We start from the raw sequence: 144,179 nt of genomic DNA on the forward strand, positions 1-144,179 counted from the left end.
AATATTCGTCTAATTTGTCTTGCTATTCTACACTTTTATTTATTTATTATGATTATTTTTTTTTTGTTGGTTCAAAATTCCACACTTCTCAGCTTTGGTGCGAAGAGTATAAGAACACCCGTGAAAGAGATATACTCTAGCTAGTAGGGGTGTTAGTGGTTTGATTGCGATTGGGAAACCCTCAAAATCAATCCACATCCGTGGATCATCGGATATAGATTGAACTGATTGGTGGATGAATGCAAATCGGTTTATCGGTTTAACGGTTTAAACCGTTACAAATTTTGAACATAATATAATAACTTGTCAATATTTTTTTAGATAACAATCAAACTCAACATAACCAAAAGATTATCAAGTAAATTATCAAATACCAATAATAAATATATGAGAAAATCATGCATTATCAAAACTATTTCATTACTTTTTTTTTTATTCAAAAACTATTTAATTTGATTTTTTTTTTAAATGACAAAATTAAGCCTTATATTTTCTACACAAAAATACCAAATATCAACACTTGTCATATAATAAAAGGATTCCAAATTGAAAACAAATTGAAAACACAACAGAATATCTAAACTCTATTTTAATTGAAAATACAAACAAAATATCTAAACAAATTGAAAATACAAAGTCTTATAAATTATTAGGGGTGCTCATGGTTTAGCGGTTCGCTTAAAGTAAAAAAAAAATCTCAAATTCGTCATCCGTCCAAAATTAGGTGGATTAAAAAAAATCAATCCGCAACTATTCACTTGTCATTTCGTATCCATCTAAAATGCGACGAATCGGTTCGGTTCGATTTAGTTGGTTTGAACATATCAAAATATTCGTTGAGCACCCTTAGTAGCTAGTAAGTCCCATTGCACAAATTTTTTTTTTAAAAAAAAAAAAATGCCCCAAACATGGAATTATTTGGAATGTGACAACTTTTTAAAAATAAGAATAGTTTCAAAAAGTGATCAGAATAAAATGCGTAAACTAAACTTATTGTAATTAAAACTCACCCCATATTAAATGTGAATCTATATATCATATGACTAACGAAACATTAAAGAGCACATTTGTTCTGCAAAGCAAACTTTAGATACCTTTATTACGAATAAAACCTTGAGTTGGTACGAAAATTAGCAAAATAAATTTAACTAAATATTGACTATAGTAGATATGGTACTCATTTTGAATTAGTACAAATTTATCAATCAGTCAAGCAAGGGACATTGGGCAAAACTGGACCATTTTTCCTTCCAGCAACATTTTGACATAACGATGTTGTTTCTTTACATCGCTGAGTCGATTGAAGGTAGATGTCATTCATATATATATCTTTGCATGGAATTGTCTCACTGCATGCAAAGTGTATCGCTGTATCTTCCTCCGACGTCCCGTAAATATAACTGTATCTGATATTGCTAATTTGCACGGCTGATTTCTGTGAAAATTAATTAAATTAATCACAATGTTAAGTTAGATTAATGTTTTGTGAAAAGATCAAAAAATTACTATTTTTGAGCACAAAACTAAAAAATCCAAGTAAAAAAAGAGTCATAGTCATAGAGTAAGAAATGCTCACTTGATTTTTGCAATGTGTATGATCACAATAGTATTGATCGATGATGATGGGATGAGCTGAACCAATGGATCTTATATGCTCAAACACAATGTTCCTAGCAAATCCGCTCCCTCCCTAAGCATGCCAAAGGGACAATATAATTAACAACAAAATTAACAAGAAGAATAGTTATTTATCAGAATAATATAACAATGACATTATTGATATTAATAGGCATTGAGTTTTTTTTGGTATTAAAGTGATAAGCTTACAAATTTGCCTTATATATTATATTCTTGATATCATGACTAATAATCATATGTTCACAAATTACCTGCCATGTCTTGATTCTTGCTCCATTTGAAGTTCCTCTGAATTCCACATTGCTTACATAGACATTCTCTACTGTCTCATATTGCCCTCTTATACCCAAACTTCCAATACTTTTACCAAAGAAGAATTTAAAAATAAATGAAATCAATTTCAAAACAATAATAACAATAACAAAAGAGAGAGGGAACTGTAAAAAGGTTTTCCCTGTTACCTTATGCCATGACCTGGACCACATGTGATCATGCTAATGTTGAGATATGATGAACCATCTCCGATGGAAATACAATCATCACCTGCATTAATATTTTTGAGTTAAATTTTGATAAACAACCAAATTAAAATATACATATGTATAGTGCCATGCATGGACTTTCAGTTCCAAATCTTCATGTTCACTTGGATCATAGCAAAATGCTTCCAATGATAGAATTATGTAGGAATCTGAAAACAGAAGATCTTGCACAATATACAAAGCATGCTGTATACATAGGCAAATTTTTTTTTTTTTGTCACACGATATAAAATTAAGAGAGATAGTATTATTATGTTTGATAATATACCAGTCCCAATGTGAGTTTGGCTTATGAAGACGTGTGTGGAATGTTGAATGTGAATGCCATCAGTATTTGGGCTATCGCCAGGGGCAGTGATAGTGAGATTATAAACATATACCCATATCGACCTTTCCAACGCCATGTGCATTTGAGGGCTGTCTATAAAGGTTAGGTCACTTATGTGCACATTGTTGGAATGTGCTATTACGAACCCCTGTAAAAACATGAAATATTATGTAGTACTTACAATGTAAACATAGGAACAAAATAATTTAAAAACAAAGAATCTAGTGTCACTCACCGTTGGTTTTGACCCATGGTACTGAAAAGAAGAAAAGAAACTTATATTAGTAAAGCCCAAAAAAAAAAAAAGGATTTAATATTTAAGGGTTGTTTGAGATGATCTAAATAAGTGCATTTTTTTGTCTTTTTACGAAAAGATGTGCAAAAAAGTAGAGAGGTGATGTGATGAAAAAAAGATAAAAAAGATGAATTATATAGAGGATGCCAAACCACCCCTTATTTTGTACAACAAATTTAAATTAAAATGGTGTGACAGTGATAATTATTTTAAAAATAATTAAATGAAGTGAGAGATGAGGCTTCTTGCCTTTCCATTGTGATTGACATTGGAGGAACCCCACCATTTGGTACCCTGGGCATTAATAGTACCAGAGCCATAAATGTAGAGACCATTGATCTCGACAAAGCCTATCCATTGACGGCAATTACTTCCGTCGCACTTCCATTTTGAAGGATGCCTTGGTGCTGTTAGGTTTCCATCTATCTATAATAAACCATATCAATTTAACAATTCAATAACAATATATTAAAAAATAAATAAATAAGAGAAAAATGAAAATATTGAAATCTATGATAGGGTAACTTATTTCTAGTTGAAAGAAAGATTGTACCGTGTTATTGGGCCAGCATAAGCCCACCATATCAAAGTAAATATTTCAAATTATTTGTAGTAATGATTCTAGTTGTACAAAAATTTTAATAAAATATTTGAGACCCAAAAAATAATTTGACCTATAATGATGACATATGATATGAGAAAATTTATGAATCTAAAATTGTAATTACCACAACGTTAACGGCTTCGGAATTGCAAGGGCCACTAAAGATTAGAGGTTGTAGCAAGAACTCGTAGCCATCAGGAACGTGCATGGTTGGACTAAAACCTGAAACTTCCCTTGCCGAGCACGTAGCCTTCCATGCATCCTCAAAAGACTGCGCACAAAACTAAGCTTATAAGCATCTTTTTTCTTTTCTTTTTTTTTTATAATTATTATTAATAATATAATAACAATGTTATCGACTTAAAAAATTAATCTAAAAAAAAAGTCTAGTGTAATTTAGATTAAGTGTAGATCTCATTGTACAAAAGTTAAATCAAAACACTTTGCTTTTTGAGATAAATTTCTTGACATATTTTTTGAGTTATTATCTTTTCTGATAATACCCTAGGAATCCAACTTGTTTTTCTTACAATCATCAATTCTTCTATAATCTATATATATATATATATATATTTGATATGAATTTAATCTAGGGAAAATTATTGAAAAATCCCTTTTGGGAGAGATTTGGAGCGATGGATCCTTATTTATTTTTCTTACTCTTGGAAGTATCATTTATTTGGTAATGTTCACCAAAAGATCCCATTTGTGTTATTTGGGAGGGGATTTTGTGTCATTTTCCCCTTGTTTCTTATGGGTAATGTTTTTTTACAGTTATGAGAATTTCAGTGATTACATTTTCGATATGGAAATGACGATCGGTGGGTGTGTCATTTTCAATCAACATAAGCTTCAACCTAAAAACAAACACAGAACACACAGCAATGGACAACACATCAACATTAACACAATGTTAAATACACTTCGTTATACACTTGGGGTTTATCAAATCACCAGCTCGCTCGATGGCCGACTTCTCACACCCATTTTATATGCCACACACCTAATACAGTGTTTGGGTTTTTTCCTAAAATGGTTGTTGATTTGATGGGATGTGGGGGTATTTTCTTAACAGTGTGGGATCTGATGCCGCTCACATCGCAATTCACCACAAACATGAAAAACCTACAAACCTGCGAACACGATTAATAGAATTTTCAGACCAAATCGGATATGGATCAATACGAAATACACTAAACCCCACGGATTTGGTTTCCAAAAAATGATAAATATTATACGTCGACGCTCAATCCGATTGTGAGTATATATCTTGCTGCAAGTGGGATGTGGACAGACTTGAGCCACACCGAAGAAACGGTGATTACTCGAACCCTCTACCAGCTGCCAATGAAATTATACGGTGTGGATTGTGTTACCATACAAACAATGACAAATACGAAAGGCCTGACCCAAATGAAAATGGACGACCGCCTTGCTAACATGGGAACGTTTTGGACGCACAACAAACAGAGGTGGTGATATGGTAGGCCCAAAGCAACGTAACAAACTAAAAAAAGACTATAGTACCATTTTTCCAAACGTGGCAAACTTGTAACATTTGCAATCTTCATATATCAACATTTATATCAAAACATTACCATTAATAACATACATTATGGGCAAAAACGTAAACCAACACTAAATAGGACTTACAGGTTTATTATAAAACAATTAGAACTGCAGGGTTCACAAGTCATCCATATGGAATTTATTGATCAATTACCCTTTAATCTAACCAATTAGATAAAAAGTTTTACGTGACAATGTAAATTTTATATAATACTATAAATATATATAAACATAAATTTAATTGATAATAATTTGAAGTGGTCCATGATATTTGGAAAACAATATAACAATACAAACAAATAAGCTTTTTCACAAAATAAAATGACATAATGTAATGGTGCAATGCATATGCATTCATCTGTATTGTACTTTTCTGTGATTTTTTTTTTCTTCACTGAGAGAAGAAAAAAAAAATTGTGAAACTGAAGTAAAGAGAAGTGAAGTGCCAAAACAAATCCATAAAAAAAAAAGGATTTTCAAACAACAATAATAATGTTATTAAAAAAAATTAAAAATCGAAAATATTTTTGACCTGGGTGTCATCAGTAGATCCATCTCCAACCGCTCCAAAATCTAACACATTAAAAGTTTGATTGTGACACTCTACTGATATTCCAGAAACAAGGAAGAAAACAATACAGAAGAGTAGCACACAGTTCTTCTTCATGGTTGGAGAGAGAGAGAGAGAGAGTAATGATGAGTGAGAATGAAATTATTAGAGAATCCAAATACATATATAGAGGGAGTAATGATGAGTGAGAATGAAATTATTAGAGAATCCAAATACATATATAGTTCAAGAAGGAATGGGACAGGATTGGTTTGATATATGAGAATCACAATCCAAAGTGAATTGCGTCTCCTATTTAAACTGAAATTAGTCTTTTATTATTATCCACTAGTATGTGATTCGTATAATGTATGAAATTTATTTTTAAAATGAAATTTTAATTTTGAGTCTTAATACTTTATGTGTAACAAATATTAACAATCTAATGGTTGATACAAAAATTTATCACTGTATGTGATCCTATGTAAAATACGCTCATAAAAATAATTTCTTTTAAAGTTAAAAAAAAGGGGATATATTCTCAACCTGAAATCAAATATCATCATTTTCGATGAATCATGATTCTTTAAAATAATACTCACACTATTTATCATTTGATATTTATTAATTTATCTTCTAAAACTTTAACAAAAAAAGTATTGAGTTCCATTATTTTAATCAATCAATATCAAATTAGATGCTACACGTGTAGGTAAATCACTTATAAAAATATGATGTCTCACATAAAATCACAATGAAGTTAACTTTAATTAATGTAATGATATTTTATATTATGATATGTGTTACAAAAGAATAATTTTAATTTTAATTTAAAATAAAATTTTAATTTTAATTATTAATTTTAATAATCTTAACTTTATCGTTTTATAAAAGTATTACCTGAATACTTATATATAATAAATTTAGTTAAATTATTTGTTTATTTTGATAATTTTAGTTCTATGGTGCTATAAAAGTGTAATATTATGTAATGATTTTATATGATATATATTAAATTATAAGATAATAAAATAAACACTCATTTTGATATTAAAAATAATAGTTAAATTAGAAGAAAAAAATTAGTAATATAAAACTAAAAGTGATTCTAATTATTTATTTATTTTATATTTATTTGGCAAATAAAAATAAGTGGAAATAGAATTACACAAAATTTATTTAAAGGATTAAATATAAATATGTTGTGATTGGATTAAGAAGAAAATACATAAATTAATTATGTACAATATTGATTTTTTCTTTAATTTCTTTTGGCATTATTTATACATATTGTAAATATGTATATAAAATTTAAATAAAATATAAATATTTTGTAATAAATAATTTCATGTTAAATAATAAATTAAATATAAATTAATATTAAGACACTATTAAGATAGGAAAAAATATAAAATATAAAAGAAAGTTAATTTGATATGTGCGATGCATATAATTAAGCACATTCTGTCTTATTTTTTTTATTTGTATATTGAGATATTTTTTTTCCAATATCATAATAATTAAATTAAAATATCAACTATATAAAAAAATTTGACAACGGCAAACCTAAATACATGGTGAAAAATAAGCATTTCTCAAATAAAATCTATATAAAATTGGTTATTATAATTAAAATTGAATTTGTATAGAATTTTATATGTAAATGGAAAATGCATGTTGATGTGATTTTTTTTTTTTAAAAGTAAGCCTTTAAAATGCGCTACATAAGAAAAGAAAAATACTACTAATATATATATATATATACTAACAGTTGACCTGTGCAATATACGTGCAATTTTTTTAAAAAAAAAATATTTGATGTACAATGTATGTTATAGAAGAATAATTTTAATTTAAAATTAAAATTAAAGTATTATTTTAATTATTTATTTTGATAATATTGGCACTATCATTCTATAAATTGTTACTTGAATACTTATATATATTAAATTTAGTTAAATTATTTAAGTATTTTGATTATTTTAGTTGTATCGTATTATAAAAATATAATTATCATATAATAATTTTGAATGATATATATTAAATTATAAAATTGTAAATTAAATATTCGTTTTGATATTAAAAATAATAGTTAAATTATAAGAAGAATTAGTAACATAAAATTAAAAGTAATTCTAACTATTTAATTTTCTTTATATTCATTCAGAAAATAAAAATATGTAGAAATAGATATATATTTAATTTTCTTTTATGTTGTGGTTGGATTATCATATATTAATTTATAAGATTGTGAAATAAACATTCTTAATTAAATTAAAATATTAACTATATAAAAGAAATTCAACAACGACTAACTAAGAAAGAATCACGTAACAACATTTAAACTCAAAAAAAAATAATAATAAAAACATCCAAAACGATAAATACATCTTAGTACGTGAATTGATTAATCATCTGAGATATGATATCAAAACATAAAAGAATTTACTATTCAACAATTTAAAAAAGTAACTCAAGCAATAAATCCAAATTTTAGAAGTTCATCGAGAGTATCATTGTTATATAGGTTTTTCCTCCTGCAAGTTATGATTATATAAAATAATGTAGAAAATGAAGCATAATTTCATCCATAGAATCACTCTATAATTTAAATGATAAATCCATAATATAGAATAATTTTGATATTGGGTATAAAATAATGCACGAAAAAATAAGAGAGAAAAAAAAAAAGAAGACAATTTAGCATTAAAAAAAAAATTCTAATACCCTTGAAAGAATTAAGAAGAAAAAAAATATATATGGAAAAGAAATATTTGTCAAATAGAGTCCATATAAAATAGTAAAGTTAGTATTATTTAAATTAAGTTTGGATTTCTATAGAACTCTACATCTAATTTTTTTTTTTTTTTTTTTTTTTGAGGACTAAAGCAGCATAGAAATTGCATTAATTATCAAAAGCCTTTCTTACAGAAGTTGCAAGAGAGTGAGCAGAGTGTACCTCGGCTCTATCTACTTTTTCTAGGACAACATATATAAAATTTTTAGAGCATAACAAAATATCATTCAAAAGGGAGTGAAGCTGCCAATCACTATGTTGCTTGAAGGTATGCAAGAGTTGCACCAAAATCAGGCAATCGGTTTGCAAGAGGAGGCACTGGATACCTTGCTGGGATGCCCAACGCATTGCATGGAGAACCGAAGCAGCCTCTGTTTGTTGAGGAGAGAGCATTGGGGGTCCCAAAATGGCTTCATGCTTGACAATGTGGTTAAGAAAATACATATTGACGTGGCTCTCTTAGAAAAAAGTAAACCCTTATAATGTGCATAAAAAAAATATTAATTTTAATAATATGGTAACAATTGACCCGTGCAATACATGTACTATATTTTGTTTTCGATGATGGTATAATGTGCGTTATAAAATAATAATTTTAAATTTAATTTTAATTTTAAATTAAAATTAAAGTATGATTTTAATTATTTATTTCGTTTTATAAAATTGTTACTTGAATACATATATATATATATATATATATTTTTAATTTTAGTTAAATTATTTGTGTATTTTGATAATTTTAGTTCTATCATATTATAAAAGTGTAATTATCATATAATAATTTTGTATGATATATATTAAATTATAAGATAGTAAAATAAATACTAATTTTGATATTAAAAATAATAGTACTTAAATTAAAAAAAGAATTAGTAATATAAAATTAAAAGTAATTCTAACTATTAAATTATCTTTTATTTTCATTTGAAAAATAAAAATATGTAGAAATATTTATTGTATAAAATTTATTAAAAAAATTAAATATAAATATATTATAGTTGGATTTTCATATAATGATTTTATATGATATATATATATATATATATATTAAATTATAAAATTGTAAATTAAATAGAGTCCATATAAAATATGTAAAGTTAGTATAATTTAAATTAAGTTTGAGTTTGTATAGAACTCTATTTGTAATTAAAAAAATAAATGCTGACGTAACTCTTTTATTGTGGATTATCTCAATTTATGATGAAAAATATATTAAAAAAATATTTGTCAAATAGAGTCCATATAAAATATGTAAAGTTAGTAAAATTTAAATTAGATTTGAGTTTGTATATAATTCTATTTGTAATTAATAAAATAAATGCTAAGGTGACTCTCTTAGAAAAAAATAAGTTCTTATAATGTGTGTTACCTAAGCATGAAAAAAAATACTACTTTTAATAATATATATATATATATATGATATCTCTCAGAGTTCTTCTTGTAGTTAAACTTCTATCTTTTCTGAGTTTTTTTGAATCCTCCTTTTGTTAGAGTCCAAAGGAGGAATAACTTTTAGATACTTATCACCTTTATGTTGATATTAATCTAAAACATTATCTAAATTGACGCATCGAGAATGAAAACACATGAATAGATAGATTTATATATATATATATATATATATATATTATATTTGATTTATGTATTTTTAAATTTATTGTTTGTTTTTTATATTTTTTTATTCTTAGTGAATTTTTTTAATATTTTACAATTTTTTTTTATTTTTTAGATTCACATAATTTATTTATGAATTTATTTTCTAAAAAACTCACCAAATATAAAAAATATAAAGAAATACGAAAATTCAGTACATTTTCATATTTTATTGTATTCAATGAATTTTTAAAAGATTTTTGTATAAATTTTATTTTTTTAATTATACCAAGATTAAGTGGATCTAAAAAGTAAAAAAAATAAAATATTTTTAAAAATATAAAAATACTAATTAAAAACTTCAAAAATTATTTTTGAAAAACCAAACAGATTTTTAAAAAGAGAAGTCAAGCCGAGGGGTGGGTTCAAGCCCGTTGGCCCACTTTTTTAAGAACTTGGGTCGTAAAAGCTTTTTAGGCTCACTTATTAAATAGGCCACGTTTTGAAAATAGTAATTGCGATCCGACCCAGCATTATTATTTTCAAGTAGTAATGGTAAATATCATTTTATGAACATTTATTATAGTAATTTAAATTTTATTAAGATATGTATAGTACTATTTTTTTTTAAAATATCATTTTTTAATAATAAAAAAAGCCGGCTAACACTATACCTTGCAATAATGTATGGCCGTAATGTGTATTCTTTTGTTGTAAAATTTTATGTTTTAATTTTGATTTAGAAAATTCAAAAAATGTGGCCTTTAAATTAAAATGGAGACCTAGGGTTGGTTTGGGATGTCCTAAAAAAGCGCACTTTTTGACTTATTGGTGGGTTTGGGTTGGGTTTGGGTTGAGTTTGATGTGATGTGTTAGAGAGGTGATGTGATTTAAATAAGATGATGTGACTTAAATAAGATAGTGACTTTTTGACTTTTTGGGGGGTTAGAAACGGCTGTTTTTTTTTTTAGGTTAGAAACTGCTTTTTTTTTTCTTTTTTTTTTTTTTTGAGGGGGTTAGAAACGGCTGTTTGGATCAACTTTCTTTTATTTGATTTTTTTATTAGCTAGTTTTAATTTTGACAACCCAAAAGCTACATAAAATTAATCCACATAAAACAATTCTAGCAATAATTCACCTATATTTTATGTGATTATGTGGTCAACTCTAATTGATTCTATGCCTCAATATTTATTGAATTCGCAAGTTCCCTCCCAAGAAAAATATTTGGGCTTCCTCATGCCTTTTATAATATAATTATGCCTTTTATAATATAATTATGAATATTATGTCACGGATCAAAATTAAAAAATAAAAAATCACGTACATTACTAAATTTTGTGTCCCAATCAAGTGACTTGAATTCTCTTTCTGACATTATGCTCTATAAAAAACTATCCTCAATTAAATTAATTAAATTTATTTATTTTTACTATCACATCTCATGCCAATTTAAGGTCCCTAACATTTATGTTTACAGTGATTTATCGCCTAACATTTCTATTTATGATGATTTATTGCTGAATTTTTTATGTACAAAAAATAAATAATTGCAAGCATCAACCATGTTATCAGCTAGCTATCTGGGAATGTACACATTAGTGTGAATCATATGCAAAATAATCCTCTCAGCAAAATAAATGGGTTTCACCTCTTAAAACCCCCTTGCAGTGTCAGTACAAGTATTATACATACACAAATCAGTGATAAGATTAACATGAAACGATTTGAGGAAAATAAGGAATGCAGTTAGTTGGGCACTTTAGGTTTCAAGCCATGTCAAAGTTCCCACGATCAAGAATCTGCTCGGGAGTTTCCCAGCCGATGGTGCAAGGTATGTAATTTTCTTCCTAAAAATGATAAATTAGAATTTAAAAAAAGAAGAGAAAAAAAGTGTATGGACCACATCAGGGAATGAAGAATTTTGAAATCCAAACCTCTGAATATCTATGTCTGTGATATAGATGAACCCCGCAACATTACTGTAAGAAAAAAGTAATTATTCAGTTCATGCACTTAAACAAGGTTAAAATATTTACAGATGAGTCAACTTAAATCATGACGCCAAATGTACATTATAGTGGCGACATTCAAAAAGTTTTACTAATTCACCTCCCATCTTATGATACCATGGATTTTGAAAAAGCAAAGGCAAGGGCATTGCATATACCTTGAAATAATTTGGTCCGGTTCCTTGGCAAATGAAACAGCAAGAACCAAATGGAGCAAATCCCGGTTGATATTCACAAGAACCAATCATGTAGGGTTGGCAGCAAGCTCTGCACCAATTGGCAGGGCTGAACGTGGGGCCTGTGGTCCACCACCAATTCTATAGACAGACAAATCACTGAAGATGTTGGAATGTGGGGAAAGATCATTTGCAAGGCCATAAAAATATTCCTGGAATAAAAAATATCGGCATGATTTAGCTTTATAACAAGGAAACACAAAAGGATTTGTTGAAAAAGGCAGGAAATTTGTAAATAATCATTCAAGATTTTCTCCATACTAACACAAATAACTAAATGATTAACAAAATTCCTATATATATAACCAAAAAGGCTGATGTTTACCCTTATTCTGTAGCTCCTGGCCTTTTGACGGACTTTTGCATTCCTCGATACAACATCAACATTTGGCTTGTTTTTCAATACATCATTCAGCATGCTGCAAAGTTTCTCCTGCGCAGGGTTTGGGTGAGCTTAAAAACATGAACCACCCCAGGGTGAAAATTGAATCTGAAATAGTTTCTTAAGTTACTAGCAACCAGTGCACATGCAAAACTAACGAACAAAATTGAACTTAATAACATTCAGTAGCAATGCAGTGAGATACAGCCACAATCGTACTATTTAAAATCAAAAAATAAAAAGAAACTTCCCAGAAGCACGATCAGAGTGTGGATATAATTAGTTTATCTGGAGAAACATGGTTTTCGATTGTTAAAATCGTAAATTTCAGCTGAAAAGTATATCAATATATCTCATTCTTTGACATGTCAACAATGGCGTTAATGTTGTTTGAATATCATAATATATTAAGCCCAATGTTGCAGTTAAGTAAAACTTACTGGCGGCTTAAAAAAATACAAAAATTAAAAATGGAAGTATTCCAAACGCAGCTCCAAAAAAAGTGAGCATTTGCAGCTTATTGAACTTAGAAAACAAATAAACTAAAAGCCTGACAAGTTATACCAAACAGTAGGCATTGCCAAACTGCAGCAGCCCACAACAAACATTTTCAAAACTTAAAGCAAAAAAAGCTGCTTCTAAGTAGTTTTACTGCAGTGGCACACAAACAACTATCCTAACAAAATCAAAGCAAATGCAACTCATAATAGGATTAGTTGCAATTAGATCGCAGCAATACACACATGACAAAGTTTTCATATGGAAAGCATTTACCTGACCCAAAACCAGAACAACATTAGCATTGAATGCATCAATTGCATGAAGAAGCAACTGCATCAACATACAAAAAGAAACTATACTAATTAAACAACATATCCCATATAATCGATACTAATAGAGCACCCCTGAATTTTAATAGAACTAGCAGGACTAACAATGGAAACTTGAAACTCAGTTACCTCATAACCAACACCCTCTATCCATCCCATGGTATTTATTACCATGCCTGCAGCTCGAAATTCTGCATTTCCGGCGAACTGTCTCTCCAGAGTCTGAGCAAGCTCCTTCATAAGCACCTTGTACAAATCTGCATTGACACTGAAGTACCAGTTCTAAGAACATTCATGATAACTGGATACAGAAAAAGCTAACTGTAAGAGGGGCTAATTTGAGCCCATTAAATTAATTAGGCCCAATAGTCCAAGATTGGTGGGCCCGAATTTATCACCATCAAACGGGCTAAATGGCTCTAAGCCTCGAAAGGGTTCGGATCCACGAACCTAGAGACTTACTCAGGCCCGGACTCGAAAGGGGATTAAGCAAGCCTAGAGGTCCGAGGCACTCGGACTCGAAAGGGTTCGGATCCACGAACCTAGAGATCCGAAGCACTTGGCTTCGAACGGATTCAAACGCAATCTAGAAGTCGCTCCGTTAATGAGTCCCAGAACACTTGCGGGCTCGGAGCTTTCCGGGATCTACGCACCAGAACCACGGGCGTAATGGAGTTCGAACAAAGGACCCGATCCCGAGGACGGTGAGTGGAGATAAATTCACTCTTCGGTTAAACTAGCCTATACCCGGGTCGAGGTGGCACGATCTAGGGGGTCCCTGAGACTCGGCAATATTTGCGGCAGGACGTCCTCTGGGACTACCCCTGACCCTTTGGGATGATTGGGGATCATTGGTTAGGTGTGGCTAAGATGAAGGGTTCGCCGAGGGATCGATCTCCTCTTCGGGGTTTTCTCATCCTCGGAGAAGTCACCTCCTCGGAGAGGTCACCTCCTCGGACAAGGTGGTTAGAGAGAATATCCCCCATGTGCCTTGCACATGGGCTCCATCCTACATCATGAGGTGCCTATAAATAGCACCCACCCATAGTTTTACAAGGGATGGATTTTGGAGATTTTTAACTCTTGGGAAAGAACTAATTTCCCTTCTCCATTATCAACCTTGAGAGTGAAAGTGGGAGATCAATGGGAGAGCCTTGCCATTATTCTATTCTCTAGCCATTTTGCCTTCTTCTTCACCCAATCTCTTATCTCCATCATCTCCTTTGTTGTTGTGTTCCTAAGTTGAGATTATTGAAGAATCTAAGCCTCTCATTATATTCTAGAGAATTCGAAGTTATTCTTCAAGGATCTTCGAAGATCTTCGAATTTTCCAACTCCTTTCTTGAACCCTCTCCTACACTAACTAAAATCAAACAAGAAGTGACGAATGGAAATACAGGCTTCTGTATTCACATGTAACCAATCTAATAAGTAAAATGAAAGGTGAAGAACTAATGGTCAAAATTGATGAAGAAAAAAAAATCATTACCTAGGAGTTTCTTTCTCTCAATCTTATTAAAAAATGAATACTACTAAAGTAATTATGTATCTATCCACATGTATGTAAAAATTTATTATTACACCTCAAGTGCCACTTGTAATCATGCAGTCTAGATCCCAATCTTTATTAAAGTAAAACTCATTGATGTAGTAGCTGTGTAGATTGATCAAAGCTTGGAACATAAAACAAAAAAAAACAACGTCCAAATAGTACACATTAATGTGTGTTTTAGCTCTCATGGTGTGTTTTGGCTCACTCAAAGTGAGTACCATTCCTTTTTTTAGTTTCAATCACTTGGTGACTGATTTATACTTTCATTATCCAGTTCAATTAGATCTGAGCTAGGAATTTCAATGTTCTAAAGCATGCCTTCTTTTCATTGTCTTCAAAATGTTTGATAGAAGTTTAGCCAAACATGAGGGAAAAGAATATTTTACCATAAACATTTACAGGAAAATATTTTACAATTGCAAATGTTTTACGCCAAAACATATGGGGCATTATGAAATCTTTAGGCTGGAAGTGTTTGGATCAAAACAACAAAGAAGGGTAGATATCATTGTCAACATCTTTCTTGGAAGTGTTGGATATCTCTTGTTTATGCTGGAATTTTTTCCTCAATTTCAAAAGTGATTGCTCCCATGTTCAGTCAAAACTGCACTGTACCATGATAAATAATAATTAAACAGGCATATGACCATGTACCATTTCTTTCTTTGTTTTCTATTTTTATCTTTTCTTTGGCATATCAAATGTACAAATAAAGTAATACCTGTGAAGAATCAGAGTCATTAGGTGATGCTTTAGCACGATTTCTGCGTCCTTCCAGTACAGCATGCACATTTACATAGCTAATCATTGGTGTCTGTAATCAATAATGCAAAGCTTTATCATCATTAAAAAAAAATAATAATAAAATAAAAAAAATAAAATAAAATAAAATAAACTTTTTGAAATATTACTGTTAACAAATATGCCAGCATAATACTAGATTATGATGCAAAACTGATTTAGAGAACAAGCATACTTCATCTGCTGTATAATCAGTTTCAGTAGTGCCATCCATTTCAACTGTGGCTCCATACCAAGTATAAACCTGATACATGAGATTGAATATCGATCAAGACGAGGTTAGAGAACACACTAACTTACAATATAAACAATAATTTATTCCAATCACTTCAGCAGAGTTCCTTTAGTAGGTGTCAGAAAATTTCTACTAAAGGATATGCTTCCAAGCAATTGGGTCAAATGCACTTTGATTATTGGCCAATAAAATCCTACCTAATGGAGAGATAGTTGGAGAGGTGACAAAACCCTGAAAACCAATAAACCGGAAAAAGATGGCTTATTTTGTGAAAGAATTTTTGGGCCTATAAAAGTGGAATTTGTGCTCGTGGAAATTATCGAGTAATCAGAGATGAAAAGTATATTCTTCTTCTTCATTAATGATTACAATATACAACTAGTTTTAAGGACCTCCCTGAAGTTTTGTCTTATGGCAAAAAAAATCCATTAGGGATCAAAATACAGAGTGAGAGTGGATTCACTGTCATTTTGATTAATGATAGTTAGTTATAACTATTTGTCTACCTATATATACCAGCGTGTGTGCGTGTCTGAAAATATCAAAAAAGATTATAATCATATGTTTGTGATGCTTACTGCGAATTTGAGCCTGGGAGGGAAGGTGAGCCAGAATTCGGAAGCAATTTCAGTGCCAAAGATCTCAGCTGTGCCAGTAAGGAGCCGAAGGCGGAGAGGCGTGTCAGGACCAACTTCGGGTTTGTTTGGTTTGTATTTGAGAAACATGTTTTGAGATAAAAAATACGAAAATTTGTTTGGTTTGATTTTTTTTCAAAAGATGTTTTGAAAAATTATTTTGAGAGAGAGTTTTGAAAAAAGTGATTGATTTGATGTGTACGAGAGAGAGATTTGTTTGGAAAACTTGTAAACCAAACAAGTTTTGAAAAAAAAAATTGGAAAAATTTGTTTGGTTTGATTACTTTTGAAAACTTATTTGTAGAGAATTTTTCTTAAAATTTTTTGAGAAACACAAACCAAACAAGACCTTCAATTCTCAGCTCGCATTCTTTGTCTAGCTTCACCTGCCTTATTGCCGATGGTCCTGCTGCCCCTGCCGGTGGACCTACAGCTGAACCTCCGAACGCCATGATCGATCTCTTTTTGGTGTATCTCTCCTGCTCTTTGCTCCCGTCTTTGAATATTTTCAAAACCTACTGCCAAATTAGAGCAGCAGCAAGGGTCATTATAGCTCATGCTTACACTTGGGAGTGTTAATTTCTACAGTTTTCCCAAAATATTTTGCTCAAAACTAAAGGATTAAAAAAAATGGGGGGCCCATTTTACAAACATTTAAGTTGCTTCATGAAACATTTTTGTCAGCCAGCTCCACCCATGGTCCTATCCTCAATTGATTCAATCATGTATTTTCTCTGTGCCTAAGCAGCATGGGAGTGGGTATGTACGGGTATGTCGATAGGGTACAACTTCAAAAGTTAAGATATGGGTCTAGTCCGGTACATCCTATATGACATAATAATTAAAAAAATTAAATGCAAAAATTAATTAGTTGCACTCATGCTTTATAGCTTTTGTGTCTTGACTAACATTCGTTTTTAGCCTACTAGTCCCTGTACCAGATAGATAACTCAGCAAAAGGCGACAAACCACCAACCAAAAGGATGGAATGAAAAAAACAAAAGAAACGAAATCTAAAACATCTAATCTGGTATTTGTTGCATAATGTAATAAATTAACAGATACCGTTGATCTTAGAGGTGTGAACTAGTTACTTTTCTTCATGTGTTATTTTGATTTGTAATTTCCATTCATTGATTACCCCAAGAATACTGTAATTTGACAGAAGCAATTGTGAAAGAGCATACCTAGATAAAATCCTATACATGTATTATAGGTAGGAATAATATCTAGAATCAAGCTTAACCAATATGAATTAAGGTTACAGCTCTTACACCCCCTTGGTCACAAAATATTTTTAATTTATTAGAGCTTAGCAACAAAACACACATAACCCACAGGACAACATTTAGAAAAACTATGATGGGAAAAAAATCATTAGAGGGGGATTTATTCCAACTATAACCCAAAGTTGTCAATCTCGTAAAGGACAAGGTACCAGTTTTTCTACTAGTATGGTACGTATCGGTTCAATATATTTGCAGGTACCATTTCGGATTTATTGTTATAAATATTATATATTATATATTTATTAAAAAAATTATCCAATATCAAATAATTTTAGCATGAAAACATGAAACACAAATTTATTTATATTTAAAAGGACTTGTAAAATAGTCATCCACTGTTTCACTTTCACTGCTATAAATTTTGACAAAGATAAGTTTTTTTACAACTTCTATATATTTTTGTTTATAGCATAAACACCCAACCAAGATAAAAAGAAAACATGAAGAAAATAAATATTTACAACAAGGTACACAGAGAGAGAGAGAGAGAGATATACACACACACACACACACACAAACACAAACACAAACACAAATACTCTGTTTCTGGCATTTTATCAATAGAGCTGGCCCTGAGTTTTTGGGGGCCCAAGGCGAACATTAAAATGGGGGTCTTTTATATAAAACTAAAAAAAAAAAAAAAAAAAACTGTGGGGCAAAATGAAATTACTTAATTTTATTTAAGTTGAATTAGTTTTTCTATTTTTTCCTTTCACATACAAAACAACCATGATTATAAAATTAATCTAAATTGAAGAGAAATTCAACAGAGATAGATTATCTAAAACTCAATAGACATTCTACAATTCAAAGAACACCAACAAATTGATGAACAATTGAAGAAAATATTTGATTCAAGCAAAACATAGGCATGACAAAATTTAATCAACAAAAAAAAATAAGATTAAAAAAATAGGCATTGAAGTAAGATTTATGGCACAAATCAAAATTAAAAGCAATGCAATCAATAAACCAAACCAAACCAAACCAAACCAAGCCTTAAGTCCCATCAAATGGGATCGGCTACATGAATCCTTCTTCTCCACGCGGCCCTATCAAAGGCCATAAAAGCAATGCAATCAATAATTTAAAAAAAAAAAAAAGAGAGATTAAATTGAAAAGCAAAGTTCTCAAATCAAATAAGAGCAATTAATTCACCGCATCGATTATCTCGTGGTCTAGAATTTGGACTGGCCGTTTGTTTGGTCTCGGCACAGTTTGCTTCCAATGCTTACAGATGGAAAGGAATAGAAAGCACTAGGTTTAATTGATAGAGTTTTATTATTTACATACTTTACCCAATATATTTTTGTAATTCAATTTGGAACCCCACATTTTTTTGGGGGCCTTTTGTCTGGACTGTGTTGTGAAGTTAAGAAACTAGGGCTGGGCCTTAATTTAGAGTTACTAATATTACATTGATTAAAAGTATTTTGGGGCCCTTAGATTTGGTTAAATTTGGGGGCCCAAGGCGGCAGCCTTGCTTGCCTTGGGCCAGGGCCGGGCCTATTTATCGAGCACCTACCATGCACACACAGCAAGTATGCATCAATTCTCCATACAAAGAGAAACTAAAGAAATCCAAGAAAAGAAAGTCAAAAGTTCAAAGATATAACAAGGGAAAACATGCAGAGATCATGAAATCAAGTTCAGAATTTTCTATAAAGAAGGTCCATAGCCAAAGGTCCCAAACAAAGATAAAGAGGATCAAAGATAGAGCAGTGAACAACGTTTGTATTGCCTTCAATTTGAGACACTGAAGCAATCTGTCGTTAGGTTGGAGTCTAGGGTAAGTGGAAAACATTTTATCTAAGATGTGTTTTGGGCAAATTATAAATAGAATGCTTTAATCACGGTACCGGCAGGTATCGTGGTATTATGTTTCTAGGCCGAAATTTCCCGGTATTGGCAAAACTGGCCGAAACCATGCAAAAACTTAGCTGAGATGGAATTGAAGCCTGTGTGTACCATTTTTTGTCTGGTATGGTAAGATCCGGCCAGTACGGTACCGGATTAATGACTCTACCACAACCATGGTATGTAGTCAAGTACATCATGCAAGATCAATCAATGGTATGTGCTCAAAGACCCATATTTGCAAGAAAGGGAAATTAACAGTTAAATAAAGGGCATTCAATTTCCAACAAAGTTACCATGGATAATAAGGCCCTATTTAGTATCCTTCCTGTTTTCTCTTTCCATGTTTTCATTTTTGTTTTTCATGATTCTAAAAACAGGAGTAATGAAAAGGATCTGTGGTTTCATTTAGTGCAAATAAAGTTTTCAAAATTTCAGAAAATAATTTACAAATAGTGTGTTTCCCCAAAAATAAATAAATAAATAAAAACACACTGGAAACGCATGCCAAACAAAATAATTTTCATGTTTCAGTTTTTTTGAGTATAGAAAACAGAAAAAGAAAACGAGACCAAACACGCCCTAAAGGAAAATTCACAAACTGTTAACGTGAAGGGGTCAGATACAAACTATATAACAAAACTACACCCCTCAATCGGAAATTTCATATAGCTTTTAGTGACAGACCATGATTTTCCACCATAAATCACACGTCAAAACAACCCTAATTCATCAAATTCATAAATATATATATACTGCTAATTCAAGTTTGTTTTTTGTTCAATTAAAAAAACCCTAATTCATCAAATTCGTAAATGCATATACTGCTAATTCAAGTTTGTTCTTTTATTCAATTAAACAAACCCAAATTCATCAAAGCTTTAACTACTAGAAAAGCATACATGAATCGCAAATGTATAGATATATACATTTACAGGATGTAACTAGTAAAGCGAACCTCGCAGCAAAGGAGTGAAGCGAGACGGAGAGCAGACTGGAAAAACCGTTCAGCGAACCGGCATAAATTTTTAGACTGCATATGGCAGAGTTTTGTAAATATGATTTGAGAGTATGAATTGTATTTTGAGTTTGTGAGTTTTAGAATTATGATTTAAGTGTGAAAAATTTGTTTGGTGATGAGTTTTGAAAAGAGTTTTGAATTGAGTGAGAAATTTTTGATGTGACATGATACAAAAACTTATAACTCATAATCAAACACACAACTCAAAATTCTATTAAAATACATAAAAAATATTTAAAAATTTGAAAAATATTTTTTTTTGAATATATAAAAATTAACATATGTCAGTTGCAAAAAAAATAAAAATAAAAAAATCACTGTTCCGATCAACCGGTGAGACGACTGGTTAGGTCAAATTTGAAAAAAAAAAAATTCCCGAAAATCGCGCCTGAGACAAAGTGTTTTGTGCAAAGTTTTAGAAATATGATTTCAGAACACATTCCAAACATCATACTTGAATCAAGGTGTAGAACCATGGTTTGAAAACACAACCAAACATAACCTTATTTTTTCAAGTCTCAGGGTCATTGATCGGACGGTCCAAATGACGTCGAATCTTGACTCACGCCACATAGAAAAACGAGAAACAAATAATTTAAAGGACAAATTGCAGAAATAGTTTTTGTATTTTATTTTGTGTATCATTTTGATCCTTGACATTTTTAATTGCGCGATTTAACCCCTCATTTTAACGAAATGTGTCAATTTTGTCCAATAATTGACGCTCTTTTGAAATTTTGAATGGAAGTCAGCACCTGCCTCTCACGTGCTCCCTCTAGCAATTACTGAGGGGTACACTCGTCTTTTCACCTCAAACCCTAGTTACCTCCATCATCCCTATACTTGCATCTTCCCCAAATCAACAAGTCCATTCTCTCTGTCTCTACATAATCGAATCACTTGTAGGGTTTTGAGTTACCAAAAAATTGTTTGATTGTAAATTTGCTGAAATTGGCGTGGATAGAGAAAAAAACAATTGACAAGGTCAAAAGACGAACATGGTGATTGTGAGGATTAGTGATGAAATACCAGATTATGGTAAGCAAAAAAGTACTCTTTACCTTTTTTTTGGTTTTGTATTTTGCTTTATTTTATCTGTTTGCAACTTGAAGTATTGGGTGGGTCAAAGAATCTACTTTTGCTTTGCGTTGCTTTGTTTGAAAGTGACAAGGTGAATATATGTTTATATATTCACGCATGTCGACACATCTACACCACTATACACTGACAAAAAAAAATCAATATCTGCAATTGATGTATAGATAATGTGTTGTGGTCTCCCTTATCCTGTATTGTTTATACAATAAATATGTTATCTTCTTTTTCAGATCCAGATGGTGATTATTTCACTATCAAAATGCATCATGGTGAGATTTTTAAGTCTTTAGTAAATAGGGCTTACGTAGGGAGGAAATTATAATTTTGAGACAACTGTGATGCTGACAAAATGAGGTTGACAGAGATAAGGGATGTGGTTCAGAAGTTAGGTTATACTGAATTCATTTCATACTATAATCGAGTGCTTGGTAGGAACTTGAATTATGGATTAAGGCCATTTAGAAATGATAGTGATGTAATGAATATGGTGAAATAGGTGCATGTATGTAGGATAATTGAACTGTATTTAGAGCACATCCCTGATGATCAGTTGCTTGAGCTTGAAGAGTTTAATCACTTTCACCATGCATCAATTGTGAAAATTAGAAGTGACACAAGTAATGTGAAAGGTGAGGGTGAGGATAAAAGGCAAAGTCATGATTCATCCAACTATTTTACAAATCTAGAGGACTTTGAGGATAGTGACTATGATTTCAATGAGAATGACATACTATTTGATGCTAATGTTGATAGGAATGTTGAATGGGGTGGGTTAGAGAGGTAGAAGCATAATGTAGAAAGCGTTGAGGTACCTCATATTGACTGCCTAAAGCCTGATGCTACATCTGATGACCTCAAGGGTATTAATGAATCTTTTGATGAAGAGGCTGGAAGCAACATGGTTAGATACCCAGAGTTTAATCCAAACACAGATATGACAGACCCAAAGTTCAAGGTTGGCATGGTTTTTGGCACTGCCAAAATATTGAAAGCTGCTGTTAAGGAGCATGGTATTAAGACTGGGAAGGCTATTAAGTTAGTCAAAAATGATAACATGAGAGTTAGGGTGTCACCACGTGAGTGGATGCTTTATGCATCCAAGATGCAATGACAACCATCATTCCAGATAAAGACATATATCCCCACTCACAATTGTGGTAGAATTTTTTATAACAGACAAGTGAATTCTGCATGGCTGTCTAAGAAGTACTTGGAGACATTGAAGTCCAATCCATCTATTCCAGTGCAGTCATTCAAGCAAGCTATGCAAAAGAAGCACAAGGTTAGGATATCTAGGAGCCAAGTGTGTAGAATAAAGAGAAAAACACAAGAATTGATAGAGGGAAGCCTCATGGAACAATATGTCAAGTTATGGGATTACTGTGAAGAGACAAAAAGAACTAATCCAGGGACAACTATCATAGTCAAAGAAGATGATAAAGATGCAAAAAATGAAGAACATAAAATAGATTAAGGCAAGCCTAGGTTTCAATGGATTTTTGTATACTTTGGAGGTTGCAAGCAAGGTTTTTCTGGCAGGATGTAGGCCATTCATTGGGATTGATGCTTGCCATTTGAAAGGGCCATACACGGGACAACTATTGCAAGCTGTTGGTTTGGATGAAAATAACAATAGCTATCCATCGGCATTTGCAGTTGTTGAAGGAGAAACAAAGAGTTCATGGAAATGGTTTTTTGAAATATTGTGTGACACTCTTAGGTGGTTCAACAAGCAATGAGTGACCTTCATGTCAGACAAGCAAAAGGTAAATGCTTATTGGAAGTTTCATGCATTTATTTTTACTGTTTAGTTCATTAATGTGTGTAACTTTTTTTTTTCCTCCTTACAAATACAAGGATTGTGTCCAGCACTTGTAAAGGTTGCACCCATGGCAGAGCATAAGTTCTGCATCAAGCATCTTTACATCAATTTTAGAGATAACTTCAAGAGGGTGCACCTGAAGGACATTGTGTACAAAGCTACAAAGCTGCAAAGCCAATGATATACCCAATAAATAGTTCTGAAATGTGGCCAAAGTCTGTGTTGCCTAGATTATTGCCACCAAAAGTAAAGAAGCAACCTGGTAGGCCAAGAAAGTTGAGAAAAAGGCAAGCATGTGAGCCTAAGAATCCTTATAAGATGCACAGAGGAAACACAACAACTACATGCAGCTTGTGTGGTAAGCTTGGGCACAACAAAAGAAGATACAAAGGCCAACCTATTGCACCAAAGGTTACCCTACATAATTTGTTACATCTTCATAAATTCAATTCATTTATTGTGTGTCCTTTATACAATTAATTATTGACAATTTGCAAGTGACAAACAACTAGTCAAGCACCCAGAGAAACAGTCAAGCACCCAGTAGTCAACCAAGAGACCAAGCAACCACTGAAGCCAGTAGTCAACAAGGCAGTAGGGTAAGCAATTCAGTAAAACCTAAAGCAGTGGTAGTCAACCAAGCTTCAACTTTAGAGCAGCATTGCAAGGGGTGAACATTAGGGGACCTCCATCAGGTTTCATTAGAATAAGCACATTCATTGAGCCAAACGCATTTGCAGGTCCATATGGGGGTTCAATAACATATGTGTCAAAGGGGCAGAAGTTTGTGACCTTGTCTTCACTACCAAAACATGGAAGCAATTAAATGTTGAAGGAGTAGTTACCTAATAATAGACAACGGTTTGTTTTGTGGAATCTTATGCATTATGTTTTGTTGTATTTGGGCTTTTTATGTTTTGTTGGAACATGGTAATGTTTTGTTGGATTTGCCATTTTGGACCATGTTTGAAGTATTTGTTAATTGAAGTAATGTTTGGTTGGATTTGCCAACTGATTAGCCTCTTTGTTTATTTGAAGTATTTGTTTTTTGTATTAGAACATGTTTAGACCATGTCTACAATGTTTATGTCTATGTCTTGTTATAGATTGCATCATGTTTGCTAAAAGTGAAACAAACTAATGCAGTGAAGGTGAACAAAAGCAGGAAAGGTGAACAAACCAATGCACCATAAGACAGTATGATTGAAAAAACTGATAAACTAAAACAGTTCATTCAACATTTATTTCAAAATTCAACATTGACTCAAAAGTTGGAAAACAAATGTTCATTAAAAAACATTGCTACAGCTTCATTCCACATTGATATAGTGTCATTCAAAACATGCCTGGACATAACGAAATCAAACCCTAAAATCAATTCCCAGTAGTCCATAAGCATCAATTACAGGAAGGGGGGGAAAAAAAAAAACCTCCTTCATTCCTATTCCATTCCCAATCTAGAAGCTTCAAAACAAAAAAATTTACAATTTTTTTTTTAAAAAAACCCACTTCATTCCGAGTCTACATGCTTCAATTTCCATCATTCCCAGTACTTGAAAGAGAAGCAACTACAGAACCATCTCCAATCATGTTCCAACACCAAAAAATGAGCCATAACAATGCCATCAAAGTAATCAACTTCTTGTCTTACTTTTTGCATCTTCAATTGCTCTTCAAGCATGGTGGTTCTTCTCAATAACCAAGGTATGATCTCTTGAGCGCGAGGACACAATGGAGGATCCACCCATAGAAAGAATCCACATGCATGTCTGCTCTGCAATATTTTTTCTTAAACACCTCAGTTGCCTTTACAAACAGTATAACAAAAACGACATCCCAATTTTTTTCCATCTACACTTACACCATATTGAGGACATCCCAAAAACCTTCGTCCAAGGTTGTTCTCTGTCCACGAAGTCTTCAATTGAGCTTCCATTTTCCATCAGCGTAGTACATGATCCATCATCTTCTTTCGTCCTTCATCTACCATCAAGTTTGGAGTCTGTATGTGTATTGGAGTCTATATGTGTATATAATGGAGATAGAGATGACATATATGGTTTTGGCGGGAGGCAACTAGGATTTGAGGTGAAAAGACGAGTGTGCCCCTCAGTAATTGGTAGAGGGAGCACATGAGAGACAGGTGCTAACTTTCCATCCAAAATTTCAAACTGGCGCCAATTATTGGACGAAATTGACACACTTTGTTAAATTGAGGGGCTAAATCGTGCAATTTGAAATATCAGGGACCAAAATGACATGGGGTAAAGTACAGGGACTATTTCTGTAATTTTTCCTAATTTAAAAAAAAAATGCTTGAGAATTTTTATTAATAATTAAAATTATAATTTTTTTAAGGGGGATTGACCAATAAATCCCAAATTTTGGTTTTGTAATCCATTAGATCCTAAATGTTTGGGGAATTCTATTTCCACCCACCTGATAAACTCTAGGCACACACTTAATGAAAAATTAACTTAATGACAATTATAGCCTAATTAAAAATTACTATAATGGACATCTATCAACACTCCTAATATTATATACATAAATTCTCTATACACATCTTTTAGGAATAAAAATATCTCAGTATACAACTTTTGAATGAAAACAATTAAACCCTAATTTTTTTATTGTGGTCACTTTGCTTGTTACACACTCTGTACTCCTCTGTTACTTGCAAAGAACAATACTCTCAAAATATCTCTCATATTGTTTTAATCTCTAGGTTTATACTCGATTATTTGCATCGTTTAATTATTAGTTCAACAATTTTTACTTGATTTTGATATGGAAGAGTGACAAACCAATGGAAGTTCAAACTCCAGCAATGGTGACAGCAAAGTCAGTGATGAAAAGGTAAAATCGTGTAGACCTTATTATTTTTTTTTTTTTTGTGTTTTTTAGTTGGAGACACAGTGTCGAATTTTATAAATTAATTCGGAAATTAACTGTCGAACTAACATTAATATTTCGATAGAAAAGTTTTGAATTGTTTTATATAATTCAATACCTTAATTATGATTTTTAAATTTATTTCGGTTATTAAGTGCCGAATATAATTAATTTTTTTGGCTATATAGTGCCGAAATTTTATTTTATTTTCATTTTTTTAGTGTCAAAATTTTTTACTTGTTTCGGCTCTGTAAAACCAAATTAAAATTTTTCCTCTCCTTTTTAGATGCCATGCACTAAAGAACCTGAGGTTCGATCGGATATTATGGTGGATTGTACTAGTCATTTTATAGCAAAATAGGTAACTTTTAACATAAAATTTGTAAGTTCATAATTTGTATTACTTCGTTTAGTTTATTCTTTTGAAAGTTGTGTGACATTATATATAGATTTTTGACAACAAAGATGAATTGCTCACTTGGGTACGTGACATTGGAAGGATAAATGGCTTTGTTATTATTATAAGGACGTCCGACTATGGTGGTGGTCGTAAGAGACCAAGAATTTATCTTACTTGTAAGCGGAGTGGGAAGTATAGATTGCGTAAAAAGTTGAAAGATGGCTCAAAAGACTTATTGAGACAAACTGGTATGAAGAAGTGCGAATGTCCATTTGACTTGAGGGCATTCAAGTTGAAAACAAACGATGAATGGACATTGAATGTAGTTTGCGGGCTGCATAATCATCTAGCTGCGGAGCATCTCCAAGGATAATCATATGCAGGGAGATTGTCAGCTAATGAAAAGTCGCTGTTAGTAGATATGTCGAAGAGCCTAGTAAGACCAAAAGAGATACTCATTACACTCAAACAGAGGGATGCCCTTAATATGAGCACAATGAAGACAGTTTACAATGTACGACATCGTTGTAGGGTTCTACAAAAAGCTGGTAGATCCCAGATACAACAACTGTTGGGTGAATTAGCAAAACATAAGCACATTGAGCGTCATCAATGTGAGGAAGGCTCTATGACTGTCAAGGACTTGTTTTGGGCACATCTAGTGAGTTTAGATTTGTTTCGTACATTTCCCTCGTCTGTTGATTATGGATTGCACATATAAGACAAATAGATATTGGCTTCCTCTTCTTGAAATCGTGGGAGTGACATCAACTCATATGACATTCTCCGTGGCTATCGCATACTTGCAAACTGAACGAGTTGATAATTATGCATGGGCGTTACAAATATTGCGTGATCTTCTGGACGACAATGTTTAACTTGAAGTCATTGTCACAGACAGAGAGCTTGCTTTGATGAATGTCGTTGACAACTCCTTTCCGAATGCTCGACATTTGTTATGTCGTTGGCATATTAATAAGAACGTATTGACAAAATGTAAGAAAATGTTTAAGACAAAAGAAAAATGGGACAAGTTTAACATTGCATAAAACTTTTTGATATTGTCATCAACTTAAGAGGAATACAATGATTACATTGCAACACTACATAAGGATTTTAGTAACTATTCGGAGTCAATCAAGTATGTTATTGTAAGTTGGTTGAATCCGTATCAAGAAAAATTCATTGCGGTACATACAGACATGTGTATGCATTTTGGCAATGTTACAACCAATCAGTAAGATTTTTATTTTTTTTAATTTATTATAAATCATATTGTTATTTTTAATTATTATGCTTGACTATTTTGGTTTACATCCATATGAACAGGGTTAAGAGTGCTCATGCTAGATTGAAGAGGCAGTTAGGTTCAAGTCAAACGACATTTGAGATTTCATTTGAAAAAATACATTATCTACTTGAGTTGCAACACATTCAAGTTAAAGCATCATTCGAAAGAGTTTGACAACTGTGCAACATCAATTCAAACCTTCTCAATTCAACGAGCTCCGGGGTAATGTGTTTATTTGTGCATTGGAGTACGTGTTGGCAAAGAGTAAGAGAGCAAATTCAGTTGGAATTGATGTTGCAGCATGTGGGTGTGTTCTTAGGCACACGCATGGTTTACCATGTGCTCACGAGATTGCAGATTACATGAGACAAGGCTGTCCTATTCCACTCAGCAGCATACATGTACATTGGATGTGACTTGCTATATGTGTGTATAGACACCCCATTTTTGACCGACCTTAAGGCTCAGACGTCATTGATTGAGCGCTTGGTGATGTTGCATAATGTGCTCGTTCAGAAGTTTCAGAGTTGCGGCCGTGAGCCCTGCCTCCGGACTTCCGAACCCTCTTTTGTGCTTTGCCTCGGTTTGCGAACCAGGCTCGGTTTTCTTTGCTTCTTTTCCTGAGGGAAGGGAGAGGTCCCGTAGACCATCTCTCAGTGGCCTTGGGCTACATTTGGTGGCCGTAGGCCATTTTGCCCATTTCGGAGTCCGGTTCCCGATTTTCGGGATCGTTGGCCATGTGCCTCGATTCGGGACCGCTTAACCATCTCCATTTGCTCTGATTTTTGGCATACATCCTATTTTCTCCCTTTTGAGGGACACTGGGGCCTGAGAGACCCACTTCGTGGTCGAATGCCACTTTCGGTGTTTAACAGCCCATTTTCGGGACCCCGAACTGCGCGTTTTGGCCCCCGAACATTCGTTTTGCGACGGTTTTCGTTCATTTTTGGCAGGTACCTCTGTTTTATCACTGGGAAGGCCGTAGAAGGGTGGGAGGCCAGTAATTGTTGTGGCAACCAGTTATATATCCTCCGACGCCCGTTTTTCACACTTCCGGGCTAATGTTGAACACCTTGGGGCCACTTTCTTGAACTTTGAACCACATATCTGTGATGTACACACTTGGGAGGATCCTAAAAGTTGGTGGCCGGCCAGTAATGTTGCCTGACCCTTTTGAACCCCTCCTTCCGGGCTAATGTTGAACACCTTGGAGCCACTTTCTTGAACTTTGAACCACATACCTGTGATGTACACACATGGGAGGACCTTAAAAAGTGGTGGCCGGCCACTATTTCAACTTGACCGTTTTGACCCCTAGCCGGCCGGCTAGGTGGGGTGGCCGGCCGGCCACCTGGAGCTCCAAAAAGGGGCCAGCCATGTTCCTTGCAACATCAACTTTACAGCTGTATAGCTGTTTCCCCCAGAAAATATCCCAATCCGGGGGATATTTTGTGGGGGAAAACTTGTCTATTTTCCCCCACCTTTTGCCCCTCCTTTACTCCCCCTTTTTTTCCATATAATCAGCTGGCAACATTGCATACAAGGGTTAGAAAATTTGCTCCTCAAGCTTGAATACAAAACTCCCTCTCCATCTCCCTCATTTCCTTGAAAACCTTCAAGCTCTACACTACCATTTCTTCTACACCCAGCAAGCTCTACCACCACCACTCCAATCCAGCAGCAAGGGGAGGAATTCCAGCAGCTAAAAGGCAACAAATTTGGTCCAAGAAGCAACAAAAGAATTGGTCTTCAAGGGTGAGTTGCAATTTCCCCTTTTTGGCCCATTTCTTGTATCTTTTGCAAGCCATACATGATTATTGTTTTGAGCTCCGACCAAAACTAAAAAAGTCATTTTTTTGAGCTCATTTTCATGTCTCATTAAGGGCTCAACCCTTTTTGAGCCCTCCATCTTGCACTTGCTTCAATACCCTCTTTGTATGTCAATATTTTGCATGCTTTTTCTAGCCTACGTGTGATCTATTTTGGAGTTTCTCATGAACTGATATTAGGCTTATTTTGAGCCCCTCTTCAACATTGAAGAAGGGCTCATCTTTGTTTGAGACCTCCATGTACCACTTGTCTTTATACCCATCTTTGGTCCCCTATTCTTGTATGACTTGGCAGCCTATCTTGGTTCCATTTTTGGTCATTTTACAGAGCTAGAAAAGTTCTTATTTTGGCCCATTATTCATGTTCCATTAAGGGCCTTTCATGTTTTGAGGCATATTTTATACACTTCATGTTATATCTCTCTTTTAATCCCCATTTTTGCATGATTTGTTAGCCTATCTTGATTCGGTTTTTGGCATTTTTACAGTACTAAAAATAGTCTTATTTTGGCTCATTATTCATGTTTCATTAAGGGTCTTTGGCTGTTTGATGAATATTTTGCATACTTTGTCTTATAGCCACTTTTGAGCCTCATTTTGCATTGCATTTCTAGCATGTTTGTATACTGTTTTGGAGTTTTTACAGTTCTGTAAATAGTCATATTTTTGGTCCCTCTTCAATGTTGTAGAAGGGAATTTTTCAGTTTGGGCTTTGCATATACCACTTGCCTCTTTGGCCACCTTTTGGCCCTTTTTCTTGCATGGGAGTGCAGCCATACCTGTGTTTGTTTTGGGGGTTTTTACAGTTCTGGAAAACATCATATTTTGGCCCCTTCTTCAACTTTGTTGAAGGGCCCTAACCTGTTTGAGGACAGCAGCTGTGAGTTGCTTCTTAATCCCATGTTTAGGGCTATTTCTTGCATGCCATTGTTGCCCTATCTTTGCTTGCTGTTTGGCCATGGTTTGTGCTTGAAAAATGCTTATTTTGAGGCTGCCTTGCTTCTTTCTTTTCATTCCATGTACCAATTATGCATGCTTTGTATAGCTGTAGTTCATTCTATGCGCCTAATTTGCATTTCGGGAGAGATTCCATGCATCGGGTGTGTTTTCGCCTCATTTCGGGGCTGTTTTCCCCCACATTTCATTGCTTAAAATCCATTAACATGTTTGCATATCATTTTTGCCATATTGCATTGCATATACCATTGCCTCGGTTTGCGTGCCCATGTGCACGCATTTCGAGGCACTTCATTTTCACTCACTAGCCTCTTATGTGAGTGTGGCTGAGGCCCTCTCATGTTAGTATAAGTCCATGTTGCATCCTATATGCCATTTCCATGCCATTAGATTGCATATGCCATTGCCTCGGTTTGCGTGCCCGTGCGCACGCATTTCGAGGCACTTCATTTTCATCCATCGGCATCCTATGTGAGTGTGGCTGAGGCTCTCTCATGTTGGTATAAGCCCATATCATATTTTCATGTCATTTGCATTGCGTATGTCATTGCCTCGGTTTGCGTGCCCGTGTGCACGCATTTCGAGGCATCTCATTTTTACAGCATAGTGCATACTAGGTTGTATCTTAGATGACATTCTGTCATTTTCTCGATTTGCATGCCCGTGTGCACGCATTTCGAGACATCTCATTTTCATAGCATTGTGTATGTTAGGATTGTATCTTAGTTGCATTTCATGCATGTCATGCATATTGCATCGTGTTCGGAATAGGAGTTAGCCCGGGCACGGGAAACGAGGTGCATTTCGTACTCCGAGTGACGGAATGTATCTCAATTCCCTAGTCACCGACACTCTGGATCATCCATGATGGAGTTAGGTCTTGTTGTGTTTTCATGTGCATTCATTCTATATTAAGTTGTGCATTTCGACTCCTCTACCATCATGCCTCGATATGCGTGATTGGTGGCACGAGGATCGAGGCATGTATATATCTGTGAAAATACATTGCCATGCCCCTTTCCTGCTCTCTGTTGCAGCAAAATGAAGAATCAGCAACTTTTCGGGACTTGGCACGCGTTTCAAGAATAACTGCTAAACAGAGGCTAATTGGGGCATCCCGGTGGATTTCCGCGCAATACAACCCGGACATGCATCATCCATCAGAAGCAAGGCAGTCCCTGGCTTGCATGCCAGTTTTATTTATTTTCTTAGTTGATTTGTTAATTAATTAGGAATTTGTACATTATTCGGACTGTAATATTCGGACTGTAATATTCTTTTATTCGGGACTGTATATTTATTTGGACCCTCTGCGCGAGGGCACAACTGTAATAAGTGTGCGTGTGTGTGTTGTATGTCTTCCAACCCCACGTCTTTCTCCCTTTTATTTATCCGCTTATGATGGTTAGATTAGGGCATTTTTTCAATTAGCATACAGTATGATAGCAAGTTTGCATTCATTCATCTGTTTTGCATGCACCGGGCTCGGCGCATCATACTAACTGCATGTATTTCAATTCCAAATTGAATACATGATAGTTGTAACACCTCATATGCCATGTTTAGAATAGCCGAGCCTACTATAGTTGCATTTTTGCATGTGTTGCATTAGGTATTTCTGTATAGTTAGGATCATGCATGAAATTCTAATGAGTTTCTGTTTTGGCTTGGAGTACTCGGTAAGTTTTATGCTTTAGCATCCTTGCATGTGTGTGAGTGACTGCCATGAAAGCATGTTTACCATGAGGCTATATGCTTACGTGATATAACTGCCTAAATGCCTGTGGGTGAAGGTTGGATTACTTAAGTTGGAATAAATCATCAAATGTTTCAAGCCTACCTGCGGGTAGCAAACCTTTTTCAAAAAGCGAACATGAAATGTTTTGTTCCAATTCAGGCGACCCGATCTATACTTGTATGCTGTGCGCATCACATAGTAACCTAGGCTAATAACCGGAATAAGAACATGCAATGTTTTCAAAAATAGATATCATGGTTAGTAGAGGCCGGTCTATGACCGGGCGAGCGGGGGTGCTCACGAAGTGATCTTCCCCAATCGTACCCAAGTTCCCGAGCCGAGGCAACTTTGGTGATGACGGACACGTGGCCTTTGGCAACGAGTCAGGGTTTCCTAAATTTCCCAAAATAAAATATTTAGGTGGCGACTCTGTATCTGGCAAAGCAGTCCATGTTTGGCACTTCTTTCAAAAATCTGTTTTTTTTCTCAAAACGATTTGCCGGATTTGGACTCTTTGGTTCAGACTTAGAACCGTGACTACAAATCGAGTCCGAGCTGTAGCGAGGTCCCCCGCGGGCTTGTTACAGTGTGCATAATCCGAAGGTTGAGAAGTTGGAATTGACTTGTATCCCAGGACTTGATATGATTTTGAAGTGGTTCAAAGAGTCTGATATTGCCACACAATTGGATATGTTAAAGAAGTTGAGGGAAATTGCAAATCCAGTGAACACTTTTCTTATTGAGCCTGATGTGAAACCTAATCCACGTCAAGGACATAAGAAAATTGATATATCTTTCCGTCTTGACCCGTGTGTATTTGAGCTGGTTGACGATGGCCATGATAGCCAGAGCACATTAGCTTCCAATCAGTCAAAGAAAAAAAGAGCTTCAAAAGTGCATGAGAAGAAGTGGAATGTAAAGACAAAGACATATCGTACAAGAACAAGTTTACTGAGTGCATATGTTAGTGACTTCCCGCCTATATTAATACCATTCATAAAGTTGATGAAGGATGTAGATGGTGATGGGAATTGTGGTTTTAGAGCTATTGCGGGTTTACTTGGTCTTGGAGAGAATGGCTGGGTGCAAGTTAGGTGTGATCTGCTACTTGAATTAAATAATCACACAGATGAATACGTCATACTATATGGGTCGCATGAGAGGGTTGAGAAGCTGACACATATCCTTTCATATTTTGAAGATAGCGCAGGCTTTGATCGTTGGATGACTATGCCTGATATGGGGTATCTTATTGCATCATTTTATAATGTAGTCTTGTACCACTTGTCATTGCAACAGTGTCTCACTTTCTTACTTTTGAGATCACCGCCAGTAACCATAGCTAATCGTCGCAAGATTGCCATTAGATTTGTCAATGAAATCATTTTGTGCAGGTATAAGTTATGAAAATAACCGAATATTGTTGTCTAATATTTGTGTAATTGCAAATTTTATGTATTTGGTAAAGATATGCATTTTTTTGGATGTATGTACAGGTATTTTTGGAGGTCGGTCATCCAATTTCTCCCATTGTCGTGCTTTGGCGAGTTCACCATCACCCTTGTGCATCAGAATGAGAGAATCCATATGTTAGCCACATTTAAAAATTCAAAGACAACATTGGACCTAATGTTGCTACTCGAGAGACATTTGATGTAGTTGACATAGATTGATGTATTACAGAGTAGTAATGACAGTTTTAAGACATTAGTTTTTATGATTTACTAGCACAGAGTAACGAAATGAATATCATTTTGCCATTGGATTTTGTAATGGTCATTTTTTATATATATATATATATATATTTTAAAAATAGAATATTATATGCGTTATAGTTCTCTAATTTATGGAATGGATGTCATATTATTTTTACATTGTCTGAACACAAACGTAATGAAAATAATATTAACCAAGTGCAACCGCTATTAAAAAGTAATAAGATTAAACAAGTATGTAAAAAAATAATAATAATGTTAAATAGTAATTCAATCCATCTACACCACACAAACTACATGTGTACTTATACATAATCCAAAAATAATAATAATATTTGTGTCCTTATACATCCACCAACACCATCAGAAACTACTTGTGCTAACATTATGAACTATTATTAACCACGTGACCGGCAAATGTAATGTGCTCCAAAACGATGTGCAGTGGAAGAGCTGGGTGCAGATTGACCCTTAGTGGATGTGCTGTGCGCAGCTTCACTAATGTGCTGATCTTGAAGAAATTGTTCGACTACGTCAATTGCGTAGTAAAGCCTACTGTGGACTCGCCTTTTTCTAGCATCCCGCCTTTCGAAAAAGTTTGAAAAGAAAAGGCCTCACAGTTCGGACTCCCGCGATTCTGAATCTAGTCTCACAAGTGCAATGTGAAACTGATAAACACCAAAGAGTCCAAATTCGAAAAACCTTTTGGAAAATCGAAAGTATTTTTGACCTGGGTATCATCAGATCCATCTCCAACCGCTCCAAAATCTAACACGTTAAAAGTTTGATTGTGACACTCTACTGATATTGCAGAAACAAGGAAGAAAACAAAACAGAAGAGCAACACACAATTCTTCTTTATGGTTGGGAAGAGAGAGAGAGAGTAATGATGAGTGAGAATTAAATTATCAGAGACTCCAAATACATATAGTTCAAGGAATGGGACAGGATTGGTTTGATATATGAGAATGACAATCCAAAGTGAATTGCGTCTCTTATTTAAACTGAAATTAGTCTTTTATTATTATCTTTAGTCTTTTATTATTTTCCACTGGGTGACTCGTACAATGCATGAATATTTATTTTTAAAATAAAAATTGATTTTGAGTTTTAATACTTTATGTGTAACAAATTTAACAATCTAAAAAATTATCACAAAAATAATTTCTTTCAAAGTTAAGAAAAAAATGGTATTTTCTCAACCTGAAATCAAATACAATCATTTTTGATGAATCATGATTCTTTAAAATAATACTCACACTATTTATCATTTGACATGATTCTAAAAACTTAATAAAAAAAAGTAGTAAGTTCCATTATTTCAAACAATCAATATCAAATTGGATGCTACACGTGTAGGTAAATCACTTATAAAAATATGATATCTCACATAAAATCACAATGAAGTTAACTTTAATTAATGTAATGATATTTTATATTATGATATGTGTTACAGAAGAATAATTTTAATTTTAATTTTAATTATTTATTTTAATAATCTTAACTTTATTGTTTTATAAAAGTATTTCTTGAATACTTATATATAATAAATTTAGTTAAATTATTTGTTTATTTTGATAATTTTTGTTCTATTGTGCTATAAAAGTGTAATTATTATGTAATGATTTTATATGATATATATTAAATTATAAGATAATAAATTAAACACTAATTTTGATATTAAAAATAATAGTAAAATTATAAAGAAAATTAGTAATATAAAACTAAAAGTGATTCTAATTATTTATTTTTATATTTATTTGGAATAAAAATAGGTGGAAATAGGGATGTACAAAATTTATTTAAAAAATTAAATATAAATATGTTGCGAATGGATTAAAAAGAAAATATATAAATTAATTATGTACAATATTGATTTTTTCTTTAATTTCTTTTGGAATTATTCATACATAATGTATATATGTATATAAAATTTAAATTAAATATAAATATTTTGTAATAAATAATTTCATGTTAAATAATAAATTAAATATAAATTAATATTAAGACATTAATAAGATAGGAAAAAATAAAAAATTTAAAATAAAATTAGTTTGATCTGTGCAATGCATATAATTAAGCACATTCTGTCTTCTTTTTTTTTTTTTTAATTTGTATATTGAGATTTTTTTTCAAATATCATAATAATTATATTAAAATATCAACTATATAAAAGAAATCTAATAACGACAAAACTAAATACATGATGAAAAATAAGTATTTCTCAAATACAATCCATATAAAATTGGTTATTATAATTAAAATTCAATTTGTGTAGAATTTTATATATAAATGAAAAAAGTATGTTGATGTGATTTTTTTAGAAAAAAGAAAACCTTTAAAATGTGCTACATATGAAAAGAAAAACACTATTTATACATATATATATATATATATATTTTAACAGTTGACCCGTGCAACACACGTGCAAGTTTTTTTTTTAAAAAAAATATTTGATGTATAATGTATGTTATAAAAGAATTATTTTAATTTAATTTTAAATTAAAATTAAAATTAAAGTATGATTTTAATTATTTATTTTGATAATATTAGCACTATCGTTTTATAAAATTGTTACTTAAATACTTATATATATATATATATTAACTTTAGTTAAATTATTTGAATATTTTTATTGTTTGAGTTTTATCATATTATAAAAATATAATTATCATATAATAATTCTTTATGATATATATTAATTTATAAAATCATAAAATAAATATTCGTTTTGATACTAAAAATAATAGTTAAATTATAAGAAGAATTAGCAATATAAAATTCAAAGTAATTCTAACTATTTAATTTTCTTTTATATTCATTTGAAAAATAAAAATATGTAATAATAAAAATTATATAAAATTTATTTAAAAAATTAAATATAAATATGTTGTGATTGGATTATCATACAATGATTTTATAAGGTATATATATATATATATATATATGTATATTAATTTATAGGATTGTGAAGTAAACACACTTAATTAAATTAAAATATCAACTATATAAAAGAAATTCAACAACGACTTACTAAGAAAAAATCATATAACAACATTTAAACTCAAAAAGAAAAAATAACAAAAAATTCAAACGATAAATACATCTCATTATATGAATTGATTAATCATTTGTAATATGATATCAAAATATAAAAAAATTTACTATTCAACAATTTAAAATTAAGTCAAGCAGTAAATCCAAACTTTAGAGGTTTCTTGAGAATATCATTGTTGTGCAGGTTTTTCTTCATGTGAGTTGTGATTATATAAAATAATATAAGAAAGAAGTATAATTTCATATATATAGAATCACTATAAAATTTAAACGATAAATCCATAATATAGAATTGGTATTGAGTATAGAATAATGCACAAGAAAATAAGAAGAAGAAAAAAAGATAATTTAGCATTAAAAAAAATCTTAATACCCTTGAAAGAATTAAGAAGAAAAAAATATATGGAAAAGAAATATTTGTCAAATGGAGTCCATATAATATAGATAAAGTTAGTATGATTTAAATTATGTTTGGGTTTCTATAGAATTCTATGTAATTCAGAAAATACAATTTGACGTGGCTCTCTTAGAAAAAAGTAAACCCTTATAATGTGCCACTTAAGTATAAGAAAAAATTCTACTTTTAATAATATGCTAGCAATTGACCCGTGTAATGCACGTACTATTTTTTGTTTCCAGTGATGGTACAATGTGTGTTATAAAATAATAATTTAAAATTTAATTTTAATTTAAAATTAAAATTAAAGTATGATTTTAATTATTTATTTTTGATAATATTGGCACTATCTTTTTATAAAATTGTTACTTGAATACACACACACATATATATATATATATATATATTAATTTTAGTTAAATTATTTGTGTATTTTGATAATTTTAGTTCTATCGTATTATAAAAGTGTAGTTATCATATAATAATTTTGTATGATATATATTAAATTATAAAATAGTAAAGTAAATACTCATTTTGATATTAAAAATAATAGTTAAATTAAAAAAATAATTAGTAACATAAAATTAAAATTAATTATAACTATTTAATTTTTTTATATTCATTTGAAAAATAAAAATATGTAAAAATATATACTATATAAATTTTATTAAAAAAATTAAATATAAATATGTTGTAATTGGATTATCATATAATGATTTTATATGATACATATATACATATATATTAAATTATAAAATTGTAAAATATCAACTATCAATTATAATAAAAAAAAATTGATAATGACTACGTAAGAAAAAATCATATAACAATATTTAAACCTAAAAAGAAAAGTAATGAAAACATCCAAACAATAAATACATCTCAGTGTGTGAAGTAATTAATCATCTGTAATATGATATCAAAACATAAAATAACTTACTATTCAACAATTGAAAAAATAGCTAAAGCAGTAAATTCAAAATTTAGAGGTTCCTCAAGAGTATTATTGTTGTGCAAGTTTTTCCTCCTATGTGTTGTGATTATATAAAATAATTTAGGAAATGAAATATAATTTCATATATAGAATCACTATAAAATTTAAATGACAAATCCATAATATAAAATAATATAGAATTGATATTGGGTATAAAATAATGTACAGGCACATAAGAAAAAAAAGAAGAAGGCAATTTAGTATTATTTATTTATTTATTTATTTTTTTGAAGGAATTAAGAAAAAAAACATAAAATGCAAAATTGGTATTGAGTTTGTGAATTATCTCAATTCATGATGAAAAATATATGAAAAAAAATATTTGTCAAATAGACTTCATATAAAATATGTAAAGCTAGTCTAATTTAAATTAGTTTGAGTTTGTATAGAACTCTATTTGTAATTAATAAAATAAATACCGACGTAAAAAGTAATGTAACGCCCTCAAAATAAATCTATAAATCATACATTCATGATACAAGAAAGAGATATCATATTCCATACATCAGAGTATTCTTACAGAAAGTATTACATGTTGACAACAAAAATAAATGCCCTACGGGCTTACAACTTTCCAAGTCAACACTTGGGTTCAACAAAAGAAAAGTTCTAACTCTTTATACAAAATAAGTCATTGGCTTGAATTTACATGTAACACCAAAAATTACAAAACAACCAAAAGAGTCTTCAACTCTCAAGGACTTTCCAAGCTAAGACCTTGGAGGTGCATATCACCTGCACCTGAAAATGATGTCCCATATAGGGTGAGCCAATGCCCAGTAGAGATATGCTAAACATAATATGAGTAATAACTAAAATATTAGCATTTGATAAATGTTTAACTCATATAAACAAACGTGCATCTCTTTCATAGCCAATTCATATTCACAAATATTTTTCCATTTCCTTCCGTTTCATTATCCAGACAGTTCATAACGAGACTACAATTCATGTCAACAATACTTCGATCATAAATCACTTCAAATGAGACTATAACTCATATTAACAACACTTCAATACTTCAATTATCTACGTTATGCAAACGCAATTAGGATTTCAGGACTTTCACCCTGGATACTCTAGCCAACTTAGTTATCACTGGAGTCCATTCTCTATCTCCTCCCAAATTCGGTTTAAGAGTACATCCCCTATCTCCCCCCAAACAACATACATATTGTAGACATCCCCGAACGCCCCGGGAGGGCGAGTCCCCCCCCCTTCGTTCTGTTCGTATTGGGGTCACTACAGCTCGGACTCTCAAATTGTCACAGTTCTAAATTTGAACCAAAGAGTCCAAATCCGGCAAATCGTTTTGAGAAAACAGATTTTGAAAGAAGTGCCAAACATGGACTGCTTTGCCAGATACAGAGTCGCCACCTAAATATTTTATTTTGGAAAAATTTAGGAAACCCTGACTCGTTTGCCTAAGGCCACGTGTCCGTCATCACCAAAGTTGCCTCGGCTCGGGAACTTGGGTACGATTGGGAAAGGTCACTTCGTGAGCACCCCCGCTCGCCCGATCAAAGATCGGCCTCTACTAACCATGATATCTATTTTTGAAAACATTATGCGTTCTTATTCCGATTATTAGCCTAGATTTACTATGTGATGCGCACAGCATACAAGTATAGACTGGATCGCCTGAATTGGAACAAAACATTTCATGTTTGTTTGTTTTGAAAATGGTTTGATGGTACTACCCGCAAGTAGGTTAAGACGTGGATTTGCCACCCTCGGGTGGGCTTTAGAAAATATGATTTTGCCACTATCTAGTGGGCTTAAAACTCACAGTGAATGAATTATTCCAATCCAAATAACCCAACCTTCACACACAGGCATTCAGGCAGTTATATCACATAAGCAATTAGCCTCATGGTAAGCATGCTATTCACGGCAGTCACTCACACGCATGTAAGGATGCTAAAGCATAAAACTTACCAAGTACTCCAAGCCAAAACAGAAGCTAATTAGAAATCTATGCATGATCCTAATTATACAGAAATGCCTAATACAACATATGCAAAAGTGCAACTATAGCAGGCTCGGCTATTCTAAACATGACATATGAAATGCTACAGCTAACATGTATTCAACTTGGAATTGAAAATACAATGCAGTTAGTATGATGTGCCGAGCCCGGTGCATGCAAAACAGATGAATGAATGCAAACATGCTGTCATACTGTATGCTAATTGAAACATGCCCTAATCTAACCATCATAAGCGGGTAAATAAAAAGGAGAAAAGACGTGGGGTTGGAAGACATACATCACACACACGCACACTTATTACAGTTGTGCCCTCGCTCGGAGGGTCCGAATAAATAATACAGTCCCAAATGAATAATTATAGTCCAAATATGTACAAAACTCTAATTAATTAACAAATTAAATTAGGAAAGCAATAAATTGGCATGCAAGCTAGGGACTGCCTCAAATCTGCTCCGGATGATGAATGATGCATGCTCGGGTTGCCTTGTGCGGAGAATCCCTCGCGATGCCCCTGTTTGCCTCTGTTTGCAATTGTTCTTGGAATGCGTGTCAAGCTCCGGAAGGCTGCCGATTTCTGATTTGCTGTAACAGAGAGCAACAAAGGGACATGGCAAAGTATTTTCACATATGTATGCATGACTACTCTTCAGGGAGTGTAGCCCTCGATCCTCGTGCCACCAATCACGCATATCGATGCATGATGGCCGAGGGGTCGAATTGCACAACTCAATATGAAATGAATGCACATATAAACACAACAAGACCTAAACTCCATCATGAATAATCCGGAGTGTCGATGATTGGGAATTGAGACACGTTCTGTCACTTGAAGTACGAAACGTCCCTCGTTTTCCGTGCTCGGACTAACTCCTATCCCAAACACAATGCAATATGCATGACATGCATGAATTCAATTCTAACATGCAACCTAGCATATACAATGCTATGAAATGGCATACACGATGCACGAGGTAACATGGCATACACAATGCGCTAACATACAACCTAGCATACACAATGCCATGGAATGAAATGGCATACACAATGCACAATAGACTTACACCAACATGAGTGGACCTCAGCCACACTCACATCAGTAGCCATGAGATGAAAAATGAGACTTTCAAAATACGTGCACGCATGCACGCAAACCGAGGACCAAACCTAAGGCAACAAATGCCACTCTACCAAAGCATGGAAAGGCATGGAACATGGTATGCAAACATGCAAATTTCAGTGCTGAAATGTGATACAAAACAGCCCCGAAACATGGAAACATGGCACCCGATGCATGGAATGAACCCCGAAACTCGAAACTAGGCACACGGAATGACTTACAGCTATACAAAGCATGCATTATTTGATCATGAAGCACGAAAACAGATGCAAGACAGTCCCAAAAAATGCATATTTTCAGTTTATAACAAGCCTCAAAAATGAACACAAATAGGGCTAATCTATCATGAAAAAATGGCCCTAAAAGAGAGATTAAACACAAAGGGACAGCAGCTGGCCCTAAATGGAAAAGAGCCCTTCAACAAAGTTTAAGAGGGGCTTAAAAAAAGGCACTTTACAGTTTACATCAAGCCACGTAAATAATCAAAAATAAGGCCAAACTATCATGCAAGAAAAGGCCTAAAAGAGGGGTAAAGAGACAAGAGGTAGCTTCTGTTCTAAAACAGAGGAGATCCCTTTAACAAAGTTGAAGAGGGGCTCAAAAAAAGATATTTCACAGTTTATGGCAAAGTCCAAAACAGCTCACAAATAAGCCTAAAATACTATGCAAAAATTGGCCTAAAAGAGAGATAAAGAGGCAAGTGATAGTAGGAGACCTCAAACAGAGGAGAGCCCTTCAACAATGTTGAAGAGAGGCTCAAAAAAAGTTATTTTACAGTTTATGGCCAAGTCCAAAACAACTCACAAATAAGCCTAAAATACTATGCAAAAATTGGCCTAAAAGAGAGATAAAGAGAAAAGTGGTAGTAGGAGACCTCAAACAGCCGAAGGTCCTTGATCAAACATGAAAAGGGGGCCAAAATATGACTATTTACAGTTTGGGTCGGATCCCAAAAAAGCTTGCAAGTATGGCTTAGATAGCATGCAAAACAAGACAAGAAAGAGGGAAAAATGGACTCACCCTTGTAGAGCCAAGCTTCAACAACTTTTGGACTAAGTTTGGGAGCTCTTCACCTCTGGAAAGCAGCCTCAAGTTTTTGAAATGGAGTGTAGATTGATAGGCTAGGAGTTGATGTAGAAATGGCCAAGAACCAAGGTATTTTGAAGCTTGGATGAGAGGGATAGAGAGAGATGTGTATACCAAGCTCAAAACAATTTTTCTAACCCTCTCAAATGCAGCTGGAAGTGCTGGTTTTATAGAGGGAGGAGGGGAGGAAAAGGGGGGGAAAATGAATTCAAATTTCCCCCCAAAAGGGAAGACCTTCGGACAGTGGGTGAAGTGCAGAATAGCTGGCACAGCTGGAACACACTCAGGAGGGCAAAAATGGCCGGCCAGCTCAAAAGGGCCAAAGTGGTCGACCGACCAGGCAAGGTGGCCGGCCGACCAGGTCAAAAGGGTCAAGGTGGCCGGCCACCCCCTAGGATGAAGCCCCGGAAGTTAGCTTTCCAATGCCGCAAACCTTGCATCAAAATTCCTCTTGTGCAAAAAGTTATGCCTGTTTTGGTGAAGCCGCGCAGATTCGGTCCAAACGGACTTTAACCAACCATATCTCCCCCACCCGAACTTGTCCTTAGGAGATTCTTGAGTGAAAAATGAAGCCCCGGAAGTAAGCTTTCCAATGGTAGTAACCTCATATCTTAAATCCAAGTATGCAAAGAGTTATGCTCGTTTCGGTGAAGCCGCACAGTGTTTTCCTCCTTCCCGGATTCATGCTGAATCACTTTTGACCCAAAAAAAGCTGGTTTTTTCAGAAAAATTGCTAGCCTCCCACTCTCCTACAACCTTTCTAACAACGAAAATAAGGTCTCCACCAAAAATGAACCCAAACCGATGCAAAACGAAGGTTCGGGGGCCAAAACACGCGGTTCGGGGGCCCAAAAATTGACTGTTAAGCACCGGAGGTGGCGTTTGACCACGAAGTTGGTCTCTCGGACCCTAGTGTCCCTCAAAAGGGAGGAAATAAGATGTATGCCAAAAACCAGAGCAAACGGAGGTGGTTAAGCGGTCCCGAATCGAGGCACACGGCCGACGGCTCTGAAAAACTAAAAACCGGACTCCAAACGGAAAAAATGGCATACGACCGCGAAACGTAGCCTATGGCCATGAGAGATGGTCTACGAGACCTCTCCCTCCCTTTGGGAAGAGAAAACAGAGCCTGGTTCACAAACCGAGGCAAGGCACGAAAGAGTCCGAAAGTCCGGAGGCAAGGCTTGCAGCCGGGACTCTGAAACTTCTGAACAAACGCAATATGCAATATCACCAAGCGTTCAATCAGTGACGTCTGAGTCTTAAGGTTGATCAAAAATGGGGTATCTACACATATACAATGTATTCAACACGTATCATATACAATGATCAAGCAAAGCACATTTTCAATGTGTTATTCCATCTGTCATATTCAATAACATACTTAATTGATTAGTTTTAATTCACCTAATTATCATGCAGTATCTACAACAATCAAGACTATCCTCCACCGATAGCCCAAAAAAATTATTTCTAAACAGATAATAAATTCATCAAAAAGATAAATTATCAACATTTTTCAAGGTGAGTGCTTAATCAATCCAACTCTACCATTCATTCTCATAAATTCCCAATTTCATGGTTTTTAACTCAATTTCATATTCCATAACTTTCCCCAAATTAACTAATCATGATAAATTAGGGCTTTTCTCCATTTTTCTCAACATTGACCCAAAGGTCCAAATATCATCAATAAACATCAATAACCTCATTTTAGGACCCATATACACATGTATAGTTCGAAGGAACAAAAACCCCTCTTTTTACATTTCAAGCTTTGAAACCCTAACACCCAAAATTTTTCAATTTCAACATTAAATCAAAATGACTACATGTTTATGTCAAAGGCCATAAATATGAGTAGTTATCCTTATCTCAAGTGAAGAGACCCAAAGGAGATGATGAAGAAACTCAAAGGTGCTCCAAATCCATAACTTTTCGGATCAAAAGGAAGATCTTGAAGAGCTCTACCACTTTAATGAAGACACAAGGGTTGGGTCTCACTAAACCAAGATCAAATTATAGAGAGAGAGAGAGATCTAGAGAGAGGGGCTCTCAAATTAGGGTTTTGGAAAGCTAGAGAGAGAGAATGACCCGAAAAAGTGATTCAAAATGCTTCAACTTGGATTGATATACAACACAGTCCGCTCGAGCGTGGAACGCCCTGCTCGAGCGTCAGACACAGACTTCTGCTCGAGCATCAAAAGTGCCACTCGAGCGTTGAATGCACACTTCCAAAAGTTCTATAGACGAAGGTTCCTGCTCGAGCGTGAAAGTGGACGCTTGAGCGTCCAATGACCTGCAGAGAAAAATATTGAAGACTGAAGAATCCCGCTCGAGCGTCAGACTTCTCGCTCGAGCGGAGGAGCAAATGCAAAAGGGCCCGCTCGAGCGTCAAAAACCCCGCTCGAGCGTGAAGGCCAAAATCTGGGCATGTACCAATTGTTTCTAAACACAACCAACCTGTTTTAGACTTGCCCAACACAACCCAAAACTCAAATACAAAGAATCAAAGGATGGGAACGCGATACAGACAACAACAATCATTCACGGAACCGAGTCTGGAATACACTAAACAATGAAGGGAAAATTGGGATCGCTATAAGTAAGCTCTTATAATATGTGTCACCTAAGCATGAGAAAAATACTACATTTAATAATATATATGATATGATATATAATATGACGATTTTCAATTTCTTAGAGTTCTTTTTGTAGTTAAAATTCTATCTTTTTCGAGTTTTTTTGGATCCTTTTGTTAGAGTCCATAGGAGGAATAACTTTTAGATACTTGTCAACCTATGTCTTATTTGAAGGCGGTTAGTTTATACAGTAAAATTAAACACCTTTATGTTGATATTAATCTAAAACATTATCCAAATTGACACATCGATGATGAAAACACATGGATAGATAAATTTTTATATATTTTTTTGTATTTGATTATGTATTTTTAAATTTATTGTTTGTTTTTCATATTTTTTTAAATAATATATATATGATATATAATATGATGATTTTCAATCTCTCAGAGTTCTTTTTGTAATTAAACTTCTATCTTTTCCGAGTTTTTTTTGGGTCCTTTTGTTAGAGTCCAAAGGATGAATAATTATTAGATACTTGTCAACTTATGTCTTATTTGAAGGTGATTAGCTTATACAGTTGTTGGCTTTTTTGGCTTTCGAAGGTTACTTTCGTAATTATGAGCGTGCCAGCAAGGATCAATCAGTCCTTACAGAATTGTAATTGCCAAATAATTATTCAGACGATTGTGTTATGGTTCTTTCGGCCTCAATAAAGAGGACTTTTACTGGTGGTTTACTGGTAATTTAATTTCAGAAAATTTGAACATAAGAACAGTTAACTAAACTGGAGTATTTCATTAGTATGAAAAACTTACAATGATCTCAGTTCCGTAGAGAATTACAGCGGCAATATACTCGACAACTACTCCTACAAATGAAGTGCAGCGTAGAAACTTAAAATACAGGAATATAAAAGACAGGAAATAACACTGGAATATGTAAAATGATTCTTTAGATTTTTCTTCGTGCCTTCTCTGAGGTCCTTCCTGCTATTTATACTTTCCGAAGATAACCATCGAATCGTACTTCAAACCGTCGAACTGCTCCTCCGTAATTGCTGATCATGCTACCTTATAAGTAGCTCCACTACGCCTTCACTTGCAGTTAGGCTTCCCCCTTATATTCGAATTTGAATGTGAACAACCGTTGAAGCCACGTCACTGTACGTCTCTTTGTTGATCCGCTACTACTCAGATCTTATCACAACCAATATTAATTACCACGTGTATGATCAGGATCGAAGACCTACCTGGTCTCCCCATATTACCCTCACTTTGTCACGTGTCGAATTGTCACTGGCTTAGTACAAAATGTATAGCCAACATTACCCCCCGCACTAATATACCAAAGACTTGGTGATATTAGTGGATCAGAGTCCCTTTCCCACGTCTTAGAACGTGCATGGGTTTTGCATCTTCCCAGAAATGCAACTGTCTCACACCATCTGTATTAATACTCTCGTCTTGATCCTTTAAGTACTTTCACTGTCTTATTATTCGAACAGACTGATACATTTTATGGCCAAATTAACTCTTTCCTCCAATGATGAAGCATACGAAGAGTCATATGTCAATGCCATTCCTCGTCGAAAGCATGCATTTATTAGCCACCTTTACCCACCTTTCTATGTTCAGGTCATGGACGCCTTTGCAAATTACCGACCTTTGGATTACGAACACATTGCTCTTAATCCTTCGATTCAGAAGGCTACAAACAAAGACATAAGAATTTTCCCTTCTGACCCACCTTTACAGTTCGAACAATCTGCTCTCAAACTTCTGATTCATAAAATTGCAAACATGGATTTAAGCAACTCTTCTTCGCAAATTTCTGTATGGGATAAAGCTGCAACTTCTTCCTCTTCTGGAGGTTCTGATTGGACAAGCTGGTCAGTACCTGAGACTTCTGATTTAAAGGAGCGAATCAACCATCATTTTGTTGAGTTCACTGACCCTTTAGAGTTTCCCTCATATGTTCGAAGTTCAGTTGTTTATCCTTATGTGCCCATTGACCATCGGCGTAGTCTGGAGGAGAATCTTCTTGTAGCATGGTATACATCTTCCATGCCTACAAAGATAGTGCACTCTGCTCCTTGCCCAGAAGAAACACAAGGGTATAACCCATCATTCTTAGCCCAGAAGGCGAAGATCTGTTCTTCTGACTGGCTTGATTATATTAATGCCTTTGTTCCTTCTGCTCCCGTATCATCCTTGAAGACAGAAGCGTCCACATCTTCTTCTTCGTCTCTCGAAATTGATCCTCCCCTACCAATTCTTTCCTGGGCAGAAAAATTGAAGATTGCCCTATCCACGGAGAATGTCTTTCCACCCTATAAACCTCTGCCTTCTCCTACCCCAGCTGAGCGGAAACAGGCTCAACTTCTGCTTGCAGCCTTCTCTCACTTGCCCTTTAATGTTCTCGAGGACGAAGTCCCTCTCAAGAACCTTCGATGGGCTTGTGACATCATGACTAGGGGTCATGTCCTTAATCCCCTTGCTCAGGCAGAACTTCATATGTTTCTGGACCAACTTCCATTGCTTCTTCACTGGCACCGTAATTCTATGGCTACTACACAATCTTTAGACCAACTTTCGTCCCTTCGAATTCATGCTCAGTACGAAGCAGAGAACTTTATTGAAGAACTCAATGATTTCAAGAATAAAGATTCTGCGTATTGGGATGATTTAGACATTGATGAATTGGAACAAGGGTTAAGAGAAGTGGCCTTTGAAATAAAGGCTGAAGAGCTCTACTATGAAGTGAGAGCACATCAACTTATGCAGCCGATGGTAGAAAATTTAGAAGATAGAATAAGGAAAGAACAAAAGTTCATTGATCATTGTTGGACCAAATTTCATGATCTTGTTATTTATTCCATTCCTTATTTTTATGAGCTCGAGTTCATACCGAGATAGGGTCAGCTGATGTAATCACTCTGATCTTAATATAAACAAAATTTGTCTTTGTTTGACTCTGTCTTCACTTGTATTTTTATTTGTGTTTTAAAAGTCAACTCAGAGCTTCGAACTTCGAACAATTTCATCCTTTAAATCTGGACTTAATTGTTTTAAATAAAACACTAAATGAGCCAATTGTAACCTTTCCAAGTTGTGGAATAGAGTTTTGGCTGATTTTTAATTGGAAACAGTGCTTCGAATCTAGCAATCTTACATTCAAAACCTGTTTTGACCATAGTCAACATCTAGTCATTGTCATTATTGCTTTTGATGTTTCGAACACCAAATCCCATCCTTAAAGGAACTCAAGTTTTGCTTCGAAGGACATTACCCTTGTTAAAGAAACTCAAGTTTTGCTTCGAAGGACATTATCTTTGTTAAAAACTCTAAAAACAGGTCTTTAAGCCTCTTTTAAAATAAATAATCGAGTATTTTTATTTTTTGGGTAGGGCAACCCACTTCGAAGCTGGCTTCTCTGTTTTCGAAGCCGTTTGACTCGGCTTCGAAGCAAAATATCTTACTTCGAAGCTAGCCTTAACAACCGGGCTTTGTTTTTCCCTCCAAAAGCATCAATGTTGAAGGAAGCTTTTGTACTCGTACTTTTAATACTTAACAGCTCGTGTAATATATTTTCAAATACGAGGACTTTAAAAACCCTTTTGTTTTGTGTTCTGAAATCACCTGCTCTTCTAATCGCACAAACCCTCTTATTACCAATCGTCGGCTCCTCTCTACTTCCTTTCCCGAAGAAAAGCATACCGTCAATGGCTTCTCCTTCAGTATTAGTCGTAGAGCGTATGAGCCCATCTGTGGCCCTGAAGAGGATTATTGATGCGGAATGCAAAAAGTACAAAGCTGGGGAGAGGAGCGCTATTGATGGACGCATCTTTGTCCCTCGTCGCCATGTGCAGTCAGACTATGTGCTCGGGCCCATATTCAAAGAGGTCCTCACTGAACTCCCAGCTCTGTACCCCCGACTGGAAAACCAATGTCTTCTCTATGAAGGTGGTCTTGACTGGAGGAACTGGAGGATAAATCGCCCCCACCGACGCTGGCTCACGGTGAGACCAGAGTGGCAAGAGTGGTATGATCGGGTTATTCCTGCTAGGACCCTGGACCTTCAAGAACTCTGCCTTCTCGATGCTCTCAGACTGTCTAGGGTAACTATTTTAGAAGACCCTTTCCTTGTTCCCGCTGCTCTATGTTTTTGGAATCCTGTCTTTAACTTTTTTCAATTTAGATGTGGGATGATGGTCCCTACTGTTCTTGATATTTGCCATTTACTGGGATTATCCCCTATTGGCACTCCTTTTGGACCAGATTATCCTGATTTAGCAGTCCCTTTCTCCCTCACCTCCCTTAACTCATCCTATAGTGATTTTGCTAGGGCTGAGAATAAAAGACAGGGCCCTGTGACTGATAGGGAATTTTTTTCTTTCTTATTGTATTGGCTTTGTAAATTCCTTTTTTGCACTTCTTCTCAGAGAATTATGCCTGAATTTGCCCCTCTTGCCAAAGCCTTTGTCTTACAGAAAAAGGTGGCCTTAGCCCCACATGTTCTGGGGCACGTATATAGAGTCTGCTCCCTTTTTTGTGAGAAACCCTTAGATGCTAATCAAGGGGGGCCATTCTGGATCCTTCAGTTTTGGCTTTTCGCCTATTTTACTGAATTACAATCCAAATGCCTTAAATTTTCTGAGCCGAACCCTCTTACTCATGGCATAAGGATGGCCAATGCTTCACTTTACCCTTCTACCTTTGCCTTTTACTTCTCTTTCTTTCACCAGCTTCCAGTCTCCCTTCCTACTTATCATTTTCGTCCATTCGAACCTTCCATTGGTCCATCTTGGTTGAGGAATTTTCTGAGTGACCAGTCTTGTACTTCGCTTGCTCACAAGGATATATGGGCTTCCATTCTAATTCCCAGAGAGCTATTTATCGGGACTTTAAACCCAAAGGCATATAAATGTATTGCTGAACCTTACTGTCCAGCCCAGTTTGCTAGACAATTTGGCCTTTCACAAGGGGTCCCAATACCCCTCTGTAGCAACACAAATCTCAGCCTCACCAGAAGGGACTTGAAAGTCCGGAAATCCAGGCTAGAAGAGGCAACTTTGAAATTTGTAGATGACTTGGCCAACTTTGAATACACCCCTTTCATTCCTCAAGGTACCATGTTGAAGAGGTACCAAAACTGGTGGGTGACTAACATGGAGATTTATCTGGCCATTCCACCTTTAAGCCTATTAACAGTGTTAGATGTGACCAAGCCCAAAGAAACCGGGGAGGTCACTTCTTCCACTGTTTCAGAATTGGCACATGCTGCTCCTGCTGCTTCAATTCCTCCCAGAGTCACTCGGGCTGCCTCGAAGAAAGGTATACTCTTGTCTCTTCTCCTTTTGTCTTTCATAATGCATTTTGCCTTATCTTTAATTCTTCTTTTGTGGAGGTGGCCAATCACAAAAGAAAAGGAGCCTCTTTGAACTCGAGAAGGGAACATCCAATGTTCAAGGGGAAGAAAAGGAAGAATCAGATGAAGAGGAAGAGTTATTTTTAAAAAGAAAGAAGAAGGCGATCGTCTTTTCATCCGACTCGGTAACTGCCAGAGAGTCAGAAGATGAATTCATTTCTTTGGAATCTAGATCGCAGCTTGAAGAACTTGAGGGAAAAGTTGAGAAAGAAATTGAGAAAAAACAGACCCTGCCAATACAGAGGAAAAGGAAAAGAAAGATGACTGTTTCTCCTTCCGATATGGTCGAAGACTCTAATTCTGAGACAATTGCCAAAGCCATAGAGAAGAGAAAAAAGGTGTCTGCTTCCGCTCCTATCTCAGTCGAAGATACCATCCATAAAGCAGCCATCAAGACAATAGAGCAAGAACATCCTAAAGCCATGATTGTCTTTGAAAGAGTTGAGAAGAGGCGGTAGCAACAGTTTCTAAGAGATGAGCCTGCTGCTGCTGACACACTACAAAGGGAAACTGTAAGAAGACAACAGACTGCCAGAGTTTACACCCTTCACAGTTCCCCCATTATCACCGATACTTCTGGAGCAGGTAATTTTATGGTTTTGCGATTTTTTTCCTCTGTTAGCCTTTGGTATCAAGATTTGACATTGCCTTACATTTCTTCCTCATGCAGCAGCAACTTCTGAGCTCATCTTTCCAATGGAACCTCTCTCAGTTTCATTCGAGGCAGATCAGACGCAGGATGTAGGGACTACTCAGACCATACTTCCATTTTTGAGGTTTAGATTTTCTACACTTTTCCTGATGCCAAGCATTCTTGTACCTTTTCCTCTTGGTTTGGCTCCCTATCTTTCTTACTTGACTCTTGACTTCCCCCAATCTACTTCTTTACTGAGTCTTGCTCCTCTCTCCCCTTCCAAGGAGACTCCAAGTGCTACCTTGTCTTTGATGAGTGCTGACAGCTCTCCAATTCGTGACTTACCATCTTTACCTAGCTCCAGCCCTCCTTCTCTTGATTCATTGGTGACCAGGACCATAGAGACCATCAAAGATGCTCCACCCATCTCTCCTATTGCTATGCAATCTTCTGTGTCTCCCAAGGCAACTCTTTCTGCTCCCCTCATGTCTACTGATGAGATTGATATTTTTGAAGCAAGATTAGCTAGTCTTTTTGACATCACTTCTACTTCTCCGACATTCGATGAGGAGACTGAGCCATTAGTTTTAGTTGATTCTTTGCTGGAAATCTTTGAGAGTTCTCCTTCCTCCAGCAGCCAACCTTCTGTGCCTTCGATAGACTTGGACACCTGTCTAGACCTGCTAATTTCTTTTTCGAGGATTCCCTTCGAGGCTCTACAAAGGCCTATAATAAAAAACGGGTTTCTTCAATGCTGCAAACTTGCTGAGCAGTCTGGTATGGATGTCTCTAACCACCTATCCCAGGCAGCAGCTACCATTGATTTTTACATCAGCATCTGTCATGCTGCCAAGGCCGCAGATGAGAAATTGGTCAGAGATCAAAGTTTTGTTTCTCAAGTGCATACTGAAGTATCAACGTTTAAGGAACAACACTCCTCTGCCTCTCACTTCCGAACTCAATTGCTGGAGAGGAAAGCTCAACTCGAATAGGAGCTTTCTGCAGTGAATCAAGCCTTACTTCGAACTGACCTCAAACTGCAAATCACCAATCAAGGACTGGCTGATCAAAAGAAAGATATGACTGCAGCTATTCAACTGTTTGCATCATTTACCAATAGGAAATCTGTTGTACAAAAACAGCTAAAACATTGTAATGATTTTTGGGCCAACTTGTGGCACAATGTACTTGACTCTTTATAAAGCATTTCCTTGTTTATGTTCTTGTACTCACTGTTTATTTTATTCCCTGTGTTTCCCAAATAGTTGGAAAATAAGGTTTTAAATATCTGCCATTAATCTTTTTGGGATGCACATAACCACTCAGATCTTTCAAATGGTATGCCCCAAAAGGCAAAACTCTATGAATTTGATATGGTCCTTCCCAGTTAGGTGACCATTTGCCAAATCTATGGCTTCTAATCCCTATTAGGAGTATTGTTTTCCACACCAAATCACCTTCATCAAAGCCAATGTGTTTGACTTTCTTGTTATAATTTTTGGCTGCTTTCTTCTTCTGAAAGAGAATACTATTTAATGCCAAAATTCTAGTTTCATCTATATCTTCTAATTCCAAGCACATACTTTGATAGTGCTGCTCAGGATCCAACTGGTCTTGGCATCTTACCCTTAAGGATTTAACATTGATCTCCACTGGTAACACTGCATCATGCCCATAAACTAAGGCATAAGGAGTGACTCCTGTGCTTGACCTTGGGGAAGTTCTATAAGCCCACAATACATCTAACAATAAGTTGTGCCAATCTCTCGGATTATCTTCCACAACTTTTTGTATTCCCTTTTTTAAGGACTTGTTAGATGACTCAGCTTGACCATTGGCTTGTGCGTAGTATGGAGTGGAATTCACAAGGCTAATCCCGAACTCAGCCACAAAAGACTTCACCATTTTCCCATAAAAAACAGTCCCATTATCGACCATTATCGTTTGTGGGATGCCAAATCTATGAATCAAATCTTTAATGAACCCAATAACCTCCGTCTGATCTACAGCTTTATATGGTTTGGCTTCGACCCATTTGGTGAAATAATCAGTAGCCACCAAAATAAAACAATGATGCTTCGAAGAGGGAGGGTGTATTTTCCCCATCATATCCATGGCCCATCCTCTAAATGGCCAAGGCTTTACTACTGCATGTAGATCAGTTATGGGCACATGCCTTATTGTACCATGCTTTTGACATGCCTGACAGCCCTTTGCATATTCTATGCAATCTTTAAGGATAGTCGGCCAATAATAGGAATGTCTTCGAAGCAGCCATCTCATTTTTACACCAGGCTGATGTGCACCACAGATACCTTCGTGAGCATCAGCCATAGCTATTAATGCTTCTTTTGGCCCTAAACATTCTAACAATAGATCATCTCCCCCTCTTTTGTAGAGATCATTGTTGTATATGATATATTGCATATATTGCAATTTAACTCTTCTGCTGGCTTTCGAGGATGGGCCAGCCAAGTATTGTATTATTGGATGTCTCCAATCCTGTTCTTGCAGATCATTATAGTTGATTTCCAGGACCATGTTCCTCTTACTTAAAGAAGGTATAGGTTTTTGGTATGTCGTTTGGCTTACATCCCAATGGGTACCATTTTTACTCTTGAAATTCGAAGCTTTCTGCGCCACATCGTTAGCTCTATTATTCAAGAATCTCGGGACATAAGTTACATTTACTATTTCAAATTGAGAGAGCAAATGTAATGCGACGACATAATAAGGCAGCATACTTATACTTTGACACTTGAAAATCCCTTTTACTTGGTTAACGACCAATTGGGAATCTCCAAATATGTCAACTGCATGTACTTGTAATCCAATAAGAATTTCCAATCCTACTATCAAAGCTTCATATTCAGCTTGATTATTAGAACAAGCAGTTTCATCTATTCTGAAACCATGTGTGGTTTCAATTCCTTGTGGTGACTTGATTACTATACCAATTCCAATTAGGCTATTGGCTTTCGATCCATCGAACCACATTTGCCATGGTTCGACACTAGCCATACTGAGTTCCATTATTTCTTGACTCTCTGTTTGAGATGGATGGTCTGCCAAAAAATTGGCTAAAACTTGTCCTTTCACTGCCCTTTGGGGCACATATTCTAAGTGAAAATCTGACAAGGCTAATACCCATTTGCCAATTCTTCCCCTCAACATAGGTCTAGATAACATGTATTTAACCAAATCTGTGGTTGCAATTACCAAGACAGTTGTAGGCAAAAGGTAATATCTTAATTTCATTACAGCAAAATACAATGCAAGGCAAAGCTTTTCTACAGCTGAATATTTACATTCGCAAGAATTTAAAAACCTACTAAGGTAATACACAGCTTGCTCCTTGCCTTCCTCATTGTCTTGGGCCAAAAAAGCTCCCAATGAATCTTCTGCTGCGGCTATGTACAACTTCAAAGGCTTATCGCCATTTGGTGGCATCAGTACCGGAGGGTTGGCCAAGTAGGCTTTGATTCCATCGAAAGCATTTTGATGCTCCGTTGTCCACACAAATTTCTCTTCATCTTTCAGCCTTAATAAAGAAGAAAAAAATTTAGTTTTCCCTGCAGTGTTAGAAATGAATCTTCAAAGAAAATTAACCTGACCAAGGAACTTTTGTAATTCTTTCTTACTCGATGGAGGTCTGGCTTCAATGATGGCTTTGGCTTTATTCTGGTCGATCTGTATTCCTTTCTTGTGTACTACATAGCCCAAGAAGTTTCCAGATGATACGCCAAAAGCACACTTAAGAGGATTAAGCTTCAATTTGAACCTTCTCATTCTTTCAAAGGCTGCCTCTAAGTGAAACAAATGTTCCTCCATGGATTGGGATTTAACCACAATGTCATCAATATAACATTCCAAATACCCACCAATAAGGTCATGAAAGATAGTGTTCATAGCCCTCTGATATGTGGCCCCAGCATTCTTCAGGCCAAACGGCATTTTAACCCATTCGAAGGTCCCAATATTCCCAGGGCACCTAAATGCTGTCTTGTGAACATCTTCCTCCACAATGCAGATTTGGTTATAGCCTGAGTGTCCATCCATCATTGATAAAATGTGATGTCCTGCTGAGCTATCTACCAACAAATCTACTATAGGCATAGGATATTCATCTTTTGGAGTTGCCAGATTTAAGTTCCTAAAATCAATGCATACTCTCATTTTGCCATTTTTCTTGACTACAGGTACAATATTAGATAGCCACTCAACATACCTGGCTATTCTGATAAAGCCTGCCTTGAGTAGTCTAAGAATTTCTTCCTTGACTTTCTGGATCACCTCTGAACCCATTCTTCTTGGTTTTTGTTTGTATGGCTTGAAGTTAGGTTTCATGGGAAGCCTATGTTCCACTAATAACCTATCCAATCCTGGTAGTTCATTGTATGACCATGCAAAACAATCTTTATATCTTCTTAGAATAACCAACAACTGGTCCTTATCGGGAGAACTCAACCAAGCACTTATATAAATGGGTTGTTGTACAGAATCTTCCCCCAAATTTATTTCTTCTAAGGGGTCTTGTATCTGAGTACCTACTGGAACCCCTTCTTTGATCTTCTCTGACTCCGCAGGAATCTCCTTGCTGTGTTTTGCTTCCAGGCTCTTTGATTCCTCCTCTTTATTTTCCTCCTCATGGACAAAATCTGTCCAAAAGGATTCTTCTTCCTGTATTTCTTGGACTTTTGTTTCTATGTCCAATGCACAGTATTTATCAAGAGTTAAAACTTTGGCTTGTTGCTTCTCCCGCTTGCAGCCAATCATCATGACTTCTTCCTCCTGCTCTCGAACTTTCTAGACTATTGACTTTATATCCAATATTGAAAATTTGATTAAAGCCAAAGGCCTGGCTTCTGGTGCTTCATCTTGCTGCCTATAACCAGGCATCATTGTTATCTTTAACCTCTAATTCTTCACCAGCACTCTCCTGGACTAAATGCTTCAGGTGTGCTACTTCCTTATCAGCTGTTTCTTCGGCTGAACCATCGAATTCCATCAGTATACTGAGCGGTGCCACGCCGTCAATATACAACTTGGCTTCTGCGAAATCAGCACAGGCTACGAAAGGTTGAGGATCTACATTAATTTCCTCCGTCCTCCCATTGCCTAGAGCTATTATCATTTTTTGATGCAAAGAGAAAGGCACGCATTTATTAGTGTGGATCCAATCTCTACCAAGTAAGGCATTGTACTTCGCATTGCTATCGATGACGAAAAACGCCGTCATGCAGTCCTTGGTTCCCACACTGAGGTTGATGGGTAAAATTCCCTGGGCCATCTGCTTGTCTCTGGCAAAACCAGCAATGGTTGTACTGGTTGGGATCAACCTGGGATTCCTCTTTCCTAATTTCTTCAAGGAGGATTTCGGTAATAAGTTCACCGCCGCTCCATTATCCACCAAGACTCGGTTTAACTGAACCCCATCGAAGAAGGCCTTAATGTACAAAGGCTTAACATGCTGCGTCATGGAATTCGAGGGATATTCGAATGGATACGAGAGGTTAATGCTTACCACTTCCTCGCTCTCATATTCAGCTTCCATTGGGGTAACCATTTCGAAATTATCTTGCACCATACTCGCTTTTGAATCTTGCACCATCGGAATTGGATCAGCTTCCTGCCCTTCTTGATTCTCATCTCTAGCTTGGAATTCCTGTGGTAGTATGTGTACCATGTTTACTGATACCGGGGGAAACGAGCCAAACTGGATGGCTGGCTGTACCTGTTTTCCCTCTTGGTCACCTTGGTCAATTTCTTCAGAAACATCCTGCATGATGCATTCTGGTATTTCATTGCTAACGGGTCCCTTCGAATGATTTTTCTTAGCTGGCTTTCCAACCAGAAATGTTTGCTCAGCCATGAAGGCTTCGAACATTTCTTCTTCCACCATTTCTTTCTTCTGGCTTACGCCACTATCTTCTTCCGTTTCGCTACCACTCTCCATCAGAGCTTTCTCCATCTCTGCTAGACTTTCCTTCTCTCTGGCCTTTAGTTCAGAATGAACCTTGGCCAACTGTTCTCTGCTGCGGTCCACCTCGTTTTGTATAACTAGTTTTGAATTATGGTCTGACTTTCAATTCTTCTTTTCTCCTATCTGGATCATCGAAGAACTCTCTCCACTTTCTTTCAGGTCTCTCTGGTATTGGGTGTACCTACGCTGAATTTTTCTCCTTTGTGATCTGGAAATAACGGGGACCATATCTGGTTCCTTCGTTCTTGGGTGTTTCAGCAATACCCAGTTATTGGGGGCCACCAAAGGAGGCTTAAGCATCCTACTTTGATTTCCAAAATTCCTTTGGAAAGGCAATTCCCTAGGTTTGTTTTGCATCACAAATCAATCTGGGACTCCAGGTACCCACGAACTTACTGACCCAGACGTTGAACTGCCTCTTTCTTCTTTCGAGGTCACCTTCGAGGCTGGCTGTGAAGACAATTGTTTGGCCCTGTCTCCAAGCTTTGAGCCTGATTCAGGTTCTCGGTGATGGTGATCATTTTCTGTCTTTCGTGAAGCTGGCCCAAGGGGCCAATTCCTGGCTTTGATACCAAAACCTGAACTCTTCTCCAGCCTTCTTTCAAAATGACTACTCTCCAACCTGTAATAGTTAGGTGATCTGGACTCATAGAAGGGCCTCTTGCCTTTAGCATATATTCTGTTAACTGCAGGTTCAACCACTAATGGTTGTTGCCTAACATTAGCCGGATACGGCCTTTTGTTATAAGCATTGGTTGGTTTGGGACGCCTCTGCACATCCCTGTAATACTGCTTCCCATCGACTGGAAGGCCTTTCAACCACTTATAACTCAGTCTGCACCTGGGACACATTCGTTGCATTATGGCTGCCTCTAGGGAGTCATCATCCAGTGCTTCTTCATCAGAGTCTTCCCTCTGATGTGGGAAATCTCGTCCCATGGCTGGTGGACTTCTAAGGTCTTTTTTGGTTGCTGTCTGGTTGGCCACATGCATCTGTACATTGACTTCCTCCAATTCTTTCAGAGACAAGTTCTGAAAGTCTGACATAATGACATTGGCTGTCACCTCTCCAATTTCTGGAAATGGATTGCTATCGATCCCCATGGCTTTTTCAGCTTTGGCTGGGAACTTCAAACTTCCCTTCCGAATTTGTTCTTGGATCCTGTCTCGAAAAATAACACAGTTTTTAGTCGAGTGAGACCAAGAATTATGCCATTTGCAATATATTTTTCCTTTAAGTTCATCAAGAGATGGAATTTTAACACCCTTTGGTAACTTAAGGAAGTTGGCCGCAAGCAAATGATCAAAAATGTCATCTGCCTTAGTTAAATCGAAAGAATATTTCCTGTGGAGATCTTTCTTTTTAAACTGCTGGTCAATTGTTGTATCTTTATAGATTAATGCTTCATAGATCATAGGCTATTTTCCCACAATCTCTGCTGCATCAATCTCATAATTAGGATCTTTGTAGTATGTCCTATATGATGCATTATTTCGATCCTGTTCCTCTTCTAGTAATGCTTCATATCTAGATACTTTATAAGTCAGTTCCACTAAATCTCTAAACTCTGTTGAATCAAACTTCTTTCGAAGCCTGAACTCTAGGCCATTTTGGGCCAATCTTACAAATTCAGTTTCTGGCAAGATTACTCTACATTTATTTCGAGCTCTCTTAAATCTGGAAATAAACTGAGTAGCCTTCTCTTCAGGCCTTTGACTCAATCTGGCCAAGTCTGCCATGGAAACTTCTGGCTCTGATTGGAAGAACTGGGCATGAAATGCCTCTTCCATTTGCTGCCAAGTCTGGATGGAGCCAGGTGGAAGGTTAATATACCATACAAATGCTCCTCCGGTTAGAGAATTTGGGAATAGTCTCAACTTTATATAGTCATGATTGGTAAATTCACCACATTGAGCGGCAAACCTAGCAATATGTTCTACTGTGGATTGGTTTCCGTTCCCATGAAAGAGGACAAAATCTGGTATCCTGAAACCTCTTGGATATTCATGTACCCTATCGACCCATTCTGGGTATGGTTTTCTATACACAGGGGTCTGGACCCCCCGAGCCATTGGTTCACACAACTCCCTAACTATCTCAGTGATCTAGTCCCTATGGACCATATTTTGTGCCTGCTGAACCACCACTGGGGGAACAAACACAGGATTTGGTGGACAAACTTGTGCTTGTGGTCCTCTTGGTCCATAAGGTGGTACATTTGGGACTGGCTGTCCCTGTGGTAGAGGGTGCTGTTGGGGGTGTAGGTAACCTCTTTGAGCCTGTCCTGCGAAAGGACCCACGAAAGGTGTTGGAACAGGTATTGTATCCCTTCCACTTGTAGGAAAACCTTCCAACCCCCCGGGTATAAATTCGAATACAGGATTATTATACCCCCTGGTACCAGGTATGGCTTCGAATGTGGGATTTGGAATCATTCTTATGCCATTTTCTTGTACTGGGCCAGATCCACCAATCTGCATGGCTTCACTGTTGAACATTGAGGCATTCTGGCCTGCTACAGGCCTCGAAATGGGTTCGTACCAAGACTGAGGTGGTAATCTTTCCTGAATCTGATTACTAGTTTGACCATTAGAATGTCCATTAGCTTGCATAGGCTGTTTGTCTCTAGCCAATCTTTGCTGAGGGACATTCACCTCCTCTATGTGTCTTACATTCGTTGGTTGGCGGTTATTCATTCGATCCAAAAAGGATACTGCCCACCTTTCCATTGTGTTTATTAATTGTTGTCCCATGGCGTCTACCAAGCCGCCCCACGGATTGACTGGCTGAGTAGATGGGACATTGGATGGTCCAATTCCTTAGTCTCGTCCACTATTACGAACAAATGGTATTTGCTCTGAGGTATTGGTCTGTTCGACCATGGGTTCCGATAGGATAGGAGCCTCCACAGGATGTGTTATCACATTATCCTCTGGATTGGATGTCTCCACTTCTCCTTCCACGCCTTCTTCCAAACGTTCATTTTCTCCTTGTCTCCTACGTCTAGCCATTTTTTAAAAAGGTCCCACTGGGCGTGCCAAAAATATATGTTGGCTTTTTTGGCTTTCGAAGGTTACTTTCGTAATTATGAGCGTGCTAGCAAAGATCAATCAGTCCTTACAGAATTGTAATTGCCAAACAATTATTCAGACGATTGTGTTATGGTTCTTTCGGCCTCAATAAAGAGGACTTTTACTGGTGGTTTACTGGTAATTTAACTTCAGAAAATTTGAACATAAGAACAGTTAACTAAACTGGAGTATTTCATTAGTATGAAAAACTTACAATGATCTCAGTTCCGTAGAGAATTACAGCGGCAATATACTCGACAACTACTCCTACAAATGAAGTGCAGCGCAGAAACTTAAAATACAGGAATATAAAGGACAGGAAATAACACTGGAATATGTAAAGTGATTCTTTAGATTTTTCTTCGTGCCTTCTCTGAGGTCCTTCCTGCTATTTATACTTTCCGAAGATAACCATCGAATCGTACTTCAAACCGTCGAATTGCTCCTCCGTAATTGCTGATCATGCTACCTTATAAGTAGCTCCACTACGCCTTCACTTGCAGTTAGGCTTCCCCCTTATATTCGAATTTGAATGTGAACAACCGTTGAAGCCACGTCACTGTACGTCTCTTTGTTGATCCGCTACTACTCAGATCTTATCACAACCAATATTAATTGCCACGTGTATGATCAGGATCGAAGACCTACCTGGTCTCCCCATATTACCCTCACTTTGTCACGTGTCGAATTGTCACTGGCTTAGTACAAAATGTATAGCCAACAACAGTAAAATTAAATACCTTTATGTTGATATTAATCTAAAACATTTTCCAAATTGACGCATCGACGATGAAAACACATGAATAGATAGATTTTTATATATTTTTTTGTATTTGATTTATGTATTTTTAAATTTATTGTTTGGTTTTTGTATTTTTTTTAATAATATATATATATGATATATAATATGATGATTTTCAATTCCTCAGAGTTCTTCTTGTAGTTAAACTTCTATATTTTCCGAGTTTTTTTGGGTCCTTTTGTTGGAGTCCAAAGGAGGAATAATTTTTAGATACTTGTCAACTTATATCTTTTTTGAAGGCGATTAATTTATATAGTAAAATTAAACACTTTTATGTTGATATTAATCTAAAACATTTTCCAAATTGATGCACCGACGATGAAAACACATGAATAGATAGATTTATATATACATTTTGTATTTGATTTATGTATTTTTAAATTTATTGTTTGTTTTTCGTAATTTTTTTGGTTTTGTTCTTAGGGGATTATTTTAGGGGTGTTTTTTCATAAACCTTTTTTCACCTACTTATATTCAATTTAGTCCACATTATTTTCTTATATTCCAATAAGTCATATGAGTGGCATAGTTATCAAAATACCCCTAATAATATTCACATTTATAATATGAATGTTTCGTGATGTGAATGTTCACATCACTAAATTACTAACCATTCAAAAAATATTTGTAAGGGTAGAATTGTCTATAAAATACTTTAAATATGAGAATTAGGATTTGGTAGATTAAATGTTCAAATAATAGGACTTATTGGAAAACAAGAATATCTTATGAACTAATTGGGATGCACACACTTAAAAAAAGATTTTCTAATAAATCTCCCATTATCTTAATATTTTACGCAATTTTTTTTTTATTTTTTAGATTCATCTAAAAAACTCACCAAATATAAAAAATATAAAGAAATACAAAAATTCAATACATTTTCATATTTTATTGTATTCAATAAATTTTTTAAAGATTTTTGTATAAATTTTATTTTTTTAATTATACCAAGATTATGTGGATCTAAAAAGTCAAAAAAAAATGATTAAAATATTTTTAAAAATATAAAAATACTATTTAAAAACTTAAAAACTTAAAAAACTAGTATTGAAAAACCAAACAGATTTCCAAAAAGAGAAGTCACGCTAGGGGTGGGCACAAGCCCGTTGCCCACTCATCTCAGCCCACTTTTTTAAGAACTTGGGATTAGTATTTAAACCTATAAAGTTGGGCCGTAAAAGCTTTTCGGCTCACTTATTAAATAGGCCACGCTTGGAAAATGGTAATTGCGATCCGACCCAGCATTATTATTTTAAAGTAGTAAGGTAAATATCATTTTTATGTTCATTTATTATAGTAATTTAAATTTTATTAAGATATGAATACAACTATTTTTTTTATTGGGTGAATTACATTACACTAACAATCCCTATAGTCTAGGGCTCGTATCATTTTAGTCCCTGACTTTTCAATTGTGACACATTTGACTCTGAATTTTGAATCTTGTTTCAAATAAGGACAATTAAAAATATTATTACTTAATTTTAAGGGCAAAATGGTCAATTTGATAAAATATAAACTAATTTGATAAAAACAAATGTCAAAAAATTATTTTTAAATTTTTTAAAATTATTTCTACCCACAAAAGATAAAATTATGTAAAATTGATAAATCTTTTAGACTTTTTTTTTATTTTACCAAATTAATTTTTATTATTTGTTTGGATGATGATTATGTAATAGGTGGTTGTTAGAATTTTAATGTGTAATCGATATATTAATATATGAAATATTTTTAGTTTTAGATTTTTTGATTTAATGGATTGGTTTAATAATGATATCGAAGTCGTCGCCATATTTGACTTTTGGAAAAATAAAAAATAATTTAATGAAAATAAAACAACTGCCCGTTACATGATCATCATCCAAACACATAATAAAATTAATTTGGTAAATTAAATAAATAAATAAATGTCTAAAAGATATATCAATTTTACAAAATTTTGTCTTTAGCGTGTAGAAATAATTTGTAAAAATTCAAAAATATTTTTTTGACATTTATTTTTGACAAATTAGTTTATATTTTATCAAATTAACGATTTTATCCTTGAAATTAAGCAATGGTATCTTCAATTTTTCTTATTTAGAACAAGATTCAAAATTCAGGATCGAATGTGTTACAATTGAAAAGTCATGGTTCAAAATGACACAAGCCTTAAATTAGAGGGACTGTTAGCGTAATTTATCCATTTTTTAATAATAAAAAAAACCGCCTAACACTATACCTTGCAATAATGTATGGCCGTAATGTGTTTTTTTGGTTGTAAAATTTTATGTTTTAATTTTGATTAAGAAAATTCAGAAAAAGTGGCCTTTAAATTACACTGAAAACCTAATTTAGGGATGATAGGTTAGAAACCCTCTTTTTTTTTTTTTTTTTTTTTTTTTTTTTTTTTTTTTTTTTTTTTTGAGGGGGTTAGAAACGGTTGTTTGGATCCACTTTCTTTTATTTGATTTTTTTATTAGTTAGTTTTAATTTTGGCAACCCAAAAGCTACATAAAAAATAAATATTAATCCACATAATACGGTTGTTCGGATAAACTTTTTTTTATTTGATTTTTTTATTAACTACTTTTAACGACATTGTTTTGACACATTCGAACCATTCGGGAATTCGGGCCACCAAATATTTTTCCCCAAAATATAGGTGAATAATTGATAGAATTGTTTTATGTGGATTATTATTTATTTTTTATGGGCTTTTATGTAGCTTTGGGTTGCCAAAATTAAAACTAACTAATAAAAAAATCAAATGAAAGACCAAAACGACGTCGTTTTGAGACATTTAAGCCATAAAAATCCAAATCACCTAGCATTGTTGTATTTTATGTGATTATGTGGTTAACTCTGATTGATTCTATGTCTGAATATTTATTGAATTCGTAGGTTCCCTCCCAAGAGAAATATTTGGGCTTCCTCCTGCCGTTCATGATATAATTATGAATATTATGTCATGGATCAAAATTAAAAAATAAAAAATCACGTACATTACTAAATCAACCCTTGTGTCCAAATCAAGTGACTTGAATTCTTTTTCGCCATTATGCTCTATAAAAAATTATATCGTGAATTAAACTAATTAAATTTATTTATTTTTACTATCACATCTCTATCAATTTAAGGTCCCTAACATTTCTATTTAGGGTGATTTATCTGACTAAACATTTCTATTTAGGATGATTTATCGCTGAATTTTTTATGTACAAAAAATAAATAAATAAAAAATTGCAAGCATCAACCATGTTATCAGCTAGCTATCTGTGAATGTACACATTACAGTGAATCATATGCAAAATAATCCTCTCAGCAGAGTAAATGGGTTTCACCTCTTAAAACCCCTTGCAGTGTCAGTACAAGCATTGTACATACACAAATCACTGATAAGATTAACACTAAACGATTTGAGGAAAATGAGAAATGCAGTTAGTTGGGCAATTTAGGTTTCAAGCCATGTCAAAGTTCCCATGATCAAGAATCTGCTCGGGAGTTCCCCAGCCGCCGATGGTGCAAGGTATGTAATTTTCTTTCTAAAAATGATAAATTAGAATTTAAAAAAACAAAAGAAAAAGAGTGTATGAACCACATCAAGGAATGAAGAATTTTGAAATCCAAACCTCTGAATATCTATGTTTGTGATATAGATGAACCCCGCGACATTACTGTAAGAAAAAAGTAATTATTCAGTTCATGCACTTAAACAAGGTTAAAAAATTTACAGACGAGTCAACTTAAATCATGAGGCCAAAAGTACATTATAGTGGCGACATTCAAAATTTTTTTACTAATTCACCTCCGATCTTATGATACCATGGATTTTGAAAAAAGAAAGGCAAGGACATTGCATATACCTTGAAATAATTTGGTCTGGTTCTTTGGCAAATGAAATAGCAAGAACCAAATGGAGCAAATCCTGGTTGATATTCACAAGAACCAATCGTGTAGGGTCGGTAGCAGGCTCTGCGCCAATTGGCAGGGCTGAACGTGGGGCCTGTGGTCCACCACCAATTCTATAGACTGACAAATCACTGAAACTTGTGATATTGAAATGTGGGGAAAGATCATTTGCAAGGCCATAAAAATATTCCTGGAATAAAAAATATCGGCATGATTTAGCTTTATAACAAGGAAACACAAAAGGATTTGTTGAAAAAGGCAAGAAATTTGTAAATAATCATTCAAGATTCTCCATACTAACACAGATAACTGATGATTGACAAAATACCCATATATATAACCAAAAAGGTTGATGTTTACCCTTATTCTGTAGCTCCTGGCCTTTTGACGAACTTTTGCATTCCTCGATACAACACCACCTGATTTTTGAAGTTTCACAACATCAACATTTGGCTTGCTTTTCAATACATCTTTCAGCATGCTGCAAAGTTTCTCCTGCACAGAGTTTGGGTGAGCTTAAAAACATGATCCACCCTGGGGTGAAAATTGAATCTGAAATAGTTTCTTAAGTTACTAGCAACCAGTGCACATGCAAAACTAACGGACAAAATTGAACTTAATAACATTCAGTAGCAATGCAGTGAGATACAGCCACAATCGTAATATTTAAAATCAAAAAATATAAATAAACTTCCCAGAAGCACGATCAGAGTGTGGATATAATTAGTTTATCTGGAGAAACATGGTTTTCGATTGTTAAAATCGTAAATTTCAGCTGAAAAGTTTATCAATGTATCTCATTCTTTGACATGTCAACAATGGCGTTAATGTTGTTTGAATATCATAATATATTAAGCCCAATGTTGCAGTTAAGTAAAACTTATTGGCAGCTTAAAAAAATACAAAAATTAAAAATTGAAGTAATCCAATCGCAACTCCAAAAAAAGTGAGCATTTGCAGCTTATTGAACTTAGAAAACAAATAAACTAAAAGCCTGACAAGTTATACCAAACAGTAGGCTTTGCCAAAATGCAGCAGCCCACAATAGACATTTTCAAAACTTAAAAGCAAAAAAAGCTGCTTCTAAGTAGTTTTACTTAAGTGGCACACAAACAACAATCCTAACCAAATCAAAGCAAATGCAACTCATAATAGGATTAGTTTTAATTAGATCGCAGCAATACACACATGACAAAAGTTTTCATATGGAAAGCATTTACCTGACCCAAAACCAGAACAACATTAGCATGGAATGCATCAATTGCATGAAGAAGCAACTGCGTCAACATACGAAAAGATACTATATGAGAGGGTAATTTATAAGTAAATTAGGCCGAGCTGGGTAATGGGCCATTCTATGGGCCGCTGTAAAAAGGGCCTAGCAAAAGGACCTTACGGATTAGCTCGGTCCAATTGTCCTTGGGGTTACCACGGTCGGTGTGGTGTAATTAGCTCGGTCATACCATTCTGAACCTAGATGATTTGAGCTTTCCTCAGGACCTTGCTCTTGATTAGCCCGGTCCAAGCATGTTATGGTTAGCTTGGTCTCGACGGACCAAATTGAGGTACAAGCAATGAAGTGAAGAATCGAGCTAGTTGGAGCTTGGTCATTTATGCCGCTTTAACATGGCTATGTTAGCTCGGTCGTTTTGTCATACTACCGAGGTAAAGACCATCTCACTTGGTTTAAGCAGTGAGGGGGTGTTGAAGGATAAGCATTATTTTTCAGGAGTGTGATTCCTAGGAAGACTCTACATGGAGGAATAAGAGTCTTACTAGGATTGTGCCACGCGGAACCTATAAAAGCTTACAACATCACCTATGGAGAGGTAACACAACTTTGATTCCCAAATACATAGAGCTTTTGTCTGTTTGTCTATTTTGCTAACTTAGGCATCGGAGAGGTATCCGGCACACACCCGCCGGCTAGCTCATGTTTGTGTTTTCAGGAAGTAAAGTGACGATGTTTGAAGGAGCGCAAACTTGATCAACAGGATTATACGAGAAGAATTATTTCGTGCTCGTACAATTGGCGCCGTCTGTGGGAAAACCAGAAAGAACAAAACCTCTTGATCAAGTTTTTCCTCTCTAATTGGTAGTAATGGCGCACAATGAAAATTTGCCACAGTCCGCTATCGACGGACAAACCCCAGAGGGGAGTGGGAGGCGCGGAGGTTTGCCTTTCATCCCTCCCATGGCGGATTTAGAACCTTAGCGACAGAACCCTAGGAGGGATGCAAGGGGGAGGTGGGTTAACAGCCCTCGTCGCTCTCAACGTCCAGAACGACAGAGGCGAAGGTTGGACCCTCAAGTTCTAGAAGATCGTGTGAAGGAGCAGGATGAGATAATAAGAAAGATGGTGGCGGACATGGAGTTGATGAAGCGCCAGATAAAAGGAAAAGAGGTGGCGACAGGAGAGGGGCACAAAGGCAACACACCCTCCCGTCACTCAGGGGATCGCGATAGGCGTACCACACCATTGCAAGCAGAGAGTAGGAGCCTAAGAATAGGAGACACTCAATCAAGGACTTACAGAACTCGTTACTCCAGGTCTGAGAGAACGAGAACTGAGAGGTCCTGTACTGGGGGAAACACCTATCAGCCCTCGCACACGCACCAGACGTCATCTAGGCACACAGAGCTGCCCAGAACATTTGACTTGCGAACTGTGCTTGAGGAAAGGGCACGATGGAAGGAGGATGTCAGGGCACGCGACCCGCATAGAGTCTCAGCCTTTCAGCGGTTGGCCCCTTGGACGCATGGCAGCGTCGAGGTAGGAATGCCAATACCGCGCCTTGCTTATAAACCAACAGACAAAGCGTTAGCAAGGCTTCAGAGCTCGTCGTTCGTTCCGGCAATCGAGAATGCACCACTACTTTCGAGCTTCAACCAGCCCAAATTCACTACATATGAGGGAAAAACGTACCCCTACATGCACTTAAGCCACTTTCGCCAGGTTATGGCGATTTACCGGTGAAACGAGGCTTTAATGTGCATCCTATTCCATCCAGCCTTGGCGACCTAGGTTTAACCTGGTTCGAAAGGCTACCAGAGGGCAGCATTGCCTCATGGGCGCAGTTGGCAGAAGTGTTCGTAACTAGATTCAGGACGAACACCAAGACACCAGTGGAGATCGACCAGCTACTCTCCATTGACATGGGCGAAAAAAAGTCGTTAAGGTCCTACAACAGTCGTTATTGGGAGACCTTCAACCAGATAGGAGATTGCCCCACAAATCTCGCCATCGCGTAATACAAAGGGGTCTGCCAGTCAGAAACAAGTTGAGGGACTCAATCACTATGGCGTCACCCCTCACGATGGAGGCCTTGATGGAGCGAGTGCACCAACATATTCGCGTAGAGGAGGATGGCGCCCGTGCTAAAACAAAATCTGGCACAGCAGCGACGCCAGATAAAAAGACTACGACAAAAGTCAATATGGTAGAACGCCCCAGCAGGAACGGGTGAGGCAGACGGGCCAACAAAGAGGATCCAGACAAAAGGTGGCTAAGAGTTCGCACTGCCATTACCACGGTGTTCAAAAAACCAATCTACCGAATTCTCAGTGAGATACGAGATGAACCTTTCGTCCGATGGCCAGCTAAGTTAGGAGAAGCACAGAAGGACTATGACGAGAGGTCCCGGTGCACTTCCATGATGAAAAGGGGCACTGCATTGAAAATTACACGCCGTTGAGGCAACATTTGGAGGAGTTAGTGGCAGCTGGGCATTTGGACCAGTACATAGAAGGAGGAACACAGCCAGCCCCAGAACCACAACGTCCTAAACAGGATGTCGGTTGACGCTCCACCTCAAGGCATAATTAACGTGATACATGGGATATTCGAACCTGAGCGGATATATGAGCTCGGAGGGATGATCAAAAAGGCTGAGCACTTAAAGGAGGTATTAAATGCACAACCTGTCATCAAAAAGGGGAGAACAGAGGCCACAAATGTCATATCTTTTTCGGACAAAGATTTGGCAAGGATATACGACCCTCACAATGATGCATTGGTTGTCACTCTCTGCGTCAAGGATTTCGACGTCAAACAGATTTTGATCGACCAGGGAAGCTCATGTGAGATAATGTACTACGAAACCTTCAAACAACTGAAACTGGAGGACAAAGACATGGCGCCCGCAACATCTCCCCTAATTAGATTCAACTCCATGCCAGAGTGGCCAGTGGGTAAGATAATCTTCCCAGTCAGAGCAGGAAGCATGACGAAACAGGTGGAATTTTGGGTATTGAAAGTCCCTTCCACTTACAACATAATCCTGGAAATGACATGGTTGCACGCTATGCGATCGGTAGCGTCGACCTACCATCAAGTATTACGGTTCCCCAACGAAGCCAGAGTAATTGAAGAGGTCTTGGGAGACCAAATTATGTCCAAACAGTGCTTCGTTACGGTAAACGGCAACCGCGCTACCAAAGGGAATGTACAGATAATGGAAGAACTTGAGAGCAATGAATTGTTTGTGGATGTTGGCAAAATCGCCGAACAGAAGGTAGTGAAAGACTTGGTACAGGTAAGGATAGATGAAAAAGACCCAGAAAAGTTCTTTTTGCTCGGTTCGTCATTGTCCAGCACTGAGAGAATAGAGGTTATAGAATTCTTAACCTCTAACATCGAAGTGTTCGCCTAGACACCGTATGACATGCCTGGCATTGACCCAAATTTCATCTATCACCAACTGAACGTCCACCCAACGGCCAGACCAGTTATACAGCACACTCGAAGATCAGCACTCTACCATACAGAGATTGTGGCGGAAGAAGTAGGCAATCTGCTGGAGGCAGGAGCTATCAGAGAAGTGCACTATCCCAGATGGATCTCCAATATCGTAGTAGTGCCAAAGAAGAATGGAAAATGGCGTGTTTGCATAGACTACAAAACAGTCAACAAGGCATGCCTAAAAGACAGCTTTCCCCTACCACGGATAGACCAACTGGTAGACCTGACGGCAGGACACAATCGACTCAGCTTCCTTGATGCGTACAAAGGCTACCATCAGATCGCTATGTATGAACCAGACCAAGAGGTCACATCCTTTACAACGCCTAGAGGATTGTACTGTTACAAGGTCATGCCCTTTAGCCTAAAGAACGCAGGGGCGACATTCCAACGGATGATCACCAAGATGTTCGAACCATTGTTAGGCAGAACAATGGAGGCTTACATCGACAACATAATGGTCAAGAGCAAGGATGAGAAGGACCATCTCAGGGACCTAGATGAAATATTCCAGATTCTGAAGAAGAACAAGTTGCTCCTAAATACATCCAAGTGTGCGTTCGGTATAGGATCAGGCAAATTCCTAGGCTTCCTGGTGACCAACCGAGGTATAGAGGCAGACCCCTCTCAGATCAAAGCTATCCAAGATCTAAAGAGGCCCAACACAGTAAAAGAAGTGCAGCATCTCACTGGCCTGGCAGCTGCGCTCAACCGGTTCATAAGTCGATCGTCAAATAGATACCGACCATTTTTCCAAACATTAAAAGCCAAGTTTGAGTGGGACGAAGAATGTGACCACGCCCTAGAAAGCTTGAAAGAATACATGTCTTCTCCACCATTGCTAGTAACCCCAATACCAGGAGAAGAGCTCTTTTTGTACCTGGCAGTTTCACAGCACGCAGTCAGCGCGGTGTTGGTCAGAGCAGAAGGAATCCAACACCTGCCCATCTGTTATGTCAGCAACACCTTACTGGGCGCAGAAACCAGGTACTTGCCATTGGAAAAACTGGCCTTAGCCTTGATGATGGTATCAAGGAAGTTGTCTCATTACTTCCACGCCCATACTATAATCGTCCTAACAGCTTTCCCATTAAAAGCTTTGTTTGAGAGGGCGAACTTTTCTGGGCGAATCTTGAAGTGGGCGGTGGAATTGGGACAGTATGATATCAAGTTTCAACCCAGAACCGCAATAAAAGCTCAAGCTCTGGCAGACTTTGTGGCAGAGTTCACACCAGGAAGCCATCACATCTGCCCAGTTGACTTGACTGGTACAATCGAAATGGGGACGGAAAGTGCTACAGGAAATGCGCAACCCCTAATACAGAATACTCAGCCACATCCCAAGGCATATCGGGTTGAGGAAAGTGTAGAAGAGGCAAACCATGCTACGCCAAGCAAAGACTCATCAACAAGTAAAAACTTGGTACAATCAGATAGCAAGGGGCAAACAATAAGCGTGGACTTGGAAAAAAATACCAGTAACACTCATGACCCCAAGGCATCATCCGAACCCTCCACTTGCTGGAAGCTGTTCGTTGGAGAGATGTGGAAGCTCTTTGTGGATGGAGCATCTAACAGGCACGGTGTAGGACTTGGCATAGTCCTCATCTCACCAGATGGCCTAGTAGTGGAACAAGCAGTCAACCTAGGCTTCCCAGCATCAAACAATGAGGCGGAGTATGAAGCGCTCTTAGCAGGCCTAAAATCAGCACTTTTCATGCAGGCCATCGAACTAATGGTTTCCAGCGACTCCCAGCTGGTAGTAAACCAGATTTCAGGCGACTACGAAGCAAAGGATGAGAAGATCGCCAAGTATCAAGAGTTAGTCAGAAAGGAGATCATGAAGTTCGAAGTAGTGTGGATAGAGCAGATTGGCAGAAAAGAAAACAACAGAGCAGATGAATTAGCAGGCTTTGCTTCGATGCAGATACATTCATCCCACATCCACTATTGATCGACTTCCTACCAAGACTAAGCATTGAAGAACCCGAAGTAGCAGAGGTATGTTGTGCCGATCTAGGCCCTTCATGGATGGACCCCATTATAATGTTCTTAAAAGACGGCGTCTTACCCGAAGAGAAAAAATAGGCCAACAAAATAAGAGCAAAGTCACAATGATTTTGGCTCTCCTCATCTATGGCCTTGTACAAGAAATCCTTCACAGGACCTTACCTAAAGTGTGTTCATCCCAGCAAAATCGAAGCATTCTTGTTCGAGATACACGAGGGCATATGCGGAAGCCACCAAGGGGGAAGATCATTGGCTTACAGAGCAATCTCGCAGGGATATTGGCAGCCTTACATACAAGCAGATTCAAAGAAGTATGTCAAGAAGTACGAGAAATATCAAAAGTTCGCACACCAAATACATCAACCAGTCAGAGAGCTTCTACCATTAACTAGCCCATGGCTCTTCGCAATGTGGGGCTTGGACATAGTAGGACTACTTCCGACGGCACCCAGCAACAGAAAGTTCTTTCTTGCAGCAACAGACTACTTCACAAAGTGGGTGAGGCAGAAGCACTAGCATCAATAAAGGAGAAAGATGTGAAGAAGTTCGTTTGGCAGAATATCATCACTCGGTACGGCATACCCAAGGCTCTAATATCTGACAATGGCACTCAGTTCGATGGCAAAATTTTTAGAGGCTTTTGTGAAGAGTACAAGATAGAATTCTACAATTCTACACCAGCATACCCCCAAGCAAATGGCCAAGCGGAAGCATCAAACAAAGTCGTCTTGGATGGATTGAAGAAAAGACTGGAGAAAGCAAAAGGCAAGTGGGAGGAGGAGCTCCCTCATGTTTTATGGGCTTACCGTACCACACCTCGGCGGTCTACTGGAGAAACGCCTTTTTCCTTGGCCTATGGCATGGAAGCAGTAATCCCACTGGAAGTTGGCCTCCCCACAATTAGAAGCAAAAATTTTGACCCAGACTTAAATGGAGAAGCCATAGCACTAGAGCTCGATCTTGCAGAAGAAAGAAAAGAAAAAGCACTGGTTCACATTGCCTCATACCAGCAAAAGTTATCCAGAAAATATACAAGATAGTACATCCAAAGCAATTCAAGGTTGGAGATTGGGTGCTGCGCAAAGTTATGGGAAACACCCTGGTACCCGGAGATGGCAAGTTAGGGCTCAATTGGAAAGGACCTTACAAAGTGGTTGAAATAGCAAGAAAAAAGGCATACCACTTGGAAGACAAGGACAGCAAAGCCATTCCCAGGCCATGGAACACTGTCAATCTCAAACTATTTTATTTTTAGCTTTTCTTTAAACTTACTTGTAATTTTTCCTTTATCAATAAAACAAGTAGTTTCGTTTCAGCATAGTTGTTTCCTTTTGTAAAAAATTATTTCAGCGAGCTAGGGGCATTGAAAGCATAGTTGGCCGGAATAACCAACTTTGAGCTCTCTTCAGCTAAGATTGGGATCTGGGCTGAAGAGGTTGGTTGAAAAAATCAACACTTCTCCTAAGCCAAGATAAGGATCGAGGCTGCAGGACGTTTGGCAGGAATAACCAAACACTTCGCTCTAGGTTGGCAGCAATAACTAACTTTGAGCTCTCTTCAGCTAGGATTAAGATCTTGGCTGAAGAGGTTGGCTGGAAAAACCAACACTTCTCCTAAGCCAAGATAAGGATCGAGGCTGCAGGACGTTTGGCAGGAATAACCAAACATTTCACTCTAGGTTGGCAGGAATAACCAACTTTGAACTCTCTTCAGCTAAGGTCAGGATCTGGGCTGAAGAGGTTGGTTGGAAAAACCAACATTTTGTACTCTCTAGCCAAGATAAAGATCTAGGCTGAAGAGTGGTTGGTTGGAAAAACCAACACTTAGTACTCCTCAGCCAAGATAAAGATCAAGGCTGAAGAGTGGTTGGCTGGAAAAACCAACACTTAGTACTCCTCAGCCAAGATAAAGATCAAGGCTGAAGAGTGGTTGGCTGGAATAACTTTTGGTAATCTTCAGCCGAGGTAAAAACCTAGGCTGACGAGGTTGGCAGGTATAACCATAGAAGTGCCAAGGATAAGATCGAGATAGGTATCTCAGCCAGAAAATGTTATACTACATTCAGATTACAATTAGAAAGTAAATGCAAGCGTGAAAGTAAACCAAAACAACAGTTGAAACAAAAGAAGATTTCATTGAAAATTCAAATCAAGTACAAAGATGGGGCCTTAGCCCGGCTACAGTTTCTTTCCAAAAGCAAAAAGAAGAAAATACAAGATCAAGCAAAGAGGTAGTCAAGATCCGCGTCCAAATCAACTCGAAGCCTGGTCTTAGCAGGTAGCTCGGTCACGTTGTCTACCAAGTCTTCCACCGGTGGCTCCACCCGAGCTAATTGAACAACGGGATCATTGACGACGGCCGGGGCATTGTTGGGCTCAGATTCTTCTTCTTCTTTCCATTTTTGAAGAAATTTTTGTTGAATAGTTGTAGCATACTCCACCATGTAGCTTGGTATGTAATGTGGCGGGTGCTTTTGGAAGACCTCGGTCTCTGGACCATGGCCGAGCTATGCCACGGCCGCTTTCCATCCACATTTGAAGAAAATATCCTTTGTAGCTTCGCATTGCTTGATGTAGATGGCTTCGCCCTCTTTATAACCACGGTCTTCCGCGTCGTCTACCTTCTTTTCCAGCTCGACGATCTCTGCATTTTTCTTTCCCTTGAGCTTGGCTAGCTCGCTCAGATATTTATCTTTCAGCACGGCCGCAGCCCTCTGCTTATCTACTTCAGCCGAATTGACTAAGCCGATGAGCCGGGCTACTTCGGTTTGCAGCTCGGCCATCTTCTGCTGGGATTCTTTTAGCTCGGCCGATTTAGCATTGGCCTCTGCCACGGCCTGCCTCGTGGTCTTTCGAAGTTCCAACACGCGCTTGTGAGCCATGTGGTTCTTCTGTAAGGCTTGCAAAAGGAGAAAAACAATTTTGAGATGAACCGAGCGAAAAGATATTGAAGTTTGGAGAAGGAAAATGAGAACTTACCAACACCATTGATTTTGTTGTCGAGCGAATGGCCTTTAGCTCGGTTAGGTGCTCGTGATGTTCCATATCGGCTGGAAGGCAGACGCTCTTGGCGAGATTAAAGGCCAGCGAATGGTCTTTTTCGGCTACCACTGAGTCGAAATCAGTGATAGCTTGATTTTTGTAGCTGACCTTGGGCACCCATTCTGATGGGCTAGCCCGGTCTGAATGCTCGGGTTGTGGGCTTGGTGGTGTGGTTTGTGGAATCATGGTTTCCTCCTCATCAACAAGGCGTGGCTCGGTTGTGGAAGTCTGAGCATGCTTGCTTGGCCTAGATGATGACAACTGGGAGGTGGGAAGCGCTACCACGGCTTCGTTTGTCTGGCTAGCTGGAGGTACCTCGGCCTGGTTGGTTTCAGTGATAAGAGCTCTCACTACTCTCTTTTTTACCATCTCTTGTTCTGCAATCAACGGGATAAGATTAATTTGTGGGAAGGTTGGATCAGGTTTATGAGAGGGCTCCAAGAGGAAGTCTATCACCCTAGTCTTCCTCATGCTACTGTATCTGTAGGTCAGCTCGAAGTTGAGTAGCTCGGCCCAACTTCGATTTGGATATCTTAGTGCAGCGTGAAGGGCATCAAGGTTGGGGTAGCTGTACTGGGACTTGAGAAAGTTCAAATCTGCATAAAGAAAAAAGACAATGGTTAGACCGGTTGAAAATGAAATCAGCGGTAAAGAAAGCACAAAACTAAGTCGAGGTAATTATACCGGCAACTCCTTTGTTCCAGTTAATTCGGTCGCCTGGGATCTGGGCCTCATGGTCTTTAAAATTCCCAGAAATCCAGAAAAAATCGTCATCATTGACGTTCTTATCCGGGGTCTTCTTTATTATCTTTTCACGGCGACACCTTATTCTTAAATAATAAACCCAGCCGTCTTCGTTTTGGCCTAGAGAGTATTGGTGAAATATCTTGGCTAAATCGAGGTTGAGGCCAAGCCGGCACTTTAGCTCGGTAATGCCATTTACTATTCTGTACGAATTTGTGGAAAGCTGGGTTGGGCAAAGGTTTGTTTGTTTGAGGAATTTACAAAGAAGAGGCTGTACAGGGAATCGGAGTCCGGTTTCTATAATTGAAAAAAGGGTGAAGGGAACGAAGCCCGTTTTACCCCGGGGAATGGTGTCTAGTTCGGCCAAACTAAGGTGAACGTCATCGGGAATGTTGTAGTTCCTTCGGAACCCGGCCATGGCCCCTGGGGAGTTTACTAAAAACCTATATTTACCCATGTGGGCTTAAATTATGTATAATTTAGCCTGGTGCTGAGAAGACTGTTGGGTGTCTCGGTTGAACATGCAAAGGAGGTGCCTAGCCAACCTAGTCAGAGTCTACAAAGTGAACAGGAGAAGTGTTAAGCACAGGTTGATGGGTGGTGCTAAAAGTAACAAAGCTAAAATAAATGTTGTCCTAACTCGGCTACATAGGATACTTTTCATTCTTAGCTCGGTTGGAACAAAGGACTTTAGCCCGGCTAGGTAAATGAGAAGTTCGTAGCCCGGTTGAGGTTTATGGTGACACATTCTTAGTTCGATTTTGTCTAAGTCAGGGAGCTAGTTTAGCTCCAAGATATAGCTCGGTCGGTGGTTGAGGCTTTCTAGCACGATATTGCGCAAACCTAATATAGTTCGCTAGCTCGGCAAATTGATACAGGAGGTACTTAGACCTATTAAAACTAAAAGTATGGCATAAAGTTTTTAGTTTGGTTGTCTAGTTTGGCTAGGTTCGCACCTAATACAAATGACTTCCTAGCTCGGTTGAAGTATTATTTTGCATCAAAAGCATTGTGTCCTAGATTGTTTGTGAATCTAGTAGATCTATTACATGGTTCTTGGGCAAAAGTAGCCATGTCCCATGGAAACTACAAAGTGTTTTGAGGAACATGCATACTACGCTATGTGCTACAAAACAGTACGAAATAAACAGAAAGGAAACAGATTTGAGCCACATACCAGTCAAGAATGAAGGAGCTGAAGATGGAAACAATATCAGCAAAAGCACAAGATTCGCAGGCACTGTGGTTGCAAGAACAAAAACTTAGAGGAAAAGAGAGAGGGAAGATGAATAGTAGAAATGAATGGTTCAAAGCATATGGTTTTGGAGTAAAAAGAGTGAAAAAATGCGGGACTGTTCAAAATTCGCGAGATACGAAGTCGGCGTTGACAGCTGTACTCAACCAATAGGGGCCAGCCACGTGTCTATGGAATAGCAAGCGATTCAGATGACAGCGTGACTGAAGAGACGTTTTTTGACCGAACCAATTGGTAGCCCGGCGGTATTTTAGCTCGGTTGAAAGGCAAAAGCTTTTAGCTCGGTTGGTAACGGGTAATCCCAATCATGCTGCGCAGATGGAATTAAGAGGCAATTGAGAGGGTAATTTATAAGTAAATTAGGCCGAGTTGGGTAATGGGCCATTCTATGAGCCGTCGTAAAAAAGGCCTAGTAAAAGGACCTTACAGATTAGCTCGGTCCAATTGTCCTTGGGGTTACCACGGTCAGTGTGGTGTAATTAGCTCGGTCATACCATTTTGAACCAAGATGATTTGAGCTTTCCTCAAGACCTTGCTCTTGATTAGCCCGATCCAAGCTTGCTATGGTTAGCTCGATCTCGACGGACCAAACCGAGGTACAAGCAATGAAGTGAAGAATTGAGCTAGTTGGAGCTCGGTCATTTCTGCCGCTTTAGCGTGGCTATGTTAGCTTGGTCGTTTTGTCACACTAGCGAGGTAAAGACCATCTCACTTGATTTAAGCAGTGAGGGGGGTGTTGAAAAATAAGTATTATCTTTCAGGAGTGTGATTCCTAGGAGGACTCTACATGGAGGAATAAGAGTCCTACTAGGATTGTGCCACGCGGAACCTATAAAAGCTCACAACATCACCTATGGAGAGGTAACACAACTTTGATTCCCAAATACACAGAGCTTTTGTCTATTCGTCTATTTTGTTGACTTAGGCATCGGAGAGGTATCCGACACACACCCACCGGCTAGTTCACGTTTGTGTTTTCAGGAAATAAAGCGACGACGTTTGGAGGAGCGCAAACTTGATCAACAGGATTATACGAGAAGAATTATTTCGTGCTCGTACACTATACTAATTAAACAACATATCTCACATAATCGATACTAATGGAGTACTCATGAATTTTAATATAACAAGCAGGACTAACAATGGAAACTTGAAACTCAGTTACCTCATAACCAACACCCTCTATCCATCCCATGGTATTTATTACCATGCCTGCAGCTCGAGATTCTGCATTTCTGGAGAACTGTCTCTCCAGAGTCTGAGCAAGCTCCTTCACAAGCACCTTGTACAAATCTGCATTGACACAGTGAAGTACCAGTTCTAAGAACATCCATGATAACTGGATACAGAAAAAGCTAACTACGATCTTATCCTCTATCAGTTCATCATGCAATTTCTGTGTTCCTTTAGACTAAGATTCTTTTTAGCCTAGTTGTTTCCCTTGTAGCAAATAGATAACTCAACTGCAGAAGAGTACGAGCCCAACAATGAAAAAGATGGGATGAAAACAAAAAAACAAAATTTTAAGACATCCAATTAGTTTCACAATACGATAAATTAACAGATACTATTGATCCCATCCAGGAGATATATAATTTTCGTCCTGAGCTATTTTGATTTGTATTTCCATTTATTCATTTCCCAACACTACTCTTATTTGGTCGAAAAAGCAGACTTCAATGCAATCTTATTTCACCATCTAACAAAAAAAATACAATCTTATTCATTTAAAAGCATGAAAAATATTCTGATTGAAACATTTTTAAGGAAATAACTACTTGATCTGAAAACAGTTTTAACTTCTCAGAGCAGAGCAACAAACCACACATAACCTGATAGGACAACATTAAAGAATGATTGAAAGTATCAAAAAAAAAAAAAATTAAAGCAGGAAGAAAAAACAAAAAAAAACTCCTCTCAATGGCATATATAGGTTTCAAAGCACAACCACCGAGGAAATCAAAATCAAAATCAAAATCAAAAATCAAGAATAAAGTTCTTGAAAGTAAAGGAAACAAAAGGCAAATTCAATTTGAATCATGTTATGCCACAGAATTTAACTATAACTGATGTGGAATGGAGCGAGATTAACATAAGCATTTAAGAGAGACTGATGTCTACTACAACTATGGTATGTAGTCAAGTCCATCAAGCAAGATCAATCAATTAAACAAGTAAAATAAAATTAACAATTAATTAAATACTATTAAATTTCCAACAAATCTACCATGGATAATAAATAAGCTAATGACTCGCAAAACAAAAATTCAAAAAGCAAAACCACAAATTCTTATATGAACAACAAAATTGAGATCTGATACAAACAATATAACAAAACTACAAAGCTAAAAACAAATCTCAGTGATATATTTCTCTAGTTTCGATATCAAATTCATGCAAGAATCGACTACTTAATCCCAAAAAAAAAGGTTCTATTTTCGGTTGAACAAACCCTAATACATCAAAGTTTCAACTATTAAACAAGCATTCATGAGTGGCGAACATATACATATATACTTGTAGTAAAGAAGCGAAGAAACGATGAGAGAGAAACAGAGAAGAGATTGGGACCGTGGAGAGAGAGAGAGAGAAAGAGAGTAGTGCTGAGAATGTTTAAGCAGAGAAAAGGGTTTGGTTTTGGGTTTTAAAAAGAGCTTAAAATTGAGTTTTGTGACATGGTTTCCGTTTTGAAAATAATTTTTTAAATTAAGTTTTGAACGGTGTGTTTAGTTATGAATTTTAGAAAGAGTTTTAAATTTTTTTTCATTGGAATTGTGATTTTGAGCTTTGTGAGTTGGTTTTTTGATTTTTTAGTTATTTTAAGGTCTCGTTTGGGACAGGTTTTTTTAGTAATTTTTTAACTTTTTGATTAAAATATAATGTAAAAAAAATTAGTATGTTTGGGAGGACTTTTTAATTTTTTTACAAAAAAATGTGTAAAAAGTAAAAAAAAAAATAGAATATTTGACTTTTTGGTATAGGTTATTGACTTTTGATTTTTTTAGTGAATTTTTAGCTTTTAGGCCTCGTTTGGGAATCTTCCCTTTTAGCCAAAAAGTTACTAAATTAGTCAAAAAGTCAACAACTCATATCAAAAAGTCAAATATTTTCTTTTCTCTCTACTTTTTGCACATCTTTTCGTAAAAAATCAAAAAGTCATCCCAAACATACTAGTTTTTTTTAGCCAAATAGTCAAAAAGTTACTAAATTAACCTGTTCTCAAACGAAGCCTTAGACTAAAAAGTGATGTTGTCAAACAAGTTAAAAAGTCTCGTTTGAAATAGATTTTTTGAATTTTTTAAATTTTATAAGAAAAAAAATGAAATGATTATAAATTAAATGTAACATTTTCTCTTATTTAACTAAAATAATTTATTTTATTTTATATGATTATTTTAACTCCAAAGGCATGCCAAACGAACATTTTAAAAGAGAACTAAACATGGCCTTTGTACCGCGTAGAGAGAAAGAGAGAGAGAGAGAGAGAGCTGTGAATGTTTAAGCAGAGGTTGCGATAACAGATAGTTATCAAAATCGCAATCTCAATATCCTACTTACTTACGATACTGTACCGTATTAGATTATTGTAACCAATATTATAGGGTTTTATATATTCTCTCTGTAGAATCCCAATTAAATCGCACCTTCAATTAGAGGAATCACAACACAATTAATGCTCCGTTTGTTTAAAAGGTTGCAATAACAGATAGTTATCAAAATTGCAATCTCAATATCCTACTTACTTGCGGTATTATAACGTACTGGATTATCGTAACCAATACTATAGGGTTTTATGGAGTCTCTCTTTAGAATCCCAAATAAATCGCGCATTCAATTAGAGGAATCATAGCACAACCAATGCTCCGTTTGATTTAGATTTTTTTAGGCACCTGTTTTTTAGTTGATACGGATAAGTTATAAATAATTTTAAAAAAAAGTTTGTTTTTGACAAAAAGGACCACATTTTCACTAAAAAAAATCTTTACAACAATTACAATAAAAAAATAAAAATAAAAAGATTAATGCTTGGTAGCCCAAAAAGAAGGTGTCACGACCCGCTCCCCGTACCCAATGATTAAGCATCGTGATGGCCAGTAACTGAACTTACCTCCGGCCAATTCATAAACAAATTAATAAACGCAAGCGGAAGTGATATTTAAATGAGAGTACCAAAATAATCATTGGAGTTTCTATTTTTATTACAAAATTACTGACCAAAAAAGCTGATATTTACATAGAAAAATATCAATAAAAGTGTTGTGTGTGTCTATTCCGCAGCCCCGCATCTAAGACTTTCCAAAGCTATTTCCTGAAAATTGGTAAACAACTATAAGCACATGACAGAGTGAAAAATGTTATACCAAGAGTATAAGGGACACGAAATAACCATGGATAGTTAGTTAGGCCAAAACATTTAGGATAACTGAGTCGGAACAAATAATCCTTTAAGTAGCAAAATTCAGATTATGTAAATAAATCATTTAGGTGGCAGAAACTGAAATACAGATTTTATGTAAATAACTAACCATAACCACGGTGCAGAACAGAACAGAGGTCACAGAAGTGACAGTCAGAACAGAGGTACGGATTCTAGAGGTGGCTCCCACAACAGTGTAGCACTTAGCTCCGCACAGCACTTTGGTCCGCACAGAACAGAGGTACAGATTCAAGAGGTGGCTCGTACGGATTTTAGAGGTGGCTCCCACAATAGTGTAACACTTAGCTCCGCACAGAACAGAGGTCGATAGATCCATGACAAACAGAGAGTCATAAAGTGGCCAAACAGAGGCCAATGGTTATTTAAGTCCCCCAATGCGTGGGACTCCCGTAGTGATACTTACAAAACATAATTGTATATAAGGTCATAGTCAAATATTCTTTAAAATATAAACAATCATATCCATGGATTTCCTTTTAAGCAAATAGGGTTCAGAAATAAAATCACGTAACTGAAATCTTTATAAAATATAACTTTTATTAATATGCTAATAAAACATAACTTGTGTAAAATAGATTTTGGTAAGTCAAAACATAAATAAAATACATTTTAGTAACTTAAGATATAATATAACTCACATTAATTTTAATACTTTACTCTTTCTTTCTACTATCAAAAACTTTTTCGACTTCCACTATTTTTTCCTTCCTTTTCCTCTCTTTCTTTCGTTTTTTCTTTCTTTTCCTTTCTCAGGTTGATCACTCTTCCTATTTATAGGGTGGTGAGGCCATCCATCGGGCAACACGTGGCCAGGCCATAAATATCCCTCAGATTTTGATAATGAATTGGTAGATTCAATCTTATTCCAAATAATTATTTAAAATAATTACACTTTGATCTAATATTTTAATATAATTATATAAATTAATTAATTCTTAATTAAATTATATTTTATTTCATACTAACAGAAAATTAATTATTTATTTTAGTACCACACCATTATTATTATTATTTATATTATCTATATTATTATTATTTATATTTTGACCCCTAAACTTTTACTAATTATATTATTTTACAAAATTACACATAATAATATATAATAAATTATATATTTTTCAAACTGAGATTAAATAATATTAGTATAAATTCTACAGAATAATTAAAAATCTGGGTTGTTACAGAAGGGACTCGAATGGCCCGAATGAGTGTTCACCAGACGTCCACTCGGATGACCGGGTGAAAACTTGTCTTCTGCAGTTGTCGTCTTTGTCTATTGCGACTGTCAACCTTCTCATCGGATGACCGGTTGGACGTTTGCCTAAATGACCGGTAAGATGAATTTCGAACCATTCGAGCCAACCTTCTTTTCAGGCTACCAAGCATTGCTCAAATAAAAAATAATCCTTTGAGACTTATAATAAAATAAATATTAGATTTTTTATTTTGTCAATTTAAATTACAATATTTTAATTTATAAATATTGAATTTTTTTTATTTTGTCCATTTAAATTACAATCTTTTGATTTGCTTTCAATATACACAAAAAGAAGAAGAAGAGTATTTTTGTTATTAAATTCAATGTAAGTGTACATAAAATATCTAAAATATTTTTTTTATTGAGTTTAATGACTAATATATATATATATATATTGTTAATTTTACTTATAGACAAATAATTTAAATTGAAAATAAATAAAAAATTTGGAGTCAAATTTTTTTAAACATTTATTGCGTAAACTTTTAGGATAATGATAAGATTTAAACATCTATGTTGGCATTAACTTTTAGATTAATTTGAGACTAGTTGGACATTTTTCAATTTTAAATTTGAACTTCAAAGAATTTGATATTTTCAAAAATGTATTTATTATCTATTTTCTTGAATACCAACGTGTTGAATGGATTTAATTTTTGAGATTTAGATAAAACAAAAATATAACGTATTTTTTAATGATTTTTCATTAAAAAGCTTATCAAGTAAATTATCAAATACTAAAAATAAATATATGAGAAAATCATGCATTATCAAAACTATTTCATTACTTTTTTTTTATTCAAAAACTATTTAATTTGATTTTTTTAAAAAAATGACGAAAATAAGCCTTATATTTTCCACACAAAAATACCAAATATCAACACTTGTCATTTGATAAAAGGATTTCAAATTGAAAACAAATTGAAAATACAACAGAATATCTAAACTCTTTTTCAATTGAAAATACAAACAAAATATGTAAATAAATTGAAAACACAAAGTCTTACAAATTATTAGGGGTGCTTACGGTTTGGCTGTTCGGTTGTAGTCAAAAAAATCTCAAATCCGTCATCCGTCCAAAATTAGATTGATTAAAAAAAATCAATCTGCAACCGTCCGCTTGTCATCACGTATCCATCTAAAATGTGACGAATCGATTCGGGTTCGATTTAGTTGGTTTGAACGTATCAAAATATTCCCTGAGCACCCTTAGTAGCTAGTAAGTCCCATTGCACTGATTTTTTTTTTAAATGCCCCATACGTGGAATTATTTGGAACTTGACAACTTTTTAAAAACAAGAATAGTTTCAAAAAGTGATCAAAATAAAATGCGTAAACTAAATTTATTGTAATTAAAACTCACCCTATATTAAATGTGAATCTATATATCATATGACTAACAAAGCATTAAATAGCACATTTGTTCTGAAAAGCAAACTTTAGATACCTTTAATACGAATAAAACCTTGAGTTGGTACGAAAATCAGCAAAATAAATTTAACTATATATTGACTATAGTAGATATGGTACTCATTTTGAATTAGTACAAATTTATCAATCAGTCAAGCAAGCGACACTAGGCAAAACTGGACCATTTTTCCTTCCAGCAACATTTTGACATAACGACGTCGTTTCTGTACACAGTTGAGTCGATTGAAGGTAGATGTCATTTATATATATATATATATATATACACATATCTGTGAGGACATAATTTTTGAATGACAACACGTGGCCGAGGTGTCACCGAAGTGCCAGCCGAGGTGCCACGCGTCCTGGTCATGACGCCGAGGTAATCTCGGCTAAGCCGAGGTTATCTGTGAGAATACCGGAATCCGAGATAAGCGGATAAGGGACAAGAGTCCTAGAATGAGAGAAGACTTCAGTTTGGGTAAAGATGAGACTCTTAGAGAGTTTATCCTAATCCCACTAGGAGTCTAAGATTAGCAGTAATCCTAAGTCCATTAGAGCTAAGCTCCTATTGGGACTAGGATTGTGTTGGCTATAAAAGGGAGGCACCCCCATGGGTCGAAGGTATGCTTTTGATATTCTGTCTAGTGAATTAAGCACTATTGGTTATCTTTGAGAGATATTGAGTACTGACTTGATCGTCAGAGTACCCCCAGGTGGATGAGCCACCGCCTAAAACTCTTCTTTCTGTTGCAGGTCGTTCGGGCTTAACCTATTCTGCCGGTGTTCTCCAGTTGAGTACTAAGTTGGCATTGTGGTCGAAAATTGACACACATAATATCTTTGCATGGAACTATCTCACTGCATGCAAAGTGTATCGTTGTATCTTCCTTCGATGTCCCGTAAATATAACTGTATCTGATATTGCTAATTTGCACGGCTGATTTCTGAGAAAGTTAATTACATTAATCACAATGTTAAGTTAGATTAATGTATTTTGAAAAGATCAAAAAATTACTATTTTTGAGTACAAAACTAAAAAATCCAAGTAAAAAAAGAGTCATAGTCATAGAGTAAGAAATGCTCACTTGATTTTTGCAATGTGTGTGGTCACAATAGTATTGATCGATGATGATGGGATGAACTGAACCAATGGATCTTATATGCTCAAACACAATGTTCCTAGCAAATCCGCTCCCTTCCTAAGCATGCCAAAGGGACAATATAATTAACAACAAAACAAACGAGAAAAATAGTTATTTATCAAATAATATAACAATGATTTTATTGATATTAATAGGCATTGAGTTTTTTTGTATTAAAGTGATAAGCTTACAAATTTGCCTCATATATTATATTCTTGATATCATAACTCTAATAATCATGTGTTCACTAATTACCTGCCATGTCTTGATTCTTGCTCCGTTTGAAGTTCCTCTGAATTCCACATTGCTTACATAGACATTCTCTACTATCTCATATGGCCCTTTTATACCTAAACTTCCAATACTTTTATCAAAGAAGGAATTTAAAAATAAATGAAATCAATTTCAAAATAATAACAACAATAACAAAAGATAGAGGGAACTGTAAAAAGGTCTTTCCTGTTACCTTATGCCATGACCTAGTCCACATGTGATCATGCTAATGTTGAGATATAATGAACCATCTCCGATGGAAATACAATCATCTCCTGCATTAAAATATACATATGTAAAGCGCCATGCATCGACTTTCAGTTCCAAATCTTTTGGATCATTGCAAAATGCTTCCAATGGTAGAATTATGTAGGAATCTCAAAACAAAATATCTTGCACAATAATTTTTTTTTTTGGTCACACGGTATAAAATTAAGAGAGATAGTATTATTTTGTTTGATAATATACCAGTTCCAATGTGAGTTTGGCTTATGAAGACGTGTGTGGAATGTTGAATGTGTATGCCATCAGTATTTGGGCTATCGCCGGGGGCAGTGATGGTGAGATTATAAACATATACCCATGTCGATCTTTCCAACGCCATATGCATTTGAGGGCTGTTTATGAAGGTTAGGTCACTTATATGCACATGGTTGGAATGTGCTATTACGAACCCCTGTAAAAACATGAAAAATTATTAAATGTTTTCAAAAATATTATTTCGAAACATTATGTAGTACTTACAATGTAAACATAGGAACAAAATAATTTAAAAACAAAGAATCTAGTGTCACTCACCGTTGGTTTTGACCCATGGTACTGAAAAGAAGAAAAGAGACTTATATTAGTAAAGCCAAAAAAAAAATATTTATTTTGTACAAAAAATTAAAATTAAAATGGTGTGACAGTGATAATTATTTTTAAAATAATTAAATGAAGTGAGAGAGGAGGCTTCTTGCCTTTCTAGTGTGATTGACATTGGAGGAACCCCACCATTTGGTACCCTGGGCATTAATAGTACCAGTGCCATAAATGTAGAGACCATTGATCTCAGTAAATCCTATCCATTGGCAGTTACTTCTATCACACTTCCATTTTGAAGGATGACTTGGTGCTGTTAGGTTTCCACCTATCTATAATAAACCATATCAATTTAACAATTCAATAACAATATATTAAAAATAAATAAATAAGAGAAAAATGAAAATATTGAAATGTAGGATAGGATAACTTATTTCTAGTTAAAAGAAAGATTGTACCGTGTTATTATTGGGCCAGTATAAGCCCACAATATTGAAGTAAATATTTCAAATTATTTGTACTAATGATTTTAGTTGTACAAAAATTTTAATAAAATATTTGAGACGCAAAAAATAATTTGACCTATAATGATGACATATGATATGAGAAAATTTATGAATCTAAAATTGTAATTACCACGACGTTAACGGCTTCGGAATTGCAAGGGCCACTAAAGATTACAGGTTGTAGCAAGAACTTATAGCTATCAGGAACGTGCACGGTTAGACTAAAACCTGAAACTTCCCTTGCTGAGCACGTAGCCTTCCATGCATCCTCAAAAGACTGCACACACAACTAAACTTATAAGCATTTTTTTTTAGGGAAAATCGGTTTAAGGTCCCTATCCAACTTTTAGTAATGGATTAGGTCCACAATGTGTTCTTTTGTAGCCTAAGGTCCCTCAATGTTATTTTAGAGTGTAAAATACCTGTCTTACCCTTGTTTATAATATACGTTGTTTTCAATTTGGCAGCTAAAGATCATATTGATATTTTGTGGGAGATTACGTGAGGATGAATTTGACGATTCAGATTTTTGTGGAGATTTTCTAGGGTTTTGTAGGTGTTGAAATCCTGTTCGTTGTTTGTAGGTGTTGAAATCCTGTACGAGTTGAAATCATGTTCGTTGTTTGTAGGTGTTGATTGATCGTGTAGGAGTTGAAATCTGGTTCATTGTGTTTGATTTGATTTCATGTGGAGTTGAAATAGATAAGTTTTCAATTTTTGATTTGATTTGATCGTGTAGGTGTTGAATTAGGTTTTTGTTTTTAGTTTTGATCAATGTGAGAGAGACGAACTCAGTGTTGTTCTTTTTGATTTTTGAAGTTAATTTTTCATTATCTATTATTGATGAATTTTCGATGGAGTTGATTTTGATTTTTGGAGTTGCTTTTTCATTCTCTGTCAACATGGTTATGAGTTCCTTTTTGGTGCTCTGTTTTTCTGCGTTTTGTGCTCTGTTTTTTGTTCACTTTGCATTTTTTGTGTAGTGCAGAGAAAATTGCAGGTTTGTTACTATAATTGAACTCAAATCACAGAGAAAATTGTAAACTTGTAGTGCAGTGAAAATCACAGAGAAAATTGTAAGTAGGCAGAGAAATTTACAGACGTAGCAATAGAGCAGTAAATGTTTTGTTTTTTTTTAAATTTTTTTTTGAATTAAGTGTTTTGTGAACATAACAGATTTTCTCTGTGATTTTTTTATGTGCTTGTGTTTAATATATTTTTGTCTCTTGATGTTAATGTGTTTTTGTTTTTGTTATATTGAAAGTGAATATAAGTTCACAAATTTCTCTGGACTTTTCTTTGTAGTCCAGAGAAAATCATATGATTGTATTACAAATGATAAGTATTACAAATTTCTCTGGACTTATATGTTGTGTTTTTATATGTTTGCACTTTTCAAAGTTTTCTGATATGTTTTCTTTGCACTTTTCATTTTTTTTTTTTTTTGCACTATTCATGTTTCTGGACTTTTCTTTGTAGTATAGAGAAAATCATAGGTTTGTTATTATAATCCAATGAAAATGACAGAGAAAATGTTAAGCTTGTAGTTGAGTGAAAATCACCCTTGAAGTTGGTGTCTTGATCTTGATGCTTATTGGTTCTTCAAGGTAGCAACAGAGAAAATTACAGAGAAAATTACCTTGACAGAGAAAATTACCTTGTAATCCCAGAGAAAATTACAAGGTAGCAATGATTACACAACAGAGAAAATTACAAGGTAGCAACATAAACATGACAGAGAAAATTACACGACAGAGAAATTTTGAGGAAATGGTGCATTGAACAAAATAAATATGCCATAGAAAATTAGACACAAGACATAAACATAAGTTCACAAATTTCTCTGGACTTTTCTTTGTAGTCCAGAGAAAATCATATGATTGTATTACAAATGATAAGTATTACAAATTTCTCTGGACTTATATGTTGTGTTTTTATATGTTTGCACTTTTCAAAGTTTTCTGATATGTTTTCTTTGCACTTTTCATTTTTTTTTTTTTTTGCACTATTCATGTTTCTGGACTTTTCTTTGTAGTATAGAGAAAATCATAGGTTTGTTATTATAATCCAATGAAAATGACAGAGAAAATGTTAAGCTTGTAGTTGAGTGAAAATCACCCTTGAAGTTGGTGTCTTGATCTTGATGCTTATTGGTTCTTCAAGGTAGCAACAGAGAAAATTACAGAGAAAATTACCTTGACAGAGAAAATTACCTTGTAATCCCAGAGAAAATTACAAGGTAGCATTGAACAAAATAAATATGCCATAGAAAATTAGACACAAGACATAAACATAATGTGGCCAGAGAAAATTATAAATGCTGCCAAAGAAAATTAGACACACAAGTAAGAAAAGTAATTTGGCCAGAGAAAATTATAAATGCCAGAGAAAATTAGCCACACCAATAGAGTAGTAGCAAGCCAGAGAAATTTACAAAAACAAGAACACAAGAAGCTTCAATAAGAAGCCCCAAATGTACAGAAAGCAGTTCAATTTTGACAGTTGGAAGGAAAGCAACCCATCATCAGTTGGAAGCAAAGAAATTCTGGACTTCCCAAGAATTTCTCTGGATTCAACCCAGAGAAATTTCAAATTTCTCTGGTCCAGAATTTCTCTGGAACGATAAAACTCTGATTTTATCAATTTGTCATTGGTTTTGCTGCTGCTGATTCAATCACAATTTCCTGCACAAACAAATTAATAGTTCTTCTATGAGTTTGTGATAGATTTTCTTTAAACTTAATGGTATGAATTTCTCTGGGTTGAATCCAGAGAAAATTCAAATTTCTCTGGGTTGAATCCAGAGAAAATTCAAATTTCTCTGGATTACTTTAAGCCTTCCTCTACTGCTGCCTCTTCCTCAAGCTTCTTTTTCCAATATTCTTCAAGTAGGGGTCCAAATATTGCTTTTCCAGAAAAAACTCCAATTCTACTAAACCCAAAAAATCAAAAGACGTTATATTCAACACTCAGAGAAATTTTGAACCTGAAGATGTTATATTCAACACTGGATATATATATATATATATATATGTGCTGACATTGTATATATATATATGTATGTATCATATATATATATATATATGTTTGCAACCATAGATAAGATAACCACGAGTGACTGTTTGATTATGGTTGCAAATGGTCTTAATTGATTAATTATCATATATATACTAGTCAAGACAGTAAGCAACAAATTGTATATATATATATATATATATGTATGTATCATATATATATACATCTATTAAATTTTTTTGAAAAGAAAAAATAATAATGCATACATGTCGAAGAAGATCTGGAGTCGAGAATCGAAACTCTGATCAATGACTTGAGACCAATACTCGTAAAGCTCATCTCTGTTGATCTTGTCAACATTCAACTCATTTGAAGATGAACAGACGTAGGGTATTTTGGTCCAAGAAATTGATAAAATGCGTGGGTATTTTGGTTAGGGACCTGAGGCAGTATTACATTTTTTAATGTCCTTTATGCAGAAAATTGTTATTATTAGGGAGCTTAAAAAAAAAACCCCTTTTTTTTATAATTATTATTAATAATATAATAACAATGTTATCGACTTAAAAAATTAATCTAAAAAAAAAGTCTAGTGTAATTCAGATTAAGTGTAGATCTCATTGTACAAAAATTGAATCAAAACACTTCACTTTTCGAGATAAATTTCTTAACATATTTTTTGAGTTATTATCTTTTCTTATAATACCCTAGGAATCCAACTTATTTTTCCTTACAATCATCAATTCTTCTATAATCTATATATATATATATATATATTTGGTATGAATTTAATCTAACCAATTAGATAAAAAGTTTTACATAATAGTGTAAATTTTATATCTATTACCTATATAAAAAGAGTGTAAGGATGGTGTAACACAGCTGCTTATGGTGTAACGCAGCTGTTGCTTTGGTTTGTAAAGCCGATTTGTGCTGGCTACACGGCCTTCAACTGAGCCATGCACACGACACTAGAAACAAAGAAATCCCACCACACACACACACACACACACACACACACACTTACACAAACCCTTGATTCGATTTAAATCATGAATATTGCTAATTGATTTTTGGGGCTTCATGTGGCGATTGATTCATGGATGGGATTAACTGTTGAATTGCAAAAAGGTTATGGAATATGGCTTGTGAGTTTTTTCTTACTTGAATTTAAAGTTCTATTGTATGATACTTCAGCATGTTATTAATTTCTAATTTCTTTTTGCCCATCATGTGCTCGACTATATGCTCAAATGAATGACACATAGAACCACCACCACCATCACCAACACCAACACCAGTAGTACTTATCTGGTTTGTGTTGAAAGCCTAATAGATTATTGGGAAAAAAATTATATTATGATCTTGAGGATAAGTTTCATACATGTAATTTGTCTAAATTGATGTCTTTAATCATAGTAGGAACAAAAGTAGGATAGTGAGAAAGATTAAAATAATTGAAAAGGCAAAATAAAAACTTTGAATAACTCTGATTAGATCAACCAGCTCAATTCATTTTTAGTGACCAAAATTAAAGAAAAAGGAATTTTGACACTTGCGATAGAAAACTACACCCACAAAAAATATACAACAAAACCAGACAAGAGAGCTCATATTATAAATATCTGTATAAATAAACACCCATCGGCACCCAATTGACGAGTTCATAAGCTGTCGCACTTACAACCCATACGCAAAATGAATCGCAAATGGGAACTTTTATTAAGTTACTCTTGATTTAAGGAAGAAACTAAATAAGATGAAACTTAGGCCAAGTTTGGCAACACCAAAATAATCCATCTTTTTATCTTTTTTTCATCACATCACCTCTCTATTTTTCTGCACATCTTTTCGTAAAAAGACAAAAAGTACACTTATTTAGGTCATCCCAAACAAATCTTAGTTTCAAGTTGTCTTATTTTTGAAAGGTAGTGGGCCTCTCAAGTCGTTTCCTCGTATATCCTTTGGACATGTGTCTTGAGCTTTATTGTATATTCCTTCTTCTTTGGTAATAAATGCTTACCATAAAATAACAAAAAAGGAGAGAAGAAAACACAGAGCTAAGTCTTCAATCCTCAAGATACATTGAAAGTTTTCCAAGGAAAGTACTGACATTTCTATTGGTCCAGCTCCTATTGCTGCCTCACATGATATCTCTCGGGAATATGTTCAAATGAGAGTGTAGTAGGCACACATCCCATCATATCGAAGATAAGTTTTTCACACATTTTGAAGTATTCATGTAGTGTAATTAAAAACTGTGGCCTGTGTTTGCTTTTTTAGTAGCACACTGTAGTCTATAACATTCTGGTACAATAGATTTTATTATGGTTTTTGGTTATGTTTGCTCACATTATATAAATCCCTTTGTTTAGAGGAGGAATACATATCTAATATTTGTCTTAGCTTAAAAGCATAATTGTTAATTTTCTTTTCTAAAAACTTGTTTATGTTGTCCTGATTACGTAGTTTATTGATTTGCAATATGGCTTTAACTACCACTTGGAGTTCATTGTTGGTTATACAAATCTTGTTGGTTATACAAATCTGAAGCCATATGGGTCTTCAATCTATCAACCACGTCTTCAATCGATCTCCCCCTCTCTCTCTCACACACACACACACACAAACCCTTGATTGCTTTGGTTTAGGCCTTGTCATTCTTCACTTATTTGAGCAATCAATTCAAGTTGAAAAACCTGTAAGGACCTTTCCTTCTGGGGGTAGGAAAATCATGATCGGGATAGTGGACCAAAAGCTATGGAATTTTTTTATTAGCGGTTCTCTATAACGTCGTGTGTTCAATTTTCTATGATATATATGTATCTTTGTTCAATGATTATTTTGTATTTGATAGACAATGGTCTTGTTGGGCATACAAAACTTGTGCATAGAAGCTATTTGAGGATTTGTCAAAGAGACTAATACTTCATTGGCTACAAGGTTTGACATAGATATAAATATTGTTATGGTATATGATTTGTTTTGTTAGTAATTCTTCATATGGTATGTAGATTCAATCATTTCACTTTTTATTTGAGTGAAACATTTGTCTAACCTTTCTATTTTGTTAGGATTTCCCCTCTTGTTTGTAACAAGAAACCACAAGAATTTGACAAGTCAGGTGTTTGAAGATGTTTCCGAGACAACCCATCAATCATGCTGTTGAAAAACTTATTGTATACCATTAGTATGCAAGTATAGAACAATCCATCTTCTTAGTACCCAAAAGGCAGAAAAAGTAAGTGAAGAAAAATTTAGAATTGGTAATAAATAAGTCCAATTAATTGGTCTGATTGGTAAGTATCCACTTCCTTTTATATATATATATAGAGAGAGAGAGGTGATTCTTAATTTGAATTTAACGCTCTCAAACTTAAATTTTTATATCTAATCAAATTTATTTGTAGATTGATATTATGACCCTAAAATTATCTAAAAACACCTTAAGAATACTATATATTGTGATGTATCTTATTCTCAGTCAATAATAGCACGACTCCCACGCGCTCCGCGCGTGGGAGTCCAACTAATAATACTATAAATATATATAAACATAAGTTTAATTGATAATAATTTGAAGTGGTCCATGATATTTGGAAAACAATATAACAATACAAACACATTAGCTTTTACATAAAATAAAATGACATAATGTAACGGTGCAATGCATAATGGAAAAGGACAAGGGACACCAACAAAAACATTAAAGGCATAATTTTCATATAATGGGTGGAAGTTTAGTTACTAAAAATCAATATATATATTATGTGAAGGATCCATCGAAACTAAATTTTCCCTTAAATCCCAAGATGATAGGGGTCTTATATAAATAATTTTTTATTTACAGTTTGTTGTTTTCAATTCCAACTGAACAAATCATTATGGATTTTGCTTCCAGGGCTTTCTTACAGAAATTCCCCCAAAAATCAATACATACAAATAAGAGAAACATTTTTTTTTTTTTTGATAAGTACAAATAAGAGAAACATATTAAAATGAAGAATTTTAAAAACATCTAGGACGGCCACCTAAAACATGTTTTTCCCAGTGAGCTCCACCTACGATCTTATCCTCTATCAGTTCATCATGCAATTTCTATGTTCCTTTAGACTAAGATTCTTTTTAGCCTAGTTGTTTCCCTTGTAGCAAATAGATAACTCAACTGCAGAAGACTACAAGCCTAACAACGAAAAAGATGGGATGAAAACAGGAAAAAAAAACAAAAAAAATAAAAAAACAAAATTTTAAGACATCTAATTAGTTTCACAGTATGATAAATTAACAGATACTGCTGATCCCATCCTGGAGATATATAATTTTCTTCCTGAGCTATTTTGATTTGTAGTTCCATTTATTTATTTCCCAACACTACTCTTATTTGATTGAAAAAGCATACTTCAATACAATCTTATTTCACCATCTAACAAAAAAATATACAATTTAAAAGCATGAAAAATATTCTGACTGAAACATTTTTAAGGAAATAATACTACTTGATCAGCAAACAGTTTTAACTTCTCAGAATAGAGCAACAAACCACACATAACCTGATAGGACAACATTAAAGAATGATTGAAAGTATCAAAAAAAAATTAAAGCAGGAAAAAAAAACAAAAAAAACTCCTCTCAATGGCGTATATAGGTTTCGAAGAACAACCACCGAGGAAATCAAAAACAAAAATCAAGAATAAAATTCTTGAAAGTAAAGGAAACGAAAGGCAAATTCAATTTGAATCATGTTATGTCACAGAATTTAACTATAACTGATACGGAATGAAGCGAGATTAACATAAGCATTTGAGAGAGACTGATGTCTACTACAACTATGGTATGTGGTCAAGTCCATCAAGCAACATCAATCAATTAAACAAGTAAAATAAAATTAACAGTTAATTAAATACTATTAAATTTCCAACAAATTTACCATGGATAATGAAAAGAAGTTTTAAAACAACGATAATAATGTCATTAAAAAAATTAAAAATCAAAAGTATTTCTGACCTGGGTATCATCAGTAGATCCATCTCCAACCGCTCCAAAATCTAACACGTTAAAAGTTTGATTAGTAGCACACAGTTCTTCTTCATGGTTGGAGAGAGAGAGAGAGAGAGAGTAATGATGAGTGAGAATGAAATTATCAGAGACTCCAAATACATATAGTTCAAGGAATGGGACAGGATTGGTTTGACATATGAGAATGACAATCCAAAGTGAATTGTGTCTCCTATTTAAACTGAAATTAGTCTTTTATTATTATCTTTAGTCTTTTATTATTATCCACTAGGTGACTAGTACAATGCATGAAAATTTATTTTTAAAATAAAAAATTAATTTTGAGTTTTAATACTTTATGTGTAACAAATTTAACAATCTAAAAAATTATCACAAAAATAATTTCTTTCAAAGTTAAGAAAAAAAATGTATATTCTTAACTTGAAATCAAATACAATCATTTTCGATGAGTCATGATTTTTTAAAATAATACTCACACTATTTATCATTTGACATGATTCTAAAAACTTAATAAATAAAAAAAATAGTAAGTTCCATTATTTTAAACAATCAATATCAAATTGGACGTTACACGTCTAGGTAAATCACTTATAGAAATATGATATCTCACATAAAATCACAATGAAGTTAACTTTAATTAATATAATGATATTTTATATTATGACGTGTTACAGAAGAATAATTTTAATTATTTATTTTAATAATCTTAATTTTATTGTTTTATAAAAGTATTACTTGAATACTTATATATAATAAATTTAGTTAAATTATTTGTTTATTTTGATAATTTTTGTTCTACTGTGCTATAAAAGTGTAATTATTCTGTCATGATTTTATATGATATAGATTAAATTATAAGATAATAAAATAAACACTAATTTTGATATTAAAAATAATAGTAAAATTATAAAGAAAATTAGTAATTGTAGACACCCCATTTTTGACCGACCTTAAGACTCAGATGTCATCGATAGAGTACTCGGTGATGGTGCATGTTGTGCTCGTTCTGAGGTTTCGGAGTTTCAGCTGAGAGCCTTACCCCCGAACCTCGGGACCCTTTTGTGCTTTGCCTTGATTTGCGAACTAGGTCTTGTTTTCTCTTTCCGAAGGGAGGGAGAGGTCTCGTAGACCATCTCTCAGTGGCCGTAGGCTACTTTTCGTGATCGTAGACCACTGTTCCCATTTGGAGACCAATTTCCGGTCTTCAAAGCCGTCGGCCGTGCACCTCGGTTCGGGACCGCTTAACTTTCTCCGTTTGCTCCAGTTTTTTGCACACACTTTGTTTCCTCTCTCTAGAGGGACACTGTAGCTCGGGAGAGCACCTTTGTGGTCGCACGCCATTTTCGATGCTTAACAGTCAGTTTTCGAGGCACCCGGCTACGCATTTTGGCCCCCGAACTCTCGTTTTGCATCCGTCTTGGTTCATTTTTGGCATGGACCCTATTTTCATTGTTTGGAAGGTGGTACAAGGGTGGGAGACCACCTTTTCTCCTTGGAGACCACTTTTCTCCCATTGTGACCAATTTGGGCCACAATTGCTGGTCTCCCACCATACCACTGGCTTGCATTGAGTGAGGAGACCACCCTAGGAGGCTGCCGACCAAATTTTGAGACTTGACCCTTTTGAACCTAGTCGGCCGACCACTTGAATCAACCACTTGCCCTGGTCGGCCTACTCCCCCCTGCCTTGTCTCTGTGAGTTGTTGCCAGCTGTGCCAGCTGGAAGGCACAGAATTGATCCTCCATACACGTGTATGGAGGATCTTCAAACTTGTTTTTTAGCTTCTTGGAGAAGCTTTGGACCTCTTTGGCTATAAGAGAGACCCTCTCCCTCATTAGCAAAGGTTCAAAAAATTGGTTAAGGCATACATATATCTATTTCTCTATATCTCTCTATTTTGTGTTAAAAAGTCCCTTGTTCTTGGCCCATTGCATACCACCTCCTAGCCTAACCCCTCCACCATCACTCTAAACATCTTGGAGGCTATTTTCAAAGGTTGAAGGTTTGTTGTTTTGGTCCAGAAGCTGCTGGAGTTCTTGGCTACAAGGGTAACACACCTTTTTCCCCTTTTTAGCTTTATTTTGCTTCATATCTTAGCTATATTTGCAAGTATATTTGAGTTTTGTCATAAACTGAAAAAAGTCTTATTTTGAGGTCCTTAACATGTTTGTTTAAGATCATTTTTCCGTTGGGGGTCATCTACCCCCTTGCATGCTTCATTTTACTTTGTTTTGAGCCATGCCTTAGGGCCTTTGCATTGACCTTTGTTTGGTCTCTTAGTCACTAAAATCTAGTGGATTTTCAGTGGCTAGCATGCTATTTTGGAGCACCAAAATCAGAGAGGGGTGACCCTCTCACCTCTTGTCTTGTTTACTAGCATATTTGGCCTAACAAAGAAGCCCTTATTTGCATGCTTCCAAGCCATGTTTTAGGCCATTTTTGGTGGGTTTTAGGACCTGCATAAGCTCTGTCCAGAGCCCATTTTGGGTGTCCATTTTGCATGTGTAGAACAACCCTCTTTATAGCCTATCAAAGGAGCATGTCATTCTTGCATGTGTTGATCACTTTTCAGTGGTTTTTTGGGCATTATTTGGCATGTCATACCTCTGAGATTGCTAGTTTAGTGACCTCTTGAATGCCTCATATGCTTGTAGTGCAAATCCTCTTTACTAGCTTACATTGCATGCTATTTTGGCCCTTGATTCTAGCACTTTTTGGCCATGCTTTAAACTGATTTTGTGCATGTTTTGGACTGCCTTAGCTCTCTTTTTATGTCTCGTGGTCGAATGATGCTTGCTATGCATGGTTGTAGTTCAATACCCTTGCCTAGCTTTGAGTTTTGGAGCCTATTGCATGCTTATGTTGAGGTGTTTCCATGTTTTGAGACCATTGTGCATCATACTTCAGAGCTTACATGTATGTCATATTCTCATGTTTTCCACTCTTTAAATGCGTTTGAGAGTCGTGCTTGTATGCCTCATTTTTGGACCATTGCATGAGCTTCATTTCCATGCCTTTCGAGCCACCATTTTAGTCCATTTTCCCACTGTCTTGGACCTGCCTAGGGTCTGTTTGGGTCTGGTTTGGCGATTTGTGCATTGCTTTGTGTACCTCTAGTGTAATGCGCTTCACTAGTTTCAGTATCCAGGCCATCTAGCATGCATTGTGTGAGGTGTTTGCATGATTCGGGACCATCTTGCATGTCATTTTAGAGCTGAAAAATGTATGATTGTATGCCATATTTCATCCCTTGCCATGCTTTGGTAGAGTGGCATTTGATGCCTTAAGTTCGGTCCCTTGCATTGGGCATGTTTGCATGAGTGTTCCTGCCTTTAATTTCATCATGTTTGGCCATTGATATGGGTGTAGCTGAGGCCCATTCATTTTAGTTTAAGTCCATCTTGCATTGTATATGCCATGTAGTCCATGTTGTTGCATGTTTGACCATTGCATTGTGTATGCCTTGATCATTTCATTGTTAGTCTCCATGTGTGCATTGCGTATGCCATATAGTTTCCATGTCCATTGAGTATGCCATTGAATATTTCATAACATTGTGTATGCTAGTAGCATGTTTGCATACCATCATTTACATGTTTGCATCATTTAGTGGCATTATGTTTAGGTTGCATGGTAGAGTTGCATTCATACATGCCATGTGTATTGCATTGTGTTTGGAGTAGGGTTTAGTCCAAACACGGGAAACGAGGGACGTTTCGTACTCCAAGTGACGAAACGTGCCTCGATTCTCAGTCGCCGACACTCCGGATTATCCATGATGGAGTTTAGGCCTTATTGTGTTTATATGTGCATTTATTTTACATCGAGTTGTGCAATCCGACTCCTCGGCCATCATGCATCGAGATGCATGATTGGTGGAACGAGGATCAAGGACTACACTCCCTAGAGCCTATGCAATGACGAGGAGAGTGGTCGTATACACATATGTTGAAAATACTTTGCTATGCCCCTTTCTTGCTCTCTGTTGCAGCAAACCGGAAGCCAGCAGCAAAAACTGGTCGGTAGTATCCCCACAGCATGGTGGAGTTTCAGCCTTCTGGAGTTTTGTACAGTGTTCTAGGACCAGTTACAAACAGAGGCAAATCGGGGCATCACGATGGATTTTTCGGCAAGGCGACTCGAGCATGCATGCATTCCTTGTCATTCAAGACCGAGCTGAGGCAGTCTATTTCATATATTTTGCATGCTAGCTTATTTATTTTAATTAGTTTGTTAATTAATTAGGGTCGTGTAATAATTAGCTGTAATTCGTTATTCATTCGGTTGTGTATTATTTATTCGGACCCTCCGAGGAGGGCAATGTTGTAATAAGTGTGCGTGTGTGTGATGTATGTCTTCCAACCCCACGTCTTTCTCCCTTTTATTTAGCAGCTTATGATGGTTAGTTTTAAGGCATGTTTCAATTAGCATCTATATGTTCGCATGTTTGCATTCATTCATCTGTATTGCATGTACCGGGCTCGACGCATCATGCTAACTGCATTGTATTTCAATTCCAAGTTGAATACGTGTATCGATTGTTGCATCTTATATGCATCTTAGAATAGTCGAGCCTATCATAGTTGCATTTTTGCATGTGTTGCATTAGGCATTCTTAGTATAGTTAGGATTCATGCACGATTTCTAATTAGCTTCTTTTTTGGCTCAGAGTACTCGATAAGTGTTTATGCTTTAGCATCCTTGCATGTGTGTAAGTGACTGCCATGATAACATGCTTACCATGAGGCTATGTGCTTATATGATATAACTACCTGAATACCTGTGAGTGAAGGTTGGGTTGCTTAAGTTGGAATAATTCGTCGAAACCCGTGTTTTAGCCTACTTGCGAGTAGCAAACTTCAATCCATTTTCAAAACAATCGGATATGCGATGCTCTGTTCCAACTTAGGCAATCCAGTCTATACTTGTATGCTGTGCGCATCACATAGTAATTCTAGGCTAATAAATGGAATAAGAGCACATGTGTTTTCAAAAATAAGATATCATTCTTAGTAGTGGCCGATCTTTGATCGGGTGAGCGGGAGTACTCATGAAATGACCTTCCCCAATCGTACCCAAGTTCTCGAGCCGAGACAACTTTGGTGATGACGGACACATGGCCTTAGGCACGAGTCAGGGTTTCCTAAATTTTTTCAAAATAAAATATTTAGGTGGCGACTCTGTATCTCGCAAAACAGTCCATGTTTGGCACTTCTTTCTAAAAATCAGTTTTTCAAAACGATTTGCCGAATTTGGACTCTTTGATGATTCATTGGTCTTGCATTGCACTTTGCGAGATTAGATACAGAACCGTGACATTGAGTCCAAACTGTAGTAAGCCCCAATGAACAAAACGGGATTCCCTCCCGAGACGTTCTGGGACATCTACAGTAATGATAAGCTTTGAAGGATTAGGAATCGGTTGCTTGCCCTAGGTCGGTCTGTCAAGAGAGAAGATGTTGATTCAGTATTATCATGTTGTTAATAGTTTCGACCAATTATAATTGACGAACTCAATCCAACCAAGTGAGATCTTGAGCTCTGCCTCAAGATTTTATTAACATGGTCCCAAACCATTAAAAACAGGTGTCCTGATGTTAGTTACCATTGCACATTCCATCAAACTGAGGCGCTTGGCTCGATAGGATGCACGCACGCATGCATGCATGCGAGTGAGTCAACTGCACATATCATCTAATATTCATTTTGAAGCTTGTTAATTTTTTAAGTTCAAATTGATCTGTCTATCTATATGCATTACAAAAAAAAATTAAAATTTTCAAACCTTGACTTCTGATTGGCTCAACAAAAATTTATTGAAGATACAAATTTAACACATTCTCACTTCTGATTAGATCAGCAAAAGTTTATTTAAGATAAATAAATTCAATTTCAACACATTTTAAAACTCCTTAAATTTTGCCGTCAAATTAGTGTTCTAGTTTAAAGTAGGAAATGTTCACGGTTTGGTTACGGTCGGAGAACTTTTAATCCGCCATCCGTTTACCAGATTGGTGGATTAAAAAAAATCAATTCGCATCCATCCTTCAGATTGGCTGATGGATGTGGATTGACAAATGGATACGAAACGGTTTAACAGTTTAAACTTTTACAAATCTTGAATATAATACAACTTGCCAACATTTTTTTTAGAATAATAATCCAACTCAACATAACCAAAAGATTATCCAGTAAATTGTCAAATACCAATAATAAATACATATAAGAAAATCATGCATTATCAAAATTATTTTATTACGTTTTTTTTATGCAAAAACTATTGAAATTGATTTTTTTTTTAAATGACAAAATTAAGCATTATATTTTCTACGCAAAAATACTAAATATCAACACTTACCATTTGATAAAAATATTTTCAAATTGAAAACAAATTGAAAACACAATAGAATATCTGAACTCTTTTTCAATTGAAAACACAAACAGAATATCTAAACAAATTAAAAATACAAACAGAATATCTAAACAAATTAAAAACACAAAATTTTACAAATTACTAAGAATGCTTTTGGTTTGAAAGTTCAATTGCGACCAAAGGAACCTCAAATCCACCATCCGTTCAAACTAAATAGATTAGAAAAAAAATCAATATACAACCGTTCGCTTGTTATTACGCATCCGTCCAAAATACAACGGATCGATTCGGTTCGGTCGATTTGAACGAACCAGAATAAACACTACTCACCCCCAATTTAAAGGACAACAGTTAAGGGTGAAGATGCTTGTCCAAAATGAAAGTTTAATCCAATTAAATTGCTTTGACTAATCCAATATCAATCACCGTAATCCTATGTTTGATTGAGAGATTTGAAAAAAGATTAAAAATATCATAAATGATTTAGACCTCTAAAAGAAGAGCTCTAATAGAGCACTAATTTGTTTTTTTCTGCCCTCTTTTTTGTCTTTTACTTTTTTATTTTTATTTTTATTTTTTTTTAATGGTTGACAGCTCATTAGAGCTGTGTATATATATATATAGATGAAGTGTGAATAAAATATATCTCGATTTTATCTAGTTTCACACACATTTTTCTTTTACTTTTTCAAATCACTCCCCAAATCTCCCAATCAAACACAACATAAGAGGTTGGCTTGGTGGTTAGTCACTTGGCCCTTGGAACCACATCCATAGCCTAAGAGCTATTTTAGGAAGATGGTTACAATCAACTTTTTAATTAAAAGCTGCTTAAAAGCTAATTATAATCAACTTTTTGTGAGAGAGGGAAGTGGCTTATAATCTGAGAAGTGGATTATAACCCACCTCCCAAAAGACCCCTAAAATTTATCTGACTCCCGTTGAGGGACGATTTTTGTGAATCTCAGGATTAGTTGGGGTTTACCAGAAAAACAGATTATCAAAAGAAAAAAAACTTTCCTATGCATTACTAAACCCATATTTGCAGCATATATGATCATACTCCATAGTTCTATATCATTTAATCAACAACTAGAAAATTGAAGACAGATATGATGATTTCCTATATTAACATTTTAGCTCATAAACTAATGCTGAACACTGTCAGCTTGAAGAAGACCCTCGCGGATCTGCGAGGCGATATCTTTTACTGCACCAGGCCCATGTGGGATGAAAACTGCTGAGGACTTTGAGTTGGAACCAATTTCCTTCATGGTGTCGAAGTATTGTGTCACAAGCACCATGTCCATGATATCCTTGGCAGTTGCTCCAGGCACATTCTCAGAAAAAGCAAGCACGCTGTCCCTCAATCCATCTACAATAGCTTGGCGCTGCCTGGCAATACCAAGCCCTGAAAGGTATTTAGATTCAGCCTCCCCCTCAGCTCGCTTGATCTGCAATATTTTCTCTGCTTCAGCCTTCTCATTTGCTGCAATCCTCATTCTAGCAGCTGTTGTGATATAATTAAATTACAATGTAAATCATCTCAATTCTCAAACCTAGGTATGATGCATGATGAGTTTCAACATATACCCAAAGATTTCTCCTTAAATCATATTTACATGCAAAAGATGTTTGGCATTTCCTTATAAATATTAAGACAATCCCATTATATATGTATATATAAGTTGAGGCATGTGCACTGTTACCTGCATTTATTTCATTCATCGCCCTCTTCACATGAATATCTGGTTCAATATCCACAATAAGAGTCTGGACTATTTCAAACCCATAGGCAGACATGGCCTACACAGATTATAGAAGGAAAGACAGAGGCAGTATAAGTGTTGACCTGATTGTCATTAAAAATGGATTCATATTTGTCAAGACAATTAGTCACCTTTTCAAGTTCTTCCTCCACAGCTTTTGCTATATCATTCTTCTGTTCAAAAGCAGAGTCCAAGTCCAACTTTGGTACACTTGCCCTAATAACTGAACAGATCGAAGGAGGGGTAGCCCATTACTTTCAATACAAATTTCAACTGTTAATCCAGTACTATAAACAATTCTACCCAGCACAATGCATCATGTTTACAATTAAAAGAAAAAAGAAAGACGAAAAAAAAAAAAACTAAGCTATAAAGGGACGGGGCAGATATATGCCAGAGATGAGGGGTGAATGTGGCATTGCAGCTAGTTCCCCAACCTATTTCATTGTATCATTACAAATTTACGAGAAACTGAAACTACAACTAATATTAGCAGAACAAAGAATATTTGGACCTAAATCTACTCTCTTTCAAAACCTCAAGTTCAGCAGCACTGGATCTGCTTTATGTTTTGAAAACTCATTGAGCCATTTGACATGTGTTCCACAATGTTTTAAATATCAGTTGGTACCTTGGCAGGAAACTTTTTCATCGAAACAAAGATGATAAAAGCTGCATCCATACCATCAAAAACATAGGCTTGGATTTGCACCTTGGTGTTGGAAAGCTTATAGAAAGCATCAGCTCCTTTTCCTGACAAAGCACGGTATTGAATAGATGCAACCACATTGACAAAGACATTATCCTGAAAAAAAAACAATACTCGCAATTTATGAACTGATGGCACCAGTATGCAAACAATTGTCCACATCACTCCTTGATTTATTGTTGAAATAAGAAAGCATTTCAATGAAAAGGGAGAAGCAATAAAAGTAAGCTAAAGAGGTAAATTACGAGGAGTATTCCCCATATAATAAACAAAGAAATAAAGAGGAAAAGAAAATAGTCTAAGAGAAGGAAAGGAAAGCAACTCTGATAGGTTGAACGAACAAGAAGGCAGAACTACATAGGAAGGCAGATGATATCTATATAAGACAACAATTACCAAATGAAAATTTTATCAAAAGTAATTGTACATATTAACCAAAGATGCACTTGTATAAAGAGCTGAATAAATATGATTTCTTTTTTCTCGCTACGTATATGACAATACAACTGTGGATGCTAGGGTGCTGAAGCACACACCAAAGTGAAGCATTTTAAGGAAAGGGCAGAAAATATGTATTACAAAGATTTAGGAAATCTTTCAGCCTTAACTCAGAATATTGCATAAAAACAATGAAGTCAATCATTTTCTTGAAGCACCATAAACAAATAGTCAACTACATACACAACTACAAGCATGTCACTAAAAAGAGCGCACACAATGGAATTCTATACGGTAAACTGACTGTTATCTTCAAGATATAATCACCTAAGACAATTGATAAACTTCAAGTCAATTTTACTATTCCGAAAATTCAATTACGAAATCATGATTTCCTTTTGCACTGCAACAAACATTGTAAGCAAGCAGATATTCAACTGTTTATATTAAGAGTTCAACTTCTTCATGAACCACCAGAACAAAAACAGTTTCATGGTTATTTTTGGTTCAAGAACAATTTATGATTTAACTGGATAACATAAAAAGTATGCACCATAATAACTGAATAGCTAAGGAGAAAATTTATAAGGAGAAAATTTATAAGGACCTATTTCATTTCGGGTGATGCCACTTGGGCTCAAAAATTAGACCCACTTTTCAAACCCAATGATGTGCCATTGCCTTAGAATATCTAAGGCAACACTATCTCTCATATCTTCTCTAATTATCAATCAATCATCTTATTTACATATCATTGGGTCTAGAAAGTGGGTCTAGAAAATTAACTTGTATATCATTTTCCATTTCATAATTAAATTACTTCAAACAATGGACATTGGATAAGTAGAACAATGATAATTTGTCTTATTTGGAAGACATGTTACAATGATCTGATAGATTACCAAAAGTTTGAGGCAAACATCATATAGGTGATCCTGTCTGGTTTCCTGCCTATGTCATCTTTTTCTGGTTCTTTTCTTTTTATTTATATTTTATTTTTGAACATTTGGACGTTAAAATTTTTCAGCAAGTTGATGCTACTTGCATTTGATTTAACAAATTGAAGAAGCACAAATAAGCATATGTGAAAGCCAATTAGTAATAGTCATATATAGAGAAACTTCACGCCTTAGTTTTTGTTTCACAGCGAACATCAAGCTGTTGAAGACGTAATGATAATTTCCCAGCTAACTTGTACCCAAAATACCACGGTATGCAGTGACACCCTGGCTCAAGCACATCATCAAACTTCCCAAAATGCTCCCTAACAGCAACTGTAGACTGATCCACTTGAATGCAACCCCATGCTTGACCCATAGTTTAATCCTACAAGTGAGATGAACTTATGCAGGTGAATTTAGAAATTCTAGTAATAATTAACCAAAATGCAGCAAAATTTGATAAAATGGAAAAATGAAAAATCAAATAACCTATTAGCCATAGAGAGCTCTTATTTATATTTTTTGTTTTATCAACTTGATGCTACATACATAAAATATAAGCTACTTCATTAATCTTAAGATTTTGATACAGACTCAGATAACACTTTACAATATTCTGATTGCAAAAGCATACTTATCAACAAACAAACAAACAAAAAAATGATCTGGTTGGAAGCTTTTGAGCAGTTGAGAGATTTTAATTAGTTTCTACAATGGAAAAGGGCAAGGGATGCCAACAAAAACATTAAAGGCATAATTTTCATATAATGGGTGGAAGTTTAGTTACTAAAAATCAATATATATATTATGTGAAGGATCCATCGAAACTAAATTTTCCCTTAAATCCCAAGATGATAAGGGTCTTATATAAATAATTTTTTATTTACAGTTTGTTGTTTTCAATTCCAACTGAACAAATCATTATGGATTTAGCTTCCAAGGCTTTCTTACAGAAATTCCCCCAAAAATCAATACATACAAATAAGAGAAACATTTTTTTTTTTTTGATAAGTACAAATAAGAGAAACATATTGGTGGTGTTTGGGAAGCAAGTTCCCAAATTTTTTTCTCATTTTTTCCACTAAAAGACAAAAGTTTTGCAAAACCAAAAAAAACACATCCAAACAAAATATCACATCTAACCCCATAATCATTTCACTTTTTCTCTCACAAACATCACATCCAACCACATAAAAACCCAACTATCTTCCCAAACACCAAAAATTTTTTATCTCATAAAAACCTACATCTACTAAAATCTACATAAAAACTCACTTCCCAAACACCATCATTAAAATGAAGAATTTTAGAAACATCTAGGACGGCCACCTAAAACATGTTTTTCCCAGTGAGCTCCACCTACGATCTTATCCTCTATCAGTTCATCATGCAATTTCTATGTTCCTTTAGACTAAGATTCTTTTTAGCCTAGTTGTTTCCCTTGTAGCAAATAGATAACTCAATTACAGAAGACTACAAGCCCAACAACGAAAAAGATGGGATGAAAACAAAAAAAAAAATAACAAAAAAACAAAATTTTAAGACATCTAATTAGTTTCACAGTACGATAAATTAACAGATACTGCTAATCCCATCCTGGAGATATATAATTTTCTTCCTGAGCTATTTTGATTTGTAGTTCCATTTATTCATTTCCCAACACTACTCTTATTTGATTGAAAAAGCACACTTCAATACAATCTTATTTCACCATCTAACAAAAAAAAAAATACAATCTTATTCATTTAAAAGCATGAAAAATATTCTGACTGAAACATTTTTAAGGAAATAACTACTTGATCAGCAAACAGTTTTAACTTCTCAGAATAGAGCAACAAACCACACATAACCTGATAGGACAACATTAAAGAATGATTGAAAGTATCAAAAAAAAAAATTAAAGCAGGAAAAAAAAAACAAAAAAACTCCTCTCAATGGCATATATAGGTTTCGAAGAACAACCACCGAGGAAATCAAAAACGAAAATCAAGAATAAAATTCTTGAAAGTAAAGGAAACAAAAGGCAAATTCAATTTGAATCATGTTATGCCACAGAATTTAACTATAACTGATACGGAATGGAGCGAGATCAATCAATTAAACAAGTAAAATAAAATTAACAGTTAATTAAATACTATTGAATTTTCAGCAAATTTACCATGGATAATAAATAAGCTAATGGCTCGCAAAACAAAAATTCAAAAAGCAAAACCACAAATTCTTATATGAACAACAAAATTGAGATCTGATACAAACAATATAACAAAACTAGAAAGCTAAAAACAAATCTCAGTGATATATTTCTCTAGTTTCGATATCAATTCATACAAGAATCGACTACTTAATCCAAAAAAAAAAAGGTTCTATTATCGGTTGAACAAACCCTAATACATCAAAGTTTCAACTACTAAACAAGCATTCATGAGTGGCGAACATATACATATATACTTGCAGTAAAGAAGCGAAGAAACGATGAGAGAGAAACAGAGAAAAGATTGGTACCGTGGAGAGAGAGAGAGAGAGAGAGAGAGAGAGAGTAGAGCTGAGAATGTTTAAGCAGAGAAAAGGATTTGGTTTTGGGTTATAAAAAGAGTTTAAAATTGAGTTTTGTGACGTGGTTTCCGTTTTGAAAATAATTTTTAAAATTTATAGTTTTGATCTGGTGTGTTTAGTTATGAATTTTAAAAAGGGTTTTAAAAAATTTTGATTGGAATTGTGATTTTGAGCTTTATGAGTTAGTTTTTTTGATTTTTTAGTTATTTTAAGGTTTCGTTTGAGAACAGGATTTTTTAGTAATTTTTAAATTTTTTTATTAAAATATGATGTAAAAAAATTAAATATGTTTGGGATGACTTTTTAATTTTTTATAAAAAAAATGTGTAAAAAGTAAAAGAAAATGGAATTTTTGACTTTTTTGGTATAGGTTATTGATTTTTGATTTTTTTAGTGATTTTTTAACTTTTACACTAAAAAGTGATGTTGCCAAACGAGCTAAAAAGTCTCATTTGAAATAGATTTTTTTAATTTTTTAATTTTATAAAAAAAATGAAATGATTATAGATTAAATATAACATTTTCTCTTATTTAACTAAAATAATTTATTTTATTTTATATGATTATTTTAACTCCAAAGGCATGCCAAACGAACCCTTTAAAAGATAACTAAACATGGCCTTAGAGAGCTGTGAATGTTTAAGCAGAGGTTGCGATACCAGATAGTTATCAAAATCGTAATCTGAATATCCTACTTACTTGCGGTACTATACCGTACTGGATTATCATAACCAATATTATAGGGTTTTATATATTCTCTCTGTAAAATCCCAAATAAATCGCACCTTCAATTAGAGGAATTACAACACAACCAATGCTCGGTTTGTTTAAGCAAAGGTTGCGCTAACAGATAATTATCAATATCGCTATCTCAATATCCTACTTACTTATGGTACTGTATCGTATTGGATTATCCTAACCAATATTATGGGATTTATATATTCTCTCGGTAGAATCCCAAATAAATCGCACCTCTAGTTAGAGGAATCACAACACAACCAATGCTCCATTTGATTTAGATTTTTTTAGGCACCTGTTTTTTAGTTGATACGGATAAGTTATAAATAATTTTAAAAAAAAAGTTTGTTTTGACAAAAAGGACCACATTTTCACTAAAAAAATCTTTAGGACAATTATAAAAAAAAAAATAATAAAAAGATTAATGCTTGGTAGCCTAAAAAAGAAAGAGCTTGAATGGCCCGAATGAGTGTTCACCGGACGTTCACTCGGACGATTGACCGGACACCCACCTGGATGGTCGGGTGAAAACTTGTCTTCTGCAGTTGTTGCCTTTGTCTACCGCGGCTGTCAACCTTCTCACCGAACGACCGGCTGGACGTTTGCTCAGACGACCGGTAAGATGAATTTCGAACCATTTGAGCCAACCTCATTTTCAGGCTACCAAGCATTGCTCAAATAAAAAATAATCCTTTAAGACTTATAATAAAATAAATATTAAATTTTTTATTTTGTCAATTTAAATTACAATCTTTTGATTTGCTTTCAATATACAAAAAAAAGAGTATTTTTGTTATTAAATTCAATGTAAGTGTACATAAAATATCTAAAATATTTGTTTCATTGAGTTTAATAACTAAAATATACATATATATATATATATATATTGTTAATTTTACTTATAGACAAATAATTTAAATTGAAAATAAATCAAAAATTTGGAGTCAAATTTTTTTAAACATTTATTGCGTAAACTTTTAGAATAATGATAAGATTTAAACATCTATGTTGGCATTAACTTTTAGATTAAGTTGAGACTAGTTGGACATTTTTCAATTTTAAATCTGAACTTCAAAGAATTTGATATTTTCAAAAATGTATTTGTTATCTATTTTCTTGAATACAAACGTGTTGAATGGACTTAATTTTTGAGATTTAGATAAAACATAAATATAACGAATAATTTTTAAGAGTTTTATACCATAACAATCCCGTGACTTTGTTCCTAATAGTCATAACATTATTAAAAAGGAAGAGGATCCTCTATTTTAGATTTTGGATTGGAGTGTTATTTGGGTTATGGGCCGTTATAATGATTTAAATCGTTCAAACATTTTGTATATTTTAAAAAAAATTAAATTAATTTGATAATTGTAACTTGTTTAATTTTTTATTAAAAATAAAAAATAATTGTATTTTTAAAAATAAGCCATACATTTTTTTTAGTGACAAATGTAATAAATTAAACAAATAACAATTATTAGATCGACCTAATTTTTTTGAATGAAATACGCAAAGTATTTAACAAAATAAACGATTCAAATTATCAAAATGAAATCTGTAGTGAACCTTATAGGTCCAAACAAATGGACGAAATTGTGAATTTTTTTCATTCAACAAGGTTGTTTGGAAAGTTGCCTTTTTGCCCGCTCTTTTTTTTTTTTTTTTTGGGTTAAAAAACTTATAAAAAAACACTAACAACATTTAAAATTTTAAAAATCATTAAAAAATAAGTTATACATTTCACGTTTTTTATACAATTTTAAAAAAATTATTCCCAAATAAATTAATCTTTTACACCTCATAAAAAATATCAAAAAATTAAAAAGTCAAATTTCAAACCACACCCTAATATAGCATTAATATTTGTCTAATTTGTCTTGCTATTCTACACTTTTATTTATTTATTTATTATGATTTTTTTTTTTTTTTTTGGTTGGTTCAAAATTCTACACTTCTTAGCTTTGGTGCGAAAAGTATAAGAATGCCCGTGTGAAAGAGATATACTCTAGCTAGTAGGGGTGTTCGTGATTTGATTGCGATTGGAAAACTTTCAATCTATCATTTGTTTGTTGGATTAACGGATTAGAAAAAATCAATCCACATTTATCTATTGGATCGGATACAGATTGAGCATATTGGTAATGCGAATCAATTTGACAGTTTAAATTTTTATAAATTTTGAACATAATACAATAACTTGTCAACATTTTTTGGATAACAATCCAACTCAATATAACCAAAAGATTATCAAGTAAATTATTAAATACCAATAATAAATATATGAGAAAATCATGCATTATCAAAACTATTTCATTACTTTTTTTTTAATTCAAAAACTATTTAATTTGATTTTTTTAAAAAATGACAAAATTAAACCTTATATTTTTCACACAAAAATACCAAATATTAACACTTGTCATTTGATAAAAAGATTCCAAATTAAAAACAAATTGAAAACACAATAGAATATCTAAACTCTTTTTCAATTGAAAATACAAAGAGAATGTAAACAAATTGAAAATATAAAATCTTCCAAATTATTAGAGGTGCTTATAGTTTGGTGGCTTGGTTGTAGTCAAAAAAATCTCAAATCCGTCATTCGTCCAAAATTAGGTGGATTAAAAAAAATCAATCCACAACCGATACCGTCCGCTTGTCATCACATATCCATCTAAAATGCGACGAATCGATTCGAGTTCGATTTAGTTGATTTGAAGGTATCAAAATATTCGCTGAGCACCCTTAATAGCTAGTAAGTCCCATTGCACTAATTTTATATTATTTTTTTTTAAATGCCCCATACGTGGAATTATTTGGAGTGTGACAACTTTTTAAAAACAAGAATAGTTTCAGAAAGTGATCAAAATAAAATGCGTAAACTAAATTTATTGTAATTAAAACTCACCCCATATTAAATGTGAGTCTATATATCATATGACTAACAAAACATTAAAAAGCACATTTGTTCTGAAAAGCAAACTTTAAATACCTTTATTACGAATAAAACCTTGAGTTGGTACGAAAATCAGCAAAATAAATTTAACTATATATTGACTATAGTAGATATGGTACTCATTTTGAATTAGTACAAATTTATCAATCAGTCAAGCAAGGGACACTGGGCAAAACTGGACCATTTTTCCTTCCAGCAACATTTTGACATAACGACGTCGTTTCTTTACACAGTTGAGTCGATTGAAGGTAGATGTCATTCATATATATATCTTTGCATGGAACTGTTTCACTGCATGCAAAGTGTATCGCTGTATCTTCCTCCGACGTCCCGTAAATATAACTGTATCTGATATTGCTAATTTGCACGGCTGATTTCTGTGAAAGTTGATTAAATTAATCACAATGTCAAGTTAGATTAATGTATTGTGAAAAGATCAAAAAATTACTATTTTTGAGTACAAAACTAAAAAATCCAAGTAAAAAAAGAGTCATAGTCATAGAGTAAGAAATGCTCACTTGATTTTTGCAATGTGTATGGTCACAATAGTATTGATCGATGATGATGGGATGAGCTGAACCAATGGATCTTATATGCTCAAACACAATGTTCCTAGCAAATCCGCTCCCTCCCTAAGCATGCCAAAGGGACAATATAATTAACAACAAAATTAACAAGAAGAATAGTTATTTATCAGAATAATATAACAATGACATTATTGATATTAATAGGCATTGAGTTTTTTTTGGTATTAAAGTGATAAGCTTACAAATTTGCCTTATATATTATATTCTTGATATCATGACTAATAATCATATGTTCACAAATTACCTGCCATGTCTTGATTCTTGCTCCATTTGAAGTTCCTCTGAATTCCACATTGCTTACATAGACATTCTCTACTGTCTCATATTGCCCTCTTATACCCAAACTTCCAATACTTTTACCAAAGAAGAATTTAAAAATAAATGAAATCAATTTCAAAACAATAATAACAATAACAAAAGAGAGAGGGAACTGTAAAAAGGTTTTCCCTGTTACCTTATGCCATGACCTGGACCACATGTGATCATGCTAATGTTGAGATATGATGAACCATCTCCGATGGAAATACAATCATCACCTGCATTAATATTTTTGAGTTAAATTTTGATAAACAACCAAATTAAAATATACATATGTATAGTGCCATGCATCGACTTTCAGTTCCAAATCTTCAAGTTCACTTGGATCATAGCAAAATGCTTCCAATGATAGAATTATGTAGGAATCTGAAAACAGAAGATCTTGCACAATATACAAAGCATGCTGTATACATACGCAATTTTTTTTTTTTTGGTCACACGATATAAAATTAAGAGAGATAGTATTATTATGTTTGATAATATACCAGTCCCAATGTGAGTTTGGCTTATGAAGACGTGTGTGGAATGTTGAATGTGAATGCCATCAGTATTTGGGCTATCGCCAGGGGCAGTGATAGTGAGATTATAAACATATACCCATATCGACCTTTCCAACGCCATGTGCATTTGAGGGCTGTCTATAAAGGTTAGGTCACTTATGTGCACATTGTTGGAATGTGCTATTACGAACCCCTGTAAAAACATGAAATATTATGTAGTACTTACAATGTAAACATAGGAACAAAATAATTTAAAAACAAAGAATCTAGTGTCACTCACCGTTGGTTTTGACCCATGGTACTGAAAAGAAGAAAAGAAACTTATATTAGTAAAGCCCAAAAAAAAAAAGGATTTAATATTTAGGGGTTGTTTGGGATGATCTAAATAAGTGCATTTTTTTGTCTTTTTACGAAAAGATGTGCAGAAAAGTAGAGAGGTGATGTGATGAAAAAAAATAAAAAATATGAATTATATAGAGGATGCCAAACCACCCCTTATTTTGTACAACAAATTTAAATTAAAATGGTGTGACAGTGATAATTATTTTAAAAATAATTAAATGAAGTGAAAGATGAGGCTTCTTGCCTTTCCATTGTGATTGACATTGGAGGAACCCCACCATTTGGTACCCTGGGCATTAATAGTACCAGAGCCATAAATGTAGAGACCATTGATCTCAACAAAGCCTATCCATTGACGGCAATTACTTCCGTCGCACTTCCATTTTGAAGGATGACTTGGTGCTGTTAGGTTTCCATCTATCTATAATAAACCATATCAATTTAACAATTCAATAACAATATATTAAAAAATAAATAAATAAGAGAAAAATGAAAATATTGAAATCTATGATAGGGTAACTTATTTCTAGTTGAAAGAAAGATTGTACCGTGTTATTGGGCCAGCATAAGCCCACAATATCAAAGTAAATATTTCAAATTATTTGTAGTAATGATTCTAGTTGTACAAAAATTTTAATAAAATATTTGAGACCCAAAAAATAATTTGACCTATAATGATGACATATGATATGAGAAAATTTATGAATCTAAAATTGTAATTACCACAACGTTAACGGCTTCGGAATTGCAAGGGCCACTAAAGATTAGAGGTTGTAGCAAGAACTCGTAGCCATCAGGAACGTGCATGGTTGGACTAAAACCTGAAACTTCCCTTGCCGAGCACGTAGCCTTCCATGCATCCTCAAAAGACTGCGCACAAAACTAAGCTTATAAGCATCTTTTTTCTTTTCTTTTTTTTTTATAATTATTATTAATAATATAATAACAATGTTATCGACTTAAAAAATTAATCTAAAAAAAAAGTCTAGTGTAATTTAGATTAAGTGTAGATCTCATTGTACAAAAGTTAAATCAAAACACTTTGCTTTTTGAGATAAATTTCTTAACATATTTTTTGAGTTATTATCTTTTCTGATAATACCCTAGGAATCCAACTTGTTTTTCTTACAATCATCAATTCTTCTATAATCTATATATATATATATTTGATATGAATTTAATCTAGGGAAAATTATTGAAAAATCCCTTTTGGGAGAGATTTGGAGCGATGGATCCTTATTTATTTTTCTTACTCTTGGAAGTATCATTTATTTGGTAATGTTCACCAAAAGACCCCATTTGTGTTATTTGGGAGGGGATTTTGTGTCATTTTCCCCTTGTTTCTTATGGGTAATGTTTTTTTACAGTTATGAGAATTTCAGTGATTACATTTTCGATATGGAAATGACGATCGGTGGGGATGATCTTCTGTGTACGTATTTGAAGGCATAGTGTTGCGTTATAACGTGACAACACCAAAATTATTGGAAAATCACATTCCGAATGCTACACTACACCAAAATTACATTCCAACTGAGCCACCCAAATCATCAACGTAACATTCAATCAACATAAGCTTCAACCTAAAAACAAACACAGAACACACAGCAATGGACAACACATCAACATTAACACAATGTTAAATACACTTCGTTATACACTTGGGGCATGTTTGATTGGAAGGATTAAAGCATGGGATTGAGATTATTAATCCGTGGGTCCAATCATCCTATGTTTGTTTTGACATTTTGGTTTAGGATTATTAATCCAATGGATAATTAATCCAACAAATTTGTAGGATTATTAATAATGAGGTAGGGGTGGGATAGCTAATACCACACTAATTTGATAGGATTATTAATACCTCACTATTAGTGTTGTGAATCAAACATGGCCTTGGGGTTTATCAAATCACCAGCTCGCTCGATGGCCGACTTCTCACACCCATTTCATATGCCACACACCTAATACAGTGTTTGGGTTTTTTCCTAAAATGGTTGTTGATTTGATGGGATGTGGGGGTATTTTCTTAACAGTGTGGGATCTGATGCCGCTCACATCGCAATTCACCACAAACATGAAAAACCTACAAACCTGCGAACACAATTAATAGAATTTTCAGACCAAATCGGATATGGATCAATACGAAATACACTAAACCCCACGGATTTGGTTTCCAAAAAATGATAAATATTATACGTCGACGCTCAATCCGATTATGAGTATATATCTTGCTGCAAGTGGGATGTGGACAGACTTGAGCCACACCGAAGAAACGGTGATTACTCGAACCCTCTACCAGCTGCCAATGAAATTATACGGTGTGGATTGTGTTACCATACAAACAATGACAAATACGAAAGGCCTGACCCAAATGAAAATGGACGACCGCCTTGCTAACATGGGAACGTTTTGGACGCACAACAAACAGAGGTGGTGATATGGTAGGCCCAAAGCAACGTAACAAACTAAAAAAGACTATAGTACATTTGCAATCTTCATATATCAACATTTATATCGAAACATTACCATTAATAACATACATTATGGGCAAAAACGTAAACCAACACTAAATAGGACTTACAGGTTTATTATAAAACAATTAGAACTGCAGGGTTCACAAGTCATCCATATGGAATTTATTGATCAATTACCCTTTAATCTAACCAATTAGATAAAAAAATTTACGTGACAGTGTAAATTTTATGTAATACTATAAAAATATATAAACATAAGTTTAATTGATAATAATTTGAAGTGGTCCATGATATTTGGAAAACAATATAACAATACAAACAAATAAGCTTTTACATAAAATAAAATTAAATAATGTAATGGTGCAATGCATATGCATTCATCTGTACTGTACTTTTCTGTGATTTTTTTTTTCTTCACTGAGAGAAGAAAAAAAAAATTGTGAAACTGAACGAAAGAGAAGTGAAGTGCCAAAACAAATCCATAAAAAAAGGAGTTTTCAAACAACAATAATAATGTTATTAAAAAAAATTAAAAATCGAAAATATTTTTGACCTGGGTGTCATCAGTAGATCCATCTCCAACTGCTCCAAAATCTAATACATTAAAAGTTTGATTGTGACACTCTACTGATATTCTAGAAACAAGGAAGAAAACAATACAGAAGAGTAGCACACAGTTCTTCTTCATGGTTGGAGAGAGAGAGAGAGAGAGAGTAATGATGAGTGAGAATGAAATTATTAGAGAATCCAAATACATATAGAGAGAGAGTAATGATGAGTGAGAATGAAATTATTAGAGAATCCAAATACATATATAGTTCAAGAAGGAATGGGACAGGATTGATTTGATATATGAGAATCACAATCCAAAGTGAATTGTGTCTCCTATTTAAACTGAAATTAGTCTTTTATTATTATCCACTAGTATGTGATTTGTATAATGTATGAAATTTATTTTTAAAATGAAAATTTAATTTTAAGTCTTAATACTCTATGTGTAACAAATATTAACAATCTAGTGGTTGATACAAAAATTTATCACTGTATGTGATCCTATGTAAAATACGCTCATAAAAATAATTTCTTTTAAAGTTAAAAAAAAGGGGGATATATTCTCAATCTGAAATCAAATATCATCATTTTCAATGAATCATGATTCTTTAAAATAATACTCACACTATTTATCATTTGACATTTATTAATTTATCTTCTAAAAATTTAACAAAAAAAAGTATTGAGTTCCATTATTTTAATCAATCAGTATCAAATTAGATGCTACACGTGTAGGTAAATCACTTATAGAAATATGATGTCTCACATAAAATCACAATGAAATTAACTTTAATTAATGTAATGATATTTTATATTATGATATGTGTTACAAAAGAATAATTTTAATTTTAATTTAAAATAAAATTATAATTTTAATTATTAATTTTAATAATCTTAACTTTATCGTTTTATAAAAGTGTTACTTGAATACTTATATATAATAAATTTAGTTAAATTATTTGTTTATTTTGATAATTTTAGTTCTATGGTGTTATAAAAGTGTAATATTATGTAATGATTTTATATGATATATATTAAATTATAAGATAATAAAATAAACACTCATTTTGATATTAAAAATAATAGTTAAATTAGAAGAAAAAAATTAGTAATATAAAACTAAAAGTGATTCTAATTATTTATTTATTTTATATTTATTTGGCAAATAAAAATAAGTGGAAATAGAATTACACAAAATTTATTTAAAAGATTAAATATAAATATGTTGTGATTGGATTAAGAAGAAAATACATAAATTAATTATGTACAATATTGATTTTTTTCTTTAATTTCTTTTGGCATTATTTATACATATTGTAAATATGTACATAAAATTTAAATAAAATATAAATATTTTGTAATAAATAATTTCATGTTAAATAATAAATTAAATATAAATTAATATTAAGACATTATTAAGATAGGAAAAAATATAAAATATAAAAGAAAGTTAATTTGATATGTGCGATGCATATAATTAAGCACATTTTGTCTTATTTTTTTATTTGTATATTGAGATATTTTTTTTCCAATATCATAATAATTAAATTAAAATATCAACTATATAAAAAAATTTGACAACGACAAACCTAAATACATGGTGAAAATAAGCATTTCTCAAATAAAATCTATATAAAATTGGTTATTATAATTAAAATTAAATTTGTATAGAATTTTATATGTAAATGGAAAATGCATGTTGATGTGATTTTTTTTTAATTTTAAAGTAAGCCTTTAAAATGTGCTGCATAAGAAAAGAAAAATACTACTAATATATATACTAACAGTTGACCTGTGCAATATACGTGCAATTTTTTTAAAAAAAAAATATTTGATGTACAATGTATGTTATAGAAGAATAATTTTAATTTAAAATTAAAATTAAATTATTATTTTAATTATTTATTTTGATAATATTGGCACTATCATTCTATAAATTGTTACTTGAATACTTATATATATTAAATTTAGTTAAATTATTTAAGTATTTTGATTATTTTAGTTGTATCGTATTATAAAAATATAATTATCATATAATAATTTTGAATGATATATATTAAATTATAAAATTATAAATTAAATATTTATTAAATTATAAAATTATAAATTAAATATTCGTTTTGATATTAAAAATAATAGTTAAATTATAAGAAGAATTAGTAACATAAAATTAAAAGTAATTCTAACTATTTAATTTTCTTTATATTCATTCAGAAAATAAAAATATGTAGAAATAGATATATATTTAATTTTCTTTTATGTTGTGGTTGGATTATCATATATTAATTTATAAGATTGTGAAATAAACATTCTTAATTAAATTAAAATATTAACTATATAAAAGAAATTCAACAACGACTAACTAAGGAAGAATCATGTAACAACATTTAAACGAAAAAAAAAATAAAATAATAAAAACATCCAAAACGATAAATACATCTCAGTACGTGAATTGATTAATCATCTGAGATATGATATCAAAACATAAAAGAATTTACTATTCAACAATTTAAAAAAGTAACTCAAGCAATAAATCCAAATTTTAGAAGTTCATCGAGAGTATCATTGTTATATAGGTTTTTCCTCCTGCGAATTATGATTATATAAAATAATGTAGGAAATGAAGCATAATTTCATCCTTAGAATCACTCTATAATTTAAATGATAAATCCATAATATAGAATAATTTTGATATTGGGTATAAAATAATGCACGAAAAAATAAGAGAGAGAAAAAAAAGAAAAAAGAAGAAGACAATTTAGCATTAAAAAAAAAATTCTAATACCCTTGAAAGAATTAAGAAGAAAAAAATATATATGGAAAAGAAATATTTGTCAAATAGAGTCCATATAAAATAGTAAAGTTAGTATTATTTAAATTAAGTTTGCGTTTTTATAGAACTCTACATCTAATTAAGAAAATACATATTGACGTGGCTCTCTTAGAAAAAAAGTAAACCCTTATAATGTGCATGAAAAAAATATTAATTTTAATAATATGGTAACAATTGACCCGTGCAATACACATACTATATTTTGTTTTCGATGATGGTATAATGTGCGTTATAAAATAATAATTTTGAATTTAATTTTAGTATGATTTTAATTATTTATTTCATTTTATAAAATTGTTACTTGAATACATATATATAAATACATTTTAATTTTAGTTAAATTATTTGTGTATTTTGGTAATTTTAGTTCTATCATATTATAAAAGTGTAATTATCACATAATAATTTTGTTTGATATATATTAAATTATAAGATAGTAAAATAAATACTCATTTTGATATTAAAAATAATAGTACTTAAATTAAAAAAAGAATTAGTAATATAAAATTAAAAGTAATTCTAACAATTAAATTATCTTTTATTTTCATTTGAAAAATAAAAATATGTAGAAATATATATTGTATAAAATTTATTAAAAAAATTAAATATAAATATATTGTAGTTGGATTTTCATATAATGATTTTATATGATATATATATATATATATATTAAATTATAAAATTGTAAATTAAATAGAGTCCATATAAAATATGTAAAGTTAGTATAATTTAAATTAAGTTTAAGTTTGTATAGAACTCTATTTGTAATTAAAAAAATAAATGCTGACGTAACTCTTTTATTGTGGATTATCTCAATTTATGATGAAAAATATATTAAAAAATTATTTGTCAAATAGAGTCCATATAAAATATGTAAAGTTAGTAAAATTTAAATTAGATTTGAGTTTGTATAGAATTCTATTTGTAATTAATAAAATAAATGCTAACGTGACTCTCTTAGCAAAAAATAAATTCTTATAATGTGTGTTACCTAAGCATGAAAAAAAATACTACTTTTAATAATATATATATATATATATATGATATCTCTCAGAGTTCTTCTTGTAGTTAAACTTCTATCTTTTCTGAGTTTTTTTGAATCCTCCTTTTGTTAGAGTCCAAAGGAGGAATTACTTTTAGATACTTATCACCTTTATGTTGATATTAATCTAAAACATTATCTAATGAAAACACATGAATAGATAGATTTATATATATATATTTTATATTTGATTTATGTATTTTTAAATTTATTGTTTGTTTTTTATATTTTTTTATTCTTAGTGAATTTTTTTAATATTTTACAATTTTTTTTATTTTTTAGATTCACATAATTTATTTATGAATTTATTTTCTAAAAAACTCACCAAATATAAAAAAATATAAAGAAATACGAAAATTCAGTACATTTTCATATTTTATTGTATTCAATGAATTTTTAAAAAATTTTTGTATAAATTTTATTTTTTTAATTATACCAAGATTAAGTGGATCTAAAAAATAAAAAAAAATAAAATATTTTTAAAAATATAAAAATACTAATTAAAAACTTAAAAAATTATTTTTGAAAAACCAAACAGATTTTTAAAAAGAGAAGTCAAGCCGAGGGGTGGGTTCAAGCCCGTTGGCCCACTTTTTTAAGAACTTGGGTCGTAAAAACTTTTTAGGCTCACTTATTAAATAGGCCACGTTTTGAAAATAGTAATTGCGATCCGACCCAGCATTATTATTTTCAAGTAGTAATGGTAAATATCATTTTATGAACATTTATTATAGTAATTTAAATTTTATTAAGATATGTATAGTACTATTTTTTTTTAAAATATCATTTTTTAATAATAAAAAAAGCCGGCTAACACTATACCTTGCAATAATGTATGGCCGTAATGTGTATTCTTTTGTTGTAAAATTTTATGTTTTAATTTTGATTTAGAAAATTCAGAAAATGTGGCCTTTAAATTAAAATGGAGACCTAATTTAGGGACAATAGGTTAGAAACTGCATTTTTTTTTTTTTTTTTGAGGGGGTTAGAAACGGCTGTTTGGATCAACTTTCTTTTATTTGATTTTTTTATTAGCTAGTTTTAATTTTGACAACCCAAAAGCTACATAAAATTAATCCACATAAAACAATTCTAGCAATAATTCACCTATATTTTATGTGATTATGTGGTCAACTCTAATTGATTCTATGTCTCAATATTTATTGAATTCGCAAGTTCCCTCCCAAGAAAAATATTTGGGCTTACTCATGCCTTTTATGATATAATTATGAATATTATGTCACGGATCAAAATTAAAAAATAAAAAATCACGTACATTACTAAATTTTGTGTCCCAATCAAGTGACTTGAATTCTCTTTCGACATTATGCTCTATAAAAAACTATCCTCAATTAAATTAATTAAATTTATTTATTTTTACTATCACATCTCATGCCAATTTAAGGTCCCTAACATTTATGTTTACAGTGATTTATCGCCTAACATTTCTATTTATGATGATTTATTGCTGAATTTTTTATGTACAAAAAAATAAATAATTGCAAGCATCAACCATGTTATCAGCTAGCTATCTGGGAATGTATACATTAGTGTGAATCATATGCAAAATAATCCTCTCAGCAGAATAAATGGGTTTCACCTCTTAAAACCCCCTTGCAGTGTCAGTACAAGCATTATACATACACAAATCAGTGATAAGATTAACATGAAACGATTTGAGGAAAATAAGGAATGCAGTTAGTTGGGCACTTTAGGTTTCAAGCCATGTCAAAGTTCCCATGATCAAGAATCTGCTCGGGAATTCCCCAGCCAATGGTGCAAGGTATGTAATTTTCTTCCTAAAAATGATAAATTAGAACTTAAAAAAAGAAAAGAAAAAAAGTGTATGGACCACATCAAGGAATGAAGAATTTTGAAATCCAAACCTCTGAATATCTATGTCTGTGATATAGATGAACCCCGCGACATTACTGTAAGAAAAAAGTAATTATTCAGTTCATGCACTTAAACAAGGTTAAAAAATTTACAGATGAGTCAACTTAAATCATGACGCCAAATGTACATTATAGTGGCGACATTCAAAAAAGTTTTACTAATTCACCTCCCATCTTATGATACCATGGATTTTGAAAAAGCAAAGGCAAGGGCATTGCATATACCTTGAAATAATTTGGTCCGGTTCTTTGGCAAATGAAACAGCAAGAACCAAATGGAGCAAATCCCGGTTGATATTCACAAGAACCAATCATGTAGGGTTGGCAGCAAGCTCTGCACCAATTGGCAGGGCTGAACGTGGGGCCTGTGGTCCACCACCAATTCTATAGACAGACAAATCACTGAACCTTGTGATGTTGGAATGTGGGGAAAGATCATTTGCAAGGCCATAAAAATATTCCTGGAATAAAAAATATCGGCATGATTTAGCTTTATAACAAGGAAACACAAAAGGATTTGTTGAAAAAGGCAGGAAATTTGTAAATAATCATTCAAGATTTTCTCCATACTAACACAAATAACTAAATGATTGACAAAATTCCTATATATATAACCAAAAAGGCTGATGTTTACCCTTATTCTGTAGCTCCTGGCCTTTTGACGGACTTTTGCATTCCTCGATACAACATCAACATTTGGCTTGTTTTTCAATACATCATTCAGCATGCTGCAAAGTTTCTCCTGCGCTGGGTTTGGGTGAGCTTAAAAACATGAACCACCCCAGGGTGAAAATTGAATCTGAAATAGTTTCTTAAGTTACTAGCAACCAGTGCACATGCAAAACTAACGAACAAAATTGAACTTAGGCCTCGTTTGGCAAGAGGCTATTTTAGCCAATTAGCCAAAAAGTTATTAAATTAGCCAAAAAGCCAACAACCCATACCAAAAAGTCAAAGATTCTCTTTTCTCTCTACTTTTTGCACATCTTTTCGTAATTAGCCAAAAAGTCATCCCAAACATACAAGTTTTTTTTACCTACTTTTTTAGCCAAATAGCCAAAAAGTTACTAAATTAGCCTGTTCCCAAACGAGGCCTTAATAACATTCAGTAGCAATGCAGTGAGATACAGCCACAATCGTAATATTTAAAATCAAAAAATAAAAAGAAACTTCCCAGAAGCACGATCAGAGTGTGGATATAATTAGTTTATCTGGAGAAACATGGTTTTCGATTGTTAAAATCGTAAATTTCAGCTGAAAAGTATATCAATATATCTCATTCTTTGACATGTCAACAATGGCGTTAATGTTGTTTGAATATCATAATATATTAAGCCCAATGTTGCAGTTAAGTAAAACTTACTGGCGGCTTAAAAAAATACAAAAATTAAAAATGGAAGTATTCCAAACGCAGCTCCAAAAAAAGTGAGCATTTGCAGCTTATTGAACTTAGAAAACAAATAAACTAAAAGCCTGACAAGTTATACCAAACAGTAGGCATTGCCAAACTGCAGCAGCCCACAACAAACATTTTCAAAACTTAAAAGCAAAAAAAGCTGCTTCTAAGTAGTTTTACTGCAGTGGCACACAAACAACTATCCTAACAAAATCAAAGCAAATGCAACTCATAATAGGATTAGTTGCAATTAGATCGCAGCAATACACACATGACAAAGTTTTCATATGGAAAGCATTTACCTGACCCAAAACCAGAACAACATTAGCATTGAATGCATCAATTGCATGAAGAAGCAACTGCATCAACATACAAAAAGAAACTATACTAATTAAACAACATATCCCATATAATCGATACTAATAGAGCACCCCTGAATTTTAATAGAAATAGCAGGACTAACAATGGAAACTTGAAACTCAGTTACCTCATAACCAACACCCTCTATCCATCCCATGGTATTTATTACCATGCCTGCAGCTCGAAATTCTGCATTTCCGGCGAACTGTCTCTCCAGAGTCTGAGCAAGCTCCTTCATAAGCACCTTGTACAAATCTGCATTGACACTGAAGTACCAGTTCTAAGAACATTCATGATAACTGGATACAGAAAAAGCTAACTAAAATCAAACAAGAAGTGACGAATGGAAATACAGGCTTCTGTATTCACATGTAACCAATCTAATAAGTAAAATGAAAGGTGAAGAACTAATGGTCAAAATTGATGAAGAAAAAAAAAATCATTACCTAGGAGTTTCTTTCTCTCAATCTTATTAAAAAATGAATACTACTAAAGTAATTATGTATCTATCCACATGTATGTAAAAATTTATTATTACACCTCAAGTGCCACTTGTAATCATGCAGTCTAGATCCCAATCTTTATTAAAGTAAAACTCATTGATGTAGTAGCTGTGTAGATTGATCAAAGCTTGGAACATAAAAGAAAAAAAAACAATGTCCAAATAGTACACATTAATGTGTGTTTTAGCTCTCATGGTGTGTTTTGGCTCACTCAAAGTGAGTACCATTCCTTTTTTTAGTTTCAATCACTTGGTGACTGATTTATACTTTCATTATCCAGTTCAATTAGATCTGAGATAGGAATTTCAATGTTCTAAAGCATGCCTTCTTTTCATTGTCTTCAAAATGTTTGATAGAAGTTTAGCCAAACATGAGGGAAAAGAATATTTTACCATAAACATTTACAGGAAAATATTTTACAATTGCAAATGTTTTACGCCAAAACATATGGGGCATTATGAAATCTTTAGGCTGGAAGTGTTTGGATCAAAACAACAAAGAAGGGTAGATATCATTGTCAACATCTTTCTTGGAAGTGTTGGATATCTCTTGTTTATGCTGGAATTTTTTCCTCAATTTCAAAAGTGATTGCTCCCATGTTCAGTCAAAACTGCACTGTACCATGATAAATAATAATTAAACAGGCATATGACCATGTACCATTTCTTTCTTTGTTTTCTATTTTTATCTTTTCTTTGGCATATCAAATGTACAAATAAAGTAATACCTGTGAAGAATCAGAGTCATTAGGTGATGCTTTAGCACGATTTCTACGTCCTTCCAGTACAGCATGCACATTTACATAGCTAATCATTGGTGTCTGTAATCAATAATGCAAAGCTTTATCATCATTAAAAAAAAAAAAAAAAAAAAAAAAAAAAAAAACTTTTTGAAATATTACTGTTAACAAATATGCCAGCATAATACTAGATTATGATGCAAAACTGATTTAGAGAACAAGCATACTTCATCTGCTGTATAATCAGTTTCAGTAGTGCCATCCATTTCAACTGTGGCTCCATACCAAGTATAAACCTGATACATGAGATTGAATATCGATCAAGACGAGGTTAGAGAACACACTAACTTACAATATAAACAATAATTTATTCCAATCACTTCAGCAGAGTTCCTTTAGTAGGTGTCAGAAAATTTCTACTAAAGGATATGCTTCCAAGCAATTGGGTCAAATGCACTTTGATTATTGGCCAATAAAATCCTACCTAATGGAGAGATAGTTGGAGAGGTGACAAAACCCTGAAAACCAATAAACCGGAAAAAGACGGCTTATTTTGTGAAAGAATTTTTGGGCCTATAAAAGTGGAATTTGTGCTCGTGGAAATTATCGAGTAATCAGAGATGAAAAGTATATTCTTCTTCTTCATTAATGATTACAATATACAACTAGTTTTAAGGACCTCCCTGAAGTTTTGTCTTATGGCAAAAAAAATCCATTAGGGATCAAAATACAGAGTGAGAGTGGATTCACTGTCATTTTGATTAATGATAGTTAGTTATAACTATTTGTCTACCTATATATACCAGCGTGTGTGTGTGTCTGAAAATATCAAAAAAGATTATAATCATATGTTTGTGATGCTTACTGCGAATTTGAGCCTGGGAGGGAAGGTGAGCCAGAATTCGGAAGCAATTTCAGTGCCAAAGATCTCAGCTGTGCCAGTAAGGAGCCGAAGGCGGAGAGGCGTGTCAGGACCAACTTCGGGTTTGTTTGGTTTGTATTTGAGAAACATGTTTTGAGATAAAAAGTACGAAAATTTGTTTGGTTTGATTTTTTTTCAAAAGATGTTTTGAAAAATTATTTTGAGAGAGAGTTTTGGAAAAAGTGATTGATTTGATGTGTATGAGAGAGAGATTTGTTTGGAAAACTTGTAAACCAAACAAGTTTTGAAAAAAAAATTTGGAAAAATTTGTTTGGTTTGATTACTTTTGAAAACTTATTTGTAGAGAATTTTTCTTAAAATTTTTTGAGAAACACAAACCAAACAAGACCTTCAATTCTCAGCTCGCATTCTTTGTCTAGCTTCACCTGCCTTATTGCCGATGGTCCTCCTGCCCCTGCCGGTGGACCTACAGCTGAACCTCCGAACGCCATGATCGATCTCTTTCTGGTGTATCTCTCCTGCTCTTTGCTCCCGTCTTTGAATATTTTCAAAACCTACTGCCAAATTAGAGCAGCAGCAAGGGTCATTATAGCTCATGCTTACACTTGGGAGTGTTAATTTCTACAGTTTTCCCAAAATATTTTGCTCAAAACTAAAGGATTAAAAAAAATGGGGGGCCCATTTTACAAACATTTAAGTTGCTTCATGAAACATTTTTGTCAGCCAGCTCCACCTATGGTCCTATCCTCAATTGATTCAATCATGTATTTTTTCTGTGCCTAAGCAGCATGGGAGTGGGTATGTACGGGTATGTCGATAGGGTACAACTTCAAAAGTTAAGATATGGGTCTAGTCCGGTACATCCTATATGACATATAATAATTAAAAAAATTAAATGCAAAAATTAATTAGTTGCACTCATGCTTTATAGCTTTTGTGTCTTGACTAACATTCGTTTTTAGCCTACTAGTCCCTGTACCAGATAGATAACTCAGCAAAAGGCGACAAACCACCAACCAAAAGGATGGAATGAAAAAAACAAAAGAAACGAAATCTAAAACATCTAATCTGGTATTTGTTGCATAATGTAATAAATTAACAGATACCGTTGATCTTAGACGTGTGAACTAGTTACTTTTCTTCATGTGTTATTTTGATTTGTAATTTCCATTCATTGATTACCCCAAGAATACTGTAATTTGACAGAAGCAATTGTGAAAGAGCATACCTAGATAAAATCCTATACATGTATTATAGGTAGGAATAATATCTAGAATCAAGCTTAACCAATATGAATTAAGGTTACAGCTCTTACACCCCCTTGGTCACAAAATATTTTTAATTTATTAGAGCTTAGCAACAAAACACACATAACCCACAGGACAACATTTAGAAAAACTATGATGGGAAAAAAATCATTAGAGGGGGATTTATTCCAACTATAACCCAAAGTTGTCAATCTCGTAAAGGACAAGGTACCAGTTTTTCTACTAGTATGGTACGTATCGGTTCAATATATTTGCAGGTACCATTTCGGATTTATTGTTATAAATATTATATATTATATATTTATTAAAAAAATTATCCAATATCAAATAATTTTAGCATGAAAACATGAAACACAAATTTATTTATATTTAAAAGGACTTGTAAAATAGTCATCCACTGTTTCACTTTCACTGCTATAAATTTTGACAAAGATAAGTTTTTTTACAACTTCTATATATTTTTGTTTATAGCATAAACACCCAACCAAGATAAAAAGAAAACATGAAGAAAATAAATATTTACAACAAGGTACACAGAGAGAGAGAGAGAGATATACACACACATACACACACACAAACACAAATACTCTGTTTCTGGCATTTTATCAATAGAGCTGGCCCTGAGTTTTTGGGGGCCCAAGGCGAACATTAAAATGGGGGTCTTTTATATAAAACTAAAAAAAAAAAAAAAACTGTGGGGCAAAATGAAATTACTTAATTTTATTTAAGTTGAATTAGTTTTTCTATTTTTTCCTTTCACATACAAAACAACCATGATTATAAAATTAATCTAAATTGAAGAGAAATTCAACAGAGATAGATTATCTAAAACTCAATAGACATTCTACAATTCAAAGAACACCAACAAATTGATGAACAATTGAAGAAAATATTTGATTCAAGCAAAACATAGGCATGACAAAATTTAATCAACAAAAAAAAATAAGATTAAAAAAATAGGCATTGAAGTAAGATTTATGGCACAAATCAAAATTAAAAGCAATGCAATCAATAAACCAAACCAAACCAAACCAAACCAAGCCTTAAGTCCCATCAAATGGGATCGGCTACATGAATCCTTCTTCTCCACGCGGCCCTATCAAAGGCCATAAAAGCAATGCAATCAATAATTTTATAAAAAAAAAAAGAGAGATTAAATTGAAAAGCAAAGTTCTCAAATCAAATAAGAGCAATGAATTCACCGCATTGATTATCTCGTGGTCTAGAATTTGGACTGGCCGTTTGTTTGGTCTCGGCACAGTTTGCTTCCAATGCTTACAGATGGGAAGGAATAGAAAGCACTAGGTTTAATTGATAGAGTTTTATTATTTACATACTTTACCCAATATATTTTTGTAATTCAATTTGGAACCCCACATTTTTTTGGGGGCCTTTTGTCTGGACTGTGTTGTGAAGTTAAGAAACTAGGGCTGGGCCTTAATTTAGAGTTACTAATATTACATTGATTAAAAGTATTTTGGGGCCCTTAGATTTGGTTAAATTTGGGGGCCCAAGGCGGCAGCCTTGCTTGCCTTGGGCCAGGGCCGGGCCTATTTATCGAGCACCTACCATGCACACACAGCAAGTATGCATCAATTCTCCATACAAAGAGAAACTAAAGAAATCCAAGAAAAGAAAGTCAAAAGTTCAAAGATATAACAAGGGAAAACATGCAGAGATCATGAAATCAAGTTCAGAATTTTCTATAAAGAAGGTCCATAGCCAAAGGTCCCAAACAAAGATAAAGAGGATCAAAGATAGAGCAGTGAACAACGTTTGTATTGCCTTCAATTTGAGACACTGAAGCAATCTGTCGTTAGGTTGGAGTCTAGGGTAAGTGGAAAACATTTTATCTACGATGTGTTTTGGGCAAATTATAAATAGAATGCTTTAATCACGGTACCGGCAGGTATCGTGGTATTATGTTTCTAGGCCGAAATTTCCCGGTATTGGCAAAACTGGCCGAAACCATGCAAAAACTTAGCTGAGATGGAATTGAAGCCTGTGTGTACCATTTTTTGTCTGGTATGGTAAGATCCGGCCAGTACGGTACCGGATTAATGACTCTACCACAACCATGGTATGTAGTCAAGTACATCATGCAAGATCAATCAATGGTATGTGCTCAAAGACCCATATTTGCAAGAAAGGGAAATTAACAGTTAAATAAAGGGCATTCAATTTCCAACAAAGTTACCATGGATAATAAGGCCCTATTTAGTATCCTTCCTGTTTTCTCTTTCCATGTTTTCATTTTTGTTTTTCATGATTCTAAAAACAGGAGTAATGAAAAGGATCTGTGGTTTCATTTAGTGCAAATAAAGTTTTCAAAATTTCAGAAAATAATTTACAAATAGTGTGTTTCCCCAAAAATATATAAATAAATAAAAACACACTGGAAACGCATGCCAAACAAAATAATTTTCATGTTTCAGTTTTTTTGAGTATAGAAAACAGAAAAAGAAAACGAGACCAAACACGCCCTAAAGGAAAATTCACAAACTGTTAACGTGAAGGGGTCAGATACAAACTATATAACAAAACTACACCCCTCAATCGGAAATTTCATATAGCTTTCAGTGACAGACCATGATTTTCCACCATAAATCATACGTCAAAACAACCCTAATTCATCAAATTCATAAATATATATATACTGCTAATTCAAGTTTGTTTTTTGTTCAATTAAAAAAACCCTAATTCATCAAATTCGTAAATGCATATACTGCTAATTCAAGTTTGTTCTTTTATTCAATTAAACAAACCCAAATTCATCAAAGCTTTAACTACTAGAAAAGCATACATGAATCGCAAATGTATAGATATATACATTTACAGGATGTAACTAGTAAAGCGAACCTTGCAGCAAAGGAGTGAAGCAAGACGGAGAGCAGACTGGAAAAACCTCACTGACCGGTTTATCAGAACCAATGCTTCTAAATCAAACCGTTCAGCGAACCGGCATAAATTTTAGACTGCGTTTGGTAGAGTTTTATAAATATGATTTGAGAGAATGATTTAAGAGTATGAGTTGTATTTTGAGTTTGTGAGTTTTAGAATTATGATTTAAGTGTGAAAAATTTGTTTGGTGATGAGTTTTGAAAAGAGTTTTGAATTGAGTGGGAAATTTTTGATGTGACATAATACAAAAACTTACAACTCATAACCAAACACACAACTCAAAATTCTATTAAAATATATAAAAAATATTTAAAAATTTGAAAAATATTTTTTTCGAATATATAAAAATTAACATATGTCAGTTGCAAAAAAATAAAAATAAAAATAAAAAAATCACTGTTCCGATCAACCGGTGAGACGACCAGTTAGGTCAAATTTGAAAAAAAAAAATCCCGTAAATCGCGCCTGAGACAAAGTGTTTTGTGCAAAGTTTTAGAAACGTGATTTCAAAACACGTTTCAAACATCATACTTGAATCAAGGTGTAGAACCATGATTTGAAAACACAACCTTATTTTTTCAAGTCTTAGGGTCATTGATCGGACGGTCCAAATGACGTCGAATCTTGACTCACGCCACATAGAAAAACGAGAAACAAATAATTTAAAGGACAAATTGCAGAAATAGTTTTTGTATTTTATTTGTGTATCATTTTGATCCTTGACATTTTTAATTGCGCGATTTAACCCCTCAATTTAACGAAATGTGTCAATTTTGTCCAATAATTGACGCTCGTTTGAAATTTTGGATGGAAGTCAGCACCTGCCTCTCACGTGCTCCCTCTAGCAATTACTGAGGGGTACACTTGTCTTTTCACCTCAAACCCTAGTTACCTCCATCATCCCTATACTTGCATCTTTCCCAAATCAACAAGTCCATTCTCTCTGTTTCTACATAATCGAATCACTTCTAGGGTTTTGAGTTACCAAAAAATTGTTTGATTGTAAATTTGCTGAAATTGGCGTGGATAGAGAAGAAAACAATTGACGAGGTCAAAAGACGAACCTGGCGATTGTGAATATATGTTGGTTTTGTATTTTGCTTTATTTTATCTGTCTGCAACTTGAAGTATTGGATGGGTCAAAGAATCTACTTTTGCTTTGCGTTGCTTTGTTTGAAAGTGACAAGGTGAATATATGTTTATATATTCACGCATGTCGACACATCTACACCACTGTACACTGACAAAAAAAAATCAATATCTGCAATTGATGTATAGATAATGTGTTGTGGTCTCCCTTGTCCTGTATTGTTTATACAATAAATATGTTATCTTCTTTTTCAGATCCAGATGGTGATTATTTCACTATCAAAATGCATCAGGGTGTGGTTTTTAAGTCTTTAGTAAATAGGGCTTACGTAGAGAGGAAATTATAATTTTGAGACAACTGTGATGCTGACAAAATGAGGTTGACAGAGATAAGGGATATGGTTCAGAAGTTAGGTTATATTGAATTCATTTCATACTATAATCGAGTGCTTAGTAGGAACTTGAATTATGGATTAAGGCCATTTAGAGATGATAGTGATGTAATGGATATGGTGAAATAGGTGCATGTATGTAGGATAATTGAACTGTATTTAGAGCACATCCCTGATGATCAGTTGCTTGAGCTTGAAGAGTTTAATCACTTTCACCATGCATCAATTGTGAAAATTGGAAGTGACACAAGTAATGTGAAAGGTGAGGGTGAGGATGAAAGGCAAAGTCATGATTCATCCAACTATTCTACAAATCTAGAGGACTTTGAGGATAGTGACTATGATTTCAATGAGAATGACATACTATTTGATGCTAATGTTGATAGGAATGTTGAATGGGGTGGGTTAGAGAGGCAGAAGCATAATGTAGAAAGAGTTGAGGTACCTCATATTGACTGCCTAAAGCCTGATGCTACATCTGATGACCTCAAGAATATTAATGAATCTTCTGATGAAGAGACTGGAAGCAACATGGTTAGATACCCAGAGTTTAATCCAAACACAGATATGGCAGACCCAAAGTTCAAGGTTAGCATGGTTTTTGGCACTGCCAAAATATTGAAAGCTGCTGTTAAGGAGCATGGTATTAAGACTGGGAAGGCTATTAAGTTAGTAAAAAATGATAGCATGAGGGTTAGGTTGTCACCACGTGAGTGGATGCTTTATGCATCCAAGATGCAATGATAACCATCATCCTAGATAAAGACATATATCCCCACTCACAATTGTGGTAGAATTTTTTATAACAGACAAGTGAATTCTACATGGCTGTCTAAGAAGTACTTAGAGACATTGAAGTCCAATCCATCTATTCCAGTGCAGTCATTCAAGCAAGCTATGCAAAAGGAGCACAAGGTTAGGATATCTAGGACCCAAGTGTGTAGGACAAAGAGAAAAACACAAGAATTGATAGAGGGAAGCCTCATGGAACAATATGTCAAGTTATGGGATTACTGTGAAGAGACAAAAAGAACTAATCCAGGGACAACTATCATAGACAAGGAAGATGATAAAGATGCAAAAAATGAAGAACATAAAATAGATGAAGGCAAGCCTAGGTTTCAAAGGATTTTTGTATACTTTGGAGGTTGCAAGCAAGGTTTTCTGGCAGGATGTAGGCCATTCATTGGGATTGATGCTTGCCATTTGAAAGGGCCATACACGAGACAACTATTGCAAGCTGTTGGTTTGGATGAAAATAACAATAGCTATCCATCGGCATTTGTAGTTGTTGAAGGAGAAACAAATAGTTCATGGAAATGGTTTTTTGAAATATTGTGTGACACTCTTGGGTGGTTCAACAAGCAATGAGTGACCTTCATGTCAGACAAGCAAAAGGTAAATGCTTATTGGAAGTTTCATGCATTTATTTTTACTGTTTAGTTCATTTAATGTGTGTAACTTTTTTTTTTCCTCCTTACAAATGCAGGGATTGTGTCCAGCACTTGTAGAGGTTGCACCCATGGCAGAGCATAAGTTCTGCATCAAGCATCTTTACATCAATTTTAGAGATAGCTTCGAGGGGGTGCACCTGAAGGACATTGTGTACAAAGCTACAAAGCTGCAAAGCCAATGCTATACCTAATAAATAGTTTTGAAATGTGGCCAAAGTCTGTGTTGCCTAGATTATTGCCTCCAAAAGTAAAGAAGCAACCTGGTAGGCCAAGAAAGTTGAGAAAAAGGCAAGCAGGTGAGCCTAAGAATCCTTATAAGATGCACAGAGGAAACACAACAACTACATGCAGCTTGTGTGGTAAGCTTGGGCACAACAAAAGAAGAGACAAAGGCCAACCTATTGCACCAAAGGTTATCCTACATAATTTGTTACATCTTCATAAATTCAATTCATTTATTGTGTGTCCTTTATACAATTAATTACTGACAATTTGCAAGTGACAAACAACTAGTCAAGCACCCAGAGAAGCAGTCAAGCACCCAGTAGTCAACCAAGAGACCAAGCAACCACTGAAGCCAGTAGTCAACAAGGCAGTAGGGTAAGCAATTCAGTAAAACCTAAAGCAGTGGTAGTCAACCAAACTTCAACTTTAGAGCAGCATTGCAAGGGGTGAACATTAGGGGACCTCCATCAGGTTTCATTAGAATAAGCACATTCATTAAGCCAAACGCATTTGCAGGTCCATATGGGGGTTCAACAACATATGTGTCAAAGGGGCAGAAGTTTGTGACCTTGTCTTCACTACCAAAACATGGAAGCAATTAAATGTTGAAGGAGTAGTTACCTAATAATAGACAACAGTTTGTTTTGTGGAATCTTATGCATTATGTTTTGTTGTATTTGGGCTTTTTATGTTTTGTTGGAACATGGTAATGTTTTGTTGGATTTGCCATTTTGGACCATGTTTGAAGTATTTGTTAATTGAAGTAATGGTTGGATTTGCCAACTGATTAGCCTCTTTGTTTATTTGAAGTATTTGTTTTTTGTATTGGAACATGTTTGGACCATGTCTACAATGTTTATGTCTATGTCTTGTTATAGATTGCATTATGTTTGCTAAAAGTGAAACAAACTAATGCAGCGAAGGTGAACAAAAGCAGGAAAGGTGAACAAACCAATGCACCATAAGACAGTATGATTGAAAAAACTGATAAACTAAAACAGTTCATTCAACATTCATTTCAAAATTCAACATTGACTCAAAAGTTGACAAACAAATGTTGATTAAAAAACATTGCTACAGCTTCATTCCACATTGATATAGTGTCATTCAAAACATGCCTGGACATAACAAAATCAAACCCTAAAATCAATTCCCAGTAGTCCATAAGCATCAATTACAGGAAGGGGGGGAGGGGAAAAAAAACCTCCTTCATTCTTATTCCATTCCCAATCTAGAAGCTTCAAAACAAAAAAATTTACAATTTTTTTTAAAAAAAAACCCACTTCATTCCTAGTCTACATGCTTCAATTTCCATCACTCCCAGTGCTTGAAAGAGAAGCAACTACAGAACCATCTCCAATCATGTTCCAACACCAAAAAATGAGCCATGACAATGCCATCAAAGTAATCAACTTCTTGTCTTACTTTTTGCATCTTCAATTGCTCTTCAAGCATGGTGGTTCTTCTCAATAACCCAGGTATGATCTCTTGAGCGCGAGGACACAATGAAGGATCCACCCATAGAAAGAATTCACATGCATGTCTGCTCTGCAATATTTTTTCTTAAACACCTCAGTTGCCTTTACAAACAGTATAACAAAAATGGCATCCCAATTTTTTTCCATCTACACTTACACCATATTGAGGACATCCCAAAAACCTTCGTCCAAGGTTGTTCTCTGTCCACGAAGTCTTCAATTGAGCTTCCATTTTGCATCGACGTAGTACATGATCCATCATCTTCTTTCGTCCTTCATCTACCATCAAGTTTGGAGTTTGTATGTGTATTGGAGTCTATATGTGTATATAATGGAGATAGAGATGACATATATGGTTTTGGCGGGAGGCAACTAGGATTTGAGGTGAAAAGACGAGTGTGCCCCTCAGTAATTGCTAGAGGAAGCACATGAGAGGCAGGTGCTAGCTTTCCATCCAAAATTTCAAACAGGCGCCAATTATTGGACGAAATTGACACACTTCGTTAAATTGAGGGGCTAAATCGCACAATTTGAAATATCAGGGACCAAAATGACATGGGGTAAAGTACAGGGACTATTTCTGTAATTTTTCCTAATTTAAAAAAAAATGCTTGAGAATTTTTATTAATAATTAAAATTATAATTTTTTTAAGGGGGATTGACCAATAAATCCCAAATTTTGGTTTTGTAATCCATTAGATCCTAAATGTTTGGGGAATTCTATTTCCACCCACCTGATAAACTCAAGGCACACACTTAATGAAAAATTACCTTAATGACAATTATAACCTAATTAAAAATTACTATAATAGACATCTATCAACACTCCTAATATTATATACATAAATTCTCTATACACATCTTTTAGGAACAAAAATATCTCAGTATACAACTTTTGAATGAAAACAATTAAACCCTAATTTTTTTATTGTGGTCACTTTGCTTGTTACACACTCTGTACTCCTCTGTTACTTGCAAAGAACAATACTCTCAAAATATCTCTCATATTGTTTTAATCTCTAGGTTTATACTCGATTATTTACATCGTTTAATTATTAGTTCAACAATTTTTACTTGATTTTGATATGGAAGAGTTACAAACCAATGGAAGTTCAAACTCCAGCAATGGTGACAGCAAAATCAGTGATGAAAAGGTAAAATCGTGTAGACCTTAATTTTGTTTTTTTTTTTTTGCGTTTTTTAGTTGGAGACACAGTGTTGAATTTTATAAATTAATTCGGAAATTAACTGCCAAACTAACATTAATATTTCGATAGAAAAGTTTCGAATTGTTTTATATAATTCAATACCTTAATTCTGATTTTTAAATTTATTTCGGTTATTAAGTGCCGAATATAATTAATTTTTTTGGCTATATAGTGCCGAAATTTTATATTATTTTCATTTTTTTTAGTGTCAAAATTTTTTACTTATTTCGGCTCTGTAAAACCAAATTAAAATTTTTCCTCTCCTTTTTAGATGCCATGCACTAAAGAACCTGAGGTTCGATCGGATATTATGGTGGATTGTACTAGTCATTTTATAGCTAAATAGGTAACTTTTAACATAAAATTCATAAGTTCATAATTTGTATTACTTTGTTTAGTTTATTCTTTTAAAAGTTGTGTGACATTATATATAGATTTTTGACAACAAAGATGAATTGCTCACTTAGGTACGTGACATTGGAAGGATAAATGGCTTTGTTATTATTATAAGGACGTCGGACTATGGTGGTGGTCGTAAGAGACCAAGAATTTATCTTACTTGTGAGCGGAGTGGGAAGTATAGATTGCGTAAAAAGTTGAAAGATGGCTCAAAAGACTTATTGAGACAAACTGGTACGAAGAAGTGCGAATGTCCATTTGATTTGAGGGCATTCAAGTTGAAAACAAACAATGAATGGACATTGAATGTAGTTTGCGGGCTGTATAATCATCTAGCTGCGGAGCATCTCCAAGGACAATCATATGCAGGGAGATTGTCAGCTAATGAAAAGTCGCTGTTAGTAGATATGTCAAAGAGCCTAGTAAGACCAAAAGAGATACTCATTACACTCAAACAGAGGGATGCCCTTAATATGAGCACAATGAAGGCAGTCTACAATGTACGACATCGTTGTAGGGTTCTACAAAAAGCTGGTAGATCCCAAATACAACAACTGTTGGGTGAATTAGCGAAACATAAGCACATTGAGCGTCATCAATGTGAGGAAGGCTCTATGACTGCCAAGGACTTGTTTTGGGCACATCTAGTGAGTTTAGATTTGTTTCGTACATTCCCTCGTCTGTTGATCATGGATTGCACATATAAGACAAACAGATATTGGCTTCCTCTTCTTGAAATCGTGGGAGTGACATCAACTCATATGACATTCTCCGTGGCTATCGCATACTTGCAAACTGAGCGAGTTGATAATTATGCATGGGCGTTACAAATATTGCGTGATCTTCTGGACGACAATGTTTTACTTGAAGTCATTGTCACAGACAGAGAGCTTGCTTTGATGAATGTCATTGACAACTTCTTTCCGAATGCTCGACATTTGTTATGTCGTTGGCATATTAATAAAGAACGTATTGACAAAATGCAAGAAAATGTTTAAGACAAAAGAAAAATGGGACAAGTTTAACATTGCATAAAACTTTTTGATATTGTCATCAACTTAAGAGGAATACAATAATTACATTGCAACACTACATAAGGATTTTAGTAACTATTCGGAGTCAATCAAGTATGTTACTGTAAGTTGGTTGAATCCGTATCAAGAAAAATTCATTGCGGTACATACAGACATGTGTATGCATTTTGGCAATGTTACAACCAATCGGTAAGATTTTTATTTTTTTTTAATTTATTATAAATCATATTGTTATTTTTAATTATTATGTTTGACTATTTTGGTTTACATCCATATGAACAGGGTTAAGAGTGCTCATGCTAGATTGAAGAGGCAGTTAGGTTCAAGTCAAACGACATTTGAGATTTCATTTGAAAAAATACATTATCTACTTGAGTTACAACACATTCAAGTTAAAACATCATTCGAAAGAGTTTGACAACTGTGCAACATCAATTCAAACCTTCTCAATTCAACGAGCTCCGGGGTAATGTGTTTATTTGTGCATTGGAGTACGTGTTGGCAAAGAGTAAGAGAGCAAATTCAGTTGGAATTGATGTTGCAGCATGTGGGTGTGTTCTTAGGCACACGCATGGTTTACCATGTGCTCACGAGATTGCAGATTACATGAGACAAGGCTGTCCTATTGCACTCAGCAGCATACATGTACATTGGATGTGACTTACTATATGTGTGCATAATCCGAAGGTTGATAAGTTGGAATTGACTTGTATCCCAGGACTTGATATGATTTTGAAGCGGTTCAAAGAGTCTGATATTGCCACACAATTGGATATGTTGAAGAAGTTGAGGGAAATTACAAATCCAATGAACACTTTTCTTATTGAGCCTGATGTGAAACCTAATCCACGTCGAGGACATAAGAAAATTGATATATCTTTCCGTCGTGACCCATGTGTATTTGAATTGGTTGACGATGGCCATGATAGCCAGAGCACATTAGCTTCCAATCAGTCAAAGAAAAAGAGAGCTTCAAAAGTGCATGAGAATAAGTGGAATGTAAAGACAAAGGCATATCGTACAAGAACAAGTTTACTGAGTGCATATGTTGGTGACTTCCCGCCTATATTAATACCATTCATAAAGTTGATGAAGGATGTAGATGGTGATGGGAATTGTGGTTTTAGAGCTATTGCGGGTTTAGTTGGTCTTGGAGAGAATGGCTGGGTGCAAGTTAGGTGTGATCTGCTACTTGAATTGAATAATCACACAGATGAATACGTCGTACTATATGGGTCGCATGAGAGGGTTAAGGAGCTGACACATATCCTTTCATATTTTGAAGATAGCCCAGGCTTTGATCGTTGGATGACTATGCCTGATATGGGGTATCTTATTGCATCATTTTATAATGTAGTCTTGTACCACTTGTTATTGCAACAGTGTCTCACTTTCTTACTTTTGAGATCACCGCCAGTAACCATAGCTAATCGTCGCAAGATTACCATTAGATTTGTCAATGAAATCATTTTGTGCAGGTATAAGTTATGAAAATAACCGAATATTGTTGTCTAATATTTGTGTAATTGTAAATTTTATGTATTTGGTAAAGATATGCATTTTTTTGGATGTATGTATAGGTATTTTTGGAGGTCGGTCATCCAGTTTCTCCCATTGCCGTGCTTTGGCGAGTTCACCATCACCCTTGTGCATCAGAATGAGAGAATCCATATGTTAGCCACATTTAAAATTCAAAGACAACATTGGACCTAATGTTGCTACTCAAGAGACATTTGATGAGTTGACATAGATTGATGTATTACAGAGTAGTAATGACAGTTTTAAGACATTAGTTTTTATGATTTACTAGCACAGAGTAACGAAATGAATATCATTTTGCCATTGGATTTTGTAATGGTCAGTTTTTTTTTTTATATATATATATATTTTAAAAATAGAATATTATATGCGTTATAGTTCTCTAATTTATGGAATGGATGTCATATTATTTTTACATTGTCTGAACACAAACGTAATGAAAATAATATTAACCAAGTGCAACCGCTATTAAAAAGTAATAAGATTAAACAAGTATGTAAAAAAAAAATAATAATGTTAAATAGTAGTTCAATCCATCCACACCACACAAACTACATGTGTACTTATACATAATCCAAAAAATACATAATCTGAAAATAATAATAATATTTGTGTCCTTATACATCCACCAACACCATCAGAAACTACTTGTGCTAACATTATGAACTATTATTAACCACGTGACCGGCAAATGTAATGTGCTCCAAAACGATGTGCAGTGGAAGAGCTGGGTGCAGATCGACCCTGAGTGGATGTGCTGGGCGCAGCTTCACTAATGTGCTGATCTTGAAGAAATTGTTCGACTGCATCAATTGCATAGTAAAGCCTACTGTGGACTCGCCTTTTTCTAGCGTCCCGCCTTTCGAAAAAGTTTGAAAAGAAAAGGCCTCATAGTTCGGACTCCCGCGATTCTGAATCTAGTCTCACAAGTGCAATGTGAAACTGATAAACACCAAAGAGTCCAAATTCGAAAAACCTTTTGGAAAATCGAAAGTATTTTTGACCTGGGTATCATCAGATCCATCTCCAACTGCTCCAAAATCTAACACGTTAAAAGTTTGATTGTGACACTCTATTGATATTGCAGAAACAAGGAAGAAAACAAAACAGAAGAGCAGCACACAGTTCTTCTTTATGGTTGGGGAGAGAGAGAGAGTAATGATGAGTGAGAATGAAATTATCAGAGACTCCAAATACATATAGTTCAAGGAATGGGACATGATTGGTTTGATATATGAGAATGACAATCCAAAGTGAATTGCGTCTCCTATTTAAACTGAAATTAGTCTTTTATTATTATCTTTAGTCTTTTATTATTATCCACTGGGTGATTCGTACAATGCATGAATATTTATTTTTAAAATAAAAAATTGATTTTGAGTTTTAATACTTTATGTGTAATAAATTTAACAATCTAAAAAATTATCACAAAAATAATTTCTTTCAAAGTTAAGAAAAAAATGGTATTTTCTCAACCTAAAATCAAATACAATCATTTTTGATGAATCATGATTCTTTAAAATAATACTCACACTATTTATCATTTGACATGATTCTAAAAACTTAATAAAAAAAAGTAGTAAGTTTCATTATTTCAAACAATCAATATCAAATTGGATGTTACACGTGTAGGTAAATCACTTATAAAAATATGATATCTCACATAAAATCACAATGTAGTTAACTTTAATTAATGTAATGATATTTTATATTATGATATGTGTTACAGAAGAATAATTTTAATTTTAATTTTAATTATTTATTTTAATAATCTTAACTTTATTGTTTTATAAAAGTATTACTTGAATACTTATATATAATAAATTTAGTTAAATTATTTGTTTATTTTGATAATTTTTGTTCTAGTGTGCTATAAAAGTGTAATTATTATGTAATGATTTTATATGATATATATTAAATTATAAGATAATAAATTAAACACTAATTTTGATATTAAAAATAATAGTAAAATTATAAAGAAAATTAGTAATATAAAACTAAAAGTGATTCTAATTATTTATTTTTATATTTATTTGGAATAAAAATAGGTGGAAATAGGGATATACAAAATTTATTTAAAAAATTAAATATAAATATGTTGCGAATGGATTAAAAAGAAAATATATAAATTAATTATGTACAATATTGATTTTTTCTTTAATTTCTTTTGGAATTATTCATACATAATGTATATATGTATATAAAATTTAAATTAAATATAAATATTTTGTAATAAATAATTTCATGTTAAATAATAAATTAATATTAAGACATTAATAAGATAGGAAAAAAATAAAAAATTTAAAATAAAATTAGTTTGATCTGTGCAATGCATATAATTAAGCACATTCTGTCTTCTTCTTTTTTTTAATTTGTATATTGAGAATTTTTTTTCAAATATCATAATAATTATATTAAAATATCAACTATATAAAAGAAATCTAATAACAACAAAACTAAATACATGATGAAAAATAAGTATTTCTCAAATACAATCCATATAAAATTGGTTATTATAATTAAAATTCAATTTGTGTAGAATTTTATATATAAATGAAAAAAGTATGTTGATGTGATTTCTTTAGAAAAAAGAAAACCTTCAAAATGTGCTACATACGAAAAGAAAAACACTATTTATACATATACATATATATATATATATATATATATATATATATATATATTCTAACAGTTGACCCGTGCAACACACGTGCAAATTTTTTTTTTTTTAAATATTTGATGTATAATGTATGTTATAAAAGAATTATTTTAATTTAATTTTAAATTAAAATTAAAATTAAAGTATGATTTTAATTATTTATTTTGATAATATTAGTACTATCGTTTTATAAAATTGTTACTTAAATACTTATATATATTAACTTTAGTTAAATTATTTGAGTATTTTTATTGTTTGAGTTTTATCGTATTATAAAAATATAATTATCATATAATAATTCTTTATGATATATATTAATTTATAAAATCATAAAATAAATATTCGTTTTGATACTAAAAATAATAGTTAAATTATAAGAAGAATTAGCAATATAAAATTCAAAGTAATTCTAACTATTTAATTTTCTTTTATATTCATTTGAAAAATAAAAATAAGTAATAATAAAAATTATATAAAATTTATTTAAAAAATTAAATATAAATATGTTGTGATTGGATTATCATACAATGATTTTATAAGATATATACTATATATATATATATATATATGTATATTAATTTATAGGATTGTGAAGTAAACACACTTAATTAAATTAAAATATCAACTATATAAAAGAAATTCAACAATGACTTACTAAGAAAAAATCATATAACAACATTTAAACCCAAAAAGAAAAAATAACGAAAAATCCAAAAGATAAATACATCTCATTATATGAATTGATTAATCATTTGTACTATGATATCAAAATATAAAAAAATTTATTGTTCAACAATTTAAAATTAAGTCAAGCAGTAAATCAAAACTTTAGAGGTTCCTTGAGAATATCATTGTTGTGCAGGTTTTTCTTCCTATGAGTTGTGATTATATAAAATAATATAAGAAAGAAGTATAATTTCATATATATAGAATCACTATAAAATTTAAACGATAAATCCATAATATAGAATTGGTATTGAGTATAGAATAATGCACAAGAAAATAAGAAGAAGAAAAAAAGATAATTTAGCATTAAAAAAATCTTAATACCTTTGAAAGAATTAAGAAAAAAAAATATATGGAAAAGAAATATTTGTCAAATAGAGTCCATATAATATAGATAAAGTTAGTATGATTTAAATTAAGTTTGGGTTTCTATAGAATTCTATGTAATTCAGAAAATACAAGTTGACGTGACTCTCTTAAAAAAAAGTAAACCCTTATAATGTGCCACTTAAGTATAAGAAAAATTCTACTTTTAATAATATGCTAGCAATTGACCCGTGTAATGCACGTACTATTTTTTGTTTCCAGTGATGGTACAATGTGTGTTATAAAATAATAATTTAAAATTTAATTTTAATTTAAAATTAAAATTAAAGTATGATTTTATTATTTATTTTGATAATATTGGCACTATCTTTTTATAAAATTGTTACTTGAATACACACACACACACACATATATATATATATATTAATTTTAGTTAAATTATTTGTGTATTTTGATAATTTTAGTTCTATCGTATTATAAAAGTGTAGTTATCATATAATAATTTTGTATGATATATATTAAATTATAAAATAGTAAAGTAAATACTCATTTTGATATTAAAAATAATAGTTAAATTAAAAAAATAATTAGTAACATAAAATTAAAATTAATTATAACTATTTAATTTTTTTTATATTCATTTGAAAAATAAAAATATGTAGAAATATATATTATATAAATTTTATTAAAAAAATTAAATATAAATATGTTGTAATTAGATTATCATATAATGATTTTATATGATATATATATATACATATATATTAAATTATAAAATTGTAAAATATCAACTATCAATTATAATAAAAAAAAATTGATAATGACTACGTAAGAAAAAATCATATAACAATATTTAAACCTAAAAAGAAAAGTAATGAAAACATCCAAACAATAAATACATCTCAGTGTGTGAAGTAATTAATCATTTGTAATATGATATCAAAACATAAAAGAACTTACTGTTCAACAATTGAAAAAATAGCTAAAGCAGTAAATTCAAAATTTAGAGGTTCCTCAAGAGTATTATTGTTGTGCAAGTTTTTCCTCCTATGTGTTGTGATTATATAAAATAATTTAGGAAATGAAATATAATTTCATATATAGAATCACTATAAAATTTAAATGGCAAATCCATAATATAAAATAATATAGAATTGATATTGGGTATAAAATAATGTACAGGCACATAAGAAAAAAAAAAAAGAAGGCAATTTAGTATTATTTATTTATTTATTTATTTTTTTGAAGGAATTAAGAAAAAAAAACATAAAATGCAAAATTGGTATTGAGTTTGTGAATTATCTCAATTCATGATGAAAAATATATGAAAAAAAATATTTGCCAAATAGACTTCATATAAAATATGTAAA

General features: G+C 34.0%; 6 protein-coding genes, 1 long non-coding RNA gene and 2 pseudogenes across 11 annotated transcripts; 3 read left to right on the top strand and 6 right to left on the bottom strand.

The window, feature by feature from the left end:
* Positions 1-1,182: 1,182 nt before the first annotated feature.
* Positions 1,183-2,751, bottom strand: LOC145822943 (putative polygalacturonase At2g43860). Its single transcript, XM_082921536.1, has 5 exons — positions 2,449-2,751; positions 2,100-2,181; positions 1,890-1,998; positions 1,577-1,690; positions 1,183-1,435 (listed from the first exon to the last, which is right to left on the bottom strand). The coding sequence occupies exons 1-5, from the start codon at positions 2,666-2,668 to the stop codon at positions 1,202-1,204; spliced, it is 759 nt and encodes a 252-aa protein (XP_082777662.1). The 5' UTR covers positions 2,669-2,751; the 3' UTR covers positions 1,183-1,201.
* Positions 2,752-3,534: 783 nt separating this feature from the next.
* On the bottom strand, positions 3,535-66,851 carry LOC114256092 (protein CLP1 homolog). 2 transcript variants are annotated; one of them, XM_082924616.1, is made up of 4 exons: positions 66,773-66,851; positions 65,913-66,047; positions 65,507-65,742; positions 3,535-3,678 (listed from the first exon to the last, which is right to left on the bottom strand). In XM_082924616.1, the coding sequence occupies exons 1-4, from the start codon at positions 66,839-66,841 to the stop codon at positions 3,573-3,575; spliced, it is 546 nt and encodes a 181-aa protein (XP_082780742.1). In that variant the 5' UTR covers positions 66,842-66,851; the 3' UTR covers positions 3,535-3,572. The 2 variants fall into 2 exon arrangements, with proteins under 2 accessions (XP_082780742.1, XP_082780735.1); XM_082924609.1 differs by lacking the exon at positions 3,535-3,678 and adding an exon at positions 64,884-65,317.
* Positions 11,521-20,668, bottom strand: LOC145824556 (protein CLP1 homolog; annotated as a pseudogene). The gene is made up of 9 exons (XR_014366321.1): positions 16,543-20,668; positions 15,905-15,973; positions 15,650-15,742; positions 13,506-13,644; positions 13,321-13,377; positions 12,490-12,597; positions 12,087-12,316; positions 11,854-11,898; positions 11,521-11,766 (listed from the first exon to the last, which is right to left on the bottom strand). The product of XR_014366321.1 is annotated as a protein CLP1 homolog (transcript).
* A 23,925-nt stretch (positions 66,852-90,776) lies between the features above and the next one.
* On the top strand, positions 90,777-93,604 carry LOC145824606 (uncharacterized). The gene is made up of 2 exons (XR_014366410.1): positions 90,777-91,337; positions 93,047-93,604. It is a non-coding gene; the product is annotated as an uncharacterized LOC145824606 (long non-coding RNA).
* An 8,972-nt stretch (positions 93,605-102,576) lies between these two features.
* Positions 102,577-108,056, bottom strand: LOC114304568 (hypersensitive-induced response protein-like protein 1). 2 transcript variants are annotated; one of them, XM_082924544.1, is made up of 6 exons: positions 107,939-108,056; positions 105,624-105,821; positions 104,033-104,153; positions 103,480-103,571; positions 103,289-103,385; positions 102,577-103,089 (listed from the first exon to the last, which is right to left on the bottom strand). In XM_082924544.1, exons 2-6 carry the CDS (start codon positions 105,810-105,812, stop codon positions 102,728-102,730), a joined length of 861 nt encoding a protein of 286 aa, XP_082780670.1. In that variant the 5' UTR covers positions 105,813-105,821; positions 107,939-108,056; the 3' UTR covers positions 102,577-102,727. The 2 variants fall into 2 exon arrangements, with proteins under 2 accessions (XP_082780670.1, XP_082780680.1); XM_082924554.1 differs by having other exon boundaries at positions 107,877-107,944.
* Positions 108,057-111,691: 3,635 nt separating this feature from the next.
* Positions 111,692-116,595, bottom strand: LOC114288405 (putative polygalacturonase At3g15720). Its single transcript, XM_082921550.1, has 9 exons — positions 116,461-116,595; positions 114,154-114,300; positions 113,675-113,851; positions 113,369-113,389; positions 113,074-113,281; positions 112,725-112,806; positions 112,515-112,623; positions 112,202-112,315; positions 111,692-112,060 (listed from the first exon to the last, which is right to left on the bottom strand). The coding sequence occupies exons 1-9, from the start codon at positions 116,593-116,595 to the stop codon at positions 111,827-111,829; spliced, it is 1,227 nt and encodes a 408-aa protein (XP_082777676.1). The 3' UTR covers positions 111,692-111,826.
* Positions 116,596-121,830: 5,235 nt separating this feature from the next.
* On the bottom strand, positions 121,831-130,325 carry LOC145824551 (protein CLP1 homolog; annotated as a pseudogene). The gene is made up of 10 exons (XR_014366316.1): positions 130,238-130,325; positions 126,093-128,474; positions 125,455-125,523; positions 125,216-125,308; positions 124,113-124,251; positions 123,928-123,984; positions 122,864-122,971; positions 122,455-122,690; positions 122,221-122,265; positions 121,831-122,133 (listed from the first exon to the last, which is right to left on the bottom strand). The product of XR_014366316.1 is annotated as a protein CLP1 homolog (transcript).
* Positions 130,326-131,492: 1,167 nt separating this feature from the next.
* LOC145822944 (uncharacterized) lies at positions 131,493-133,131 on the top strand. The gene is made up of 4 exons (XM_082921555.1): positions 131,493-131,514; positions 131,624-131,682; positions 131,890-132,428; positions 132,570-133,131. The coding sequence occupies exons 1-4, from the start codon at positions 131,493-131,495 to the stop codon at positions 133,129-133,131; spliced, it is 1,182 nt and encodes a 393-aa protein (XP_082777681.1).
* A 2,871-nt stretch (positions 133,132-136,002) lies between these two features.
* LOC114288391 (uncharacterized) lies at positions 136,003-140,266 on the top strand. The gene is made up of 4 exons (XM_082921560.1): positions 136,003-136,071; positions 136,593-137,429; positions 138,246-139,036; positions 140,185-140,266. Exons 1-4 carry the CDS (start codon positions 136,003-136,005, stop codon positions 140,264-140,266), a joined length of 1,779 nt encoding a protein of 592 aa, XP_082777686.1.
* Positions 140,267-144,179: the final 3,913 nt, after the last annotated feature.

Source organism: Camellia sinensis, chromosome 1 (genome assembly GCF_055761805.1).
Source record: "Camellia sinensis isolate YWXY chromosome 1, ASM5576180v1, whole genome shotgun sequence".
Classification (NCBI taxonomy): domain Eukaryota; kingdom Viridiplantae; phylum Streptophyta; class Magnoliopsida; order Ericales; family Theaceae; genus Camellia; species Camellia sinensis.

Bases quoted from the DNA above. Each gene is read 5' to 3' on its own strand.
- LOC114256092 (XM_082924609.1), bottom strand. From the start codon at position 66,841: ATGTTGACGCAGTTGCTTCTTCATGCAATTGATGCATTCCATGCTAAT. The intron at 65,743-65,912 runs GTAAACATCAAC...TTTTTATTCCAG, and splicing joins CCAGGAGCTACAGAATAAGG to GAATATTTTTATGGCCTTGC. The intron at 65,318-65,506 runs GTATATGCAATG...TTTTTCTTACAG, and splicing joins CCAGACCAAATTATTTCAAG to TAATGTCGCGGGGTTCATCT.
- LOC145822944 (XM_082921555.1), top strand. From the start codon at position 131,493: ATGTCGACACATCTACACCACT. The intron at 131,515-131,623 runs GTACACTGACAA...CTTCTTTTTCAG, and splicing joins GTCGACACATCTACACCACT to ATCCAGATGGTGATTATTTC. The intron at 132,429-132,569 runs GTTAGTAAAAAA...TTTTTATAACAG, and splicing joins AAGACTGGGAAGGCTATTAA to ACAAGTGAATTCTACATGGC.
- LOC114288405 (XM_082921550.1), bottom strand. From the start codon at position 116,595: ATGAAGAAGAACTGTGTGCTACTCTTCTGTATTGTTTTCTTCCTTGTT. The intron at 113,852-114,153 runs GTAATTACAATT...GGTTTATTATAG, and splicing joins CCGAAGCCGTTAACGTTGTG to ATAGATGGAAACCTAACAGC. The intron at 112,807-113,073 runs GTATATTATCAA...ATATTAATGCAG, and splicing joins CCAAACTCACATTGGGACTG to GTGATGATTGTATTTCCATC.
- LOC145822943 (XM_082921536.1), bottom strand. From the start codon at position 2,668: ATGTTTTTACAGGGGTTCGTAATAGCACATTCCAACAATGTGCACATA. The intron at 2,182-2,448 runs GTATATTATCAA...ATATTAATGCAG, and splicing joins CCAAACTCACATTGGGACTG to GTGATGATTGTATTTCCATC. The intron at 1,436-1,576 runs GTGAGCATTTCT...TAATTTTCACAG, and splicing joins ATACACATTGCAAAAATCAA to AAATCAGCCGTGCAAATTAG.
- LOC114288391 (XM_082921560.1), top strand. From the start codon at position 136,003: ATGGAAGAGTTACAAACCAATGGAAGTTCAAACTCCAGCAATGGTGAC. The intron at 136,072-136,592 runs GTAAAATCGTGT...TTGCTCACTTAG, and splicing joins GCAAAATCAGTGATGAAAAG to GTACGTGACATTGGAAGGAT. The intron at 137,430-138,245 runs GTCATTGACAAC...CATAATCCGAAG, and splicing joins GAGAGCTTGCTTTGATGAAT to GTTGATAAGTTGGAATTGAC.
- LOC114304568 (XM_082924544.1), bottom strand. From the start codon at position 105,812: ATGGGTCAAGCATGGGGTTGCATTCAAGTGGATCAGTCTACAGTTGCT. The intron at 104,154-105,623 runs GCGTGAAGTTTC...TTTTTTTTTCAG, and splicing joins GCTGTGAAACAAAAACTAAG to GATAATGTCTTTGTCAATGT. The intron at 103,386-103,479 runs GTGACTAATTGT...TAATCTGTGTAG, and splicing joins TGGAGGAAGAACTTGAAAAG to GCCATGTCTGCCTATGGGTT.